Source organism: Aulonocara sp. 'chitande type north' Nkhata Bay, linkage group LG22 (assembly GCF_057382095.1).
Source record: "Aulonocara sp. 'chitande type north' Nkhata Bay isolate Kocher_YH1m ecotype deep benthic linkage group LG22, A_spYH_male_GT1.1, whole genome shotgun sequence".
NCBI lineage: Eukaryota > Metazoa > Chordata > Actinopteri > Cichliformes > Cichlidae > Aulonocara > Aulonocara sp. 'chitande type north' Nkhata Bay.
The window spans coordinates 14,648,569-14,792,747 of NC_141364.1; the positions used below are offsets into that span (position 1 = coordinate 14,648,569).

The 144,179-nt window shown below is 41.6% G+C and overlaps 2 protein-coding genes across 4 annotated transcripts; one reads left to right on the forward strand and one right to left on the reverse strand.

Moving 5' to 3' along the window:
• Positions 1 to 27,812: 27,812 nt before the first annotated feature.
• Positions 27,813 to 110,637, reverse strand: efna3a (ephrin-A3a). Of its 3 annotated transcripts, none has more exons than XM_086280253.1 (5): positions 110,005 to 110,637; positions 43,544 to 43,845; positions 43,202 to 43,270; positions 41,503 to 41,577; positions 27,813 to 30,397 (listed from the first exon to the last, which is right to left on the reverse strand). In XM_086280253.1, the coding sequence occupies exons 1-5, from the start codon at positions 110,112 to 110,114 to the stop codon at positions 30,279 to 30,281; spliced, it is 675 nt and encodes a 224-aa protein (XP_086136379.1). In that variant the 5' UTR covers positions 110,115 to 110,637; the 3' UTR covers positions 27,813 to 30,278. The 3 variants fall into 3 exon arrangements, with proteins under 3 accessions (XP_086136379.1, XP_086136377.1, XP_086136378.1); XM_086280251.1 differs by lacking the exon at positions 110,005 to 110,637 and adding an exon at positions 54,914 to 55,239; XM_086280252.1 differs by lacking the exons at positions 41,503 to 41,577; positions 110,005 to 110,637 and adding an exon at positions 54,914 to 55,239.
• Positions 55,344 to 58,707, forward strand: LOC147303827 (uncharacterized). The gene is made up of 4 exons (XM_086280948.1): positions 55,344 to 56,178; positions 57,268 to 57,479; positions 58,244 to 58,412; positions 58,497 to 58,707. Exons 1-4 carry the CDS (start codon positions 55,851 to 55,853, stop codon positions 58,556 to 58,558), a joined length of 771 nt encoding a protein of 256 aa, XP_086137074.1. The 5' UTR covers positions 55,344 to 55,850; the 3' UTR covers positions 58,559 to 58,707.
• Positions 110,638 to 144,179: the final 33,542 nt, after the last annotated feature.

The window sequence follows — 144,179 nt, forward strand, 5'->3', positions numbered from 1 at the left end:
ACATACAGGCTTCAACAAATCAGCCTTTTAACCATTTAGTGAAGCCCTTTAAAATGAAAATGAATGCCCAAAACACTACAAATCTAAGAAACTAAGTTTGCAGTGTGCTTGGCTTTCTGGATTCAAATTTACAAAAGCCAGATTTGGCCCCCCGGGCCTTGAGTTTGAGAGGTTGTTTTGAGTGATCACCCTTACTCTATAATGAGAAGTTTCTGTCCTGATGGGAGTGGTCTTTTCCAGGATTAGAATGCCACAATCCATCAGGCACGAGTGGTCGCTCATGATGTGAATCATGTGTTACGGGCATTTTGAAAGTAAACAGGGAAAGTCTAAGGAACGCATGCATTTTTTTTGTACTCCATCATTGGAAACAAAGGTTAAACCTTACTCTACTTACACCATATCACTCTTATGCAGTAACACATTCCTCGAAAGTAAAGTGTGCATTGTTTTATAACGGGTTTTTTTTCTTTCCATTTCCATGCGGAATTAAAACCAGCTATCTTCCAGACAGAGTCATGCTATTTCAACCTCCACTCCCATGATAATTAACTCAAGCTGGATGTAAACCAGATATGGAAAAGCTTGAAGCTGATTTTTAAACCTTTTCAACGCTGTGATGACTGACACTTTGTTTATACTTCTCTGCAAACCATGCTGTGAATGTTTTAGACAGCATGTCAGATTCTGCAGAGCTTTTCACAACATCTGTGTCCAGTTACTCGGAATCTGTGTGTATTTAAAGCCATTGGTAAGTTTGATAGACGGCTGCTGGGAGACATGTTTGTGCATTGTCTGCACAGGTGACATGCAGCTGAAAGTATCTTGATGAGGACATAACCTCCAACTAGATTGATATCGAAAGCTCATTGTGTGTGGTGCTTGCACACCTGTGTAGATGTGTTAAAGTCTAAGTCATAAATCAGCCATGACACAACTGCTGCTGATGAGATTATTGGTTTCAGCTGTTTTCCGATGTACTGGACGTATTAGGTGCTTGTGAAAGTGCATGATTGGCTGCAGAGGCGGATTTGTGTCAGTAAAGAAAACAATGATTACAGAAGAAACACAGATAACAGTGGAAATAAAAATTGTGTCAAGTGTGCTGTTAGCATTAAAACAACAGCTATAAAATCTACTGTCTGAATCTTTGTTCTTTTAAATATACACAGATATGAAAGTAAAGTCAATGCAACAGTGCCTTTAAATTGCATTCTTTCTAAGCATCAGCAAAGAATGACCTCTCAGCATCCTTGACCTAGAACTTCAGTAAACCCTTTCCTTGTAATTTTATGGTCTCAGTCACTAGTTTTATTTCTTCTTAACTATTGATAATGTTTAATTAGTAAATTGTGGTCTTAGTACAAAGAAAGGTGATGTGACTGACAAGTTATGAGTACTGAGTGTCCCCCAGTTTCTTGGACACATCCACCAAAAAATGCTCGACTTCAGGCATCAAGACAGAAATTGTCACCTTTTTCTTCAGCCATGGTCTCAAACTGTGGTACTCACTCACAGTCAGTTGCTGCCTTAAAAGCAACTTTGGGCCATTAAGATGGCGATAAGGAGGCAAAAAGATATATTCAGTCTGTGATTAAATGGTGTCAAAGTTGAGTTTACATGCAATCTGTTTATGATAATGCAGAAATTAACTGTGATAAAACAGCATAAAACACAAACTTGTTGCCATCTACATACAGTTACATGAAAATGAAACCACACCCTCTTTACATTCTAAACTTTTACTAATCAGGACATAATAAAGAGTCACATGGTCCTTGGCAGACTCTAAAATGATTTAAATACAACCCAGATGTGGTCACGCATGACACATTACATTGTGTCATTATTTAATTGACAGAAAAATAGGCCCAAATTCAGAAGCAGTGTATGAAAAACTAAAAAAGCACACCTTTATTAGTTCCACAGGAATTCAGAGGGTAAGTAGCAGCCAATTAAATTTAAATGTAATGTTATTTATGTAGTGCCGAAACACAACAACAGTGTTGAAGGTGTTTTATAGTGTAAGGTCGACAATAATACAGAAAAAAACCAACAATCCAACCCTATGAGCAAAAACTTGGCAACAGTGGGAAGAAAAAACTCCCCGTTAACAGGAAGAAACCTCTGGCAGAACCAGGCTTTGACATATGTAGCCATCTGTTGTGACCAGTTGAGGGTGAGGGGAGAAAGGCAGAATAAAATGCTAATTAAATGCACTTGATTAATTGATAATCAGCCTTGATTTTGGCTTGTTTTGCAGCCACAGTACTTAGGCACTTTGTATTCACTGACCACTTTATGAACTGTGTATGTGAAAGTATTCTCGAGTCTAATGTGAGGACATCTAACAGCTAAAGCTTGGCTGAAATTTGTTCATGCAAAGGGACAATGAGCAAAAGCGCATCACAGTGAACAAGAAAAGACTCAAGGTGTTGCAATGGTCCAGTTGAGGTCTAGACTTTAATCTAAAATACTGTGGTGGGGCTTGAGATGTGTGCATAAACAAATGCCTGCTAAGCTAATGGTGCTAAAGGTGGCTCTACAATCTCGGGTGTACTTGGCTTCACTTAAATAAATAATGACATGGTATAATGTGTAATATATTGTCATTCTTTTTTTCTTTTTCACATGACTCACATTAACTACTTAAATTTGCTGCAGGATTTAACTGCCATATGGGCAGCATAGGTGCTCAGCAAGCTAGCTTTTACATAGAAATATAACCAGAATACAACAAGTTGGCAGTTGAGTGTCTTACTCCAGTGAGATGCTCATCGGCGCAGACTGACTCCGATTGATTGCAACCTGTTGGCACTCGGTCTGTGTTTATAAATTAGACGGCAGTTATTTGTAAACCTTCGCCAATCTGTCTGAGAGTGATTACAGTCAGACCACGAATGTTTGGAGAGAGGAGAGGAGAAACGGAAAAAAAGATAAACGAGGCGTTCAACATTTTTTGTTATGTTTTGGTTTTGTTCTCATTTCCGCTCTCCACAAGAGAGGATTTATACGAGTGCACGATGTGTAGCTTGTCTTATCTCGGAGAATGGACGGAGGGCGGAACAGCTCGCCTGGTTGAGTCCAAAAGTTTAAAAAACTTATAGTTTACTAATTAACACAACATGCTTTTTTTTTCAATACAAAAGTCATTATTGTGGAAGTGCGTCATCAAATGTAGATTATTACAGTTGCACAATGCACTTTTGGTCAGCACCATTAGTTTAATAAACTGTTTACAACTGGGATCGCTTTACTGTGTATTTTACCACCCACACTGTAACATCACCGTTTTTCAGGGCTGAGAAGAGTGCAGGGCAGTCTTGCTGAATGGGAGGCTAATATAATGCCACATTTACACTCAAGATTCAGTTGAATTTCACTCTGGAGTTACACAAAAGAGTTGTGGTGACTTCCCAGAGCCAAGTCATTGTGACTAGCCAAGAAATAGTCCCCTGTAAAACCGCAACATGTCGTGTTTATGCTTTGGTTTTTGTGCAGATTAAACAAACATGAGTGAGCGTTAGACGTGCTGATGGGTGGATTTGGTTACTTCATGACAGAATCAGGCTGCCCATTTGCATGATTTCCGTCTTTGTGTAGTTACATAGCTATACAGACGTGAGAGCGGCATTGATCTCATTCGATTCAAAGTGAGATTTAGAGCTGTACCTTATATGTTTTCAACAGAGAGCACACAGTCCAATTATGCACAGTGTTTTGCCACTACGCATTTAGCCCTTATCCGTGCGCACGTATGTGGACATGTAAGTAAGTACAGTGGTGTATGCATTGCCTATATTTGTTCCTATATGTGCATTTGTGTGTGTGTGTGTGCCATGATGACCGCCTTGGGGAGTGTGTTGTTGTTGCGTGCTGCTAAAGAGTTTATGTTATTCTGTCCCTCGTCTATCCCTCGTTTACTGGCTATTCTGGGAAAATCCAAATTACAGTCTTTCAGCATGTGGTTGGCTTGTGCGGTTCCAAATTTGTACTTTACCTACCCCTCCTGCTCTATCCTTCTCTCTCCGCCTTTCTTTATCTCCCCCATCTTGCTAAACCTCCCTTACTCAAATGACACAATCTACTTCGCCTCCCTAATTTGCATTTATGTATACTTTCTCAACAAGTCTTATTTTTTTAACGAGTATTAAACCGTGCACCAGCTGGCAGGACTACATATTTCAGTCACCAGATGCATGACTTCTCTCCCTGTATAATCTTCTCCTTCTCACACTCTCACACTATCACCTCATCATTTTTCCTCTGCTTTTACTACATTTTCTTGTTTTCTCGTCTTGTTGTTTTGTACCAGTGCCTGTTGCTGTGCAGATGGTCCTAAACACATCTATGGCTCCTCTAAAAACATATCCTCTCTGCGGCTTTACTCGCCACTCAGTTTCAGGGCTTCCTGTCTCCGACTCTTACCCGCCTGTAATTACCATCATAACCTATGGATGTGCAATCCCCTCTCCATTCATAAAACTGGTATTTTTATGCAAGTGTGAGTGAGAAACATTTTTATTTTTGCAAATGATGTCTATTTTTAACAGGGACTTATGCAAATGCTTATTTAGTGGGTGTCTTAGCTTACATAATTGTTCAGTTCTATTCCTGATACCTGTTAAATCTATCCTGGCCTTATGAATGACCCTGCACACACACATGCACACTCGCCTGTGAAATATCAGACATGTAATGGGTTCAGTCACTGGATTAAAATGACAGAATGAAAATGAAAACTCTACGGACACTGCACCTCTGAAACGGCTCATTGCTTTGGCACACTAATGCACCCTCAGAAGCTTTTGGCAGTGCTTTGTAATCATCACTGAATATTTTTAACATTTCAGAAAGTTCACTTTTTATTTTGACTTTAAATACCATGACTACCAGGCTGCTTTGAACTCCCTCTGATGAGTCCATGCAAAGCAATTTGTTAGGTTTTTTTTCCCTCACAGATGCGGTTAACATTTGAGCTTTAAAAATGTCTAAATGCCAAACTGAGTCACCAGCTTTGATTTGTTTGTTTGTTTTTTCATCTGGAAGGGCATCTTCATCTAAAGTGTCAGCCCAGACAAGATTGCTCTCGGTTCTCCTACTTTGCATTTTATGCGCATGATGCGTATTTATAACCGAGGAATTAATGCACAATGCCTCAGTTCGGGATATTGCACTCTGACATAGAGCATTCTGGATGGGCTCAGTACAGATTATGTTATGACGACCACCTCTGCTGCAACGCATCACGTCACAAGGCTTTAGCCAGAAATAGTACACAGAATCTGTTTGAAACACTCATCGTTAGAGCATCTAATTTTAGATTACTTCTCTGGCCAGATTAATGAACTTCTTGGTAAAAAGCCTCACAAGGTGAAAGATCTCATTAAACCTTAGGGCCAAATAGCTCTCATCTCAACTCTGTTATTTCTGATTTCCTGCTTTTGAGTCAGAGTGAAGGAAGACTAGCTCATTTGCCATCTGAAGTGACCAGCTGCCTCATTCTTTCCTTGTCCTTCTTCGGCCTGTGGCCCCAATCCATGTCTTCCTGCGGTACTTGGCTACTGTTTACCACTTCTGACTGCTCTCTGCTTGTGCGTTTTCCGTGTGTAGCAGTGAAAACACATGACCATGATGAGTGCTCACCATTCACCCCTGTAATCCTGCGGAGGAGAAAGGGAAGAGGCTGCCTCAGGGCCAAGCCCTGCTGCTATGACCGAACACCGTGTGACATTCTCAGCAGCATCCCCTCCGGCTCTGCATGACAGCAGCAGTGGTCAATTTTTTTTGCCTTCTCTTCCTCCTCCTTTCCTGCTTTTCTGGACAAAAAAGGCCCTGTTTGGTTCAGTGGCATGGTTACACACAATAAATAAATAAATCTGCATAATTACGTAAGCAGTGTTTTGCTGAACGGCAATGGAAACTGTTGCGAATCAGCGCTGATGACAGCTCTCATTATGGACGGCTTTCTTTAAAGTGAAAAAAAAAATTGCTTTTGCTTATCCAATTTATTTTTTCAGTGGAGTTTTTAATTTCCATGTGGATCTTCATTACGGGTCATGCAATGGACTTTGCATGTGCTCTGGGTTTGACAGGAAACAACTAGAGAGAGTTTCTGTCCACAGATCAGCAGATGAGGAAGTGACACCTCATTCTTTCATTCACTTTGAAATACTCCACTCGAATCCTATTATTATTTAGTTTCTCTAAATTTCTAGTGTTTTTCTTTTTCCTTCGGTCCAGCTAAAAATCTCACACACCTCTTGCTTAATTCTTTCTTCCATCTTCTTTTCTGCTTTTAACCCTCATCTGCTTCTCTGTGAAATTTCTTCTTCCCATCTCCTTTTGCCTTTCCTGACTTCCCTCAACGCATTCCCCTCCCGTCTGTGCCTCATTCCCTCCTTCTTCCCCTGCTTTGGTTTTGTGAAAGGGGGCTTTATCGACAGGCCTGAATGGTGCAGGTCCACTGGAGGCATGGACAATGGGGCCCATCATCAGAGGGAAGCAGAGCCCATGAAAGAGGAACAAAGACCCTCAACCCAAGTGGGCCCCACTCTGCACCTCAGCAACAGCCTCAACTGGCGCTGCACGCTGTGTGTGCAGGCATGTGTGTGTTTGAACAAAAAATACTTGCCTGTATAAGAAGGCAGGTGCTGCCCCTTGGGATGTCTGCATCACGGATGTGCCCCCTAAAATGGCTGGGCTTTCAGCAATCACTTTTAAACACGCTGAATTCTCGTGCTAGCGCGGTGCATTCATTACTGTTGTAGTCTAGCTTGCTGCATGGCGTCCTGTGCATCTTTACCACTATGCATTGTTAGTTAATGTGCTAAAACCTTTACTGATTCATCCGTGAAAGGGCTACCCAGCACACGCTTTCCTCTCTTTTGCCCTGACAGGAAAATACACGCACCCGTCATGAATATGCATGCTCACTTTACTGTCTTCTCAGGGGAGTAGGAGTCTTTAAAAAGAAGCATGTTTGTGCAGGGAAAGCAGTTTGTAAGAGAGACAAGTCATGTCTGTTAAACAGGTTTTTCGGGAGAAAGTGACTGGACATGACAGAATTGGCAAGGAGCTCTGTTGTTCTTCCATTTCTCTTAGCTGTTGAGGTTCAAGCTCATTTGCTGCACACCTTTTGTAAACATTCTGCTAATCTTTGTGATGCTTATGAATTTAAAAATAACTCACATTTATGGATTGTAACAGTAAACCAATAAATGTTAGCAGTTATGTTTCTGTGGACTTTGAACTGGGAGTATCTAAGTTCAGTTTTATGTTTGGTTGACTTAATTTTCTTGCTTTATTTCTGAAAATAAAATGTAACAAGTTGTCAATGAACCAAAACCTAAAATCGAAAGGAACTTCAACAACTTATTATTACAGAGCTGAACTGAAGATAGCATCGCTGTAATTTTCAAGATATCATTACTACTGAAGGGTTACTTACTCAAGAGTGCCTGAATGACGCACGCGCTCACTGTGTAGTTATTGGAACAATGTTATGAGTTTCTGAAAGTAATTTTTTTCTGAAACATTTCTGAAACATCCTGTACAGAAATGACAAAGAATGACACTAAAGCAGGGGCAGGACATGGATTCACGATTTATTTTGGGCCAAAATCATTCTTTCTATCATGAATAAGTGTTGCAGTGTTTCATAACTATGAAGTGTAAATGCATGAGTAATCCTTCATGAGTTTCTTGACATCCAGACCAGAGGACCTTTACTATGAATTTATCAAATCAGTTCAACAGCAGCTTCTGCAGCAGAAAGAGATTATTGTTTCCAGTCTATTTACAATACTATTTAATATCTGAGGGAAGTTAAGGTTATATTCATTTATCAGTTGACCTCAATTGGCCGAGCTATATTCGAACACTCACTAATGTCCATTATGCTGGCAGAGACCTCTCATGACCTGCAGTGTGAATTATAGACTTCATCCAGATGTTGCTTGTAAGGTCACTGTCAGCCTGTTGCTCATTGAAACAGAAAGGTGAAAATTATGTGCTTCATTCAGTGTTGTTTGTGTGTGTGCGTGCTTGCATGTGCAAGACATTCACATTAGTTTGTCACTTTAATTCCAAAAATCTAAAATGTCGATCTCAGTCTGGCGGTTGTGGTGTGACGGCGGATGCTCGGGCGCTGACCTGGAGCAGAGGTCTTTCTATTTCTGAAAACATATTATCCCGCCCACAGAATAGCACACATGCAATCGACCTTTCACCCTGGGCCATTTCAAATCATTATCTTCAAGCTTAAGAGCAGGGACTAATCCTAGCTGTATTTACCAAACAACTGGCACAACAGCTGGATGGTCTGTTTGCAGTCCCTCCTGGACCTTTTGTTGAGGTGATACATATGGATGCTATCTGGGATAATGTGCTTTTATTCTGGATTTCCACTTGTGGGCTTCAAGGAGGCATTAATGCACTGTGTTCATCCCAGGAGATGTAGGAGGATCAGCACTGTCTCCTGTTCTAAATCATCCCATTGCTATCAGCAAATTTCACAGTTTCAGTGAAAAATTGTATTAGTGGCGGATTTATCATACTGTCCATGCTGGTCAGTAGGGTGGGGAATACTATGAAGCTTTATTAGACCTGATGGTGGTCTAGTAATGGATGAGTATAGCAGGGCCATTTGTTTCAGGAAGCACGGTACAGTCAGTACACAGTCACATCCAAAAGTGACACTGGAATTAATTATGAAATACTGTAGGTGGGACAGGTTCTAGTGACTACTTGTAAATCATGCGCAGCTAACACACGTATAGCTGCAAAGTTAATGTCTTTGAGTGCTTGAAGCACAACATTTATCAGAATTGCAAAGGGAGGGGGGGTCAGGGTGGGCAAAGAAGTGTAGGATTTCACAGCAAAACTAGGATTTGCATCATGACCCATGTCACTACTTACAGTTGGTTATATTTAGATATTATATTGCAAGATGTTGAGGTTTTGGTGGGAGAAGTGCTGCGCAATGTCAGTGAGCATTCATAAACAGTTTGCCATAAATTATAATTAAAGATATGTCAGTATTATGTTCATATTAATATAAACCAGCTGGCATTACAGTTTCTTCATAATATGAAGTGTTTGCTGCTAAAAATTAGTTGCACGCACACATGTTCACTCTCTCTCACACACACACACACACACACACACACACACACACACACACTTTGTAATGGATGTCTTTCGTCTGTTTTACAGATGTTACAAACAATGAGGATGTTTTACAGATGAGCATTCGCTTATCGTCTGATCTAACACGTTGCAGTTTAACACTATAAATGGTAACACAGCCAAGCTTTAAATTAAAACCCTTTATTTATTTTATATTATGTATGTATTTATGTTCCTTGTTGCTTATTTATATGCTATAAATACAGGCCATTTACTTATTTACAGTGTCTTTTTAAGATAACATTGCATGGGGCACAACTTAAACACCCCTAAGTTACAGTGTTATGGCTGTATAATGTGGATCTCCATTCGCAGTGCGCTGGCAGACTTTGGGTACCTATGAGCTGTCCTTTTACCTGCAGAGAGTATTTGTTGTCGAGGCATTGTGTGTGTTGTACAGTTGGTCTGTGAGCTGCTCTTGTTTGTGCTGTTGGTCTGTCAGCCAACCACCAAAAAAGAGCAAAGTTATAACTTAAAGGGTCGAAGTGAAAGTGAGTGTTAAAAACAACGAAGTGTCCAGTGTCACCACTGTCTGTGCTTCTTGTGCTGGATTTCTCTTTTTAATCTTTGATGTTTTTCTCCCTACCTTGATGATCTCTGCTGTTGCTTCCTCCCCTATTCAGGCACAATTGTCAGCCAATCAACCAATCAAACCACGATCTACATCAGGCTACATGCTGTTGGGAGTGTGGGGGCAGGTTTGCATAGGTATAAAAAACCCTTTTTTGTAGGCTCTCTGTAGACAAACAACTGTGCAAACAGACAGAACCAAGGCATCCTAAAAAGTTTTTTAAAACATCTAACCTTTCCACTGGTTACGCCATATTGCCAGGAGCAATGAGCAACTCTAAACCATATTCCATATATCCAGGCCATCCTTGTTTGTACCACATTTACACAGTTGTATTTGCACATTTTGGCACGTTTATGGTTGTGTCTTTTACTTTTCCATACTGTACCATATCCACTTTGATTTTTGTTTTGTGATAACTCACAAGACAAAAGTTCTTGGACCTCCCAGAGTTTCTCCTGAAAGAAACTGATCATCTCGCCATCGTGCTTCCTTTAATAATAAACTTGTGTGGCTCAGCACATTTGCATTTTTAAGGGAATTTAAATAGAAATCCAAGTCTCACCAGTACACACAAAGGTAGGACCATACTGGCCACCTATCACTGATGACCATATTTGGGCTTTTGTGTTTTACACTTGGTTTTTCTTTGTTTCCACTGGCTAAGCTACTTTCAGCCGCTCCCTTGTTCACAAGGCGTTGCCACAGTGGGAAGCTCCGCATATTTAATTTGGAAACACATTTACACCAGATGCCTTTGCTGATGCAACCCTCCAAAGGGATCTGGGTCTAATCCCGGAATCAAACTGGGGAAGTTGTTAAGTCAATGTGTAACCCACTAAGCTGTGAAGCCATTTTTTTTTCCACTCATTGATTTGTGTTTTCACTTGCTTTTCACTCACTGTGTAACAACAGCTGACTTTCGGATATTTGGGAAATGGGCAGGGCCGGACTTATGAGTGTACTTCTCTAATCTTTAAGCATCATTTTGTCCATAACAAAATCATCCCTTGCTCTGAAGGCTCGCAATAGCTTAATTGTTTTAAGAATCTCCAATTCAGAAACATGCATTTCACTACTGCAATAATCTCTTGCTTCGCACACACTATGTGAAACAGAAACACTACACCTACAGCTTCCTACCTGTGTGTGCAAATGGCTTGATGTGTCATGAAACTGCTGCAACTGCAAAATTTCCATTTATGCAATTCTGAATACACATTTAAATATCAGTCTTATCTTAAATACAATAAACATAACCCAACTCGAAGGCATGATATGCACCCTCAGTGCATGCGGGGAAAATGATGACAAATTCATCTAAAAAATAATACGCTGCGGCACTGCAGGCAGGAATATTTGTTATGTAAAACTTCGACACAATTCAAGGCTGCGAGCTCTAGCTCTGCTTGTGTGATAATGATGGGAAAGGAACAAAGATATTAAGATGACGTGAATATCACATGAAAGTCATACAAGGTTATTTTTATTCTGTTTCACTAAGATGATGTTTTGTTGTTTTTCTAAACTGAGCAGGGATTGTGTAACAGCTCTTCCAGGACAGGTGAACCATGTAACCATGTTCTATCTTGTTTTCATTCTGCTGAATAAAGTGCAGCCTTGAGCATGTATCCACTCGCGCACACACATACACCGGCCCCTGCTGATACATACACCTCACACGCCAATCCTCTGAATTCATCCTGCGTAGACTTCATTTGCTTATATTTAAAAATCTAAAACAGATGTTCGCTGCAGATGTTTTTATCTTTCCTTTCATTTCACGCCACTCAATAAAATCAATGTTATTGCACAACACATCATGCTAGCTATGAGAGCTTCGCTCCATGCATTTCCGGCCAGACGTCCCTTAATAAGCCAGTTGATTATGGGGGTAAAAAAGGCCAGCTAAGGTCTTTTAATGATTCTTGCTGTTTACAAAAAGGTTTCTATTAAAACGATGTTCTCAAACTCCAGCTAATAGGATGTATCTGAGGATAGCAGTATTAGCAATATGGAGATAAACTGAGAAAGTGCCTGGAAGTCATCAGTGTCTGTCAATACAGACATTTGCACCCATTCTGGGAATTCAGCGCCACAGCGGGAGTGAGGTTTGTTCTGGGTCATTTAGGGGGAAATGAGCTAGGATGACAGTCTCTTGTATTTAAATCGCATAGAAATGGATAAAAAAAAATGCTTGAACATCATTATCATCATTCATAAAAGTGAAATAAGATGTGTTAAGATGAAAAAAGTTAGACCCATTAAGAGACTACTTTAATTAAAAAGTCTGAACCAGCAGTTTAACATCAATTAATCTTTAAAATTACTTTTGAGATCACAGTTTTCACCATGGAGTTGCTAATGCTTTCAGATTATCCCACAATTGATGTTAATGGGCGAAATGTGGTGGAAAAAAGTTCCAAAACACACAGTAGCAACACCCACTGTGACAGCAGACAAAGGTGTTTGGGGGTATTTCTAAATTATACCTCCTGATAATCTCTTACAAAGGCCTCTGAAATAGTTTGACTGCACATCTGTTTATTAAATAAATTTAATAGACATGTTCAGGGATCAAATGTAAAGCTGAGTCTTATAGGGGAAAATGCTCAAAGTTTTTAGTAAGTGTTCAACATGACATAGGGGTTTATTATTACAGTACATTTCTATTCATGGCACAAATGGTAAAAAAAAAAAAACTGACAGAAATGCTTAAAAAACCTTTATAAAAACAAAACATTTGAGAGATTATTAATATGGGTATGGGCAATAAATAAATAAATGCAGTTAAACAAATAAATAAAGCCTTTGAGAAACTATGACCCGCCTAAGTTTGAAAATAAGCTGTACAAGCCAGGCATCACTGATAATGTGTGTGTATAATCCTACACTAAAGCACCGTCTCTAGTTTGCAAAAGTGAGTAAAATACTTCATTTCCATTGGCTGTATGATTTTCTCATGATTGATATTAGATGAATTTGGTACCTTTCCAAACATATGCCTACTAGTAGCAAGCAAATATTTATGTATGACTGATTATCCATTGAAATTCAAAACTTTTTTACTCATTCAAGATGGCTCATTTCCACATAACGTAATGATCATGAAGTTGTAAATCCACCAGCTTGAATGTTACTCATGAGTTTTAAGGAAGGTGTCTAGGATCTATATTGTTTTTCCTCACACTGACACATCCTAGTGCATCACCATTCTGGTGACCTTCCTTTGTATATAAACTCTGACTTGATAGGTGGTCAAACTCTGTAAATGTTGATCCAACTCAGACCCCTTTAGTTATCTTGAGTCTGTTGAGAGATTTTGAGTAGATCCATTTTTGAAGTATAAATCAGTGGGGAATCAGTTAAAGGGGAGGAGTGATGGGAGTAATAAAAAGTCTGCGCTGATTTTATTGGTTAATCTTTCAAATATAAGCCTCCTGGTACATGATTAGTAACTCTGGATGGGCTGCACCATATGGAACATACCACAGAGGCTGTAGCACTGCATGTAGTGTGTGTACAATGAAAGTCATTTTTTATTTCAGTCCCAGCCTCCCTCAGTGTTTACTGAAACTCACAGATATAAAGACGGGGTTTGATTAGGCACAGGTGTGCCTTGTTAAAGCCCGGACCTCTGCTGGCTTTCTACCAACAGCTATGCTGCATTCACGCCACGTTGGATTTCCCATAAATGAAAGCTGCCAACTGAGGAAAAGCTTTCATATGGGGATAGGTCATGCTACATGAAAACTATACAAAGACTGCCTGAAAAAGAAAATGAGCCATAATTATTAAGGTGCTTGTACAATTCAGTGTGATATGGTGTGATATGGTGTGTGTTAAAAAAATAGGCTTCAAAATCAAATGTATTTATCACAGATATGGAACACCTGTCTCCTTAGGGTGTCAGTCGAACAGCCAAACAATGCTAACATTGTTTGACTAGTTTGTTGACATGCAAATACTTAATACCAGTGCCCACAAAGTAAAACTGGAGTTAATGCGAGTAGCTGTGCAGGTATTAATAAAACGTCCCATTCAGATCAAAATCTGACCTGAGAACAGTTAATAAAGTCTTTGCATATCCAAGTGAAATAGTTTTGTGGCCTCATTTGTAAGGATTGTATGTTTAGTGAGTACACATACAGAACAGCCACAGTTTATTTTCTTTCATTGCTATTACTGTCCTTGTACAGCTGAATAACAATAGTCCTGCATGAGCAGCAGAAACATAATGGAAATCCAAAGTGTTTTCATAGTTCCTTTCCTGTAACAGCTGATGTCACACAGCTATACAGTTTGCCTTTTCCTGTGAGATCCACACTTATTTACAGCACGACCGTGAGTAGTTTAATGCTTCTATTCAAACTACAGAAAAGGCAAATAGGACACTTTCAAACACACTTTAACAAGAGTCAGATCCATTTCTGTTCTTCTTTTTCTTCTTATAAAATTGCAATTAAATGTGTAAATAAAAGATATTCCGGGCCAAACGAGCTCTTTCTGTTAAAAAATTATATTCTTTCAAATTGTTGCTGCCAAAACCTTTGGCCATGACTTCACCGGAGAGGAGGCGGGGCTCTTTGTCTGGGAAAAAAAAAGAAAAAAAAGACTGCCTGTGCAAAAATGAAAAGACAGTTATACAGACTGCAAAAAATATTTAGTTAATAATGTTTGATTTTGAATATAAATAGAAAATTACCGTTTTTTTTTATGTATACATTACTATCACTTTCAACTTCTAATAACCAGATGTCAGTCTGTTCTTTCCTTCATTTAAATTCTTCACCAGTCTGTGTTAACATCTCATCTCATCATTGTGGCCTGCTGGTGTAATGTGCCACTCACACGTCTTATGTGGCTTAGATGGGCATTTGGCTCCAGTCTCAAAGAGTATTTATGCTGCAGCCAAAAAAATAAAATCTGCTGAAGCCAGTGCAGGGCTGGCAGTGAAAAGCGATGAAAACAATGACAACTTAACAACACAGTATGTGAAATCATGCTCTGTACCCCTGTTTCGTTTTGAATGCTTTCAAATGAGACAAGATGTCTGTCTGATGTTGAATCAAAGCACGTGAAAACAGAAGAGAAGCAAAGTTAGCCTGTCAATGTGACATTTGGAAAAGCGTTGCCACGGGGAAGTGAGTCAGGATATCTTGTGACGTCTGAAGAAGTCAGCTGAAGTAAACCGATTTGAGTTGAGTTGTGTGTTCACGAAGTACAAAACGTTGGTTTGGAGTGCAACAAAAATTGAACTTTTAAGAAAATCCCTCCTCATATCAATATTTTGACAAAACCAACATGCCATTGAAACCAAAATTATCTGCACTTGTGTCCACTTGAATTCTGCAGCTTGATTTTTGACGTTTGTAATCTTAAATATTCACGATTCCCACCATGAATCCAAACTTTGGTGATCTCAAGCATTTCCTGACATTTCCTCTAGTTCCCCACATTGTTGCACCACAACCACTGCTCCAATGAAATCTGGTACAGTATTGTGGTTCCTTACTCACTGGTCTTCAAACACTGCTCGTAAAATAAAGGAAACACTTGATTATTACAGTGTAATACAAAGTCTGTTTAACTGGCAGGGACACTGGCAAGAAGCAAACAAGAGAAAAATCAGTCAGACGATTCCCTTTTTGGAGGTTGTCTTGTCTTGTCTTGCCTCTCAGTGCGCCTGCTGTCACTTTCATTTGCACCAAATCAGATGAAATGGATTCACAATAGTTTAAGGTTTAAAGCTGGACAGCGTTATGTCTTCAAATGTTGTGTTATTCTGTGATGATTGAATGTTCAATTCAATTTAATTCAGTTCAACAACAGTTTCCTCAAGGGACTTTATCTTATAATATCAGGTAGAAAGACCTCAAGCTAGGCAGCACAAGGGTGGCTAGGACTGTCCCCTCATAGGAGGAAGGTCCTGGGTTCAAATCCACTGGCCAGCTGGGATCTTCCTGTGTGGAGACTCCAGGTACTCAGGTTTCCTTTGACCAACCAAAGATATGCGTGCAAGGTTAACTGTTAATTGATAGAAACTAATGTAAGTCAGTTAACTTCACTGGATTCACTGGATTCAGGCCAACCAACAGCAGGGGAACTGAGGGAGGTGAGAATAGAGCCAATGAGTTGAATCTGTTTTTCAATAGATTCGACACCACAGTGTCTGCTCCCACCCCCACAACCTCACCTGTAGTCAGCCTGGAATCCAGAACCACACCACTGTGCCAGCCTCTCTCTTCACATGTTGCCTCCTGTGAGATTCCTGACACCCCTCCCCCACCCATCACCTTCACTCAATACCAGGTTGAGATGCAAATGAGGAGACTTCACTCAGGCAAGTCTGCTGGACCAGACGGAGTGAGTCCCCTTGTCCTCAAGACCTGTGCCCCCCAGCTGTGTGGAGTCTTTCATAAACTGTTTATGCTGAGTCTGAGTCTGCAGAGGGTCCCGGTGATGTGGAAGACATCATGCCTCGTCCCTGTACCAAAGACGCCACGTCCCAGTGGCCCCCAGGATTACAGGCCCGTGGCATTGACCTCCCACATCATGAAGACCCTGGAAAGGCTCATCCTGGACCAGCTGCGACCCATAGTAAGACCACATCTGGATCCCCTTCAGTTCGCTTATCAGCCTCGTCTCGGAACAGAGGACGCCATCATCTACCTGCTCAATCGTGTCTACACCCATCTGGACCAGCCGGCGAGCACTGTGAGGGTCATGTTTTTTGACTTTTCCAGTGCTTTCAACACCATCAGGCTGACCCTCCTGGGTGATAAGTTAGCAGCGATGCAGGTGGATGCTTCTCTGGTGTCCTGGATTGTTGATTACCTGACAGGAAGACCACAATATGTACGTCTCCCACAGTGTGTGTCTGACAAGGTGATCAGCAACACAGGGGCACCACAGGGGACTGTCCTCTCCCCCTTCCTCTTCACCCTCTACACCACAGACTTCAGCCACTGCACAGAGACCTGCCATCTTCAGAAGTTTTCTGATGACTCTGCGGTGGTTGGATGCATCAGCAGGGATGATGAGACAGAGTACCGGGCTGTGGTCGACTCCTTTGTCACGTGGTGTGAGCAGAATCATCTGCAGCTCAACGTGGCAAAGACCAAGGAACTGATCGTGGACTTCAGGAAGACCAGGAAACACTTGACTCCTGTTTCAATCCAGGGGGTCAGTGTTGACATTGTGGAGGACTATAAATACCTTGGAGTACACATTGACAATAAACTGGACTGGGCTAAAAACACCACGGCACTTTACAGGAAGGGCCAGAGTCGTCTCTATTTTTTGAGGCGACTGAGGTCCTTCAACATCTGCCAGAAAATGCTGAGGATTTTCTATGAGTCTGTGGTGGCCAGTGCGATCCTCTATGCTGTTGCATGCTGGGGGAGCAGGCTGAGGGTCGCAGATGCCAACAGACTTAATAAACTGATCCGTAAGGCCAGCAATGTTGTGGGGATGGAGCTGGACTCCCTCAAGGTGGTGTCGGAGAGGCGGATGCTGTCCAAGATAAAGACAATGTTGGATAACACCTCCCACCCACTCCATGACATGCTGGTCAGTCACAGGAGCTCGTTCAGTGAGAGACTGAGATTACCGAAAAGCACCACTGAACGACACAGGAAATCATTCCTGCCTGTGGCCATCTCCCTGTACAACGCATCCACTTAACACACTGTTTGCTGCTACAACTACACATGTTTCTTTTCCAACTATTTATTTATGAGTGACTTATGTATGTATGTATGTATATATATGTATATATTGTACTATTCTTAGTTAGTGTATTGTCTGTCTTGTCTTAATGTTGGTTTAAAATGGAGCACTGTAACAAAAAATAATTTCCCCCAGGGATCAATAAAGTATTCTGATTCTGATTCTGATTCTGATTCATGACTTGCCCAGGTGTATCCCACTTCTCAACCTGTGATAGCTGTGATAGATTCTTGTGCTACTGTGACCCTGAATTCAAAAAGTGGAAAAAAGTAGATTGGTGGAGATTAAAAGCTATAATTTTTTTCAGTGATGAAATTAGCTGATCTAAAAGTCTCCTTATAAATATACACCGAGCACTTTGGTCGCTTCAAAGTTTAAGCAAAAGAAGAAGCTCTAAAATGCATCATTTGATGTCAAAGTCATGCCGGGTCCTCTGTTAACTATCAAGTTCTTTGTGCTGTAGGCATCTGTTCAAAATGTATGAGAGGCATAAGCCATGAAATTACAATCCAGTCCTTCAGATTTATTGTTGTTGTGAGAGTAAACAAGGGAAGAGACACACGTGTACGGCTCAGTCTGGAAAGTAAACAAGAAAACAAGATTAGACTTTTATCCACTTATTCTCAATTTACATAGCAAACAAATGATACCAAATAATGAGTAACATAACCTCTTACCATAACCGTCACCCCATGTGAAGGTGAATGGGAGTGCGGTCCTTAGATAAGGAGCGGCAGGGGATTTGAGTCAGGTGACAAAGGAGCACACGAGCCAATCAGTGAGGAGGAAAGCAGAGGAAATGAAGTGATGTAAAAATGAATAAATAAAAAAGATGTGAGGCAAGGAAAAGTAAGAAAAAGTAAACACATCTTCACTACATCTACAGCTTCTCAGAGAAATTCAGAGGCTCAAATCAAAATGGTTAAAGCCGTGTTCACAGGCGTGTAGCACTTGTTTTTCGGTCTGGATTTCTGGATTTGTTTACAAACCAGACAAGATGTATCCTCTTTATAGCTTCCTCTAAGTTTCAGACAGTATTATCTAGTTCCTTTGAGACTTACTCGTGTCAGTCTGCAACATCCTGTATCATCAGCCTGACACAAATACTCTGTCACAACAACTTTTTCAGAGTCAAGGATTAGCTATTCCTGGGCTTAGGTTTTGACCAGATGCCCAAAGTGTGGGCACATGTAGCCTACATATCTGCGCGCACACACACACGCACGAGGCCTGTGGCTGTTTGTGTGTCGCTCCCCAGCTGTTGAGTGCTGCGCAGATGTGACAACCAGAAATGAGGGATTACAGCTAAATCTGGAGGGGGAGCGGAAGAGGAGGAGGTTGGGGTGATCAGGCAACAGCGTGGAGACTGAAGGGAATGAAGACACGGGTTAAAAAGGGTTACAGGAAGTACAACCTGATGATGGAAAAATCAGACACAAATGATGCAAAGCCCCACGCGCTGAGCGGGGGTAGACATAGAGAAAATGTGACACAGCATAAAGAAAACAAAACCAAACACATTAAAAAACTCCAGAAGACAGATGTTTTGTTTGTTTGAACAAGTTGGAGGGAAGAAGAATGATCGTTAGCGTCAAGAAAACTTTGGAACACAATCGTTTCCCCGTTTGATTACAAACCCATCGATTTCTTTAGTTATCTTCACAGTCTGCAAACAAGCCTGGGTTAATGTGTGCAAGAAGACGCTGCAGTTAAGAAGCTACACAGGAGATCCTTACAGAGTTCCTGCAAAAGAAGTTTCTGCAGCTTTCAGCAGACTCCAGATGTGTCGGAGTCGGGGCGGTCTGCCTCCCCCCACCGCAGGGAAAAGGGAAACACCACCTGGGTCTGGGTGCAGTTCCCCCCTCCAGGGGCGGGGGCACCTAGACCCGGTTTGTAGAGTACGCTTGGGGAGTGTGATCGTGTGTACAACGTCTCTTTATGTATGTCTCCACGTTGGTTGAGTGTGGAGTAAGTGCATATGAGAGCATGAGGGTGGGAATGGGTGTTTGTATCTGTGTGTGCCTGTATGTCTGTGTCTATATGTCAGGTTGGGTGTCAGGCGCCACCTCTCTGGGGACATCTCAGGCCCTCCAAGGTTTGGAGGCCTATCTCCCCCTACCACCACTTCCCCTGCCAGTGGCGGACCCCCTCAGACATCGGTGCGTTGGTGGTTCTTTGTGTCCGGGGATGGGCGTCCAGGTACACACCGGCTCACTCCTTGGCGGCCGCTTATCGGGGCCTGGAGCCTGGGGCTCGCTCGGGCCACTTCGGAGGTGGGGTGCCCCCGGCCTCTCTGCCTGGGGCTCGGTCACTGAGGCGCAGCTGGCTGCCGGCGGAGCTCACGGGCGCGTCACTGCAACTCCCCCTGGCTTCTGCTCCGCGGCTGCTGAGTGAGCCCTCATCTGGGACTCTCCTCAGCTCTTTCCGGGACAGTGGCGCAGCTGCCCCTCTGTTGGTCTTCCTTGGTCTCTTGTGTTCTGGGGGCCTCTGGATGTCTGGAGTTTTGATCTCCTCCACACCTGCTTCACGCCCTGGAGGACGGGGCTGTGGCCCCCCCACACCCTCTAGCAGATTATTACATGAAGGAACCTTTTAAAAAACAAAAAACAAGCGCGTCCATGCTCACAGGTGTACACACGGGTGATCACACCCACAAACTACACCCTTTTTGGCTCCTACCTCAAAGCACACTGTGTTCTGTTGATCTTATGTGCTGCACAATAATGTTTAACATTTAGTATTTACTGTCATATTCCCATATATCATTGTGATGTTGTTTATTCTATTACTCTTGTTCTCTTCTGCTTGCTTTCTTTTTTCTTTCTCAGCAGGTGATCCAGGTGATCGATATATGCATTTTTTTCTTCTCTGCCCGTTCTGTTGGTTTTTGTCTTTTGCCCTTCTCCCCCGTCCCTCTTCTCAGCTGTTTCTCTTTCCCTCTTTCTTTCTCCCCTTCTTTCCCCCAGTCAAGTCTGTCCCGTATTCAGTAAGTGAAAATAAAATAAACAATAAAAGGTGAATCAAATGGACCATTACGGCAAGGCTGGGATGGTCAGTTTGGTAAAGTAAATCCGTTGGGCATCTTTCTTTGCCTTTAGACAACAATTCTGATGCAAAAGAGCCAAACGGGACAGGCCAAAAAAGAAAAAAAAAAAAAAAAAAAAAAAAAAAAAGATGTGTTTTCTATAATTCACAAAAAGCTTCATCGTCCCAAACGGAAAAGCAGATAACAGTTTACCGGTATCCTTGTAAATGTAACGCATAAAGAAGACATCCACAAGGGCAGCATAAACTTTTGCAGCCTTGTATCTACCTCAATTTCTCCTGGCCAAAGGTTACAGTCAAATCCTGCCCTTTTTAATATTCAAAGCATTTTCACACACACACACACACACACACACACACACACACACACACACACACACACACACACACACACACGGTGTTGTGCCGACTACTAGAAGCTGCTGCAAAAAGAAAATGCAGTCTGAAAATGTGGAAAGACTTTCCTCCACTTGTCAACACATTAGTCAACTGATCTGGAGAGGATTGGCGAGAGCCCAAATTAATGTGCGCCAAAGCAAAGCCCTCTAGGAAGCTTAACGCTGCTCTAATTAAGATGCACATGCACATTTTCCTGCTCCTTTAAAAAAAAAAAAAACATGTCCAGGAGACGCTGCATCTTAGACCTTTAAATTAGTTGGCTGTCACTACACAAATTCTGTTTTCACTGCAATAAAGTTCAAGCGAGCGATATCGATTTTGTTTTCGGGTTCTACATTTAAATTTCAGTTTGACTCTGGTTGCTGTATTTGCCAAGCATCAGCTCAAAAGGGACTATTAATGAGACTACACGCAGATCCTTCTCATCCTGAGAGCTGCAGGTATCAGATCAGCTGTGAAACATAATAAAGTGAGTGCTGACATCACACTTGTTAACTGTCTTGATAGCTTTCCTCCCCCTGGACTGTCACAGAATTCTCCCCCTTTCTGACACTATTTTTTTTTTGTTTCCAGAACTGACATCATATTTCCCAAGGGATGAAGTGATTTAATGTTGGATCCCAAAACATCTTGTCACCTCTTCTCAGTGCATTCCCCCCTGCTCTGTCTGTGGAGAAGAGAAGCTGACTCACAGTAACCTGAAGCTAGAGGACTGTCAAGTCAAATCCAAAATCCTGAAATGATTTGAACGGGGGCCATCAGGATGCTTTCAAACAATTTAACACAAAGTTCAGCATTCACCTGTGACAAGGTGAACTTGATCATACTGCGGCTGTGGACCTGAGATCATGCAGATTATTTCATTTTATAAGAGGAGTCATGCATGAGTTTTTCAAGTCACGTGCTATGATCAAAGACTGTATAAAAAGATGGCCATATTCAAGGCACGCGGTACACCGGCATTCATATATATGCACAAAGTAGCATCTATCTATGTCACTTGACATGTTTTCACTAAGCTGATGTATTTTCAGAATTTCACCCATCCATCCATCCTCCAATTAAAGTTAGATTCATGGGGCCTTGAGCCTATCCCAGCAACCATTAAGAAAAAACACGTACATTCTGGACAGGTTGCAAATCTATTGCAGGGCTAACACACCTCATCCACTAGAATATAGCTTGCTCCAATTGCCTTTTAGAAACTCCAAATACAATAAATCCAAGAAATGGTCCCGTGTTCTTTTGAAGTGGGGAAGTTTCTCTTATAAGTCTGTTTGAATTTTGCCTTCTCAGGTTGCTTCTTTCCATGTTAGCATTAGCCAACCCTTACCGACAGATGATGCACTTGGGTGAGTAGTGTTGACATCTCTGGTCCAGCTGAAGCCATAAGACGGCTAGCATTTGCGATATTGTTTGACAGGGTGATTTTTCCTCTTTTCATTAGACGGTGGTTTGTCTGAACTGATGGATGTTTGTGGTTTGCTGCAGTTCTGGAGCTCCAGTTCTCTCTTCTCACAAAGTTTGCTATCCTCCTTTTTGCCAAACAGAAATGAGTTTCACGTTCTGGGAAATCCACTTTGCATTCATATCTGTTTGCTAATTATTACACTACATATACACTCACTTGCCACTTTATTAGTTACACTTTTCTATCACAGGATTGCACTCAAGAGGGTCTTAATTCTTCATGGCATAGAGCCAACAAGATGCTGAAAACATTCCCCGGAGATTTTGGTTTGCATATCTATATATGATGCTATACTGACATAATAGCATCACACATTTTGTAAAGTTTGCCGGCTACACATCCATGATGTGACTCTCAAGGTTCAAGGTTCTTTATTCGTCACATGCATAGTTATACAAGTATAACACACAGTCAAATGTAACCTGACACGCTCCTCGACTTGTGCAAAGGGGGGTGGGGTTATATATAATATACACATTAGGTGAATGTGCAGTCGTAGCATGTATACAGCAAGAAGGTGAATTCTGTATATTAAGTGAATTAAATAAGAATAGACAATCTGACTATTTTACAAAATAGACAAAATGAACATATTTAAAATTAAAGGAATTTGAAATGTTGCTTGGGGATAGAAGCTCCTCTTGAGTCTCTCCGTCCTTGCCCGGATGATGCGGAACCTTCTACCAGATTGCAGAAGTTGGAACAGTTTGTTGCCAGGATGGGACGGGTCCTTCAGTATCTGCGCTGCTCTAGTCCGGCATCTCCTGGTGCAAATGTCCTGAAGTGAGGTGAGAGCAATCCTGCAGCAGCGTTCTGCTGTACGGATCACTCTCTGAAGAGCTTTTTGGTCCTTAACACAGCTGTTCCCAAACCAGGATGTGATGTTCTGTGTGAGGATGCTCGTATAGAAAATCTTTTGTTTCACAAGATAAAATCGACTCTATTCAGTTGAGATCTTGTGACTATGGAGGCCATTTGAATACCGTGAACTTATTATCATGTTCAAGAAACCAGTCTGTGCAGATTTGAACTTTTTGAAATGTTATATAATCGCGTGCCATCAAAAGATGGATACACTGTGGTTATAAAGGGATGGGCATGGTCAGCAACAATAATCAAGTAGGCTGCGATGCCTCAATGATGTTCAGTTGGAACTATAGGGCTGAAAATGTGCTAAGAAAATATCCTCCACAACACTACACCACCACGTGCTGCCCATTCAGAGATGCTCTGCATACCTCGGCTGTAAGTGGTTATTGCTGCTTTCTTATCAGCTCAAAGCAGTCTGGCATGTCTGTACCAATAATTACTGTAATTTTACACAGGACCGTGACTCACATAGAAAACTCAGTCTGTAAGTGTCCAAACAGATCGTGTTAGTTTACTTTACAATGCAGGGAAATGAAAAAAGCTCAATTTTGGGTCTGTGTTTCTATTTTTGTCACACTTCTTTTCATTTCTTTAATTTTTCTGTTTTATCTTACTGGTGACATTTAATTATTTCTTGTTTACTTTAATGAAGTCATAAAACTTATTCTAACAAGAACAAACTTTGCTTTAAAGCCTCTTCTGCAAAGCCAAAAATGTATTTTGAAATACTTCGAAATGCTGTTTAAGAATAGAATATAACCTCTCGTAAGTTGATCAAATTCTCAGTTGTCATTGTCTTTAATAATAGGCACAATCCTGAGTACTGTTCTGATACATATGAAATGTAAAAAGAACATCCCGTCTCTACCAAAGATATTAAAAAGTAAAAAACAACAACAAACCTATTCCCCCTGAGCTCAGATTACGACAAGAATAAACTCTGATTTCAATGTACAACAGAAATAGCAGGAATTTACTGAAAGTTTATAATCCTGCTGGGTTGAGAAACGTTCTTAGTACAATAGGTCAACTCATCCTGTCACTGGTTATGCAATATATACCCTATGAGGCTATTTCTTCTACCTGTGTGGACTTTGATGTCCCCTGACGGCCTGATTTATCTTAACTTTCTTAACTGGCTTAACATGCTGGTAAAACTGAGTGCCCCTTGGCTTCACAGGCACCATTAAACATGGTTTACAATAATCACACACTTTATTCCTGAGCAAGTTATTACATACAAAATGTAAGCCCCAGTGAACTTCAGGAGCTTAGCTCATAAATTAAATCTACTTAAAGGACAAACCAAGAGATATTCAGGGCACTGTTCACGTAATATATAAGTCAACTTAGTGCTGCCGTCACTGTTTCTCTGAATTCACTATTTATCTTGCAGGCGTACTTACAGTAAATCTGCAACATATTGTCTGTCATGTGTCCTCTATTTACCTGTCTACTTTACTGTGACGGTTATAGAGTGAAAGTCAGATTTGGCGACATCTATGGGTAGAGAGTTGTTTAGCAGGTTGCTCACCGAATTTGAGTCAAAACCTCCATATCAGCTGCTGTCTGCCAGCATTTTACTTGTTACAGATTCTCCTCTTGAAAGTGTAGCAATATAGAATCTGTAAGTATGTGAAAGTGAGGCCACACTTTTTACACAATAAATCCAAAGCTGCCCAAACACTATATATGTATTTAACCTCAAGGTGCTGTCAGAAATCATTTAGAGATTCGTAGAAATTCAGTCAAGGATACAAAGGAAAGGGAGGCGAAATGTAAGAAGCTTATGATGTGCATAAATACAGGCACTGAGTAGTATAAAGATCACAGAAAATAGTTTAGGTCTGCATGGACACTGGGCTAAAAGCATTTCAAGGAAGATAAATACCACAAAAAGAATGTCTTTGATAAAGAAAAATCTAACAATTTGTTTGTGTTTGTCTTGTCTCTGATGTATAGATGTAATAAGTGGTCATTCTGGAGCTATTGAAGCTATTTTACCTTGAGTCTTTTCATCCTATTTTCATGTGGACATATTTATATATTATATTTATCAAAGCATGCCCCCCTAAGTCCCACATGCTGAGAGGAAAAGGAGGTCTTAGAGGACATCATGAAGAGGGGAGTGAAAGCATATCTGTTTGCAAAAGCTAAGAAGCCCTCTACAAAGCTTTACCCATCGTCTGCGATGGTAAAAATGTAACAAAATGGAGAGCAATCACACCGACTACGACTCTGCCTGGAAATGGGAGCCTTTTCAAAACACCTGGGAGATAATAATTCAGGCGTGAGCCTATACAAAATAGAGCTTTTCTGTCATGTTCGAAACTGCTGTGTGTGATGAAAAGTTATCACTGCGCACTGCCAAAAGAGCCCTTCTTCCAGCAGTGAAGCATGATGCTGTAAATGTGAAGATCTGGGGCTGATTTTCTTTTGTTGGACCTGGTCACACCATGATTTTTAAGGCCCATCAAGAAATTCTTAAACAAAAGGTAATGCTACCAGGCTTGGAGTTGAGGAAGGGGTGAAAAAAAGGATAATGTAACAAAGAAAATAATGACACGGATCATTCCTGGAGGAATGGCTGATGGAAAAGAATCGTTGCCCAGACAGTTCATGGCAGACATCCTTCCAGCCTCATTCAACTCGCAGGATTGTGCAAGCCAAATGCAACCCTCCAACAACTCACCGTACCGGACATTTAATTTATATAACTGGTGCAAAAAAGTGTCACAAGCTACCAATGAAGGTATATGTGAAATTATAATCAGACTAACTATTCCTAAAAGTTTATAGACGTTTGCTTAACCAGGTTTTTATGTGAACTTTTCTTTATGTCAGTGAATCAGAATATGTCAAGTGTTTCAAAAGAAAAGTGTGATATACTTTATGCTTCTGCTGCATGACTGTAAGAATAAAACAGTCGATTTAGATTGAAATGAGCCCCAACTCATTTTTATGACTCCCAACCTCAAAAGGGGAGTTTCCAAAGAGCGCTCGAATGGCGCATTACTCACCCTGACTGTGTCACTGATGTCCTGAGTTATATCATGTTCTCTGAGGAGGAGGCATCTGTTTCATTGTTTGGGCCAGACGGTGCCGCTTGTCAGGGGAATTTCTTCTCGACAGCACAGACCTGCCCGTGCTACAGATGGCTTATCTCACAGTAAATGATTCAGAAAACGACAATATGCCTCGGAACAGGCATAAGGTCATCTCCTTTAGCTAATGGAATGTCTTCCTTGGTTAGAGCCTGGACAGAGCACTTGTTGGGTATCTGTTTCACGGTGGCGATGTGAAGTTCTTTGTCAGCCGCTCGGGGATAGGTGGGCGTTTTAAATCCACTGGTAACACTCCTGATCCACTCATTTAAATAGTAAGCAGAACAAATAATGCTTTTCCAAACTGGAATTTAAGGTGCAGACATGACAGTGTAATTCCCGTACTTAACTAACCAGACTGATTCTCACTGCCGAAATCATAGCAGTCCAATTTCCTGAAAAATTATGTTTAAAGTTGTCAGCTTGGGCCCCGGAGCAAACGCTAAAGCCATTCCAGTGTTTCATGGTGTCAAAACACTGAATCGTTTATGCAAGTACAGACCTATAAAAAGGCAAGGGACTGTAAGTTAAGACCTACTGTAATATTCAGCAATTATCAGCCTGTCAGCTCAATGCACAAATGTCAGAGAGAATCAGGAGCCGCTGCCTCCCAGCTGAGTCGAACAGCTGTGAATAAGACATTAACAGACATCATCACATCACTGTAACCTGCTTGGTTTACTGTGAACCACTTTATGTCAGTCACGTAATGTACGTCAAATTAACTTGGCAAAAATCCTACAACCTACATGTAAAAAAAATTGGACGTCCGGCACTTTTTTCTTTTTTTTTTTAAATGAACACAAGCAGACAGCTGAATCTTCACAACGCCTTTCTCTTCCTCTCTAATGTGATTGTAGGCATGACGTAGAACATCAAAGACAAAATCTTATCTGACCCCTCTGTCCGCTCTTTGATACGGACATTAGAGCATCTGAGGCTCGTCCCTAGTGATCGTCGGCGTCTTTCTGTCCTGGGTTTGAAGATTAAAAAGAAGCTGACAGGGGCAAAGGGAAAGAAGTGTGATGTGGAGAGACAGATTTGTGGAGACATGAATAGCTTGCAGGTGTTTTTTTTTTTTTTGAGTAAGAAGAGAAAGAGAGATGGATAGAGTGGGAGATTTGGATCTGTGACTTTCCCTCCACGCTGTCACTATGTTTTATGGCAGAAGAGGTGTTTGCGAAACCGGAGGTGCTGCATAGACGGGCCACGTGAAAAGGATAGTTTTAGTTTGCAGCCTGACTGCCGTCTGCTCACAACCAACATATCTAAAAAAGGAGAAGAAAAAACCAGAAGAGATTTGCTTTCAAGTAGTGCTTCAGAAAAACAAACACATCTGAGTGCAGGGTTTGTGAAGGAGTAACAGTTTAGATAAAGAAAGGGCAGTCGAAGGAGAGCAGAACAACACAAGGCCTGAATAAATACACAAAGCTAAATTTGCAAAAAAGGTTTTAATTGGCATTGTTTTAATCATTCTTGGTTCAATTTACAGTTGTTTAATCATTCTCGTCAAAGGCAAACACATTTCGTGTGCTTGTCTTCAACATCGGTAAATGCTTTTCGCCCACGTCCCAAACCCCGTAACATAAACTAACATTACAGAAGAGCACATTCTCTCGTACGCACTTGCATATTCAGATCCTACAAATGACTCCTTTATGAGTACGAAATTCCTAAATGCCACATACTTGAAAAGCGCGGACAAACACATTCTACATACATACGCACAAATGTGCACACATATGCTTGTTTCGTTTTGTTTTTTTTCTCCCCCTGCTCGCTCTCACGCGCACGCACGCACACAAACTCACACGCACTTGTACGCACGCACATTCCACAACCGGCATGTATTATAAATATACATTACGACGCACGCATCCCTCATTTCGCAAGCGCAACACTTTGAGATGCTGCCCCTCAATCGGCATGGCCTGCCACTGCATTCACAGTTGGTTTATGACATGCTCTTCAGCAACAAAATCTGGTAAGCAGTATCCGTTACATGAGAGTGGGGTTACTGCGCGTACGTCCCTACTGATTAGTCATGAACAATAACCTTCTCTTTGTGTCAGGCTGAGTTACATCGATTTATCTACACAAGCAAAAATGCTGCAGTAAAAAATTCACTGTAATAATAGAAAAAAAGAATAAGAATTTAAAAAAAAAATGGCACGATAGCTTATTAAGCAAAGGCCTACAAATGCACGCTAATAAATTAGGTAAATAAATAGTTTAATGACAAAATAAATACATTTGAAAAATTAAATAAATTAAAAAAAGCACACATTGTAATCTGATTAAGCCTACGCTGTCCTGTATTACAATATAAAAAAGTGAACTTCTCTTTATTTGCACATTCACAAGTGTTTTTTTTTTTTAATGTCTTTATATATTTTTTTTTAACAAAATGGCGGCAGCGTTACTTTGAGACTCAAAGCACAGTTTCTCCTCAGGCACCTGCCGCACTTTGGCGACTGTATGGGGTTGTTTCCAGGGTGACTGTGACTGCTGTTAATGGTCATCAGCACTGATTGGCTGTGGAAAAAGGAACAGACAGGGTTGTCTGGGATTAAAAGGGGACTTGCTGCTGTGAGAGTTTCTTTTTTTTTTTTCAAGAACTGTAAATTAGTGACGTTCTGAATGACTGTGCTGATTGCAGCGAAAGGTTTGACATCCGGAAAATCTACGCCAAGTGCTGAAGGTAAATGCGTCAGAACAAAACACACATCTACCACGTCTAAGTGCCATCAAATTACTAGTCCAGGGTCTGTACTTTTCTAGGGTTGTTACAGTGTGAAGGCAGGAAATGCAGACAAAAGACTAGTTCTAAGAGGGCACTTGCTACCTTCTAAGAAATGCAGGCTTTGCATCTGTACCTATCACAAAGCTAGGGGTATTTTTTTGATGTCTGGTGAAAATGGATTTTTGAAAGGCTCGTGGATATATCACAAAGTCTTTCCCCTTTCTTGGACTGTTATTACCACCAGCTTCCTCACATCAGTGTTAAAACATTCTTCAATGTCCAGCGCAACAGCAGGAGTTCTCATCACGACTGATTATGTCCTGATAGTCTGGGTAAGATCAGTACAGATCCAGAGTCCATCTTGCTCATTACTACATCAAAGTTGGGTTTAATGCATCATCAGACTGGGCCTGTGGTCCAAGGACTAAAAAGCCGCTGCGGAGTCCAGGTTTCCAATCTTCTTCAAAGCTCAAAGTTGAAGAGAAAGCAGCTTAAATTCCTCCGGTGATTTGATATCCATGCTACAATAAGAGCGTGTAGTCTGCACCCAAGTTATTACAAGTCAGTTTTCTTACTCTCATCAGGCTTCGGAGCAGCGCAGAAGTCGGACTCTGAGTGTTGTTTTGGTCTCAACACCCGCAATAAAGGTGGTAGTGGTGTGATAATGATATCCAGCAACATGTAAGAAGCTACTTTCGGCTGCTCCCTTTTTCACAAGGGATAAGGCCACAGCCGGTAGCTCCGCATAATTGATTTGGCAGATTTTTACGCCGGATGCTCTTCCTGACACAACCCCGAAGGGATTTGCGTCTCCTCCTGGGATGCAACTGGGAATCTTTCGCTTGTTAGGTGAATGTGTAAACCCCTACACTATGGAGCACATGGAGTGTCAAAATACACTGGTGTAAATATGACAGCAAAAAAGGCCTCTTTTTTTAAAGTCCATTAAGCTAAGTTAAAGTTTGTTTTTGTTGTTTGTTTTTTTTGTTGTTTTTTGTCGTGTTTTTTTTGTCTGTGTCCTTTTGATTGCGCTTCAGTTGCACCTTGACTCTGTGTGTTTCTGTCAGATTTCACGTAATCACAAACTTGGTGGATACAAAGCCCTTTGCAAAAGCCGGGTCCAGCTATGCATGAAGTGCCACTCGGCGACTGTTGCTAGGACAAAAGGACGGCAGACACGAGCAGCATTGCCACGGTGAGAAGAAGGCGGTCACGTGAGGGGCTGCTGCCACTGACGCTCTTCTCCAGCTTCGGGACTTCAGGGTTAAATTCATCTGGAGAGCAAAAACCACAAAAAGAGAAAACAAGAAAGTGAGAAAAGAGAGAGCAAGAATGTAAAACCGCGAGAGGGAAAATGTGTCAGACAGAAGACAGAAGGGAATAAACCATTACTACATTATTAATTAATCAATCTAAAGGCAGTGTGTGATGCATTCAAATTGTGCCTTAACATATGCAGAGAAAGAGACATAATGCAATTACCAACAAACCACCAATTATCATCAGCTACATATGGCCATTTCCCCCCTGGGATGGAAAATTAAAAACATTTTTGTTTCTGATCTATTTCTTTTTGTGTGTGTGTGTGTGTGTGTATGTGTGTGTCTCTTCCTTTCCTCACACTAATGATGTTTTTATCCTGGAGGGATTTCAATCACACCAAATTACTATGGCCTTGCCATTGATTAGACACAACAGAACATTAGCTGGAGGGGAGAGACGGAGAAAGAGCCGGGAGAACACATTTTGTATTATTTGGTAAAAAGTGGATTACACTGAGTGATTATGTTCTGCCTCGACATAATGCTTCCCATTATATCTAGAGGGTTATTACAAATCAAAATAAACCAAAAGAAAGCAAACAAAGCTTTCACGTCCATCTGTCCTACAGCTGTAGGATGCCTGGGCTCGAAACCAGCTTCTCTATATAAAATAAACCCAATTATAGAAGAAATCTGCAATTACTTAATGACATCAGCACATTTTGGAAATGTAGGCTGTGTCTCATATCATGCTCATATATGCTTGCTTTGGGCACATAAGCATGAAGTGCTCTACAAGCTCCTGGATGGTGTAGTCAACATTTTCAAAAATTAGCCCCATAGTGGAAAGGGAGGGACCGGCAAACAATTTTTAGCTAGTAGAAAGAGGATACTACTGATAATACTAATGCTGCAGCACTGCAGAGACAAATCACACCTTTCATGTTTGGAAGAATTGTTCAGTGTTAGGCTGTCATCCTCAGTGTTCACAAAACACAGTAACTAGTGTGGCAGGTACAGTTCTGAGGTACATCCCTCATTTCTTTATATTTTGATAGGACAATAAGAAATCTGTGCAGCAATTTACTGAAACTTGCAAACATACAACAACTCGTGTACAAATGAAGTATGCAATCTCGTAAGAAAGTAAGCTTACTATGGATGGCATTGCCTTGGCCTCCAGTAGCATTGTGAGGAGCTTGGCGTTTCTCCCACATATTAAACAAATATGTAGGAGTGTCTTCTTCCATTTGCGCAACATCTCTAAAATTAGAAACATCCCATTTCAGAGTGACGCTGAAAAACTAGTTCATGCATTTATTGCTTCTAGGCTGGATTACTGTAATTCGTTATTATCAGTATGTCCTAAAAACTCCTTGAAAAGCGTTCAGTTGATCCAAAATGCTGCTGACAGGAACTGGAAAAAGAGAGCATATTTCTCCGTTATTGGCTTCTCTTAGTTGCCTCCCTGTTAAATCCAGAATCAAATCTAAAATCCTCCTCCTCACATACAAGGTCTTAAATAATCAGGCCCCATCTTATCTTAATGACCTTATAGTACCATATCACCCCATTAGAGCTCTTCGCTCTCAGACTGGGGGCTTACTTGTTGGTCTTAGAGTATTTAAAAGTAGAATGGGAGGCAGAGCCTTCAGTGGAACCAGCTTCCAATTTGGATTTGGGAGACAGACACTATCTCTACTTTTAAGATTAGACTTAGATTTTCCTTTTTGATAAAGCATATAGTTATAGCTGGAGCAGGAGACCCTGAATCTTCCTTTAGTTACGCTACAATAGGTCTAGGGTGCTGGGGAATTCCCATGATGCACTGAGTGTTTTTTCTTCACTGTGTGTACACCTCTGCACATTTAACTATTACTTATTATTAATCTTTGGCCCTCTTCCACAGCATGTCTTTGTCCCGTCTTCGTCCCCTCACCCCAATTGGTTGCAGCAGATAAACGCCTCTCACTTAGCCTGGCTATGCTGGGAATTTCTTTGGGTTAAAAAGGAGTTTTTCCTTCCCACAGAGTGTCACATGATCGTTACGGTTTTCTTTGATTTCTTTGTATTATTGTAGGGTCTTAAAAAATATAAAGGGGCTTGAGGTAAATAAATCAAATTGAATTTAATTAAAAATTGTAGTCTTCAGGAATAGTTCTCCAGGCTTTTTGAAGGACATTTAAAACTTGGATGTTGGTTGCGTTTTTTCTGTTTTCTGTCAAGATGATCCTACGTTGATTCAATAATATTGAAGTTCAGGCTCTGGGGAGGCCAAGCCATTCTTGCTTTTAACTGGATTGGCAGTGTGTTTGGGATCATTGCTGAAAAATAAAGCTGTTGGCAATCAGATGCTTTCCAGATGGTATTGCAAATTTTATGGTATCAAAATCTGATGATACTTTTCTGTGTTTATAACTCCATCAGTTTTGACAGGATCTTGAACACCACTGGCTGAAATGTATTACCAAATCATGACAGAGCTTCAACCGTGTTTTACAGATGGCTGTAGAGGCTCGTTGTTGTACCTGTCTCCTGAGAGCCTTTGTACACACTGAATAAGAGCTGAACTCAAAATTTCAAAACTCGTTGTCACTGATTTTTTTGTATAATAACAGACTTCTGCACAAGATTAAAGCATTAACAGTATCTGAAATACTAATACGAGTAAAGACATGGGCATTATATATATATGATACACTGATTTGACCTTATATGAAAAGTAGTTTAATGCAACATGTCTGCTTTGGTAGAAGAAAGATATTTATTTGACAAGCTTTGGCTGACAGACAACAAAACCAGTATGGTTATCAATTAAAATCCCCCCCCCTCTCTTTTATATTATTTTGTGATATAAAGCTCCAGTCTTCCATAAAATTAAACTGGCTTCAGTTACAAAAGCACAAAATTGAACAGGCAAAATGTTTTTCTCTCTTTTTTTTTTTTAAATCTTTTTCATTGCAACTTTAAATTCTTGTCTGAACTTGCTACATGTAACAGCACTGGCACCTAATTACAAGAAAAAAACTAGATAGCTGGTGATAACAGAGAGAGATGGCAATCACCTTGCAGGTGATAAATGCATGGAATTCTGTTTTTGTTTTCTCTGAGAGTAAAGCGACCTCTCTCACTGCATGACTCCTGACCACGTCAAAGTTGCTCTTAAGTAACACGAGGCATCTGTCTGATGACGCACAACCCTGACATTAACACGGCAATGCATCAGGGTGAAGACAAACAAGGAACACTAAGTTAAGGCGCTGCCTCAGGTAAGACCCACAGGTCACCGCGAGGCCGCCACACCATGTGGATTGTCTCTCTAACAACATTTCAACAGTCTGAGGCACAGCGTACAGTTGGAGATGAGAAGACGAGACATCCTTTGCCTCCAGAAAAAGCCGAACGTTCCTTACCTTTACATAAGCAACTGCACAGTCTCTTCTCGAAAGTTGCTGTGCATGTGAACTGATTCTTACAGACTTGTTTGTGGGTGCCGTGAGCTTTGACAATCACCACCCCACACAATATGCACCTCTTCAAAACCCTTGCTATTTAGGGAGGACGGCATTGGAAGATGAATGTGGGGAACACTTCCTGCCTCGGGCCATAACAAGTTATCAAAGGTCCAGTATTTGACATCTAACATCACAGTACAATTGTAGGATATAGTAATCAATTTCCAAGCGCACAATCCGGTGCAGTCTAGTGTGAAAGGGGGTATAACAACAGATGGGCATGCAGGGTAGCTCTCCTGTCCACGGTGAACCGCCTCAAGGCATTTACAGTGAGATAAGAAACAAAAGCAGTAGACTGTCGATGAGTGGAAAGAGGTTGTCTGGTCTGATAAATCCTCGTGCCAGCTATGCCACAATGATGCTAGACTTGCAGCGAGGCATAAACAACATGAGGCAATGGGCCCATCTTGCACGCCTACAGCTCTCCAGGTCAGTGGGGGAGGTGTAATACTGTGGAGGATATTAAAACGGCTTTCACTCGATCTAAATAACAGTCCACTGATTGTTGTTACCAATAAAACCGGGGGAGCAATTAGCACTCACTGACTAACATTGAGCACTGCTGTTATTGTGCACTAAAAGCTGACCATTGACTCCGTCAACTTAAACGTTGAGAGGTTATTAGGCTGGTTTCAGGCCTCTGAATGACTATCTACTACTTCAACTTGCATTTCAACCAGGTCCCGTGCGTAGGTCCAGCTGTGGATGCCATCTTCCTTGTATCTACATAAAGATAGCGGCAGAAATTAGGATCATATGAGACTGCAGTCATGTGAAAAAGAGCATTTTCACAGAGTTCTGTGCAATGCTCTAAAAACTAAGGAAAGGCTTACCACTGCCATCGGATTTAAGAGGATAAGTAGCAGCCAGGTGCTACTAATCAAATGCACTTAATTAACTCATCATTAGCAAGTGTGAGCACCTCTACACTTAAAAGCAGATGTTTTGGCAATTCGCAGGTCTGAAGCATTCAGGTGTGTGTTAACACAATGCCACAATCTTCCCAGGAGTGGACTTTCCACCCAATTCACTCCAAGGTCAAACTGTGCAATACTCAGAGAAAGTGCAAGAAACCCAAGAGCTACATCTTAGATTCTACAGGCCTCTGTGAGCATGTTAAATGTTAAAGTTCATGACAATACAATTAGAAAAAGACTAAACAGGTATAATTTTGTTTTTTCTCTAATAAGAACATGGCAGCACAGCTTTGCAAAGTTATATATGAAAAAAACGAGTGTAGATGTTTGGCCATAATACATAGCGCCACATTCAGTGAAAACTAAGCAGAGCATATCGGCAGAAAAACCTCATACCAACTGTCAACCACGGTGGTGTAGTGGTGATGATTTGGGCTTGTTTTACAGCCACAGTACCTGGGCACTTTGCAGTCCTTTAGTTTACCGAAAACTCCTCTCTATATTAAAGCATTTTAGAATCTCATGTGAAAACGAAAGCTTGTCCAGAACTGAGCCGTACAACAGGTCAACAGCAAATCTACAACAGAATGACAAAAAAAAAAAAACATGAAGGTCCTGCGATGACACAATCAAAATATAGATGCCAAACGGACTGAAATATTGTAGTAGGATCTTAAGAGATCTGTGGATAAAAAATGCCTGCAAACCTCAATGAAGGGAAGCAATGCTTTAAGGAAGAGTGGGCCAAGAAAGCAGCTACTTCATGTTACTGTCAGCTGTTATTAAAGGTGGTTCTGCAAGCTACTGAATCATGGGATGTAGCTGGTTTTTCACATGACTGCATAGAGTCATGTGAAAACCTTTTCAGATGACTGTACTCTTTAGTCACCATATGTCTCATCTTGTCACGAAAAACATTATGTCAGCTCTTACTAACAACCCAAAATTCAGCTGCCAGGTCAGCTGAAAATTTTGCCAGCACGATGTCCATATCACTAATTGTTTAGTTTGATTGGTTAGCGCAGTAGAGTGAAATGGCAGCCAGGTGTCTTTTTGTTCGGTGGCTACTAAAATACAACATCTGCTAACTTCACCAAGGTTTATGCAGTTAACTTACCAGACTTGATTAGAATGATGGACAGACTGCAAAAAAAAAAGTGTTTGTTTGCACAACATTTTATGATTGATTTGAAGAAATTCTGCATATAAACAGAGACGGTGAAAAGAAGTAAATTTATGCATGTGAATTATCCATTTCCAGTTGTATTTTCTTGTCCACCATCTAATTTATGTTCAAGCTTTTAGACCTCCTCTGCTGCTGCAGACACTCAGGTGGAAAGATTTTAAGAGCAGGTATGTCACAGTAGGAAAGATGAACAGAGCGTGCTATGGTTTTGCTATAGCAAACTAGAAACCTATGATTAATTCATGGAGGAAGAAGCAATACTGACACTGAATTCTCGTAGCACAATACTACGAGCAGCTTGCTGTAGGATTCGCTATCCATAATTAATGCTGAACACAGCTACATGCAGATGAGAGGTGAGTTGCAGGGGGGTTAAAAAGTAAATATCACAAAAATGGCAAATCAACTCATTTTACACTTAATTGCAGAGATCCATAAATGCTTTTTAATTGGGGAAAAAATGCAAGCGAAACAGACATTCTGACAGACTGTAAACAAGCCCACAGTGGGCTGTTTCATAAAACTGATTAGTAAGCACTGCTTGCATGCAGTCTGCAAATGGTATCAGCGCTTCCTTTCACAAATTATAAAGTGTGATGAATGATCACCATGCACAGCCTGGGTCCTATTTTTATTGTTGCCCTTAATTTGACCTTCCGAGTAAGTTTGACTGGCCTGGGGGATTTGTTTACAGTCTGTACGTTTATCTTGCTTTTACTTGCCCTTTAACCACATCCGCCGAAATGGTGGGTAAAACTACAACAGCAGGATAGGATCTGCAACAGAAGAGACTCTCTGTTAAATAAGGAAAATGTGACGTAGAAATGAAGCTAATAATAAAGGAACGAGGATGAAGGCAGGCCTAAACACATGTGAGGGAGAGATGGAGAGATTTGTTGACGTTAAGCCAGTCCGTGGGTGGGTCTGGTCCTCAGGGTGAGTCACAGAGTGGGTGTCCAGCGGTCAGCTGAGCCAACGGGGCCATGAGTTGTTATAAGTGTGTGCGCATAGATCTGTATGTCCTGATTTTGTTATTTCTCCAAATGTATTCAGCAAAATGCATCACAACACCGTAGGCTATGATATTTTATGATTCCCTGCCAGTGTGCGTGTGTGTGCGCGTGTTTTTTTTTTTTATATTAAATTCTACGTAAGCTCGAGCCTGAGTTACTGCTGAGCAATTCGCCCACCACTGAGCTTTTCTTTCTTCCTCTGCCCCTTCTCTCTGCACTCCCCCTTCTCTGCTCCCACTCTGGTTTTATCTCTTTTTCTGCCTGTTTCTCTCACTCTGCCTTATCTATCCTTCTTTCTGTCAGACTTTCTCCTGCTGCATTTTCTCTTTCACTGCCTCCCTTCCCATCTTTTATCTGTCTGACTTTCTCTGTCTCACACTGTCTCTCCCTCAGTCTTTCTCTCTCTCTCTTCTGTTTTCTGCCTTTCCTCTTTCTGAAGGTACTCATTGCTGATGGCTCAAGAGCTCTTTTCATTCTATCTCAGTTGGTCTCAGTTTCCATCTCAGGCAGGTCACACTCTCTTAGCTCTCGTCACAGACTGCCTACAGCTCCGAGAAACAAGCATACTAAATGATTCCCGGCAAGAGGCTTTTGTTTGAGATGGGGATGGAGAAAGACAAAGAAAAATAGAGGGTTTATGTAACCACTCAGCTGCACAATTGACTTGCTCACTGACATGCTTTCTTCTTAGGTAAACATGGGCCTTTCATTTCTTACAAGACCTCTGCTGACCTTGGATTTCGCACAGAAGAAGAAAAATGGTGTTTCTTTGTGAATGTGCATGTGTGTGCGCGCCCGTGCCGAGCATTGTGGGAGTATTTTCTTCCTTGTTTTATAGATTGCCACATTTGAAGATTTCAAAACTCCTAAGTATTGTTTTAATTATTAACATACTAAACAAGACTAATAGTTGAAATGTAGGAACAGCCAGTCTCCCACTGGTTTGTGAAGTCCTGCTTTGGAGCCCAGATTATGCTTTTGATTCAAGGTCAGGTCTCACTGACAAACCATTGGCACTACACACTCATATAGACTTGTCAACATCAAGGTAGACTCGCCCTAAATTACATCCTGGTCTAAATATGACTGTGATTTACAAAATGAGCATCACCCTGTATTGAGTAAGACTTGTAACTAGTGACTGGGAGCTCATTCGATAAGTGTTTACTGGGGCCACAAATGAACTGAGAAGTAAAGTCATTTTCCTCATAGACTTCTATACAAATAATGACTGTTAAAAAGGGGAGTCTAACATACTCACATTTCTACAGCTGTTTTCTAGTCTTAATGACTGTGAAAGTGCTTTAAACTACACGTCACATTTTAGCCATACAGCACTTTATTATACAGTCTTCAAGCACTTCATCGACCTCATATCATTGGACAACTGCTTTTTCTTCTTTAAGCTGCCCCCTTTTAGGCCTTGCCACAGCGGATCCTCTGCCTCGATCTCATCCTTTCCCTTGCATGCTGCTCTGTCACACCACACTTTTTAATGTTCTCCTTCACTGCATCCATGAATCTCGTATTTGATCTTCCCATGTTCCTCCTGCCCAGAAGCTTCAGCATCTTTTGTTCAGTATATCCACTATTCCTCCTCTGCACATGTCCAGACCACCTCAGCCTTGCTTCTCTAACTTTTTCTCTAATCTGCTCAATCTGAGCCGATTCTCTGGTGTACTCTGACAATGAGCATTTTGTCATCTTCAACTCCAGGTCGATTTCCTGTCTCTTTGTCCACAAAGCACCCCTTACACTCATCTCCAACCACGCCACCCTGCCTGCACTCTCTTCTTCTTTAGCTCTCTTGTACACTGTCCACTTCTTTGGCTGGTTGACCCCAGGTGCATAAACTCATCCACCTTCACTACCTCTACTCCTTGCACTGGTCGACCTGTGTTCCTCCATGGCCAATTAGAAATCATTGGTTAACCAGCATGCAAGTCTTTGGACTGTAGGAGAATGCCAGAACCCACAGAGGAAACTTGCGTAGGCACAAGGAGATCATGCAAACTCGACATAGAAAAGTCCCGGCTGGAGTTCACACCGGTAATCTTCTCACTATGAGGAAACAGTGCTACCCACTCCACCACTGTACCCACCAGAATGGAAGTTTGAGACATTTACTTGGGTGTGGGAATGTTTATTTGTGTAGAAAATAACATTTTATGCCTCTGATTCATCACTTTTTTGCTAACACCTCCCTCTCTCTCTTCCCTTTCTACATTCGTTTTCTACCTCACTCAACCACCACTGTTTGCTCTTGTTCTCACTCCCACAGCTCCAAAATTGAATGTAGTGTTTACAAACAGTACCCAACAGCTTCTGTGGTATACCTTAAAGTAGGTAAACTGAATTTTACCAAATATCGTGAAAATGATTGTGAGATAAGACAGACTGGCCCAAAATGGTACAAGCAGGCTACTTGACCAGTCAGAAATGTTTAGCGCTGAAAGCCCGAGTTCTTGAACTGTCAGAAAATAATAACCCCTCCGCAGGGACGTCTTTGGTGGGTAAAATATCATCATATAATCACTGTGGTGGAAATACAGTGATTCACTCCAAACATTTCTTGGGAAAAGATGCTTATTGGCTTTATTTCTCGGACTAGGAGGCTACATCAATTTTTTTTAAATATAATACAATCTGTTAGACACAGGTTTTAAAGCCAATCTAAACTGCAAGAGAAAACAAAGGCAAAAATTTTATATATACTATCTAGAAAAAAGCATTGTGGGCTACACCTCATAATCTTTGAACTCAGGTGTGTTCAGTCCCGTTGTATAAAAATGAAGCACCGTGCCATGCAGGCTGGCTGCGAAGTGTCAGATTATGTCAAGTTACAAAGTGTGCAAGTGCAGAACTGCTGAGGTGCATAGCGCGTTAAAGTCACCAATACTCTGTGAATTCAATAACTGCAGAGCTCCAAACCTCCGCTGCCTTTAATATCAGCACATAAACTGTGCGCTGGGAACTTCATGGTATGGGTTTCCCTGGCTGAGCAGCTGCGTGCCAAGCATCAGGTGGCGTGATGTAAAGGACGTCACCCGTGGACTGGAGCAGCTCTGTGAAGTGACAACTCACCCGTCTCTATCTGGAAGTCTGCTGGATGACACTGGGTTTGATAAACACCAAGAGAAAGAAAGCTGCCTGTGTGCCAGTTGTAAAGTTAAGTGGAGGAGGGTTGTTTTTCTTAGGTTAGCCTGAGCCTTTGGTTCTAGTAAAAGAATAGCTTAATGCTTCAGCTTCCCAAGACATTTCAGACAATTCCATGCTTCCTTCCATACTTTATGGGGACAGTTTCCCGTTTCGCAAAACAGCATCCATGGAGTTATCGAGTCTGGTGTGGAAGAACTTCACTGGACTGCACAGAACCCTTACCTCAGCCCTAACCCATTTTAACACCTTTGGGATGAACTTCAATGAATAATGAGAGCCAGGCTGTCTTGTCTAACATTGGTGTCTGACCTCAAATGCTCTTCTGGATGAATGAGTAAAAATTCACACAGACACTCCAAAATTTCATAGAGGGCTTTCCCAGGAAAAATGGAAGCTGTTAGAGCGGCAAGAGGGAGCCAACTCCATATTACTATCTGTGGATTCAGAATGGGATGTGCCCATACTTCTTGTCCATATAATTGTATTATAATTATTAATGTTATAATAATCAGAATTGTTCATTATGACAATCCCTCGTGCTTCTTGAATTAACAATGGCCACTGCACTTACCATAACTGTAAGGAGGTTTCCTGTTCATTAAGGGAGTTGTACTTACATTTAAATGCAACTTAAACTACAAGAGTTCTTAATAATCCAATACCAGTGCTTCTTTTTTTCTTTGTTCTACCTTTAGTTGTAATCTTTATGCCTCATTGTGTGCAACTCATTAAAATCATTTTCATGTACGATAACGTCAGGTCAGAGACTGCTGTGCAGCATCATGACTGAATTAATGCAGCAGATAGAGGAAACAATTAATCTTATAAAGACACTGATGAATGAACGCTATAATGAGGTCAGTACTGAGGCCATTTCCATTTTGGGTGTATTGGTTCAGTGCTTCCATGCCGCTTATTGCAATTATTTCGCTATCATAACCAATAGAAACGATGCTAACTAAACAGAAAAAAATAAGACCCAATTTGTAATAATAATTTGGCACACTCCTTTTTTATAGTATATAAGTAAATAGATAATTAGAGTGTATATATAAAAAAGCAGGTGCATGATAGTACTGTGGAATCCATAAGCTGCTGTGTGCACCGTCTTGCCCACATTGCACGATGAGCATCATAAGAGCAGAAAATTGAGGTTTTACCGATCAACCAGTTACGGCTTATGGATTTTCTTTCCCTGACCACAGATTTAAAAAATACTTGATTTGGGTTATTTTTTCACAATGATTGGTGCACAAATCACGCTTTGCAGAAACCAAATACGGAGCTACTGGTTCCTGTTCACTTTTGGCAACTTAAAGTCACTCACCAATGTTGTGTATTTTGATGTTTGGCCTGACTGTGTAATCGGGAGTCTGAATGGAGTCCTCGTCTGCCTGGGAGACTGAGAAACACATCACAGCCACACATAGACAGAGAGAAGGAACGAAAGGAGAGGAAGGAATGAAACGCAGAGAGACAGAGGCAGAGAGAGTGAGACACAGACAAGGAGAGAAGACACTCCATTAAAACGACAGCACTGCGAAACAAGGGGGGGAGTGAATTTTAGGCACCATTAAATTCTGCACAGTTACAGAAGAAGATGAAGGAGTCCGTGTACCCCTGCCACTGAAAAAGCATGAAGAAATCGCAGACTTTGAATCCCCATGTGAAAATTAAAACATTAAAAGCATTTGGAACAGAATTCATTATCACATTCAGTGTTCGTGCAGACATGGAATTAAACTCAGTCTGCGCAGGCAAATTAACCATGAATGAATGATGTTTGGGTTGTGTCTCTTCATCTTTGTGTATTTCTGCCTCTTTTCTTTAGCTAATATGTTTGTCTGTGTAAGCCTGTGACTGCGATACAGAGTTAGGTGGATGGAACAGCATTAACGGAGGACGCGCACAGAGGCTGGTAGCAATTTGCAGCTCATCAAGGATGTAAAGCATGTGTCATGAATATTCACATTTCTTTCTTATCTTAAATACTTGGAGGATTTAAGGTGGGACACACACACACACACACACACACAGAATGAAAAGAAGGCAGCTGAAACCAGAAATGTTTTTTGATAGCAAGCTGTTAAATGACCTTGTTAAGCAAAGGTTGGAGCTGGTAAACTGGCTAAATGTGCTCATGCATGCACATCACAGCCATAAGAAACAGTTGACAGTTGACATTCTCCCATGTGTAGACGCATGTGCTCAAACTCCTACACACTCCTACGCACACAGATGCACCCAAACACACACACACACACAGAAGCAAACAGAGGCGTGGTAGACGCATCAATAGATTAGCAGTGACAGTGGGATGGGGGTGGGGGGGGGGGGTTGGTGTTAAGGTGATGTGTACACAGGGGCTGACACTGGCCTGAGTGTGGGATGTATTAGTGCTGACAAGGTTAGAGGAAAGGGGGAGGCTTTCAGCGATGGGCTGCCTGATCAAAGGCCTGCTGGGAAGAGAGCAGGCTACCAGGGTAAAAATAACACACACACTACACCGTGCGGCAGGCTTTGGAGAGCAAGACAGAGAAAGAAGAGATAGTCAGAGAAGGAGAAGGAGGGGGTGGTCAAGAGAGCTGCGGGAGAGAGGTATGGGGAGTGACAGAGGAAGAGGAGGGCAGAGAGCTGGATCATGCAATTCAATCTATTTTTTTCTCTTTTACATCTTTTGTGTGTGTCACTTGCAGAGAGAGACAGCACATTACTGTAATAGCACCGAGACAGACAATAATATTAAGCTATCCATCTCAAAGCACTGCTTCGAGGTAAAATACACCATCATCAAAACCCTGCCAAGACAGCACGAGGCAGAAAAGCCTCTCTCTGAGACAGGACTGTCAGATCTTAGTTTTTCTGTGTGTGTATTTGTGTGTCTTTGTCTCAGTTTCTCTCTGTGTTTGTGAGATACAAACAGATAGGAGGTGAGGGCAAATGAAGTGACACAGAAAGAGAGGAAATGGTATAAAATGAGCGGAGGAGACGTATACTAAGACTAAGGCAGATTTTTCTGGTCTCACCAGTGGAGCAGCAGACGAATACTCTCAGTCTCAGGCAGCTGTGACCGTGGTGGTGGTGCGTGGGCGTGGCTAAAACAGAGAGCAAACACACACAACACATGTCAAACTTGTGCCCTCTGCAGGCCGCACGATCCCCAGCAGCCGGCTGTGTAAACGGCAGAGCTGCAACTGAGCAACAGCCCGTCCTCAGCTGAACTTAGAATCTATTAGCAACACCCACGTACCATCAGTACATGTGCGTGGCAGCAGCTGAGGAAAAGCTCCTCATTATAATCTTAGATCAAAACAGTGAATGTGCAGCACCCTCAGTCTTTCGTGCAGGTGTTCGCAGGTCTGACTCACAGATGTAGTAGTACTCCTTGCCCACGTTGAACTCGTAGCCCAGGGAGAAGGCGCTGTAACGCTGGAACTTCTCTGAGAATTTGATGGGTGCATGGGGCGCATGGGGCCGGTTGCACTCCCAACGCTTGGAGCCCTTCTGGGTGTTGCAGGTGCGATAGCCGTGGTAGTCGACCATGTAGAGGATGTACTGCTCTGCTACGACACGCTCTAGCGTCCCACGCTGACTGGTGTTGTAGTGCGGGCAGTAGATGTCCAGGTAGTCGTTGACACTGACTTGCACCGTGTATCCCTCCCTTCGGAGGCTGACATAAAAACAAAGAGAGAAATAAGATGAATGCATTCAAAAAAGGCAGAAAGAAATGTGGGTAAGTGACTATGGAACCTCTCTAAACCTCTTTCACTATCTGTTAAAGGAATAGCTCAACATTCACAAATCACAGTCTAGGTAACATTTTCTTTTTAGCCAAAAAGCAGCCTGCACATATTTCCCTGGAAAAGAAAAACTCATTTTTGGATAAGTGAGTTTTTGCAGAGCTTGTAGATGAAGTCTATTACACTGGTATCAATTTTCTCATTTAATATTCAGCCAGAAAGCAAATGAACATATTCCCCAGAAATGTCAAGTAGCTGTTCAGTAAATAAAACCTAATCTCAGTGAAAAATACCACCACGAGATGAAAAAAATTTTTTATGATCAACACTCTGGAAATGCAACGATGCAAAACAAAGCAGCAAAGATTTTACCGGACTAATAACCAATAAGCTGTCAGTTAATTTCTGCTTCATAACTAACTGAGCAGCTGGTTAACAATTTCAACAGTATAGTTAACACAAATGTAATGCAATGAGGGCTTAAAGAGAGTTAATCCCCACAGCGTTTTCTTCACACCTTGAACTATTACATCTTTCTCCTCCCTCTGCATATAAAAACACACATTTTCCCACCAAATGCCCGGTGGCAATTCCAGGGAATCGTGCTGAGAATCATAATCTGTACTCCTGTCTTTTCCCCAGAGCCAGCTTCGGGCCAGGTCAATGAGGTGGAAGGAGATTCTGTCAGCGGCGATGTATGCTCTGGCTGCTCTGGCTGCAGGGGACTCGGTCTACACAGTAAGCATGATGGAACAATGTCCCCTTTTAGCATAAATGAAATCCACTCTGAGGTTAAGAATATATATAAATATATGTGTGTGTGTGTGTGTGTCTTGTACAGTAACCCTTCAGTCGATTTAAAACAGAGGAACTGAACTGAACAACCTAAAGAGTGATGTAATAATGTCCCACACTGCCACCATGCTGTTACCAACACTGTTTGTAATGCTAAGTATACTTATTATGTAAATTACACAATCTGTAATTAGACAAAGTAGAAGTCATTAAAAGGGCTCCTGCAGGTGAGCTGATGAGATGGGAATTGTCCTAAGTTGCAGCGATGTGTAACCCACGCCAAGTGCCCGCAATGACTCATACTAACCATTAGGTGGTGGTATTGTGCTGTATTATATGGGCAAAGATCACCCTTCTTATTCTCTGCACCATTATTATTTGTTTCCTGTTGGTTGGCTTCTCTTTCTTACACATTATCTGCTTCACAAAAGAACGCACACTTTAACACTCTCATAACCACTCCTCACTGTGCATACATTATGCCAACACATGCACACACTGCTGCTGAGAGGATCACACTAACATGCACACGTGCATGCGTTACTGGGTCAGGCACCCAGAGATATTTTTCATTCAATCCCAAAATGAAGATCAGAAATGTCAGACCCTTCTCTATTGCTTTCTTACTGTGCGGATCACTTTTTCTGGATCCTCTCGCCCACTCTGATAATATTTTCCCCTCCGTTTTCTCCCCTTTTCTTCATGTATACACACATGCTGAGGCAGATGAATATCAATTCTCTTAACCAGTGTTCTTTTTGGGCCATCAATCTTATCTGTGCTTTCTATCCCCACTGCTTAGATGTGAGATGACAGACTTTTGTCTTGCAGTGTTGCGGGAAGAGACAACACAGCTATGCTTCAAAGGGACTATATTTAGAGAGGGGGTTTGTGTGGTGGAGGAAGGGAGGAAGGTTGAGATGGTGAGGAGAATGGAGGGGTAGAGAGAGATAAAGAGGTACAATGGGCGTAGGATAGAGAGAATTTGAGGGAGACATGAGATGAAAGTGCAAGATAGAGGGTGTGCTGAATAAAAAATATGCATTCAGGAGAATCCTGGATGCAAGTTAAGTCAGGCGGACTCACCGTCACTGAAAAATAAGTGTGTGAGAAGACTTGAATGCAAGGAGGGAAGAAGATCCAGCGAGAGAGCATCTGTGCTTGAGTGCTCTATCATATTCATGGATGAAAGGCCACTGGATACTGCTGAGACAGTGCAGCAAATGCAGCAAACTAGTCTGCAAAAGCATTTGTTCTTGAGCATTTGCAGGTTGGAGAGATACATTTTTGAAAATATGCAAAACGGCTCAAGAGTCTTCTTAAATGTACAGCAATGTCTTATTGTCCCTTTCCATGTAGCTTGAATGTAAAAGCTGGACAAATTTAAATGCAAGGATAAGTTTCATCATTAATAATGTTTAGAAGAATCCAATGATTAACCAGCCTGTAAAACGGCAGCGAAAAATGACCATTACTATTTCATAAAGTTTTTGCTTTGAGCGTTTTTCCTGATGTATTACTTTAATAACTTTATCCAAATAGCGGCAGATCTGCTTTCCGCTTTTCGATGACTCATTTCAGCACTTGCATGAAGATGCGGCCCCGTTCTTTTCCTCCTTATTGTTTTGGTTAGCACCTACCCTAGCTACACAGCAGGAGGACTGTTTGTTCCAAAACTGGCCAGCAAATGAGGAAGCTTGGGAAGAAGAGAGGAAGAAGGGGAGGGGAAAATGACACGGTGGGAAAAACAGAAGGTAAGGTGGGGCAGAGGAGAAAACAAGGAGGAAAGGAGACTAAAAGGGTGAAGTGAGAAGACCAGGCTTGCTGATGGGTGAGAGGAGGCGGGGAGTCCCTCTAGGTGTATGCTGTTATATAAGCAGTCCATTTAGTGGCACAAGACAAAAAGGTTGCAGGCCAGAGAGGAATGGAGGGAGGAGAGGAAAAGAGAAGCGGAAAGAGGGGGTGAGAACAGATTTAATAACTTAAGGTAGGGGGAGGAAGAGGAAGGGTGAGGGGGGGGGAAATACTTCAAATGATGACAACAACAAAGAGTAAAGCACAGAGATGGAGGCAGTGGCCTAGACAGAGACACAGCACCCTCTGGGGATGGACATATATGTGGTAAAAGTGCATAAAAAAGACTGATGGATCTCATTCGCCTGTTGTCTCTCCTTCCCTGCACCCTTTATCCAAGTCGTTTCCTCCCTTTCCACTGTGCATTGTGTCTGCGGTGGTTTTGCTGTCTCATCACCATTTTCCTATGAGTGGGAGTGCACAGCTAGTTAGTATAAGCAGCACAAGCTGGTGAAGACTGCCAGGGGAGGAAAATAGCAGGGGAGAGATCGAGAGAGTGAGAGAGGAATGTGGGGGGGTTAAAAGAGAGAAAGAAGAAGAGAGGAAGAATGAGACAAAGACAGCACCATTGCACCTTTCACGTCTGTGCTAAAAAGAGCCTTAGGAGAATACTGGCAGTAATAAATAACAATGGTGAGGTAGCGCTACAGCGTGAGACACTTACAAACATACAGTGCACAGAAACGGTGCATTTAGCACAGCCACAGGAAATCCACGACTGCTGCAGTAAAATGTAAAAGAAATCCTAAACAATCATATATCAGCAGCTTGGGGCAGTAAGGGATTACGAATTACAGTAGTGCAATTTCTTTGCCTGTATAAAGTTACACTAATTACACATTAAATTTTCAGTAACACTGTTACTTTGACATATTGTAGGCTTGCTCACAGCCTTATTGGAAGTTTTTTCCTGTCTGTGGGCAGGCTGTGGTAAATTGATGAGGGGGCTTGTCAAAAGTGGAAGGCGGCTAGCCTTTACCAAAAAAGAGAAAGTGCACCTCCTGCACTGGCTTGTTAACAAGGTACGTGTCCATTCAGGAGGCGCTCAGCTTTGTTCCAATTTGGAGAGTGTAAGAACTGTGAGCAGGAGGTTGGGACTTCTGGAGAGCTGTGTGTGGTCACTGAGGCTAGGCTAACTGCTGGACAGTCAGTTAATCCATCCAGATTTTGTGCCGCTTGTTAAAGGGGACGTTTTCTGCTTTTTTCCAGTTGCAGTTTTGGATTTACACGATTCTCAATTTAAGATATTCCTCATTCATTTAATACTGAGCTTTGATGTAACCCTTCAGTTCGGCTTTCTAATGATATAGGGACTCTCTCAAACAAAAAGAATGAACCGCAGATAACTGGTGCTGTCATCTCGAAATGACTGTATTAAGGATTTTCTCCATTTCTGACATCAGAATAAGCTGCTGAATAAGCTGCATCTGAAGTCTGACATTTTACACTGAGTTAAACTGAACAACATGATATTTAGTTAGCATTAAAAAATAATTTTAAAATAGCTGACATGTGCCTACATGGTGTTTTACACATTCAACTTTCAACACGGACACACACACACACACACACACACACACACACACACACACACACACACACACACACACACACACACACACACACACACACACACATAAAACAAAAAAGAAAGAAATAGCCTCAGGGAGCCACAAGCTAATGTACTCCTGGTGTGGTTCTCAAGTCTAGATAAATGGAAGAGTTACTTCAAGAAAGTGCATCGATGTTAAATCTGTGTCAGATAAAACATGCGGATCCATCCACTGTGGTGACTCCATGGAAGGTCATATTATTATGAAATCTTATATAAAACTTAGAGAGAATAAAGTTTCAAGAAGGATTTTCGTACTTAGTAAAAGCAAAACCAATTGTGGACCACAAAAAACTCCACATTCTCTTCATTCACTGGTTTCACTGTTTCCCAACCATTTTTATCTATATAGCAAAAAAGGCCTCTAAGGATAATCTATAATACTGATTACAGAGATCATACGAATTCACTATTCTTAAAATCAAAAACATTAAAATTCATTGATCCAGTTTTTGCATCTCTCTATGTGGAGCGAAACTGTGGAACAGACTGAATGATGAGCTGAAGGAATGTCCAAGCCTGACCCAGTTTAAAAATATACGGTTTTTCAGAGGTACAGGAAGGAAGAAGGGCTTTGATCAGGTGCTGTGACCCATCTATGTGTGTATATGGATATCTGTTGGCGTGCTACTGTGTGTGTTTGTGTGTGTGTGTAAGTGTAGTAAACAGTAAAGAAGGTTTTAAACAATGACGCAAAGACAAAAGGTGATGACTATTTATTAAATAGTGGGCTTCTTCCTACTCCTTTGCATCTGTCTGTCTGTGTATCTATAACAGATTGAGAAAAATACAGTGACCTTTGCTGCTGAGTAGCTATTAATGTAATTTTTCCAGTTTTCAAATAACTTGTCCAACACTTGTAAAATTTTATTTCCCTTGCTTTCTACACGAGTGGTGACATTTATTTTTGTTTTGCTTTCCCAAGCTCGAAACTAGAACGGATCCAAGAGCTCAGTCACTTTTTTTTTTCTGTGTAATAATTTTTGCCAGATTACATCAAAGAGAAAGCAGAAGCACAGACGCTGCTGGCTTTCAAGGAAAAATAATCCTGGTGCATTTGTATTTGTTTATTTTTATTTGTCGACTGACATGAATGGATATGAAATGTCTAAACCCACTACGGTATTCTCCACATTCACAGAAGTTGGTAGTGTTTGTTCTGCCACAGGTTCGCCTTACATTACTGCCGGAGGCTCTACTGTTTTCAAAAATCCATTAAAAACAGCTGGAAGAGACAAGTTGTTGCTTTTCACAAATGCAGTCCAACCCTGCAGTGGAAAAGGCAGTAATAGCGTTTGATTGTAGAATGAAGCACTTGTGGGTTGCATAGGCATTACTGCAGATAGGTACTGCTGAGTATAAATTACACCAGTATCATCCTTTGAAAATACACAGTTCAACATCTGTTACAGGCTCAGTTTTATACAATAATATTGATGTTACATGAAAACCAAATAATGGTTTTAAAGCAAAATTCTTTCATTATTCTGCAAATCTCCCATAGCCTTGTTTTTTGTGGCCAGATTTTCTTCCTAGATACAATTATTTTGATCTTGGGAATCCTCGACTCCTCCATGATTTATGTGCTTGAACATCTACAAAGCAATTATGAACAGAGCCGTCCTCTGTCAAAGACAGCAGTCTCACTATGCTTTAATTTAAAGTACTGAGCTTTGCATAAACTACCAACATTTTACACAGCAAGTAATCTACACTCACCCAACACTCTATTAGGTACACCTCGTTAGCACCTTTTTCATTCAGACCTGCCTTAATTACTCAGCTGCGCATACAACATGCAAATCTCCTGTTCGATCACATCTCTAAGGTGCTCTGCTGGATTGAGATCTGATGACTGTGAATGCCATTTGAATTCAGTGAACTCACTGACATGTTCAAGAAACTAGTTTGAGAGGATTTGAGCTTTGTGACATGTCAGGTTATCCTGCTGAAAGCAGCCAACAGAGGATGAGAACACTGTAAATGGCCTGCATGGCACTGTGGTAATAAGGGGATGCACAGAGTCAGCAACAATAGTCAGGTACACTGTGGGCTTTAAAAGATGCTCAATTAGCACTAAAAGGACCAAAGTGTGCCAAGAAAACATTCCCCACACAATTACACCACAACCAGTCTGTGTGACAATACAGGATGGAGCCATCCTTTCATGTTGCTTACACCAAATTCTGAGCCTACGATCCAAATGTGGCAGCAGAGATCTAGACTCGGGCTCAGGCCAGGTTGTTTTTCAATCTTCTATTGTTTATTTGATACGCCTGTGTGAATTGTAGCCTGAGCTTCCTGTTTTTAGCAGGAGTGGCACCCGGTGTGGTCTTCTACCGGTGTAGCCATTCTGCTCCAAGGTTCAACATGTTGTGCGCCCAGAGACCCATTCCTGTATACCTTGGTTGTAATGAGTAGTTATTTGTGCTACTATTGCCTTCCTATCGGCTCGAAGCACTCTAACCATTCTCCTATGACCTCTGGCAACAAGGAGGTATTTTCTCCCAGAGAGCCGCTGCTCGCTGGACATTTTCTCTTTTTCAGATCATTCTCTGTAAACCTTAGATAGGGTTGTGTGGGAAAATCCCAGCAGATCAGCAGTTCCTGAAATACTCAGACCAGCTCATCTGGCACAAAAAATTATGATATGCTTAAAGTCACTTAAATCAACTTTCCTCCTCATTCTGATGCTACAGCAGGTCATCTTGATCACATCCTTAAATGAACTGAGTTGCTGCAGTGAGCAGTTGAACTGTTATACCTAATAAAGTGACCAGTAAGTATATATCTAATTAATAGTGCAATGCAGGTGTCCACAATGTTTTATGAGTTTTGGTTTGGAATATAATATATAATAGAAGCTTGCAGTGCATGTATTGTGTTTCTGAGAGACGCACTGTATTTTGATCAAAGTTGCAAACTTTTGTCAGTAAAGATGAGGTCAGCGTGATATCCTCACTGATTGCCTTAAAAAACACAATCTCTCTGAGGTAATCACCGTCAGCCTCATCGGGAGGATAAACTATCGAAGCACAAAATGGCGTGACTTAAATGGCATTCACCAATCGTCTGTTTAGCACCGACAACACTCCTCCAATCAAGTCCCCTGGCAGGGCCTAGCTAGACTCTGCTGATTTTCTCCGTACCTCAGCACCAAAACTCATTACTTGCACATGCACATATGCACACAATGGACACAGACAACCATGAGACATGAACACACACACCCACACACAATATCTCCTGCGAGTCGTCACTGATTGAGTTAATGCTGCAATTAACGGCCCCGTTTACAATGTTTCGATCCAAAATGGAGGACCAGGGGAGAAACAAGTGCTGAGCCAGTTTATGGGAAGTGGCATACGATGCAGCTCACTTCTATTACTATTAGACGACTGGGAGTCATCCACTAGTTTCCTCCACTTCCTCTGTCCACAGTGGTCTCTGAGAGATAGAAAAATATTACCTTTTCATATTTGCTCATTTCTATAGTAACCGCCTCCCAGTTCATTTGATGTGTCTACTTTTGCCTTTATGTTTGCTTGTTTTAGTTTAACTTTACGGAAAGCTTAACAGTCCATTTTAAAAATCTACAAATATACACAACTAAGATTCTGACATATCGAGAGTTTGATGATTTTCAGAGTAAAAGCTGGAAACCGCTCGGGGACACTGTCGAGTCTGTAACTCTGCAAACGCTGAAATGTCAAAGCTTTCAACTGACTTAATCATTTCACTAATTAATACATTTGTGTTGACGTTGCCCGATCATGACATTTACACTGCATGCCAACAACAGGGTTTAACACCGTCATAAGTGGAACATTAAATACACAGTTATTCCTGATGTAATTTGACCGTGCAGAAAGTTATAGATTTCTGCTTTGAAGTGATATTTTATTGATCTCTTCTTAGCAAAAATTTCTTAGCTCTCTTTGCTTTTTCCTTCTCAGGAGAGCCACAGTGCAGTATCAGCTAAAGAGCAGCAGCCAGCAGCGAGCCCCAACACAGAGGCTGAGAAATGAATCTCGAGGTAAAGTTAAAGGATGACTTCTCTGCTCACTATTCCATCTTGTAGTCAGTACATCTCCCCCAACCTCACTCCAGGCTTGCTGTTTTATTAAGTGAGTGGAGGAAGCAGGCAGGACCCATTCAGAAATGTCAGCTATTAGCCACATTGTAACAGAAGCAAATACAATTACTGTAGAAGAGCATGTCTGCAGTAGTTACTCTAAACTAAATGTAAGGGATGACCTAGAGAAACTAAACCATAAACACCAACCTGGGTTGCCTGGCAACCTTAAATATACAACATATAATATGACTAACATGAGGGCGTCTTCCCTTTTCTCTGAATAATTTGATGAATCTTTAATGAATGTGTAAATCCTAAGAAATCCCTACATCCAATCCCTTGGGACAGAGTCCAAACGGCTTAGATGTAAACTGAGGGGGAAAAAGAGAAAAAACAACCAATCTTCACACTTCAGAAGCTTTAATCAGAAAAAAGCTGGTATCTGTGACTGATAAATGCATTTAACGCTTAACTATTTTTCATTATTTATTTCTGCGTTTTTATTTATTCATTAATTACTTCTATGATACACACAAGTCTATTTGTTAATCGTGATTGGTCAGCGGAGTATGACATTCACGGACGACACCGTTTTCCGTTGTGAGAGCAGGGAACAGATGAGGTGGAGGTATGTGCTGGAGAGAAGAGGAATGAAAGCCAGTAGAGGCAAGGCAGAGTACATGTGTGTGAATGAGAGCGAGACAGGTGTAACAGTGAAACTGCAAAGAGCAGAAGTAGTGTGGGTGGATGAGTTCAATGACCTGGGGTCAACCATCCAAAGCAATGGACAGTACACACTAGAGGAGGAGGAGAGAGTCCACGCAGGGTGGAGTGGGTGGAGATGTGGAGCTGGAGGCGCTCAAGATGAAAATGCCAAGAGTTTCTTTGGGAGTGACCAGGATAGACATGATTAAGAAACGAGTATATCAGAGGAACAGCTGAGGTTGAGCAGTTTTGTAGACAGGTTTAAAGAGGTTAGGCTGACATGCAGAGGGACAGTTGATATATTGGGCAAAGGAAGCTGAATTTGGAACAATTTGTCAGGCAGGACTAAGAGAGGAAGACCACAAAAAGATTCATGGATGTAGTGAAAGAGGACATGCAGAGAGTTCGTGCGATGGAAGAGAGTGAGGGGGGCAGATGATCCACTGTGGCAACACGTAAAGAGAGCAGCCAAAATAAGAAGAACGAGATGTGTTTGGCCATATTTGTCTTTCTGCTAGTTTCTTATGTACCGTCATGTATAGTTTTACCCCTTCAGGCCTCTAAAAATGATTAAATAAAATAATGATAGAAGAGAAAATTGACTTTTAATTTGGCTTCACACAGTCAGATATCCAGCAAACACTTCTGACAGGGACACCAGAGGACATTTTTTTAATGCTCGATTATGCAAAGGCCATTTATTGTTAGCTATTACTGGCTCACTGGCTATACATGTTTGAGTTGCAGCAGCGAGGGAAACAAAACTCATAATGATCACCCTAATAACACCATTTCCACAGCTCCAAACTCTGATTAAATCACTTGCAAAGATTTACGGGTTTGCTGCCAGCTCATTCAGAGGAAATATGAACAGGCATGCATTTCATTGATTAATCTGTGCGGTTTAAGCTGCTCTTTACTTTCCAGACATCCACAGAGGAAGTTTAAATATCAAACTGAAGAATAGATGACACAGTTGAATATTAAACTGTGGCTTTCCTCCAGCTACACTTTTTGCATAAAATAAATATAACAGAGGCCAGTAGGCATCTTCTCTTTTCTTTTATTACAATGGAATGTTTCCAAGGACCACTAGGGAATATTTCTCTGGCTATTATTGGCCCCTGGGCTTTAGGCTTTGCATTGGTGTGGCAACTCACACTGTCAGCAATATGGCTTACACTCTAGTAAGCACTCAAATCCAGCAATTAAACTCCCTGCCCAGTACCTGCACCCAGTTATCCCTGCCATCTAGTTTTCACCACAGTATTTTTCTCTCGCCTCAGACATCTAGTTTATGTTCATTGATTCTAGTCTGCACTTTCTGTTAGCCTCTGAGCATTGTAAAAATAAAGTCTCTTTTCGTTACACCTCACCCCTGGCCTCCGGTTTTGAATCTGCGCTTGAGTCCATCCCATGTCCACGGGCCACTGCGCCTGACAGTATAATCTGGCCAGTATATGGACTCAGCGGATCAAATCCGGACTGCCGTCTCGAAACAGGGCGCCATTCTTGGTACTCCACAGTTTCTCCTGGCGAAGGTTAACTCACTCACTGACGAGCAAGAGAAGATGCAATCCGCGGTTCAGAACCTTCAGTCAGCCACTGCCCCTGAACCCGAACCCATTCCCAGTACGTCGGCACCGGTACCCGCGCCGCCGCCGCCTCAGCCCGCTGCGGATTCTGAGCCTCTGCAGACGCCGATGTTCCGCGATGCCGCCGGAACCCTTTTCTGGCGGCCGGGGGGGGATGCAGCGGTTTCCTCCTTCAGTGCGAGCTAGCGTTCGGTCGCTCACCCCGCTCGTTTGTTTCTGATACTGTGCGGATTTCTTATTTAGTCGGGAAACTGCGCGATCGCGCCCTTACATGGGCAGAGGCTTATCTAGCTAGACATCCGTTACCGACTTGTCATTATGATGACTTTTTGAGAGAGTTTAAGAAAACTTTCGCTCACCCGACCTCTGAATGCAGTTCGGCGCGGAGGCTGTTGCATCTTCGCCAGGGACGGCGGAGCATTGCGGACTTCCTAATCGATTTCCGCATCGCCGCCGCCGAGGCGGGCTGGTCTGATCGGGCTCTGCATGGGGTGTATTTGCACTCTCTCAACGATGAGATGAAGGACCACCTGGCCTCCCGGGATGAGCCCGCTACTTTTGAGGAGTTGGTTTCCCTCACACTTCGCATTGACAGCAGGTTGCGGGAGAGAGAGTGGGAGAGGGACTACAGTTCCCGTCGGTCCTTGCGGCGGTCATCTCCGGTCGTTTCTCCCCCGCCACCGCTTCCGGTTCAGCCGTCCACTCCCATTGCTGGCACCGGGGGTGGTGAACCGGAACCGGAACCCATGAAGATCGGGCGTTACCAGCTGACGGTGGAGGAGAGAGAGAGAGAGGCGCCGCCGTTCACGTTCTTGCTTTTATTGTGGCTCCGGTGAGCATTTGATTTCTTCCTGCCCTAAGAAGGGAAAAGAGACCGCCCGCCGGTAGGTCCGGGGATATGGGTGGGCGGTACCAGGGTTAACGCCAAGCCCCGATTTTTGCTTTCTGTGACACTCTTACTCGGTCAGGGAGCCCACGTCTCATCAGCGCTGGTTGATTCAGGGGCCGAGCAGAGTTTGATCGACAGGGGATTTGCTGAACAGCTTCAGATCCCTCTTTTTGAGTTAACTCCGTCTATTCCAGTTAGGGCATTAAACGATCAGGTCTTTTCTTACATTACTCATCGCACTGCACCGGTTACCTTGATCACTTCCGGCAACCACAGAGAAACACTGATCTTTTACACCTCACAATCCCCTGACACGCCCATAATTTTAGGTTTCCCATGGCTAAGACATCATAATCCTCACCTGGATTGGGTGGGACAGAGGGTCGTGAGTTGGAGCCCATATTGTCATGCCAACTGTCTCGTCTCAGCTGCCCCACCTGGGGCCACTGAGCCCTCTAGCAAGGAGAACTGCACCCCTGACCTCTCTGCGGTTCCCCCCCGAATATCATGACATATCAGAAGTTTTTAACAAAGATAAGGCACTGTCCCTACCACCCCATCGCCCTTACGATTGTGCCATTACCTTGTTTTCCGGCTCCACGTTACCTTCCAGCCGTCTCTACAACTTGTCACGCCCTGAACGGGCTGCCATGGAAAAATACATCGGAGACTCACTGGCGGCTGGACTCATCAGACCATCGACTTCCCCCGTGGGTGCTGGCTTCTTCTTCGTGGGTAAGAAGGATGGCACACTCCGTCCATGCATCGACTTTCGGCCCCTTAATGACATCACAGTTAAAAACAAATACCCATTACCACTCATCAGCTCCGCTTTTGAGCCCCTCCATGGGGCCACCATTTTTACCAAACTGGATCTCAGGAACGCATATCACCTAGTCAGAATCAGGGAGGGGGATGAGTGGAAGACTGCGTTTAACACACACTTAGGACATTTCGAGTATTTAGTCATGCCATTTGGCCTCACTAATGCACCTGCAGTTTTCCAAACCCTAGTGAATGATGTCCTTAGGGATTTTCTGGATCGTTTTGTCTTCGTTTACCTCGATGACATCCTGATTTTTTCCAAGGACCTCAAGGAACACAGAATCCATGTCCGGGCCGTACTCCAGCGGTTGTTGGAGAACAAATTATATGTCAAAGCCGAGAAATGCGAATTCCATGCACCATCTGTGTCATTCCTGGGTTACATTCTTGCAGGGGGGCAGGTGAAGACAGATCCGGCTAAAGTGAAGGCAGTAGCGGAGTGGCCACTACCTACCTCACGAAAACACTTACAAGGGTTTTTGGGCTTCGCGAACTTCTACCGCCGCTTCATCAAGAATTACAGTCAAGTAGCCGCTCCCCTAACTCGTCTAACTTCCTCTAAGCTTCCTTACCATTGGAGTCCAGAGGCCGACGCCGCCTTCTCCCGGTTGAAAGAACTGTTTACCTCTGCGCCGGTCTTAATCCATCCCGATCATAGTAAACCTTTTGTCGTGGAAGTAGACGCGTCAGGCGTTGGGGTCGGGGCGGTGTTGTCCCAGCGTTCAGGTTCATCTGCTAAGCTTCAGCCCTGCGCCTTTTTCTCCCGCCGCCTCTCACCTGCGGAGAGGAATTATGACGTTGGAGACAGGGAGTTGCTTGCTGTAAAGCTAGCGCTGGAGGAATGGCGGCATTTACTTGAGGGAGCAGAGCATCCATTCACTATTTGGACTGACCATAAGAACTTAACCTATTTACGCACAGCCAAAAGGCTCAACTCGCGCCAAGCTCGATGGTCCCTATTCTTTACTCGATTTAACTTTTCCATCTCTTACCGACCAGGCACCCGCAACACCAAGCCGGATGCTCTGTCCCGCCAGTTCGACCCTGTGTGTGACCCGTCTGATGCACCCACCATCTTGCCGGCAGGAGTCAGGATCGGTTCTGTCGCCTGGGACGTGGAGGAGGACATCCGCCATGCGCTGGAGACTGAGCCAGACCCCGGCACGGGCCCTCCGAACCGACGCTATGTCCCCACCGTGGCTCGCCCTAAGGTGATCGATTGGGTCCACAAGGGCAAATTTTCTTGCCATCCGGGTGGGGGGAGAACAGGCTCACTCCTTAAAAGGTATTTCTGGTGGGAGACTATTGATAAAGACGTCAAAGAATATGTAGCTGCCTGTCCTGTCTGCGCACGTAACAAATCGAGCTCACTACGCCCAGCTGGACTTTTACGACCCCTCACTATACCTCATCGCCCCTGGTCTCACATTGCGTTGGATTTTGTCACCGACCTTCCACGTCTCCCAGGTCAAGCCGGTGGTCGTGAGTCCGTTGTGCCCTCCTTCCGCTCCCCCTCCTCCCGCCCGGCTCGTGGATGGGCATCCTGCCTTCGCGGTCCGGCGCATTCTGGACGTCCGTCGGCGGGGACGGGTCCGGCAGTTCTTGGTGGACTGGGAGGGTTATGGGCCTGAGGAGCGGTCCTGGGTGTCTCGTTCCTTGATTTTGGATCCTGCTTTGCTTCCTGCTTTTTACGGGGCTCGACGCGGGCCGCGGGTGGCTCGGTCGCCGGGGGTCGACCCTTGATGGGGGGGTAGTGTCGTGGTCTGGGTGGTTTTCCACATCATCAGCTCCTCCCCACTGGGTGGAGTCTTTGTTGTTCCTCACCTGATGGCAATCGGACCAGCAGTATTTATGACCGGCGCACTCAACTGGTCTTTGCCCGATTATCTGCCAACTTTAGTCAGTTCTCGGCCTCACGTCCGTTCCTTGGTGACTAATCGTGTGTATTAACCGTATCTCTGTTTTTTTTCGTCAGCCTCTGAAAACCACCTACCAAGCTCTCCTGGATACCAGTTTGCTGCCACCGGTAATCCCTCTCCGTTTTGGAGCTGCCATTTTCTCCTGCCTGCCTCCCTGCCTTGCATGCAGCACCCACCTGGACCTCTCCTGCCTCCCCCCTCCACGCAACCCCCACCTGCAAGCTTGTAAGACAGCTCAGTGTACTATTTTTTTAGATTCACTCGCAACCCTCTGTGGGATTCCCCTGACTGCTCTGTCCTCTGTTTCAGTGCCCGGGCCCGCCACAGTTTTCCCTGCCCAGTACCTGCACCCAGTTATCCCTGCCATCTAGTTTTCACCACAGTATTTTTCTCTCGCCTCAGACATCTAGTTTATGTTCATTGATTCTAGTCTGCACTTTCTGTTAGCCTCTGAGCATTGTAAAAATAAAGTCTCTTTTCGTTACACCTCACCCCTGGCCTCCGGTTTTGAATCTGCGCTTGAGTCCATCCCATGTCCACGGGCCACTGCGCCTGACAAACTCCTCTCCTAATCACACCAAAACCTTCAGATGTATCATAAACCGATGCCAGTTCCAGTCACGGCCAGTCTTGAAAAGTGATCCACCCCGCTGAGCTCTCGGTGTGATCGTACCTCGCAACATGCCGCGATAACAAGGGTCCATCTCTCCAAAGGTGAGGCTCCAATTGTACTTCACTACTAAAGGCCTGATTGTACACATCTGCTCTCTCTCTGTGAGATTGCTGCTTTTTTGCTTCACTCTCCTCCCCTTTGGTTCACTACTTATCTGTCACCAAATCATGAAAAGCAGAAAAAATGGTCTTTTCTACTTGGAAGCAAAAGGTCCAAAATGTATAAATGGGCATAATGGAGCATACAAACCATATCATAGATATACTTAACTGTACATAAAGACGGTGTTTGTAACATCACCTTTCTCTGGGTCCCTTGTGCCACCAACACATCCCACTGAAGCACTACGAAAAACCTCCAATGGTGTCATTGTGGTAAAATACAGCAAGACCACAGCAGCAGATCCCTGGAGGCCTCTAGGTTTTGGTTGTTTTTCTACCACATCTTCCAGATGCTCGATCATATCAATTTAAACCATGAGATGGTTTTCAAACTATTTCCAAACATTTTTCCCAACGTGACAGGGCAGATTATCTTGCTCAATGAGATCAATACCCACAGGCAACATCACTGCCATGAAGGGATGTGTGTAATGTGCAGCTGAGTGCTAAATGTCAAAACAGTGTCCACATGAATGCCAGAAGCCAAGGTTTCCCAGTACAATATTGTCCAGAACAATGCAATGCCTCTGTTGGCTTGCTTTTCTCCTGCAGTGCATCATGCTACCCAAGTAAATAATTGCACACGCACCTGGCTATTGAAATAAAGTAAAGGAAAATGTGATTCATTAGACCAGGGTATCCTAGCACATTGATCTACAGCCGAGTTTTTAGACTCATGTGCCCTTGGCAGTACTGAAAAGGGACCTGCATGGAGATGCTACAGTCCCCTCTGCTATTCAGCTAAATATCTGCAAAGTACCTTCATCTAGTGGACATCTGCAACAATGCAAAAAAGAAATCTCTTCAGCCCTGATCTAGGACACAGCCTTCCTCTAGCACAATCTACAATCACACATACTCAGAGTAGTCAAAATGACAATAAACATCCACAATCGATTTCTTTTCAGGTGGATTTCTTTTTCCATCTTTTTCCATTTAGAGAGCTACTCCATCTGCCCAAACTGAAAATGAGATTTTTTGAAATTTTTGACAAGTTCGGACCAGAGGTGCCCGCAGGACGTGACGATCAAAGCCCAATGTGGCATGTTTTTCTGTCATCGAATCAAATCAAAATATTAGCTGTGAGAAAAGGTCTATTTCTATTTTGTTTACTGTATGCTGCCACTTATACAAAGGGTGCTGGCCTTAGAGGAAAAAGACAGGCAGCCTGACAGAAAGTGAGATAGCAGAGGAGCTGTGACACACAATAGGAGCTCTCATCAAGATGAATTCTCCACAGTACACACCCTCAGAGAGGGTGCCAGGCAGCTCCCAGTTGCCCACGTGGCCATGTCCAAAAAACAAAGTGCTTATCCTGCCAATCTCAAACTGTCTGGTTACTAAAAGAGCAGAAGACAGACTCGAGCAAAACAGGGAGTGCACAAACATACATCAGCTTAGTATTCACGTAAAGAAAATCTTCAACAAATGAGACATCTGAGGCAGCGTGCAGGTAAAAGTGAACATAAAACAACCACGTTGCAAAAATATAGGCAAAGTATAACACGAAGGTAAATCCACAGAGGGAGCCACAAGACAACAGTGCCGCTTACATTATCTTTACAAAGTGTAGTATGCAAGCTTTGAAGTTCAGTGAGTGAGGGGGCTCGGCTACTCTCACAGGAAGTTAACCACAGTAGGGCGTTCATTTTCAAAAAACCTCAGTCTGTAAGCTCCTTCTCTGGGCTGGCACACATATCCCTCTCTCATCCCGCACCAAAGAGAGGAAAGAGAACAAAGGAGAGAGAGAGAGAGGGGTGCGAGGTGGAAAGGAAGAAAGGAAGATCAAGGAAAGTAGTTCTGGGTCAGATTTAAACTGGACGATATTCAGACAATCTAATGGATGCCAAGTAGAATAATCTGGTCTTTTATCTCCAAGCCATGGCGACTGCAGGGTTTAATGTAGGTGTAAGCACCCCCTCCCCGAAGACCACCACGCATGCACACACTCTTTGAAATGTAAAAAATAAACCTCAAAGCGCGCTCCCTGATCACTTACTCTAAATACAATTAACTTACACATGTCTTTAACAGATAAAAACCCTCAGGTTCTTTCCAGCTCACACCAAACATGCAACAGCGCAAACGCACAAACACTTCCTAGCAGGCCTCCATAAATAATTCACCCATTTTCTTAAAATAACCCGTCGCCCCTTTTAAAATATATCCTCCTTTCTTTGTGCAAATAACCCTCTAGCTCACAGCAGAGTGGTCATGGAGTAATTATTTACACGTTCCAGCAGGGAGCACTGATAAGAGCCCCGTACATGAGGAAAGCGAGATGAGGACCGTCTGCTAAGCTAGCATGTCAATTGGTGGCCTATTAGCAGGTGATGCCAGGCAGGCATGCTGAAAGCAGCTCCCAAGGTAGGTACCACAAACCTGAATAATTGACTGGCTGCAGCCGACGCTCACCCCTATTTCTCTTTACCTCCTCACCTGCGTGGCTGCACTCCCTCCGTTGTTCTTTCCCCACCCTCCACGTCCCATCTTTTTTCCGCCTGCCTTCCGTCACTCCACATTTCTTAGGGTTACGAATTGTGAAAGTTGCAGGTACATAAAAGGTGCTTGTGCAACCGAGGAAATGAAGCGAGGAGCATTCTGAAAGCGTTCGATGCGAAGCATCCTGGGAGAGGCAGCATGTTTGCTTCTTCAGGACAGTTTTTAACACCACAGCTGCTGCTGTTTGGCAACGCGGGCAGAGAGTGACTGGAGAGGCAGAACGGGAGCACTGGGTGCAGGAGGCTAAAATGCTACATGTTTGCAATGTTTTCTGTTTAAACACTTTAGACTGAGGCAGGATTTTAGAGGCCCGCTCAGAGAGGAGGCTTCACAGAGATAGACCTGGAACGGTGTGAGGGAGAGGCAAAGGATTGTGGGTAGGGGTGAATTACACCAGACAATGATACACAAGGAAATCAACCTGCTTTCAATATCTACAATACCTCCTTGTGAATATGGAAATCCCCTCTCTGGAACAACTTTGCGATGAGGCACAATGCATTATCCTGAGGAATCAAATCAAATTAAAACACCCCCTTGCCACCCTTCCATGTGCGGTGCAGCATCTAGCCGAGGCCAATAATGAATACCGCCTCATACCATCTCCTAATGGAATTGCCTTGTCTTGGAGTTCACTGCTGTGACACTGGCTCAGCAGTGGCAAAAAGATTACTAGAAAGATTAAAAGACAGAATAAACCAGAGGCTGTGCATGACAGGCAGACAGGCCCCAAGATCACACATTAGATAATTGGTGCAAGAAGAAAAAAAAATCCCCTCACTCCGTCACTCCTCTGTTTTCTGCTGGGGTTTAGAAATGGTGGGCAGCAGATCCCCGCCTGGCGTGCTGTGACACCTCCACAGTAAAAACTGTTTGAAGAGGCTGGAACAAAGCCTGTGTGCTGTATGCTGTGTGAAAATGTTGCTTTTGTGGGCCTAGTGATGAGTCTAAATCCAGTGGCGTAGTTAGCAATTCTTCACACAGCTGGTTAGATTCGGGAAGGATGTCGATCCTCCCGAAAGAAAGACACACAAAGACAAACATACACACACTTTTTCCCCCTCACTCCAAAACAAACATCTTTTCACTTCACTACACATGCAAGCTTTATCTCTCCCCCCACCCTCCCTTTTTTTGTGCCAGTGCATCTTTTTCTACTGTATTTTTTCCACTTTGCTCACTCTACACTATCTTTGTATCTATCTACAATGTGTAGTTATCTCTTGCTCCATCTCCTCCCCTCTCAGAACAGCCCAGCCAATGGCTTTTGCCCTTTCATAATTCATGGAGTTGTTCTTATGGCTCAGGCAGCCATGTCGGATGTGAATCTCTGCGCCTCAAAGGCTCACTGAGCCTACACCACCTCAGCCAGGAGGGTTACCGCATGAGCTACTGTGCTCAGGTATCATACAGGACCAAATCAACACGCTCAGTCACACCTGAAACATCCAGCACATGCAAATTATCTGCTTTTGTTTAGACTTGCACACTCTATACCACCTTTGTTTTGACAGTCGATTTGGTATGCCTTTATGCACCGAAAGCTAGGTATGGGAAAAAATCTAATTATACGATTTATCACCTGTCAGCAGAATTGTATTGTGAGGATTAGACTGTGTTATGTTATTATTATATAAATTGGTAAGTTTTCACTCACTTTAATCAGGTGGTAGTTAAAAATATCAATCGTTCAATTCATGCATACTAAGAGTGTAAGTGCTGAAGTTAAGTTTTGTTATTTTATTTGTCATTTTACATTATGCTGTAAATATGACTGACATACATTGCCATAAATCTATACCTCTTATTTCTAAGGCCAACTGGAGCAACGAGCAAGCAAATCTAGGGAGGTTAACAAATGAAAAGAACATAGTATGTCTTAGCAAAGTGTCAACTACTGCATGCAAAGTCTCTGGAAATCTAAGCATGCATTATTCTCTTGTTCTGATGATGGTTATCGAGACCGTTGCCTAACACTTCAGTTCTCCCGAAGGTGTTTAGGTTTGCAGCTACATCAACCAATCATTCAGTGACCCCCTCATGTCCAACAGATCTGGTAAATTTACATTGTTATGTCCAGAAATCCCTTTCATATCTGAGATAATGTTGGTAATATGTCTCCCAGGTGGAGACATAATTAAAAAAAAGTATCAGCCTACAAAAACTTACGTATCTGGGTGGGTGACATGTTTTCCTTCAAAGTGCATACTGAGCACTTCATGAAAATGTTAACGGTTATTGTGTTTTTATTATCATAATAAGACCTTTCTTGGATAAAGTTCTAGATAAAGCCTACAACAATGTAGGTATCTGGGTGGGTGACACTGGGTAAAGTCCTTTCTTATCTATGCAACTTTTTAACACCTACAAACAACTGCTATGATTTTCTCCCCTCCACATGTCTCATCTTTTTGGTACCCAGGAATGATTTCTGAGCTTAGCAGAACAGTGATGTTTTATTTTGCACACTGGTCATGAAGTAACCTTCAGAACAAACTAAACCTGAATGTTTTTGTCCACCCGTGGCAGTTCAGCGCTCTTACCAAGAACAGCCCAACTGCTATTTCTGAGCTGGACTTGTATGTTATGTTATCTTACATGTTCTTTTTAATTTGATTTATTATAATTATGTGTATTTGTGTTATATTTGTGTTAATAATTTTTGTAACCTTGTAGCGCTGCTCCTTCTTGGCCAGGTCTCCCTTGAAAAAGAGATTTTAATCTTAAGGGACCTCCTGGTTAAATAAAAAATGTATAAATAAAAATGTCATCCTAGAAGAGACTACTCTCATTAGGAAAGAGATATTTCATCATAGGGTAAAGGTGATCAATCAGAACAGCACTGTATTGATCCGCCTCATAGCATAACAGAGATACTGCATGCTCTCACTGGAAGGATCGAGGGTTCAGGTTTTTCCTTTAATTTGTCACATATTCGTACTATTGTCTGAAAGTATTGTGGGGCACGACAGCAAATGAGTTGTATTTATCACAAAGAGCAGATATAGAGCAACATTAGCAATACTTTTATCTTCTGTTTTTGTTGTTGCAATATTTTCAACACTTAACAAGAAAAACACGAGTGGAATCGTAGACTGCATTTAAAATGGTAACCACCATGATGTCTCCCACTGGTTGTTGAAATCTCATTGTAAAGCTTTGACCTGAAACCAAGAAACTAAGGACACTGTTTGCCCTGTGAAGTGTAAGATATCCACACTCCAAAGTCTATTTTTTCTCCCACAGAGCCCATAATTAAAAATAATAATAATAATAATGATAATAATAATAATAATAATAAAAGAAAAAAGAAAAGAAAAAATGTTGTATTCATTAAGGCTTAAAACCAGTGACAAAGACCATGGGCTCCTCAGGTCTCACAGTTGCTGTGAAATAAATTGCTAAAGGCCCAGTCAAACAGGCCCACCTCCTGGTCAGTGACCCCTCCCAGTTGCTATGGAACCACCAGTTGCTATGGAAAAATACATTCCCCAACAATTTGGCAAGTGGTTGCAGGAGATGGTTTGCTGTCCCAAACATTTCTCATATTTTAGTGTTACGACAGTGTGGACATTACTCATTGCTTGGATTAGACAGATAAATTAGCTTTCTAATATATTTGACTCATAGCAGCCTTTAATCAAACGTTATAAAAATAACCCCTTGATGACATTTATTGTATTTAAATTTTTCATTCGTTCGTTCGTTTAAATGCTTAATATGTTTTATTGAATTCATTTTTTTTATTTTAAAGCACTAAATGTATTCCAGGCTTTACCATGCTTTTCCATGGGCATGTAATTCTACATTCATTTCATTACGCAGTGATTTTAACTGAGCAGCAGGGGTGGAATGTGACAAATTGTAATTACCATCATTACTGCAGCAAAGTCACTTTTTAGCAGTGTTATAAAACCCAATAATTTTACCTTTAGCTAGGCAAAGCATTTTGTGCTCTCTGCAATCGGGTGGAGACTTAAAGAAGCATATTATTTGAATGGATAAAAAATGGTGAAATTGCTAAATATCATTGTGATTGTTTCAGTTGCTAGCAGCCTGTAGTTTGCATGCAAGACGCTAAATTATCTGAAAACATTTGCCAACTAGTTGCTAAACAGTAATAAAACCATAAAGAGTGCAATGCAAATGTGGAACATCTGCTTTCAAGCTAAAATGTGTCGATTGCTGCTGCGGCCAACACATTTTATAAGGCAATCTGTTTTCAGATCTGCCTCTCCGGTTTGCATCTCAGCTTTTCAAGATTCACCACTGCTTGATGGTAGTTAGCAAGTGTTTAAAGTCTCTGCCTTGCATGCAAACTACAGTCTTCTAATGATCAAAGCAGTCACAGAGAGGTTTTGGTGCAGCACTCTTTTTGAAACTAGTTTCATACAGTAACCGTCGGGTCAAGAAGTACGCTTCAAGCACTTTTTGCATCCAGTGGAGTTACCCGCTGTCTGTGATTAGAAAGAAATCAGGTTTAGAAGCTATATCCAGTGTTCATAGGCCATCTGTGGTGGAAAGATGTAAAAGTGTTCAGCAGAACTGAGCTGAACAGCAGAGTCTGGTGATGATTCTAGATGGCTTCCAATATATTGTAAAAATAAAATATTGGGTAGAGTAGTTTAAAATATCCTGATATTTATTTCAACCTTATCCAGACTAAAACAGTAACTAACCTGGCAAACGAGCGAAAAAAAAGGCGAGAAAATAAAATGTAAATGTTCACACAGGGATAAATATATTTCAAATAATGAAACGCAACAGGGCATCCAGTGTGTTTTTGATGTAAAATGACAGATGTGACTGGTCAGTTGACTGGAAGTAGAATTAAGCTGCAGGCCGTTTGCTTCTCACTAAGCAAATCTGTGGGTAAAATGTTCCATGTGGCAAGACAACAAAGGATGTGTCTCTCTGCTAAACAGAAAGCAGCTGAATACATCAGTATACTATATGTACACACACACACACACAGCAGTGCATCAACACAATCCCATTAAACACACACACACACCTACACTGCTAAGTACTCACAGCTGGGCTTTTCTTTTCTCACACACCCAGCCCAGATGAGTGACAGCTTTATGTACACACTCTGAACACACAGCCATACACAATAACACATATATTAAAACACACACACAGAGACGTTCACACCAACAGAATGAAAAGGAGACTCGTTAGCCACTATAATCAATGTTAATCACTGCAGACTCGCTTCACTGTCAAGACTGCGACAATGTGTGCCCGTGAAAGAAACACAGAGAAAGAGAGACGGAGCAAAACAGAAAGAAGGAGAGAGAAACACAGACAGACTGGGTGGAGCGGGGCAGGGAGAGTGTAAAAATGTGAAATGGTATCCAAAAATATACACTGCCCATGGAGCAGTGAACCCACTGCAGTTTTGATGTACTTTATCTTGTTTTTCAAGGTCTGTTTTCTTGGGTCCGTGTGGCTGAGCCTCGGTGGGAGATGTGGTCGGGCCCGGTTCGTGCCGACAGAGTTTAATTTCAGCCGGGGGACAGGGGGACAGAAAGGGAGGGGATAGAGGTCGCAGAGATGGGGGTATGCGAGAGGTAGCTGGGCAACAAGATAGAGAAGACGGATAGAAAAAGAAGAGATGAAGGAATATAGAGAGAAAGATAAGAATTGTGTCGAATGGCGGAAGTGCGCCCGGGCATGGAGATAGTGGAGAGGTGAACCGCTTTAACCGAGGCACAAGAAAGGAATGCAGAGACGGAGGGCGGCAAAGAAGGGAAAATTGAAAGATGTGAGAGGAGATTATTAAGAAAAGATGTGTAATGCAGAAATAAATGGTGACAACAGGAATGGGTCCACTGGATGCACTGTAAACGTGGAAAAATACACTGTTTTGAAGTTGGAGCAGGGACCGGTGGAGGCCGAGGTGAAGGGAGACTGACAGCAAAGAGCAAGGGAAGGAGACGGCAGACTGGGGGCAGCAAGTAACAGACAGATTGTGTTTATCAATATGTAATACAAATATGGGTGTTGTGAAATTGGCTTTGGCCTTCACGGTTTAACCAAAACTTTAGTGCAAAGCTTAGCCGCTTAACGGGCACCCAGCGGGAGCACACGCTGAATAGTAATGTCTGCAAGCGGTGATTAGAATTTCAGATAGAGACATGATTTCTGGGCCTAATGCAACCGGCCTGTGTACTGAGGCATTCAGGAGCTCTGAATGTGACCTTATGTCCGCAAAGATAGAATACTCTAACAGCCTAATGTACCGAGCTCTCGCTGTGTGGGTGTGTGTGAAGCATGACAGAGCAAGGCGAGCTGGCCATATTTAACATGCACAAACTGTAAACACAAAGGCGTCGACCTCGTGCAGAGGTCGCACTGCCTGGCATCACTTTAAATTAAGCACACACAGACGATCACTTCACATTTCAGTGAAGTTTGTCCATCTGCTGGAAATTTGATGGCTGTCAGTACAGAGGGATCAGCAGGAGAGAGAGAGGTGAGTGGTGTCAGAGTAACAAAGACAGGGAGAAGCAGATGGAGGAGCAGAGATCAGGAGAGGAGCAACCGACGGTGAAAGGAAGCAAAGAGAAAGAACAAAAAGAACGAGAAAGAGAAAGAAGGAGAATAGAGAGAACTTCCTTCTTCCATTCTTGTCAGTCTTTATGATTATGTTCCTCGCCTCCTCTCCATCAGCCACAGGGTAACCTTCAGCACAAGACCCAAGTAGGGATGATGAATTGAGATGAAGAGCAGAGAAAGGACGAAGATTAGCAAACACGGACGGATGATGAAAAATGACAAATGGATGGAGAGTGAGTGAGGGAGAGAGTGGAGTGAAGGAGGTGTTAGAGGAGAAAGTAAAAGTGGAAGGAGGAAAGGTGACATTGGGGAAGAGGGGGGCGGAGTGTTGAGGAGGGCAAGCCGCTGGCTTTTAGCTGGAGGACGGCCACAGGATGACATTAGAGGAGCGCACTTTGGCTGCTCCTGCTGGGAGGTTCTGCACATGGGTACACACTAACACGCAAAGAGAGAGGCGGATAAACAGACAGACAGCCCTGCAAACGCACACGGGAACACACACCACGCACACACACAGGTGAAAATAAGCACCTGGCGTTGCATACTCATGCCTCCTAACCTGTGGGGAGCCCACCCTGCTCACCCCCTCCACTTCTAGTCTAGTTTGTGCGCTGGCCTGATAACCTTCATGGCAACTGGGCTAAAGACACACTCGTGGTGACAGGTCTGAATACCTGGAAAAACAATGATAACTTGGCTTCAGAGGCTCCTGACAGTTACTTACCAAAAATAGAGCATGTGGCATGTTGTAAATAAAAAAAACACAATTGCACTGAAACAGAGTCGTATTTTAGTGTTAATTTTATGACAGTGTGGAGACCACTCATCGCACGGGCTAGACAGATAAATTAGCTTGCTAATATATTTGACTGATACTGGCCTTTAATTAAACAGCACACATTAGCCAGCCTGTATTATAAAGTAAAGTCATCATCTTCTTGTCCCTTCACAGATTCTTAGAAACACACCATAAAAGAAATGATGGCATTTATTTTGCTTTCATTTTTCATCCATTCATTTAGATTTTATATGTTTTATTGAATTCATTTTTTATTTTAAAGCACTAAATGTATTCCAGGCGTTACCATGCTTTTCCATGGGCGTGTAATTCTACATTCATTTCATTACTCTGTGATTTTAAGTGAGCAGCAGGGGTGGAAAGTGACTAATTGTAATTACCATCATTACTGCAGCAAAGTCACTTTTTTAACAGCATTATAAAACACAATCATTTTAACCTTTAGTTAAGCAAAGCATTTTGTACACTCTCTAATCCACTCCACTGGAGACTTATAGGAGCCTATTACTTGAATGAATGAATGAATTTCAGAATAAATGAGGAAAATATTGGACATATCCAATTAAAAAAGATTTTTTTAACACTACAGAGTATGCATAATAGGAACTATATCTCTCTTTGAACCCTACAAAATAACTCACATCACAGGAGTGCAATGACGGTGAAATCAGGCTGTTTCTTGTCAGTGTTTCAGCATCACTGGTTGCTTTAATCTTGATCAGACCAACACTGAAAAGCCAAAGAAGTGTCCAAAAAAATACTGATAGCTATATAATAAAAAACAAGCAACACATGTTTGAATGACTGAACATTAAGGTATCTTAAATGTGTTTTATATTCTTTGTACTAGACGTTCAGGGGTTTGGAACAGTTGGACGGTGCAATCTGAAGCGTTCACTTCAGGCTGAGGCTGGAAAATATCACCAGATTTCTATCAGCAGATTTATATATAAGACCCATAATGACCACGGGACGTGAAAGTGTTAGATTTCAATAACAGGAGAAAAGGAAATGACAGAAGCAGAGGACAGAGTGGCCTGTATTTGTAAGGGAACAACAAGCGAGCGGGAAAGAACAGCGCTGAAAGAAGAAGTCTGAGCGAAGAAAAGCGACCTAATGAAAGGAAGGGTGACTCATTTGCTGATGAAAAGAGCATTGCACTCCTCTTCCAAATTGCCCCCATTTAGACGAGCCACCTCGAGCACACGCGCACGCACACACATACACCCACAAACAACTCAGTGCCCTTTACCTCTCCCTCGGAGCAAGGCATAAACGAGTGGAGTGACAGACACGGAGAGCCGATGGGCCCCCTCCCCAGAGAGGGGAAAACGCACTCAGCCGTACTGATCTTAAAACAACAACCTTCCCCCTTTGCTTGCTCGATTTTTTTCCCCCCTCGCTCTCCTCACCCACTCGCCACCTCTTTTCTCTCCTCACATCCTCATATCTCACGACCCCTGCTTAATTTCCTCGTTCTCCATTTATTTTCATTTGCGACTCCTTATTCATCTCTGGGGTTTTTTCTCCTCTTCTTCTTTTTCGCTGTTTGATTGCTCGGCTTTTGTTTGCTGTTTGCTCTCGTTCCTCCTAATGCTACAACCCAGCCATAGGTTCTCGGCCCCTCCTCAGTAATCGTTGCTCTTTCAAACGTTCGTCTCCCGCTCCGTCTCATCCATTTGATCACATTTTCATGTCACCCTTTATGTCTCATAAATATCCAAGAAGGATCATTGACCCTCCTCTAGTTTCCAGCACAATCCACATCTCTTTTCTCATTTCCCTTGCTGAATCCTTGGTAGAGCTGAGTGCTTTAAAATAAATATCCAATTTTAATGCGTGCAGGAGCAATTTACCCCATTTTTACATTAAAATAAAAACTTCACATATCATTAAACTCTAATTTATATAACATCTCTCAATTTCTGAGTTACTGCCCTGTTGCTCATTGAGATAATGTGACCATGGAGATTAAGTTTTGAAGCCCGAAGGTTAAATTAAAATGATGCCATGACTTACTTCCACAACAGCAATATACAGACCTGCCTTGGATAGGATAAATAAATGGCCTGCATCTAGACTGTCACTACAAAATATGGACTGGAATAATTATTTAGTCAGAGACCAAGCACGTTCACACTACCTCAGCTCAGAGTTGCATAATGCATATATTGTGAGGCAGTGTTGTCTTAAATTGAACCCGGCAAGCTGTGCACTTACTCCAAATGATGATTGCAGCTTTTGACCTTGATTGCCAGGGTAGCTGCTGAATTTGACCAATTTTGACCATAATGGAAAAAATTCTTTTGCAATAAAGATGACAAGTTAGCCCACACAAAAATACCAAATAACACCACACTGTTTTCTGACAAAAATAATGCAGCTGTTTACTAACTAGCGTTGGAGATTTTATGATATCTGTCGTGGTCCCTGGTTTTATTTACTCTTTCTTGAGATTCGTTTCTCATTTTGATTTTTCTATGATATTCTTTCGTGTGTCTTTTCTATGTGCCTTGTATTTACCAGGTTTCAACTCATGTATTATTTTGATAGTGCCTTCATCTTTACTTCCTGTTTCCGCCTGTTCTTTCTCTTATTGGTCAACCAAGCTTTTTGAGTGAATATAGTCCGCTCTTTCGCACGTCTCTCGTCTGTTTATGCTACCTATGTTCTCCTAGTTTTCCTCATGCATTCTGCATGTTTTTGTACTTTATGGAATTTGTATTTCATCTGGACTTTTACAACAGCTCAATAAAATAATTGTCTTATGTCATTGCTATTCTCCGAATCCTGCATTTGGGTTCTCTGTCTTAATTTCTGACAGTATCATCATTTTAATGGCTGAAAAATGACTGTCAGCCCCTCCCTCATATGAGAAACAAAGGAATAATTTCAAAAGTACAAGTAGGAATTTTAAAAACATGTATTTTATAGAAATACCTGCATCCCAGTTACTTTTTAGACTGTTAACGGTCCATGAATAATTAAAATACACACTTGAGCAGTGACGATACCTGAACTGAGCCTTATGATGCCCTTCAATACCGAAATATGAAAAAGGTGAGGTTTTTCTTAAATTATTATCGTAGATACTGTAGGCAGCTAATGTACAGAGGCTGAAATTTTTCTGATGGCGGGCATACAGCTACTAGTGTTCTTGTGTATCCTTCAGCACATCAGGACAACCACAAGCACAGCAAAGACTACACATAGAAAATGACGACTACTGCAGCTGCCACCGTAGCTCCGCTCGGACTTGCTCATAGGAAAGGCAGCAAGGTTCAGGGATGGAAGTACTTTGCAACGGAGGCAGATGACCGAGGGTTGATAAGTGATTTGCAAAAGGCAATATGCAAATTATGTTATTGTGCTTTTCGTACTAAAAGAGGAGTCACGTCCAAATTAACACCTGGCTCTAGTATTCAAGTATTTAATGACTTCATAGAGGAAATATTCTCTAAAACAAATCAAAAAGTTATGTTTATCTGTGGTGATTTTAATATTGACCTGTTGAATCCAAAAAAGCATAAAATGACCGACGAATTCCTAAACACTATGTACAGTTTGAGTTTACATCCTAAAATAACCAGGCCTAGCAGAATTACACCACATTGTGCCACCTTACTTGACAATATTTTCACTAACAATATGGAAAACAACATTGTGAGTGGAATATTAATTAATGACATCAGTGATCACCTACCAGTTTTTGCAGTTTATGACACTAATTATAAGAAAAATCAGCATGAAGAACAACTGAGATACAGACGTGTAAGGACAGAAGAAACTATGACTGCATTTAAGAACGATCTATTAAATCAGGACTGGGACAAGGTGTACAAAGAAGCTGATATTGATATTGCATATGGCATATTTTTAAGAAGATTCATGGAGTTGTACGATAAAAACTGTCCAACAATAAAATACAACAGAAAGCACAAATATTCAGATAGACCATGGCTCACTAAGGGTTTACAAAATGCATGTAAAAAGAAAAATACACTCTATAGGGAATACCTAAAACAAAGAACAAAAGAAGCTGAAAATAAATATAAAAAATACAAAAATAAGTTGACCAATATTATACGTGTATGTAGAAAGGAGTATTATAGTAAAATATTGAACAACAATAAACATAATATGAAAGGAATATGGGATGTTTTAAACGGTATCATTAAAAATAATTCTGGACAACAAAGTTATCCACAATACTTTATCGATAATGGCAATATTATGGAAAACACTGCTGATAAGGTCAAAAGCTTTAATCATTATTTTGTAAATATTGGACCAAAACTGGCAGAACAAATTCCTGAGTCACTGCCATCAGTAGACTGTAGTGAAAACCTGATTGATAGGAACCCTAACTCAATGTTCCTCACATCAGTGGAGGGAAAAGAAATAATTGACATTGTACACATGTGTAAATATAAAACATCCACTGATTGTAATGATATTGACATGAAAATCGTCAAGAAGGTCATTGAAGGAATTGTAGGACCTCTAACATATATTTGCAACTTATCATTTCAGACGGGAAAAGTGCCAAACAAAATGAAAATAGCTAAAGTTGTGCCGCTGTATAAAACCGGGGATAGACGCCACTTCACAAATTACAGGCCTGTTTCTTTACTACCACAATTCTCCAAAATCCTAGAAAACCTGTTTAATAAACGATTAGACAAATTCTTAGATAAATATAAATTACTCTCTGACAGTCAATATGGATTCAGATCAAAAAGATCAACATCTCTGGCATTAATCGAATCAATTGAGGAGATTACGAATGCTATAGATCAGAAACAGTATGCAGCTGGAGTATTTCTGGATCTCAAGAAAGCATTCGACACAATCAATCATGACATATTAATTAATAAACTGGAACGGTATGGGATTAGGGGGGTTGTACTGCAATGGGTGAAAAATTATTTAAGTGACCGGAAACAATTTGTGAAGCTGGGTGTCCATTCCTCATCATGCTTGGACATTGCTTGTGGTGTTCCACAAGGCTCTGTACTGGGTCCAAAAATATTTATTATTTATATAAATGATATTTGTAAGGCATCTGATATATTAAAATTAGTATTATTTGCAGATGACACAAATATTTTTTGTTCTGGGGGGAATCTAAAGGAGCTGCTGGATACAATTACTTCAGAAATGTGCAAAATTAAAAAATGGTTTAACAGGAACAAACTATCGCTAAATCTAAGTAAAACTAAAATTATCTTATTTGGGAATTCCCTTAGAAATGCACAAGTGCAGATTCATGTAGATGGTGTGGAAATTGAAAGAGTACTTGAACATAAGTTTCTTGGTGTGATTATAGATGATAAATTAAACTGGAAGTCTCATATAAATCATATACATAACAAAATTTCAAGAAGTGTCTCAATCTTGAGTAAAGTAAAACACATTCTGGACCACAAATCACTCCACATTCTCTATTGTTCCCTGATTGCACCGTATTTGAATTACTGTGCAGAGGTTTGGGGCAATACTTACAAATGTTCGCTATCATCAATCTTTATATTACAAAAAAGGGCCATAAGGATAATCCATAAAACTGGTTACAGAGATCATACAAATCCACTATTCTTAAAATCAAAAATTCTAAAATTCACAGATCTGGTTCATTTTCTCACAGCACAAATTATATATAAAGCAATAAATAACCTGCTTCCTGACAATATTCTAAAAATGGTTTCTAAAAGGGAACGGGGATACAATTTGAGGGGGGAATTAAATTTAAAACATCCTCGTATCCGTACAACATTAAAAAGTTTTTGCATCTCTGTGTGTGGAGTGAAGCTGTGGAACAGACTAAGTAAAGATATGAAGCAATGTCCAAGCATGGCGCAGTTTAAAAAGCGGTTTAAGGATATGGTTTTTACAGGGTACAGGGAAAAGGTAGAGATTTGATAGGGTGTTCTTGTCTAATATTTTCATGTGTGTGCGCATGCACGGGTTTGTTGGTATGGGTATATATGTATGTGTATATGTATGTATGTATATATATATGTGTGTATGTGTATATGTATATATATATATATATGTGTGTATGTGTGTGTATGTATGTGTGTGTATGTGTGTGTATGTATGTGTGTGTATATATATATATATATATATATATATATATATATATATTAAATATATATAAAATTGTAGGTTGTGTATCCTTCAGGTGTTAATGGGGTTATTGAAAATGTGTATATGTGCGTATGTGTGTATATACGTAGGTATGGATAGATAGAAACATATATGTGTATATATTAAAAAAAAAAAAAAAAAAAAAATTACACATAACATATAATGTAATTACAAGGAGGTATTTCTGTAGTCTATTGATACTAGATAGTGGAAAAGGGGTGGGATTAAATAAGCTTATGCTTCTTCCTGCTCCTTTTTGAACATGGACGTTATTTGGAGTTGTGGTTGCTCGTTTTCCTTTTGTTTGCTTTGTTCATTTGTCTCTTTTAATTCTATTTTTTTTTTTTTATACTTTTTCAACATGTTCAAAATAAAGATTCAATCAATCAATTAGAAGCACCATAGCATCACATTGATATTCTGATGTCAAGCTTAAGTAAAAACTATTGCAATGTCTAACATTATGCAAATGTTTAAGCTACTGGAACTATTGTTATACCTCATAGTAAATTATCCCTGGTATAATTTTTTTTCTTAAACAATTTGTGTATGGACACAGGTTTAATTCTACTGGTATTGGTACCAACTTCTGCATATTCTACATATTACTTACTACATTATTTCCTCCCAGTGTGACGCAGGAAGGAAAGATGTACCGTATCTCCTTGTCATGCCAACTATACTGTATATATTTAGACAGATACTTGCTTTTCATGAGTGGGAATGTCACTAATAACTGATAACTAATGATGGCTCTGTTTTATTCATTTGTGTCCCAGTGAGCATGCACAAATTTTCCTCTCGGTTTTCCTACTGTGACTTTTGCAAAGAATGCCTACGGACTGAGCTTTACAAATGAAGTTTAACTGGAAGATTTCGCGGACTGCCAGCTGCCCGTGGTTTTCACTTGTTAACTTCATCAGAGAGATTCTTTATCCAAAACGGGACCAATTGGAGTGGTGAGGCTAACATCAAAATTACACTGTGTGGTTTCTTCCTTCATAATAGGAATCTTGGGACAAGTGTACACTTGCATGCAGAGAGCATATTAACCAAACAAGGATGTGTTAGATGTTCAGTCAACTCACTGTTGGGTCAACAATTAATGTTAATTAGCTGCAGCTGGGTAAATCTGCTGCCAACAGTGTTTGCAAAATAAACAGCCAACAAGTAAAACTTTCACACCCTACAGCTCGTTAAGACTCTTATTTGTTGGACACTATGATTTAAATCTGTGGTTAAAAAAGAATTAAAGACTAAAATGTGTTACTAAAAAATCATAACAGTGGTATTAAAACCTTTCATCACTTCAAGGTATCTACAGTTCATTGCAATCTTCACCTCTTTTTCTCTGTTTTTCTCTTTACCCCGCCACTCCCACCCCCAGCTCTTCGCTCATGCTGCCCAATTCCACTTAAAAATCAATTTGGGACAGAGGTTCTCTGCTAGTGCCCTTAGTTTCCATTGTTTTCCAGTCCACATTTAAGACGGTACGCAGGCAATCTCCAGCAGCCTGATTCCCATCTACACTCCGGAGCGAGAGAGCTTTTCTCCGCTCCATGACACCGCTGAGATGCCGGTGACGCAGTCCAGCGTTTGACAAATGAGCCAACAAATTGACTTCTCCGAGCATTCGAAACAACACAAGCAAAACAAAACAAACCTCGTTTAACTAAATGCTGGATGAAATGGCGCAATAGAGCGCGCAAGCCATTATAAATGATTCCACTTTTGCTCTCCATCTCATCTCCCCCCACCTCTGCTTCTCTTAATCGCTTTTCTCCTCTCCTTTGTGCCCCCCCCCCCCCCCCCTTTTTTTCTGTTTCTTGTTGCATGTGCTCCAGACGCACATTGACCCACGTCCTGTGGACCCAGTAGGGGGCCTTGTTCCTTTGCATCACTCCACTGCACATGACTGACGTTCTCCATATGGGAGAAGGAGGCAGAGGGGGCATACGGAGGGAGGGATACTGGGAGCGAAAGATTCAGAGTCAGTGAGTGGAAAACAGAACAGCCCTGAGTTCAGGGAGGAGGGAGACTGAGTTGAATGTGATTCATGATCAATGGTGCTTCTCCAATTACATTCCAATTAAAGGCAAGTCTGAAGCGCAGCTCTAGTACATTGGAGCACACAAGAGCTTCTGACAGGCTTTGCACCGGGTTTGCTATCCCTTTTACAATGCCCATTTATGTAGGAACCATCTTGCTCACACCCTCACACACTAATTTCCTAACACACACACACTTCTGTAAGATATCTGTCCACATGTGTTTGTGTGTGTTTGCTTTAATACAAGTGCAAATATGTGTTGCCAAAATAAATGTGAGTATATTAAAGCCAGATTAAGGGCAGTTCAAAGGGCTAATGCCCACTATTACATCGACGCTGGTTTAACACCGCCTTACACTCAACAGTCAATAAAAAGCCAAGGGAGATGGAGGGTGAGCAGTGGACCAGAACCACTGGGGATTGAGGGAGAGAGCAAGAGGAAAGAGAGAGGAAGGAGAAAAGGGGGGTGGGGGGAGCAGTGTTACAGAGGGGACTGGAGCATGGCTAACATGGATTGGAGCATAAAGCTTCAAATGATTCCAATTACACAGAAGTGATCAATTAGATAGTTACATTGGTTAGATTAGGGCTGACAGAATCAAATCGCTGGTCTGCTTGTAATGTAACATGGAGGGACTCAAGTAAAGGCAGCATGAGGCAGTGAAAGAGAAAAGTACGTTCAGTACAAGAAACGACAAAAGAAAAGCTGAGAAAAACAACTGAAGCTCATAAATAACGAAGTCATTCTGCGTACTGATGGGAAGGAATATCGCCGATTCTTGAGTAATTCAAATTAGCACCAAACAATTGGCAGATTTTTTTGTGTGTATTTGGTTTTCTGCAAAACAACGTAATATTTAAAAAAAAAGATCATATTTAGACAAAATAAAACGATAATAGCAATTTCAAAGTTTTCAACCACATCTCACATTCTTCCTCTGTGGTGGGGACAAAGTCAAGATTTTTCAAAAAGTCGATAAATTACATAAAAATAAATAGTTTATGGGAGAATTTCTGGCTTGGAATGAACTATGAGCCACCACAGAAGTAAAGGTGTTGTGGTGTGATGAGATTTTATAGACACAAAGTACTGGGTGGAACAATAAGAGTCCAGAGCTAACCCAGCGAGGTAAAATCAGCATACCACAAGTCTGCTGCACTTACTCAATGTGATCTGTAATGATCATTAAAGAAGAGTTTAACTGTTTCATGTTAATATTACAAATAATTAAAGTCTTGAAGGCCTGATTTCTACTGTAAGATATACAAAACGATAATTTCAGAGAAAAGAATTTCTGCTTAAGATGACTTGAACGATCAGCAATATAACTGCAGCTGATCACATTTAAAAGCAATAAATATCCCAGTAACACCAGTGAAAACAGAGAAATTACTGTAAACACGAGCAATCTCACTGCGAGAACCAGGTCTATAACTACTTGCAGTCAGTTGCCAGTTTCAGAGCAAGTTTGGCAACGAAACTCCAATAAGAGTCAGTCTGATGTCAGTTTGTGACTAAATTCTGTCAGGTTGGCAATTACATTAAATCATTCTGTGATACAATACTGCAATTAACTGTGAAAGATCTGTGAAAATCACAAATCTGTTGCTATCTACATACAGTACGTACGTTAACTACTTAGATTCAAAGTCCATCCAAAACCACGCCTGAATCCGACCTGAAACAAAAATTTAGAAATTCCTCCGTAAATAGTGACGCAGTTGCTGCAGGACAGTGATGTAGCAGCATAATGACAATGGTGTTTTTTTGTAGAAATATATAACAAAATACACTGCGCTAACAACCCGGCTGAGTGGAGTTCACTCTTGCAAATGAGTCGCAGACGACTTGCACTCATCAGAGCAGACTGACTCGGCCTGATTAAAGCGTGTTGGCATTCGTCGTTCAAACAAAACCAGTTTAGGTCAGTGGTTGAGCAGCCACCCATATGCATTACAGCTTAAAAGCAGGAGCCCAAATTTGAGTCCGACCTGCGGCCCTTTGTTGCGTGTCTTCTCCTGCTCTCTCTACCCTCCTTCCTGTCTATTCTTCACTGTTTCACTGTCCAAAAAAAAAGGAGCCAAAAATAATCTTGAAAAATAAAAGTTGTTGACACAGCTACTTGCAATTGGTCACTGAAAGTGAAAAATTTACTCACCAGACAATCACCCATTTTTTCTAGTCACAAGGAGGCTATTTTCACTCTAGTGTGACTGAGCCACTGAGCAAATTTGAAGGGATGAATTTTAACCAAACCGCAACCTTTCCCTAAACCTCACAGAGTGCTTACAGTAACTGCCTAAAGCTAGCCAAAGCTCTGAGCAGGACACAAATCACGGTCTCCTGTCTGATGTCCGCTCCTCCGAACTTATAATGTAGACTTTGTGCATGAACAGAACATGTGCACAACGTGACACACAAGGTTCCTCCTGACAAAATTGCAGTATTTGGTGCCCTGGGATGAGAAAGCATTGATTACTCTGCTATCAATACTAAAACCTAAAGGTAAAGTAATAAGTTATCCCTAGCCGTATTTCATTAAGCACTAAGATGGATTTTTATTGAACTCGGGAAATAAAGTTTTGTCTGGCTCACGACTGAGCAGCTGATTAATAACACCCTAATTGTAGTACTTGTTGTTGACATAACGATGAAACAAAATGCAAACCAAACAAAAAGTGTGAAGCCTATAATCATTCACAACAGAGATGGATGGCTTAGTCATCACCCCGTGCTTTCTCACTCTCGGAAAACAGCATCCGGGCTGAATGGCACTTTGTACTGAGCTTGTATTTAACAGCACGGTTAATTATCCTGTGTTACATGCTATAATAAATTATTAATGCGCGCGAACAACATGAGTCAGTGTTCTCTGGCCCACAGGGGTGTTTGGCTCAGTTCAAACTGCTCAGTTATTACTGATTAAAAACGTGGACGAAACCAGCGTTAGGAAGAAATTGCAGTCAGTTTGAGCCGCTTGGCTGCAGTTTAAGGCTTGTATTGATTTGTGAGGAAGTTAAGAGACCTATGACAACCCCAGAGTAAAAATGATTCAACCAGCCTCCTCCCTTGCTGCCCTTCGGCACCCCTACTTGCCGGGCAAAAAGGGGGCCTTGAACCACCAAACAGCCCAGTTGGGAGCAAGCTGGACACGTTCCAGTCTGAGGAATGTCACACTTCAAAAAACAGGTACAGATCTGTCCTGTAACAACATCTTCAGTTGATTGCTTGGATTAAACTAGACCTTATTCATGCTTCAACCAGCAACAATATCCTTCTATCACAAAGGGGCGTTATATGTTTTATTTATGCTTCAGTTGCACTGTAATATATTAAGTGATTAAAAGATTTTTGGCTGACAATAAGTAATATATCTTCTGTTTGGAAGCTGTAATGAATAAAAGATCAAAGGATTACTTGCTCTTGAACCTCAAAAGATAAGTGTAAAACTTCACATTATCCAACACAGACAAAGGCACGGGCAACCGAAAAGCAATAGGGCTGCTTTGTTCTTACTGTAATGTATCTTCAGATACAGCCGCCTGATTCACAAGTTAAAGAACCTGCCTACTTAATATGGTAATTGTGTCCTTTAAATGAATAATCCATCATCTTCTGTCAGTTACATTGGTTAAAACAGTTCCCATATAACCTTAAAGAATTAAACAGTTTTAATTTGGATTTCCTACTTTGCTTCATTTGATTCCCACGTCTGCAGGTGGCTCTCTATTTCCCCCTATTGCTCTCCTGCCTCGTCTATGTTCTCCTTAAATGAAATTAAAAGCAATTGCCTCGAACGCAAATCGCTTAGTTGGCATGACAAAAGAACATTTGTGTTGCTAAAGTGTGAACACAAACAAACAAATTGAGCAAAGAAACAATAAGTGGAAACAATGTGCGGTGATTATAAAGCGGAATTAAACCACTAATCTGTGCGCAGAACAATTAGAGAGAAAAGACTTTTGACAGGCAGGTGTTTCTCTGCCCTACCTGCTGTTTTGAGGGTTATGACAGGTGGCGACAGGCTTTCTGTGTCGCTCTCAAGAGGGGTTCCGAATTATTGCTAAACTCATGTTCCCATTTACCGGCAGTTTGTGCACAGCCAGTGTTCTCCAGCGAGGGGCAAATCATCCTCTCTGACAAAGACAAACAAACTACACCCACGTTCTAACAGGTACACATAAATACAGTTACACTGCCCCCTGCAATTCACCAGGGAGAACAATGGATGAGGTGTACGTAGAAATGGCAGCCTCTCCAATTGACATCTCTCTGTCCTGCAGAGCCATCCCACAATGCAATTAGCACCCCACCCCCACGCATTTGCTCCATTCTTTTCAAATAATTACCTGTTGTACAGAGGCTGCCTCTATGTGTGGAAATGTGTTTAAGTACCTGCCCCTGCGTTTTCATGTTCAAGCTTCCAAAAAGCAGAGAGAAATGTGTGACTAGGCTTCAGTGCTGAAAGCAGCAAAAATGAGGAAAAAAAAAAGACAGTGCACACATAATGGGGGCAGATGGACATTGAGTCATATGCAATACTGCAATCTGTTCCACTTGGTAGCGGTCCGCGCAGCAGTCACTCTCTACAGACAAAGCTGCTAAGTACATTATTGCGTTGTAGTGACTTCCTGCTAACAAGGAGCAGACTTGGGGCGTTTGAAGGTTCAGAAACTGCAATAAGCTGGGCAGAGTTGGGTACTTTATTAGAGTGGCTGCTTCACACTACTGACTTTTCCCATGTGATGATTCACTGTGTGTGTCCGTCTAGGCAGTAGCTTAAGTGCAGACCATATTTGGTGATGGGTCTCCTCTCGATTCCTCATGCTTGCAACACTTACTGTCTGTTCAACTTTATTTGTCCACCAAAGGGCAAAATGTGTGTAGAGCACACATGTGCTGTTTACACGCCGTATATGAAAACCCTCTGAAAAGCCAAGAGGCTTTAAACAGGCCAAGCCAAGGCTGTCCCCAGTGTTTGTACCAAGCTAAAGACATAGTATGGAGAGTTGACACCATGGAGAACAGGGTTTCTACCAAGAAAGCTATTAGGCCCAGTGGCAGCGATCAACTGCTTGGGTGTGTAATGCTGTACTTGGTTAGCTGAGCCTTAAGCAGGGAGTGTAATTCCACACTTCCAGTATGACGATAATAATAATACATTCTATTTAAAGGCACCTTTTAAAACCCTCGAGGTCACCTTAAAGCAAATTTAAAACATATGCACAGTTAAATGAGAATAAAGACCAAGGTCTTATTGAGACTTCTGCAGGGAATCTTTCCAGAGTCCATCATGTAACCTTAACCTATGCAAGTGGCCAACCTCAGCATTTTCCAGCATTCATGCTTATGTGAGGTGACTTTTTTTCCCTCTTGAGTCCCTACACTCTAATTAATGAACATGAACTGATGGATACCAGCTGAACAGACAAAACCATTTTAACTTATAATCTCTGCCTAGTTTTATTTTACTTTGCTTTTTACTTTAAACTTTACAGTTCTACAAATGAGTATTAATAAAGGTAAAATGGCCAATAGGAACAGCAGGTTAGGGAGTTTTAGAAAAAGAAGAAACACCTTAAAAATACATGTTAAACAAATCCTTGAAGTTTAGGACCTGAAGGGGGTCGACTTAGACCTGGTGGGCTGTGGAGTGCAAACCCCTTCTGTTACACCTCAACACTAAATTAGCTGTGTAACCCTTCCACACTAGGGGAAGACTACTGCTTCTTTTAAAAAACAACACAATATTAAAGGCAGGTCTGCGCCAGGATGTCAAAACTGACCAGATGAAAATCAGATGACATCTATCTAACCCGACCATCCTTCCTGGCACTGAACACTGAAACTGGATGTAAATTATGTGCCTCCAATATAAACTTCCAGGGATAGTGCACAGTTTTCTAATCTCCTCAATGTCAACACAAAACCCTTAGACACTTGCACACTGAAAAATTAACTAAATCCCTGAACCATAAATCATAATTTACACCAACAAACAGAGGCAGAGAATACAGATGTTGTGTTTGAACATCTTCATTTGCCGAGATATATAATTTTGCTGTGTCTGTGATGGTGAGTAATGGATCAATTAAGTCATTGTATAGAGAGTAGACACACATGCATCGGTTAAATATATTCTGTTTCGCTTGAGCAGGCTTTCGGGAAATGCAGATGATGCAGCATGTCTGTCTGACAGGCTGTGTACCGTACGCAGCTTGTATTCGTGTGTGGTACAGATTGGCCTATAAGCTGTCAACTTGTGGCAGAGCACCGTGTGAGGCCAACAACATGTTCTGTTGCTTTTTCCCCAGCCACCTTCAACTTCCTGAGGCACAGAACATTTTTGAAGGCAGGGCTGAAAGAGGGCAGAGAAATGCAATTACTGGTAAATAGAGACTCCCTGCTACTGCAAATTTATCCAGGGTCCAGAAATTATTCCTCACAAGGCAGCTAGAGGTGTGTGTATGTGTTTCTGCGTGTGTGTGTATGTCTCGCATGGTGTGAATCATTGTGGCGGTGCCATTAAAGCTTATCAGACTCCAGTGGAGCTGCCAAGCTGTGGTCGGCTCTCTCCTCAGCCCCTCCAGGGTGTCTCTGAGTGGCTGTGGCTGCCGGTTGTTGCCCACTCATGCACTCCCGCTGACCCTCGCTCGCTCTTGGGCAGAAAGGCAGAAAACGCTTTGGCAGCTAGACTCTAGGAGCCTTTAAAGACAAGTCAGTCTAATTCAATTCTTCCAATTTAAAGCTAATAACCAGTGGATATGGCGTTGGGTGGGTGGTGGTGGTGGTGGGGGGGGGGGGGTGCTGACGGTAGATTTTGTGCCACGTTCTCATGCCACCTCCTTTAACCTTGTGTCTACATTTATAAGCTACTTTCCTACAGCATCTCTTACGCTGCAGGTTTCATCCAGCCCAAATCTCTCTTCTAGGTCAAACTTTCTTCCTAGCACTCATGAGATTTAGTGTGGCAACTGTGACAACATTCCTCATCTCAGGAAATGTACACTACAGACCATATTGTGCTCTGTGGCAGTTCATTCAGCGGCAGAACAATAGTCTGGGTATAAAACAGCAAAGAGGCACACAAGCTGTCAGCAGATTCAATGGTTATCAATAAATTTGCTGTTCTGAATTGAGTTCTGAAGCACAGTTGAGGTTTCTCTTCAGATGATTATTAATCAGCTGTCACTTGCTCTGGCTAGTGATTGATTAAACGGCCTCTTTTTCCCCCCGCATGCATCGACTTAAATCTGTATAACCGACAAAAACGGGGAGACCAAACAGATTTATTGGAAGCTAGAAATAAACCTTTAACCCAGTCCTATAAATTGTATCAAATGCACACCAACTACATCATCATGTTGTATTAAAAAAAGGATGAATAGCTCTAACATTCAGTTTGCCTACTTTCATCCGGAAAGACTGCGTTCTCTGTATCCCCCTCTCACAATCTCAGATTCACCTTGTCCACTAAGTACAATAAACAGCTTCTAATTTGTCTCAGTGCCACTGGTGCAGAAACATATCAGCAGCCCTCATTACTAAGCAGTACCTTCTGTCACAGATGGTAAAAAAGCCGCAGATCCTGTGAAATAGTGAGGAAGGATGATGAGGCACGCAACATGACTAAGCAATCATATTACTTTTAGTATTCACTTCAATGCTCTGCATAAAAATCCATTACAAATTTATTCCAGACCAAAGGTTGTTGCTAAATTGAACAGCGACTAGGATGTAAACTCAAAAATCTTTATCATTTCATCCACATATTCTTTTAACTTCTGCAAGGATTCCTGCATGGTTTCAATCATATAAAAATTTTATAAATGTGATATAAGGCCAAGCAGCAAATCAAAGCATTTTATATTCAAATTTTACCTGTGACATTTTTTGTTTACATAAATGGATTTCAGAGCATCATCTGACAGGACAACAAATGTCAACGAGACGGGCAGTTTTGTTTTTTTCTGCATTTACGGTCATGAGTGCTTACCAAGAGTATTAGAAGCAATTAAACTAGAGAACTGGCCAATTTTCTCTATTCTTGGTCCAGACCAGTGACCACCCAGTCGACCGATTACAAACCAGTCCATTTTATCCGTGTGCCGCAATCACACGGTAGTGCAGGCAGAAAGCCATGCTCCTTTCATCACACCCACCACCTGCTAACACGTCATGAAGCTATACTAATACTAAAGCTATCCAGTGACAACCACAAATCAGCAGCCTCGGTATTAGCAAAAGATATCGTGATATATCATGGATACAAGTGAAAACCAGAAAGGGATGGTTGTCCTGTCATTTGGTGAAGTTACAGACATACTGCAAAATGATGGAAGTACATGATATAAATCTTTTGCACATGCTAAAGGTGTACAGAAATTAATTTTCACTTAATTATTTACACGTCTTTTCAGAAGCACAGCAATGGAAAAGCTTGATAATTGATTTTATTATAAAAATAATATTATGCATTGAAAAAAAATAGATTCTTGTTTGAATAAACTACAAAAATCGTGCAAGAAAATTGCAGTCGGTGCATCTGTAAACAAAACCTAAACTAAAATTGGGTGTAAAAAACTGATATAATATTCTGTACTTAAAAGTATAACTAAAAACGGAGAAACATCTTCATTTTGATCAGGCTATTAGAGTACACTACTTTTGTATATTTTGTGGGTAAACTGTGATGATCACTGTAGGATTTGCCAATACAGAGTCTTGCATTTGTTCTATATAATGTATTGTTCTGAACTTCTTAAAATTTCTCCCCTAACACTCTGCATAATAATAATAAATAAGTAAAACTAAGACTAAAACCAGGAAATCCTGAGTAAGCTAACCCACTTCTGAACTTCTGAAAAACACAACATCAATTATGAAACAAAGATATAAACTAATGAAAACTATATGGCTGTAATTACTCTGGTGAGCAGGACGCGTGAATGCCAGACCTGCTAATAAAACCAGAAATCTGCCAAGCATTCTTTGAGTGCTGTAAAATGATTTTGTTCAGGTGCAAAACAATCCTCTCCCATCTGCTCCTAAGTTTCACATTGATTTTTTTCAGTACAAACAATAAACAAGGGCATGCAACTTGCAAGTCAATTTCTTTGAATAGATGTTGTGAATATTGTTCTTTTATTGAGATAAAGTATTGCCAAAATAACTCAATCTCGTGTTAGCAGCACTTACGTAGTCATAGTCAATACAGGGAGATTGCTGTACACAATATAAAAGAGGCAATATCAGGGGATTTATTTATTGTTTTTATGAGCCGGCATCTAGTTCTCTTAGAACAACAGTGAGCAGGATTTTTTTTTAATTTGGGGTTTTTGCATGACCCTGAATTCGGTAGACTAAGCCATATTTTAAGTTCATTTAATTGTTTTAGCAAACAGAAAAATTCCTTTTCTCCGTATTTGTAAGTTTCATTGTCAAAGTTCTCTTTTTCACCCCCCTCAAGTCACTGGCTCCTTGCCGGTTAGGTGCTGTACCATTTCCTAAGAGTATAACCTATTTTAAAGTCTTTGTAGTGACACAAAGCCAGATTCCCTCTTTCATTAGCAAACCTGGCATCCAAGCACTCAGCCACCATCACTCTCTGACTGTAGAGTCAAAAATGATGTCTCCCTTGGCTCATCGCGCAGAGACATCAGATGTCTGCCAAAATTTTGCATGTATACAAGATGTGCTCCATGCATTATTAATTTGTGAACAGCACTGTGTGGATGCTGTTGTGCTTTTCTCTTTGTGCAAAATTTAATCACTTTTACACATTCGCAGATAGCGGTGTACATTCAGCAGCTGCAACACCTTCGTGGATTTTGTTTCTTGATCAGTTTTGCAAACATTTCTGCATCACATTCAAAGCAAAAGTATTCTAAAGAACAAGTCTTGAACTAGTCAAAGGAGCTTGCAAAGAAAAGCGTCTGGACTTCTTTAAGTTGCTTGAAGACGTTTCACCTCTCATCCGAGAAGCTTCTTCAGTTCTAAGGTCAAAGCACCATTAAAACTAAAGAAACTCAAGAACAAAAGAACTCAGGCCTTTTATGTTATACTCCTCTAAGCAAAGACCAGTAAATACTTCCAAAAGAGTGCTTTGATCATTTCTATTTTATGCTATTTTCATAAGTTGGTACCTTTTCTTAAATTTGACTCAGGAAGCAGGAGGCATGAAGAGGGTATCACTTAGATCAGGAAATCGATCAATACATTTGACTCTGATTCATTAATCTTTTTTGCATGGAGGCTCTCATTCATTATTTTGAGTGTCACTAGCCTTTTGTCTGTCTATACATCTGTCCATCTGAAGCCACAACAGGTATTCAATCATTATAATCAATAGGTTGAAAGGCTGAATTGGTACAGTGTGAGTGCAATATTAAGATAAACACAAGGCCCTTTTGAGAAGCATATGCGTAAGTGCTAATTTTTCATATTACCTTGACTGTCAGCATCAGCCCATACATGCCACACGTCACTGATGGGGTCATGCATTTTTCATAAGGTTGTACATGTATTTTAATGAGCAGGGCTGATGAGGTGTGCTACATCGGCATGGTGGACGGCCTTCGCTACTCCTTCTCATTCACCATGCTGCTCACAACCTGTCAGTCAGACACTCCAAGGCCTCCTCACGTCTGTCTCTAGTAGTATTCTCGAATATCAATCACAACGAAATCTTTGCATATTTTCGCGAGTTAATTAAGAGGAGATTGCAATGTGACGCAGACGATCAATCTGCAAATCAGCGGACCAGATTAAACCCAAATTCCGACTCGGTTTCGCAGATGGCAAACTAAACAGCCTAAACTGACAGAGATGTGTTTGGATGGCAAATCGGATACCCCCCCTGCCGGGTGGAGGAGCCCATGTCAGTGCCTGTGTGTAATTTGGAATTAATGGGACGGTAAAACTTTTAATTCAAAATCCCAGCCTTGGGGACAAACACATTTGCATACAAATGAACACAATTTCCTGTTTGTTCGGTATGCAAATACAAAAAGAAGGAACTTACAGACGGGCTGCCAGAGTTGAACAAGCACCACGACTCGCGCCCGAGTGCCGAATGCGCAGGCACCCAACCGCGCACTTCAAACACAGCAGTGTTTGAAATATCAGACTAGAAACAGGGGTGAGCTGAGACCAACTGAAAGGACCGCACAGTCTTATGGGGCTCGGGGTAACCTTTCTGTCCTCATCTCATTTACACATGGAAATAACAGTTGAGGTGAGGCTTTCCCCAAACACAGGAGGCAATTAAAGACTACTGATCTGAGGTAGAAGAAGAGTGAAAGATAGCCATCCCAGGGGCAGGATGTGACTGAAATGCACACAATAGAAGTTGGAATCACTTCACAAAGTAATTAACAAATTGCACCTCTTTGGACCATTTAGTAGGAAACACTAAACACACTCCAAAAGTAATTTTTGTATTAATTTCAGATTTCTCTATTCAATACATAGATAAGCTTTTCTGAACAATGTAAAATGTTAAAACCATCTCTTTCTGTGTTATTTTTTAATAAAGGCTGGGGAGCACTTTGAATGTCAATGACACTCAGGATATGATCTGACAGCCCATAATTCACAACTGCAAAGTTTAAAGGAACAGAAAATGAGTTTCTTGTTCGCTTTAAAATAACAGATTGATTTGTGTTGGGCTGCAGTCTCCAGATCAAGTGGTCGATGGTTTGGGTTGATACCCTCTCATCAGCACAAATTCTTATTGGTCTGACAATCACCAGTGTTACTTTCATGGTCAGAAAGGCAGTACATCAATAGTCTTCCAGGGAGAATCCAGTAATTTTGGCAGCAGAAGAACAGAGTACCTGTGAACTTCCAACGTGCCCAACCTCAGGCAAACTGCTGGGTCTGACATATATAATGTTTACTGAATGATTACTTGCTCCAAACTAATTGATATTTCAAAGGAAGTCGTGGGTGTAGCTGCGTTATATTATAAAGGACGGCCACAGAGTCATTGGGAAACTTTGGAAAGACCAGTTGCACATCACAGCCCAACAATCAACGTGACATATTATCCAAAATTGGTAAGCTAACTTGTTTGCATTAATATATTCAAGCAACTTTTCCTGTTCGAGGCTTTGACTGAGAGCTATGGCTTCTCAATTGTGATTTATGTATATAAAAGTTTAATCTGTAGACAGCTCTGGGTTCAACCACCTGGCTGTGATCTTCCTGTGGGGAGTTTTTATCTTTTCCCTGTTCTCTCCAGGGATTCCAGCTACTTCCCACATTTCAAAGACATGCTATGCATGCTAGCCCTGAGATTGAGCTGACCGGTCCAAGGTTTACCTGACCTCTTGCCCTATGACAGAAAGGATAGGCTCCAGCTAACCTGTATTGGATAAGTGGAAGAAAATTGACAGATCATTGGATGGATGGATAGATCAGTAGTGAGATTACAGTTCTTCTGGCTGCTACAGAGGATCATCTGCCTCCATCTTACACGATACCTAGCATCCTCCTCTGTTACACCAACCTCCTCATTTATTACCTCCATGAATCTATTTGTCCTGCTGCATGGCAGCTCCATGTTCAACATGTTTTACCCAATATATCCACCATCCCTCCTCCCACATCAAACAACAGATTCCACAGCGTCAGCTTCTGCCAGTACCAGAAGCTACACCCAAACCTGGATGTAAAAGCTTCTTTCTCATCAAAATGGAAACATTTTAGATTATTAGAGTAACTTCTCGTGCTGCTGGTATTACAAGCTAATGTGCATACTGTTTTGAGTTTGCTGAAGAAAAAATATGATATCAGTGGACCAAGATTTCTTTTTTTTGGTAGAAACTAGACTTGCTGGCATACTAGATGAGGAACAAACCCCCAGCTTGTTAAGATTCGCCAGCCAGAGCAATGTGCCTGCCAGGTTGGATTTGATTCAGACACTAAACAGTGCACTTAATGACATGGTGTGTTATGTTTGCATTGTGTGGGATGTGGCTAACTGAGACAGGCATTACTTATTTACAGTTACACATTTGAATGACAGCCAGAGTCGTTATTTTTCACAGAAATATCTAGTCACAGACTGCCAGTCTCTCTCTCTCGCTGGCTCTCATGCATAACACCATATACTAAATAGCAGGATTTGTAATTAAGTCTCAGGTCATAACTAAAACGACCCCCAGACACTGGGCTATGTTAAAAAGCAACCCGATTCCCAATGACTTCTCATTAGTAAGCTCTGCAGCAGCTCCCGATGTACAATCCTCCCTTGGAACTCTGAAGGTGACACAGCAGTTACAGTGGACTTTGATGGGGCACCGGGGAGCTGTATTTCATATCACAGGACTGCTTCCTCTGCAGAGTAAAAGGTTTCAACAATCAGCAGCTGCAGCCATTTGCGAAGAAGGAGGTAAAATCTTCCCTCTCTGGCAGGAAAGGAGGGGCGGGGGGGTTTATGCTTTCCTTTCCATTCATGTGGCCACTGGTACACGAGAAAGTAAATGAAATGTTAACCCCCAGCAAAATGTCTAGCCTGCCACACATAACTCCTTAAATCTCTTAATTTTTGTGACTGCCTGCATTAAGGCCTCATCTTATAGCTCTTCCTGCTGTCTCAGCATCTCACAACACTAACATTGTGTTAGGAAGCATTATAACAAGGGCTTGTGGACACTGTAGAGAATTAAGAAACAGCTTCAGCGTTCTATCAGGTTAATAAAAAATGACAACCGAGCCTATCTGCAGATATCTGAATGAGCCCAGTTGACAGGTCAGATAGGATTAAGGTGCTTCCTCACCCACCAAGCCAATCTTCTGGCCTGGGGATGGAAACCAGCGCCCACGCTGCTGGGCTTCCAGTTACCAACGGCCTGATCACATTGAGTATTCACTCGCCGACTGCGGGGCTGATTAAATCTGTATTTAATTGGATCAGATCTAGTCGTGATGAAGCGCTCCCCCCGGCGTTTAACCCACGGTCCTCTGTCAAGTGAGAAGGGAAAAAAATACTGTGGGGGAATTAGGAGCGGGAAATGAATACCAATGATAGGCTGTGCTAATAGCACAGGAGGAGTGGACCACACCTGCAGGGCTTTACAGAGAAGAATCAGAGTTACCGGATTTTCTGTCTGTGTGAATGTGTGTGTCCAAGTGTGTGTGTAGCTCTTTTCTTCCTTGAATAGTTAGACATTGAGTTATTTCGGTGGAAACAAAGACTTTTTTTTTGTGGGGGGGGGTGTCTTTGATGAGCTGTTTTATAAAAGCACCACATCACTAATAACTAAACAACATTCAAAAAATCTCCTCCAATCAAAACTTTAATCAATTTGTCATGATTGCTCTGCATGTATTTGAATTAAAAGATGTGCAGAACAAATGCAAATTTGCATAATTTCTCAATACTCAATACAATTTTACAATTATCGCCTTGTTAAGAATTCCCAGTCAAGCTGAACAGTACTGTCTGCAATGGCATGTTGGCGTGTATGGTAGATGTAAAGTGCCGGCAAGTGGATTTACAGCGTATCTTGGTTTAAACCGTGAGGCTTATGGAAGATTTGGCATTTGGGTTTATGTGGTAAAGAGGGAGATGAGGTGTCTGCACAGAGACTGATGCCACATCTAAGATAAACTACTCAGTGGCAGGAGAAGCATCTCAGAGAATGACAATATACAGTGTAATTCCCCCTTACAGGTCACACCTATAGTATGTGTAGTACTACAGATGGATGACTCTTTTTTTTTTCTCTTTGTTATCCAGACTTGTTTACATGGACAACATTTATTGTAGCAGCCTGAAGTCATAAGAGAGCAGGGTTACACATACTGTAAAACCAGCCCTGTACAGCTGGCTATTAAACTACGGCACGTCAGTAATTAAAAGTTTATTGCCTTGCTCAAGGGCACCTTGGCGGTAAATGTTAAAAAAAGGCTGAAGTTTTCTGCTTTCGGAGGCTTATAGCTGGATATTACAACAGAATAGTGCAGCTGGACTATTCCATAAAATTCTACTCAAAGACAATTTCTTTCACTTCCAGTGGCAACATCTGAAATTTGTTTTCACCTCTTCAATACAATCAGAAGTAAGACCATGAAAAGAAAGACTGTGGTTATAGTAAGCCATAGTTAAGGTACAGCTGAGGCTAGAATACTAAAATACAAAAAGGGAGATATTAATTATGTATGGTAAAATCTCTAATGTGCTGCATGAAAGATAGATGTATCGTTATGGCCATCCACCTCCACATAAACAACATGCTTGTTCAGTATAATAGCGCCGGAGTGTTGTTAAATATGGATGCTGTTAGATTTGTATTGTTGATTGTCATTTATGCTTAGAAATATTTACTTATATATGCTTAGAGTTTTGTAATTAGTTGTAGATTGGTAGAGGTTTTGATCCTTGATAGTCTGCAAACTTTGTGTGTATTAGACAGCACTTTGGGAGCATGAGAGGTCATACCGTGTCTTATTGTTTTATGGTAGGATTAACGTAGCTACGTCTGTTCTAGTCTAAGTGCTCTTTGTTTAGATGAACTGCAGGACTTCCTCACCGTGTTATCTAGGATGAACCATCTAGGGTGAGGGGGAGGCTACCCTCTTCCTGACCAAGGATGTTTGACCCTTTGATCAGCAGTCCACACACACACACACACACACACACACACACACACACACACACACACACACACACACACACACACACACAGGCAAGGTACTCTTTGTGTATGTAGACGTCATATGTTAATGAACTTATGCATATTCATGTAACCTCAATAAAAGGACAGTGATACGGGAGAACGGACGAGAGCTACTGGGGTCAAGCGAAGGAACGGCGCTCTGTCCGGTCTCTCCCGTGCACGAGTAACATGAAGAACTTTGCCTATTTGTGTCTTGCTTAGCAGTGTAATTATATTGTCTTAACGTTCCAGCGAATAGGTTCAAGCTACAAACCTATCAGATGCAATCCCTAAAGGTACGCTTTTCATATTTTAAGTAGTAAGCTTCGGTGTTATTTATAAATGTTTATGATTAAATTCTTGAATAACTTAGTGGCAAAACAAATCAAGTGAAATTCTTTGGAACATTTGATTATTTGTTGCAGCATAACAGAAATTTCTCATTTTTGTTTTGCACATACAACGGCAATTTGAATAACTATTGGTTTTAAATGTGATCAAAAAAGATTATGTTTCCTTCTCAGTTGAAAAATGTCACATGCCAAAACATGCCAACATTATGTCATTGTCGTTAGTCATCTTATACAGAAAAGTACATCTAAGTGTCAAGCTCCTGTGAGCCAACATTTCATAAATTTCACTGACTGGTACATGCCCATGCTACAGTATTGTTGTGTCTGTTTATGCAGTTGGCAGAGTGGCATACTTAATCACACTGAGAGTGGATGCTGGTTGTTTTTGTATTTGTTGTTTAAAATTTTCATTTTAGCTGGCTTTTAGACGTTTAAAATGAAACATTTGTGGGTATAAATGAGTTGTTATTGCTACGTTAAAACAACCGGATTCTTTCATAAGGTGTCATAGATGCACAAGCGCAAAAACAGGCCATGCTAGCCTTTTGGTAAGCAAAACAATGTTGTCATAATATCATTTAGATATTATTGTCATTAAATAAAAGTTACATGATGCAAAAATGCTAAAAACGAATTCTTTTAGGATGTTGCTAGGTGGTTGCTAGGCAATAAAATGCCTCATTATATCTGTTATAGATAAGAACCTTCAGTGGCTTAAGTGGCCAAGTCTGGCAGCTCAACTCTTGGTGGGCCTACGAGGAGTTTGTGGACAAAGTAACAAACGAACACACTGACGGAGACTTTGTGTTTTATGGTGTGATGTAGGTAGTCTGCTAAACCACAGACAGCAATAGAAAGAGGCACGTTTCCTGCATTAAAATCTATGAGAAAATTCTGTAACAACAAAAATTATAATAGAACTACAAATTCAAACTTTAAAAATAAGTCAGCAAGTGCTATTTTATTAGATTTGACTTTTAATTTTGTATAAATAAATTTTATGGCCCTGTGAAAAATAAAATAAAAGATCATTTCAATAATGGTTCAAAATGACTGACCAAATAAATGCCCAGCTGGCTTCAAGATCACGGCCAAGTGATGAGTCCTGAAAAGACATAGGCTAAACTTAAAAAGCCTTATTAGCTGAAACTCAACAAGGAATTTTGGTATTTGCCCAGTTGTTGGCTCCTTCAGTGGTGCCTGTTGTTCAGTCAGCTTATAGATGTAAGTTGTGAGTATTGTTAAAAAATATTCATAAAAATTAGGGGAAACAAAAACAGAAGCCTGCTCAGATAAATATTTTGCAGGGGCAACACCAGCTTATGTGAGTGGAAGAGGAGAAAGAAGTTGTATTAAGGGGAAGACAGCAGAAAACAGAAGCATGCAGAAGAGTGTCGAGGATGGTTTGGGCACACAGGAGTTCTTCACAGTTGGGCTTACATTGCCAACAGAGCGATACGTAGGTGTGAGGAGGTTGAGCATCTGTGGCAAAACTTACTGACAGGGTGTCCAGTGATTCCCAGCAGTATTGTGTTATTGCATTACGTTACTGCACACAGTATCTCCTAGTAGTGGTTTGCCACAGCCTATTTATAGTGCACTTTGGTTTGGCCAAAAGTGAAGAAAAATTAAATTAAAAGATTAAAAACTGAGAAAGCAATTCCCATCTATACAGGCACTCCAGAAAGAAAATGCTGTAAACAAAGGATGCTTTCAGAAATATAAATGATTATTTATTGGCCCCAAATGTATTCTGCAGCAGGACAACGACCCCAAAAATACAGCAAAAGTCATTAAGAACTTTCTTTAGTAAAAAACAACAAGAAGTTGTTGTTGTTGTTGAAGTTGAATTTTTCTTTTGTTCATTCTCTGCATTTTGTTGATTGATGAAAATAAATGATTGACACTTACATTTTTGAAAGCATGCTTTGTTTCAGGAATTTTCTCTCACCTGTAAATCCTCCAATTCCTAAACCTCTCCCAGCTTCACATCACACTTGGCACACGCCCCCAGGAATTCAACCATAGAAGAAGTCCTAAAGGGCATGAAATTATTTGGCAGTTCCTGGGACTAAACCAGAGGAAGGCCAAGTGAAGTCAAATACTCATCTTAAAACTCCAATATTTTTGGTCAGACTTGGTTTGGGAACTCAGGTGGCTTTGCCAGCAATACATTAGAAGCACAGCTTCAACAAACAGGTTTCAACTGTTAATCATCTCAGACATCCAACCTTCCCATGAGGGAAATTATAATTATCTTTTTCGAGCATTACGTGCGTCACATTATTTTTACAAAGCAGAATGCAGAACATTGTGCTCCGGAAATCGGGGCAGTTAATTTTGACACACAATAGCAGTCAGTTACAATAGAAATTCAATATCAGTAAAAACATCAGAAGATGTTGGTGGCACCGACGTATTCATGGACACAAAAACTTCATTTTGACAGTTTTGGATGAGTTACAGCCTTTTGTAGGTTAACTATAGTGCTTTGCTGAACACATGAACAGTTTTGGGAAATGCTTTTTCTGTTGCTGAGAATTCTTTTTAAAGTGTTATGAGATATGTGCCAAAACAATTAGGGAAAAAAAACTTTCAAGCTTTATAACGTTTTCTCTCTTGCCTATTTTAACTCAACAACAACAACAAAAAAGGAATCACTGGTGCTTTTTAATGGGGATAAAAATCCAGAAAAAAGCTACAGTTCTAAGTTTTGTTCAAAACAAGTTTAAAATTGAAGTAGTAAGGCAATGTTACAGTATTGCTTAATTTCTGATATTCAGAAAAAAGCCTCCTGACCAGAAACTACTTGAAAAACAGAAGATGCCTGGTAGCTTATTAAACATCTTGGTCACAGATAATCCTATTGTAATGCAAATTTGCCTATTTAAGTTCCAAACATTGGTGCAAAATTTCTATCTTGTTACAGACAGATGCGCTAACCTGACTCAGTCAATGCCATTACACTATCATGAGTTGCTTATTTAAATGCAATCCGAGAGCCTGTTTACTTTAAGTGACCTCCCTGGGTCTCGGTCGACAGCGAGTGGAGGTTAGTGATTAAAGGTGTCGTTCCACCCGCTGACCTCGGAGGTCAAAGGAATTCTGGGTGAATTACTTCGCAAAAGGCCAGACCTGTATCGAACGCAAGGTTGATTGAAAAATGGATATTTGCATACAAGCACAGGCTGGCAGAGCAGAAAACCCTGGCGCTCTGCTCGGGTTGAGGTGACAGCGGTGGAAACAAGTCCTCATTAAGGAGAAAAGCATCATTTTCTAAAGCTCCGAGCGCTCTCTCCCTGTCTCTAAATATACAATAGGGCTGACACTAGTTAAAAAATAAAAAAATGAAACCTAAATAACTAAAGAAACCTGTGCTGCATGTTTAAAATTAACTCAGCTCCACTCATAAATAATACATATGATGATAGATTGCTGATGAACTGTCTAATGAAGAGGAGGTGTGTGTTGTGAGGGGGTGCGGGTACTGGTTTTCGCTGACGCACAACAGTTTTGGGGTTTTTTTAGACTTAAAAACTGAGACCGCACACACACACATACCACGATGCAAGAATGCTAATGTCGCTGGCATTTCTGAAACTGCCGTTATCTTTCTAGCACTGCACATTAGATAGAGATATCGTTTCCTCCACACTCGTTTCCCTCCCTCCGCACGGCGTGCGCTGGAGGTTCGAATCAAAACTTAATGGAACCTCTAATTTGAGCAAAAGTTCATTCCCGTTAAGAAAATTAAAGCCTGCTAATTAGGGATTACAGGCTGTTTTATGATTGCAAATGCCAAGTCTGAGGCTGTCACAGATTTTAGGAAATCTTGAAGACGAGTAAAACTTTCTTTCAGCAGACAATTTGTGTTGACAGAAAGGAGAACTTGAGAGTTTGATGTTTCAATTTGCATTACTCTGGATTAAATTAAAAAGCAAAACAAAAGAGATATCAGACAGAGACGTGAATTTGATTATCTACAGTTTCTCCCTTTTTTCTAATTACAACCGCAATGTTTTTAAAGGCAGCAAGCTTTTCCAAGGAATAAACCTCCTGGTATTAAACCAATTTCCACAAGGGGAATCCATCTCCTGCAGTTGCTGTGCGTCACTTGCTTTCCCCATCTTCTACACAAAGACCTCAGGCTATATATGTTATTCTCTTCACTACATCATTTAACTCCTAACAATGTGCTCCACTGTTATTCTCGCTGCCACCGTAGCCTACGCCTATACTCACTCTATTTCTCATCTGCTATACGAGGACTACCATATACATTTCCTGCGTCTCTCCCTTCTTTGGCTCCTACCTTCCTGACAGGCCTGTTCATGGCCCTGTCACTGACTGTCACCTGTGACACAGGCTTCCACAAAAGACAGTGTGTTTCTTCCTTGCATCATGTGGTAAATGAGTGTCACTTCTCTCTCCCTCTTCCTTTTCTCACACTTCCCTTCCCTCTCACGCATGTGCGCGCACACACAATGCGCACACCCTCTATTCTCCTTCCTGCTGTAGATCCCAGAGCTGACAGGTGCTTGGAGGGATTTCACAGTCCTGACACGACAGCAACTGAAAAATTGGTGGCTGTGTTTGAGGCATGTGAATAATACTTAAAGAGAGAGGTACAGAGTGAATTACCTGGCTAGCTAGCTAGCTAGATTGATAGATATGCAGACACAATGGCACAATGTCACAACTTTCCAAGGACTGATGTCCCAACAAATGCACTCCAAGGTCAGATTGTGCAATATTCCAAGACGCTGCCAAAAAAAAAAAAAAACCACTCTACAGGCTTCAGTTGGCATGTTAAAAGTTAAAGCTCATGACTGTCCAATTAAAAACAAACCTGGCTTATTTGGAAGAGCATCCAAAGTCCAACTCCTGGAAAATTGTCCTTTGGACAGACTGACAGGCAGACCAAAGCAGAGATGTCTGGCCATAATACACAACACTACATTGCAGCATGTCAGGACAAATACCTTATATGAAATGTCAAGTACAGTGGCGGAGAGGTAATGATTTAGGCTTGTTTTTCAGCACATGACCAGGGCAATTGCAAGTGCAGCAGCAACTCTACAACAGAATGACTGAAAAAGAAAAGAATCAACATGCCACAATAGCCCAGAGGAAGCTGAGACCTCAACCTGATTGAAATGCTGTGCATAAACAAATGCCTATTTTTATTATTTGTTTTTAATTTTAAACCATCTGACAGAACAATGCCACCAGTGACTGGTTTACTGGAGGACTATTCCCCCAGCTCAGGTGTCTTACTACAGCCCTCAACATCAATTACCTGCTTCCCCAGTGAGCTTCTCGTACCACCATTGGACAGACTCCATATCCGTATCTTGGAGCACTGCTGCTACTCTTTATACTGCTCTGGAGATCCAATCTAAGCAGGAGGGCCAGTCTAGCTAGAACCTGTATTACAAACTTTCCACGACACCAAGCTGACAAATGATGCAGAGAAGAACAAGGACTACTTTTTATAACTGCAGTTCAAGACAGAGTTCATCTGCAGGATGAGAGACTCACTAAAGAAGCATCTGATTATATTTATTATTTATTTATTACTGCAAAGTTCTAGGCAAATAAAATATTTGTAGAGAAGAAACTCTATTATTTATTGAGTCATTTAAGAAAGCCAATGTACTGGGAAAGTAGCCACATGCACACCCATGCATGCTAAACCAGATGAGTGCACATACACTAGCATCACACACTGAATTTGCGGGAAATACTGTGGACCATTCAAAGGCCAGTTTTCCGCATCAGATCAGTGGTATCAGTGTCTATAAATTCATAGTGCTGCATTTTCATAAAAGAAGAATTCCAAACTGTTAACCTACAAAGATAAAAATCATCATCGAGAATCGGCTCGAAAAAGAACCACTGATAATGGACTTGGCTAATCACTGCTAGCACAATATATCATGATATATTTGTCCAATTTCCCAACCCTTGTGGACAAGCAGTGGAAATTATCTGAGTGGGCCATTACTATTTCCTGATTCATAGCCACCAGGATCTGTGCCATGCAAACACTACTCCAACCGGTACAATATTGTGTGTGGGTTCAGAATAGCCACTGTGACAGTTGCCTGTTCTGCTATTTTTCCTGATTTTTCAGCAGTGCCTCCAAGCTGCTTGTTCTGATACAGTACACATCAGCACCACAGAAAAGGTTGAGGTCTTTAAAGATACTCCAATTCCTGACACACCATTAATATTCTCCATGCAGACTCTTCCTCTCCCCTACATACAAATATCCCCTTTCCCCCCCTCCTCCTCCTCGTCCTAGCCTATCCCCCACCTCCACTCCACTGTCAGCCTTTACATCTTAGAAGTGCTTTATATCCCCCTCTCACAAGTTCCTTTTTTCCCCTCATTTTCCTCCCCCATACTCACTTTCTTCCTCTTCCTTTTGGTTATTTTTTGTCAGAACTTTTTCTACGTTTTCCTCCTGGGAAGTGGCACAGAATCCCTTTAAGCGCTGCAAAAGCAAATCTATTTATCATAACCATCTATCTCTCACAGTACATATACTTTATCCTATACTGAAAGACACACGGGCACAAAGAATGCAGTGAGAAGGAAAACCACAGCCTCCCTTGTGTTCTCACACTGTACTAAGACGTCTATGAGCGAGATGATTTCTAAATAATGAGACGACCTATGTGATTCACTCTTTCAACTGCAATAGAGCGATAAATTAAAGGGAGGTAAATGGGCGGTAGTGCCCACTTTCCCTCCCACGCACAGCAATGCGGTTGAGCGAGGCAGTCTTCTGGGACTTCCCATTGACTCCACACAAGGTGAGAACGGAGCAGGAACAGAAGGCTGAGCAAAAACACTTCAAACAACACGGCAGGAAGACGGAGAGCGCTGCTGCTCTGCGAGGCAAACGCAGGCGTGAGGGAGACACTGACCAAAAGAGACGGAGAGGGCCAAGACGAGGAGACAGAATCATTACTGTGCTTTCAAAGACAATCAATCAAACAAGGATGTACGCGCACACATACAAGAACCCAGACAGACATTGAGACATGAAAACACCTTAAATGCCACCTAATAGCAGCCAGACAAACACAGAGTGAGAGAGCACAGCAGGACATTGATATTCTATACACCCACACACAGCATGGTGAAGCGCTGGGCTCGTCTCTGTGTGATTCCCAGTTTTACACACCATGCTAGTCTAGACACAGTGCTATGCTGCATTACACCGGTTGTTACCATGAGAAAACATTGCATATACAACACTCACGGTAAGTAAGAAATGTAGCTTTAACACTATGGTCATCGGGGCAGCACTCACAGATGTCTGCTGTACATAGCCCCAAGCTGCTGAAAAGCAGCTGAACCAACCAAATAACAAACAAAGCACTGCAGCAGATTGGTACATAGCCAGGGGAGATTTGCACAGTTTAATCAGGAGGCATGGCGAACAGGTAGATTACAGACTCTTATATTTCAAGAACCTGGTCATTAATACTACGGCTCTCAAAAATTTGCGATAACAAGCAGGGCGCCACCCCTTCTTATTCCTCTACAAATCATCCTCCGAGCTTTAACAAATGCAAATAACAGACTGCGATGTAGAGCTATTTCCCTCATCAACATTTCAAACTGATCAGGAGAGAGCAAAGGACTGAAACATCCCCACCTTCGCCACCACCAACCTTCCCACCCTCGGTGACGGAGGACGCCGGCAGTGTGTTGAGTCATGTCTTGTCCAAGTGCAGGGGAAAAAAAACGCAGGTGTGTGAGTACAGAGTCATAATTATGCATGTGCCGTCGCTCATGCATTAACCATGACTGGATTTACACATCAAGGCGGCAAATGAATTCAGAGTAGGTATTTTTTTTATGCAGACCAACACGAGACCTGATTAAATGATGAGGTTGAAGATATGGAAACATGGGTGCAAAGAAAGGAGCAGAGTACCACTGAGCTGTCTGCTGATCTGCTGACTGTACCTCCTGTTATATTACATAAAAGTCTGAACCATTAAAAAAAGTATTTTTGCCCATTTGTCTCTAATAAATAATTGCACAAGTATTTTATTGTGGCATAGCTAAGTCTGAGGAGCAGGAGATTATTTTCACCCTGTTTTTCATCCATATGAGTGTGAGATTAAACAAGCCTCATTTCAGTCAGACAGCTGAAGTTTCACATGATTCATTGCAGCAGCAGAATACAGTTTGGATTGTAGGCTCCAAACTCAATTTGCTCTTTATTTGTCAGTTGGGTAAGTACTTGGTTTTCAGTTTTAGCATTCAGGGTTTGGGGTTTGCTTCTTATTATGTGGAAACAAACACCATCTGAACTTGGCCTGACATCTCACAGCATCAGATTTTTTTCTTTCAATAAAGCACCTACTAAAAGATCTATGAGCAGTCCTCTTTATTGAAGTGAAGTCTTGCTACCCTGCAAGAACTCCCTCTTTAGAAAGTGACACACTTCTCGCAATCCGTATTGTACAGAACACACATGCACATCTTTCAGGCTTTCACGCTCTCGCCTGTCATTCACATTGAAGGAGATGACTTACGTTGTCAAACTGAATTGCGGAGCCGATACCATGCTTTGTTTGTGCTGCTTGGAGTTGCGAAAAGTTCAACTTTTCAAGTGCCAGCCAATCAGATCATGTTTATTTAAATCAAGAATTTTGTAGTGATCATCAAAGTAAGTCACAGGTTGCCAGCTAAGCTCATGCCAACAACTAGTCAAAGCTCAGACTACTTGCCTTGTGACTGGCAACCACAACAGCAAGCCACACATATGGCATACCCAGCAATTAAATGTACGGCAACATGAGAACGCTGCTTGACGTATTTTGTCTCTTCTAATTTTCTCAATTTTCTTTGTCAAAATCATACCACAGCCATAATGTTTAATCCATGTATGTGGTCATGCGTGAGCCTCATTATGATTTAGTAACACTAAAGTAGGATGGCAACATCTTTGCCACAAGGAAAAATAGGTTACTGCTTTAGTTTATTATGCTTTTGGAGACAAACTCCAAGTAGTTGCAACAACCAGAGTTTGAAACTCTGAGTGACCATGATCAATCACAAGGAGAAGGGACAGGTTGCCAATCCCATCGTGGTGCATCTATGTCACTATTTGTGGAGGAATTCCTGTTTCAAATCTATCAGATTCTGACTCTGGAATACTAAGTAGTTAATGTGAATTTCTATACACGATGACAGTAAAAGATTTAGAATAGGAAATAAATTGTAAATGGACTGGTTCTTGTACAGTGCTTTTCTATTCTGCTTGAGCACTCAAAGCTTTGTACTTCAAGCTTCAATCACCCATTTATACAAAAGATTTTATACAAGCACTATTTTCTATGGCTAAGTGTTTTCTATCTAACATTGATACACATTCATGGTCCAGTGAATGTATCGGGAGAAACTTGGGGTTCAGTGTCACGGACATGCAGACTGGAGAGGCCAGGTATTGAATAACCAACCTTTTGATTGGTAGATGACCTGCTCCACCTCTTAAGCCACAACCACACCAAACACTGCAACAGATTTGCAATTTTTGCAGATTTACCAAAGTTAATTGACAAATTATCACAATTAACACATTAATAGCCAACTTGACCCCACTGAATCACAAACAGACTCTGTTTTATTGCCATTTTAATGTTGTCTTGATGCAAAGTCACTTTTGAAGACAGCAGCTCATTGTCACCAGTCATAGACCCTGTCATAATCCCTGTCTTCAAGGCAAACATTTCAATGAAAAAACTAATTGCACATAGTTGCAGTAATTATGGTTGTGCTAAAGTGTCCAATCAATGTCTTCTGTAGTGTGACTGTAGCATTAAACAGACAACTGAACTGTTAGGAAGTATTCAGTGTTCATGAGGAGAATGAGCCATGCCATTTGTGTACAAAGCAGCGCAGCTCAAGTTGATTGCCTGAACTGGCTGGCAGGCTTCACTTCATTTCTTCAGTTTAATTGAAAAAGTAATCACCTGTGTGTCTAATATAATATATCTAATATTAACTGTTATTTCATTTGATTTCATTTATTTTCTTATGTAACTTTGAACTCATGTAGCACTCAAAAACATTCAGCTTTCACAGTATTGTTTATTGGTCCCCCTCAACACAACAGAAACACAACAAGAAGGACTAATGCGTCTATTCGACCTCTTTCCCAGCAATCCGATGTGGACACTGCATACTGACTTGCGTGTACAGTACTATATTTTTCAAAAGCTGGATGTTCCCTGAAAAAAAGGGTTTTATTTAATACCGCCAACGTAATTACCTCAACAAGCACAGCATTTCAATATCTCCGCAGTTTAAATTTGCGCAGCACAGCTCTCCAGGTTCCTGACAACAATCTAACCTTTACTTCTGCCAGTAGGCAGCTTCCCCTCCGATTCACTTGCGCCACACTTTCAAGTTTTAATGACTTTGCTATCATATTTGTAATAGAGCAGTTTCGCTTGAAAATGTACTGATTTAAATGTTCCCTCTAACAACATAAGAGGGATACATTAAGCGGCGGCGGCTGCCGCTGAGAGGTCAAATTACTTTTTGTCATTCTGGATGCACAGAGCACTAGAGAGAGATTTCAATTTTCTTCAAATATTCTTATTACAGAGACGACGGCTGCCAAAGGGTCTTAGACCTTCATATAATTACATCTTCAATAGGAAAAATCTCAATTATAAGAGAATATCTAATTATTACGCTGCCCATATCCGAAATTGCCCTCACATAAAAAGGAATACTGGAGCCGTATCATCCACTAAGCTGTGAGGACAGTTTCCACTTCTCGTAACACGGCTGTTGTTAAGCACCCAAGAGCATTAGAGGGAAGACCTGTCACGGCTCAAGACCTGAAGGGAATGAACAGAGAACAAGATATGACAGAGCACAAACCTGTGTCCTCGCTCGCTGCCTTTTTTATGAAAGGACACTGATAACTCTGAGGGCGCCAGTTGGTGCAAAATACCGCCTCAATTGCCATACCTCAGAAGAGGCCTTCTGCTTCAATAAAAAAACAAATTATTTTGACCAACTGCTGTGGCTGCCATATTGTTTTCCTGGCCATGTAGCTTAACAAGGCCCATTTCCCAAATAATCAAACTCCAGCCAGTGACCATCCACCTATCAACAGCTTTGATCTTTTTCCTACATGGCAGCCATTTTCATCATAGCAGCAATGTAATTTCCCAGTGGGTAACGGGCACTGCGGTGCAGACTCCCAGTGTAATGTACTGTGGAGTTGCCATTCTGAAGTTGGAAAGCCCTCTTTGTAGAAAGCATTTGCATTCAAATCATTGAGTCTGAAATTGGTTCTACCTGTCTGGGATCAGGACTATCTCCTGTGGGTTCCCACTGCCAGTTAAGTGCAGTTTTTATAAGCTTGGAGTGCAGGAATGCTAATGGCCTTTGATGACATATGAAGAGCCTAACTATGTTTTTCCCTTGGACTCCTCCACGGAAAAAAGCACTCCAGGTCACCTGAGGTAGCTCTTAGATGAGTCCCAAGGTAGCTTCCCATCAGAGCTCATGAACGGGTTATAATGGCCCACCACACCTGCAGATTCCTTATTAAAATGAAGCTCAGCAGGCTTGGAGTGCTTTGGACCTTTAGGAGGATCAGAATAGATATAAAAAAGCCGAAACACCAAGACGGGAGACTTTATTGTAACAGAACAATAGCTGATGTTTTCAGACTTTTCCCTTGGTTCAAATCTGTTGAATTGCATGTTGGCTTTAATCAAACTGCTTGGTAGAGTGTGATTTATGCCCAACAACAGCAGTGGCCAAAAATGAACACTGTGCCATTTTATTTTTGTTTTTGCAATTACGTCCCTTAAATATATTAAATTTCACTCTTTGTGTTAAGAATTCTAAATCACATGTTTCATATCTGGAAGAAAAGAAAAAGATGAGAGTAGATATTATAAAATATGCGCATAAGGAGAACGTTGTGATAAAGGTTTTTCATTTTTATCTTGTGAAAGAATTGCACAGGTGCATACTTTCCTAAAGCTTTTCATTTTATTTTCACATTTCAGAGGAATAAGTTGCATTTACTTTGAGTCTTGGATTTATTCAAAACACATAGGCTACTTTTCTTTCATCCGTGCCTGCACTCGTGTTTTTCTAACCTTTGCTTTCTCTGGAGCTCCTGCTGAAGCTATACCAAGGCCTTGTTTCACACAAACATAGTTAAGGCCTCTAAGGAGCATGAACCCCGGAGCAGTGACTGACAAGCCCATAATAATCAATTCTCAGGCATGCTGTTCCAAGGCAATACTTGATCTGAGCTTCCCGAGCTTAGCGCCGAATGCTTCACGGCGTTTTACGGACACCACAAAATCAAATTAAAAATGCATTTGGAAATTGATCACCTGATGCACCCGGATTGATTGCTGCTCCAAAAGCAACCAGTTCGTATTTTTGTTTGGCCAGGTTCCATTCACCTTCCCATACCATATAAATGTATTGATCTGCACACCCACTCTTGGATCTATAAGAGCCATTAAATATCCTTTCAGTGTTTCTCCATCCACTTATGTGACTCATACCACATTGCAACAAGCTAAAAATGGTCAGAACACAGCTTTGCAGACCAGTAACCTTTAACCACTTTCCACCACTTCACTTCCAATGAGCGCTGGGCGATGATACTAAGTTAGTCGTCCATTTAAAAGCAGTGCTCATCAAACGAATCTTCTAAATGTCTAAAACAAACTAAATGGAAAGCATTCATATCTCAACAAACAACCTGAATAGTTGGAGAGGGGAATATTCCATTTTAGATATGGAGGAACATGATTAATTCAAAAACTCAAAAGGTCAAATTGCACTTTTCAATCAGTGTTATTCACACACATTCCCTCTCATTTAACATAACTGCAACCAAGGAGAAAAAAAGCCCACTATCTACTGCTGTTTGAGGCGCTTGTGTGGTACAATGAATGCAAAAGAACAAATTGAACGCCGGTGAATAAGATGCATTTGTATGCAAAATTACCAAGACAGCCAAGAGACAGAGCTGCAGGCGGACGAACGTGCATGTAATCAGGTAGCAAATCTGCTTGTCTCCCGTAAGCTCCGTATGCGTCGCCGTGTTTCTCTGGGCCGAGGGGCAGGTGAGTGGCAGCAGCTATTGTCTCGGAGCACTGGTCCACATGAATGACCCAGCCTGTGTCCACATTAGCACGGATCAACTCCTGTGGGTATCTTCTCCCCAGAAAACAGCAGCTACAGCACATTCAGCCAAATAACCGAACTTCCATATCCGGCAAAGCCTGCGCTCTTTTTCACCCTTCCTGACTTTTGACCGACTTAATTAATCTTTCCACTGCTTTATTCTAGTGAAAAACATCTCTGCTTTCCACCTTTCCAACATCTTCACCTTCCATTCCTTTCTATTACAATCTCTCAGTTAGAGCCAGCTCTTCCTTACAGTACTATTCTTCACACTTTGTAGCCTTTGCTTTTTCTCCATCTACCTTCTGAAATGTCCTTATCCATTACCTGACATTTCTTTTTCCCATCCTTCTCTCTCTCATTTCTTCATTTCTCAGTAATGATTGCCTTTACTGCAACTTAATATCTACAAAGTGTTTCCTACAGGGCACCAGGTTCTCCTCTGTCCCATAGGGGACCGCCTCCAACTCTAGCTGGGTCTACACACCCACAAAAACCGACCTGGTGGTTAATGAGCCTGTTGAGAAAGACGGCACCTTGACTCAACATTGATCACCGGGCCGCTGTTCCTCGAACTCTCTGGGAAGCTATTTGTCAAGGTGATAATTTATTTTGTAGCACCAGATATACTGTGTGGGGAATTGGGTTGTTTTCTTTTGTGTGTGTGTGTTCCAGGGGCTTGACAGACACCATTTCAGGGCCAAATCAGTCCATAATGTGTAGCATAAAACACGCTGAGCTGTAAATCACTAAGTATCGGCCACAAACAGCGAAAGAAAGCTTTCATCTGGCTGAGCAGGCAAGGGAATGGCGATTTAGCAAAGAGACGTGTGGCACATTTTCAAACGCAATTCTCTGGTATTCCTTCACACACCCATGCAAAGACTTTTTTGCTCTGGTGTTCTGCTAAGTTAAAAGCATTAGCAGACGAACTATGTGACTTAGTGAGGGAGTGGGAGATTGAATGAAAGCTGCGCTGCTGTTTTCATCACACCCACATCACACCGGGCAATTATGGAGATGCGTCCTGTGAAACCAGCGAGGCCAGACACCTGATGGGAGGAGGTGGCAGGAGTATGGGACGCTGCTTGCGGGTAGGCGAGGCTACCGCAGTGCACCGCTGCTCCGGCATGCTCTCAAGATGTTCCACATCTCCCCCCTCTAATTGGCAGATGGCCTCAGATGCGAGATGATTTAATGGCCTGCGTGTGTGTTTTTTCTTGCCTCAGTCAGCCATTAGCAGGGACATCTGTAACGAGTTGGCCAGGCACACTGCTGAGAGTGGAAGCTGAGGCCAACACTTTCTAATGGGGGGTAGTGCGGTCGTGACGGGCTTGGGCGGTAATCAAAGCACTCCGAGGTATTTCTTGGGGTTATGATGATCGGGATATCTCGTTTCAAATTGTGCGAGGCATGACAAAAAGCAATAATAAATCATCTGATGTTGTTTACCTCAGAAAAGCTGAAAAGAATCAAACAGAGCAGTATTACTGAGGAATCCACTGTGTGACAATCCACTTTTGACTTTCAGTATACCAGAGCAAGACATTTCTAGCTGAGCGTTATCATAAAAAGCCATTTTCATGGCTTTGGCACAAACAGCTTGGCTTCCAAGTGATCCCATTTCTTGCAGCTGTGCCGTAACCATCTGTGCTGAATGCTGCGCTCAAGGGTGAAACATTAAGGCCTGAACCAGAGTTTTGGCCCTAAAGGCCTCTGGTTTCTTTCTCTCTCCTGCTGCCTTCATTTCTTACTGCTCCCTCCTGAGCTTGCCTCTATAACGAAAGCTGGATGAGAGACAGAGCTGCGTTACTGAACAAGCAAGGCCTTTAGCTGGTTTCTGTGCATGTAGGAGAAATGGCTCCAAGCCTTGGGCCTTTTAAGGCTTGATGGCCATCAGTATTCTTGCCATAGCCTCTGAGGATTTGTCTGCTACCTGCAAACTGGGTCAGTTTTTGCATTATTTTAGAGATTTGTATCTCACTGTGGAGAAAGAAGGTTTTGCACACGCATGCATGTAGACCCACACCTGCACGTTGTCTTTCTCTCTCTGCTTCCTTCCCTCTATGCCTCTCTCTCACACACAAACACACACACTGCATTTTGAATTCATCAATATGTGCACATATTTGTCATTTTAACACATAAATGTCAATTTAAAGCCACCGAATGTGCTAACGCTGTAATGAATAACTACACCGAGCAAACATACCCACGCTGTGAAAATCATTTTAGATGGAGCACACGCCAGACAACTAATTAAAATTGATAGATAGACTACTGTTGATTATGGCACTCAAAAACCCGTGCACTTTTTCAGCACTAAAACGCAACTAAGTCTCAGTTAATACACCCCCTCTCTATTCATGTCACACTGACGGGATTAACTGTAGTCATAAATCTGAAACAGTTGTGAATGTGACTCTGCCATTCTCACATTAATGTTAATGAGGAAGTGACACTGCTGCGACATCACCTTTACTGTTTCCATCAGGTTTCCGAACTGTTATTATAATGACTATTTTTAAATTCACCCCACTTTTCTAATTCCAATCGTTTACTGTATGTGTGCCCCCAGCAGAGAGCCCGGAAGGCGAGTGAGGGACCAGCAGCAGCAGATGTGGGGGCGGAAATGAGATGCAGAAAGAGGGGAAAAGAAAGGTGGGGGGTGGAATTGAGGGGGACAGACGGGCTGGTGATACACAGTAGAAAAATAAGAGAAGGAAGAAAAAAGCAAAGTATGTGATAGAGAGAGGCGATAGGAGAGACCCGCGTCTGAGGTGAATACAAATGGACAGAGGAGGAACACAGATAGAGGAGGCGAACGAGGAGTGGGGGGTGGTGGGGGAGGCAAAGAGGGAAGCTGTGTGAGGAGAAGAGATAAAAGAATGTGAGAAAGATAAATTTACTGTTGGCTAATGAGAAGACAAAGGCAGTAGAATCCACATCGATCTCTGCCCCACAGCAAGCTGGCTTTATAGAAGTAGAGAGAGAAAGAGAGATAGCAGAGCCTGAGAAAGCTCACCAGAGGTAAGCAACCTCACAGATGCCGGAGGAATCACAGGATGAGAATAAAGTCAGAGGTATGTTTGAGTGAGTGTGGCAAGCATACTTATTTGTAATGACCACACATATACACTGACTTCTTCAAGTTTGAGTGATGTATGTGAATAATGCATTGATGCTGAATGGGGGCAGGGAGGACGAGCAGACAGCAAGGTAAAAAAAAAAAAATGAAAACTACTTCAATGACTCAATACTGGGAGCAAGTAGATGGTCTAAATGTGAGACAGGATTCAAATATTTATATAGCAGGCACTTTACAGGCAGGGTGAACACGAGGAGCATCGCAAAAACAGTTTCCCAGTGGAGATGTATTACTGCACTCAAATGGATTAAATGACTGGGAACAAAGGAAACATCTGAAGCTTGGAATTATTGAAGAGATAAAAAGAAGACACTTATGAACTACTGCAACTGGTTATTATCTTATTATAAACTCGTATTTCTTAAATATAACTCTTGTGGTGTATTTCAGTGGTGGTTCAAGGGCTTTGCTGTAAATAAAAGAAGCACGTCGCTGCAGGAGAAGGTGCTCACACCGTCATGTAAACAAGTTATCAACACAGGTGTGCATCGACAAAGACCAGCATCGGATAATTTGCTAACAAGGGGAGAGAGTGCACCACTTACAGCAGGTTTGAACTGTTCCAGTACACCGCATGCCGATTGCTGGCTCTCGAAAGGTGCAAGTTTGTAAGCGCCAGCGTGATGAGGCTGAGGGAAAACGTTGCGAGAGCCATAATCCCTCCGCTGCTCAGCCAGTTCTGGTGCCCCCTCTTCCTTCTGCGTCCCCGCTCCTTCTGTCCCAGGCGACGCGTCACTCACAACATCCCAGCGGTCAAGAAGAAGAAGAAGAAGACGAAAAGAGAAAGAAAATACGCCTTTTCAAGTTCCAGTTACCTTAACAACGGGTTGAATCGGGGTGACTTGTAAGTGGTTACGTGTTCTTCAACTCAAATCCCATTGCGACGAAACCTATTTGGGCATCTTTACTTGTGCCAAATCTATCCGGACTTCTGACGCGTGCCCGCTGGGCACTTTTTCAAGTCACACCTTTTGTTTTGTTTTCCCAGTTCTTTCACTAGAAAGACAGTCTACCACATTCAAAACTAACAGCTGTAAGTCGGTGCTTATTGTTCTCGACGCGCTTTAGAGTCGCATCCAAGGCGCTGGACCTCTGCTGTTGAGATTTGTGTAGCTGTAGGTGACCTGCCGCTTCTCTAATCAGCAGCAGTAGCAGCAGCAGCCACACGCTGCGAACACAACGCTACAAACCCGCCCTCTGACGGCTGAGATGTGCCCACAAGTCCATCTATTCTCCCGCCCCGCCCCCTCAAAACATGCACCGTCTCACAAGAAAATGAAAATATATGCGTAAAAATAAAAGGATCAGTCATATTGTAGTGAGGAATTTGATTATTTAAAGCTAAGGTGAAGGTGATTTTAGGTTTAAAGGACATTGATTTGACAAACAATAAAACCGCTCCAAAAGAGCCCATCTAGCACCACCTATTAATTAGTAAATAGGTCAGAGTCAATCAGTCAGTGCTGCACCCAGTGGATAGTTTGCTCCAGCCTTTCTGCTTTATTGTGTGTACCTAACTATAAAAAATTACTACTGATAGGCAAAACATGAAAAATCAACTTATTTGATGTCACATTTTCCCATTTGTTAACGAGTTAAAAATAATCACCTTTACTTTACTTTGGTCTTTTTGCCTTCCCCCCCCCAACAGCCTCTCATCAGGTATTGTTTTAGTAAACCTTGACACAGACCATATGGTAGAGTGCGCTCCTTTAAGCACTTATGCGGTATGTTATATAGAGTGGTAATGTGACAACTCTGATATCTAAAATAAAACGGTTTCCATGACTCCTTTCATAATTACAGGCCTTAAAAATGCAGTACAGGTCACATCTTGAAAATTTAAGTATTTTTTTCTGTTTCCATAAGAACAGATTAGGTTCAGGGTTTACTGAGAGATTAAACTGGAGAACACACTGTAAGAATAACATCCCCTCTGGCTGCTTCACGACTCATTATCGCATGTTTAACAGTTAATTATCATCAGGCTGTTCACATTTCAACAGCTATAGTGTTTGATATACAAATGGTTGAAAGTTTAATGCAAAGCCACCACACTGTAATAGTGGTACACAGAGCTATCTAGTGCTGGGCTCAGTCATCTTGATGTAAAGCGCCATCGTGTTCAGGACTTCTTTATCAATATTTTTCATTCTGTGTGTGTGTAGATGCACAACGAGTACACAAATTGCACAATCCTAAACAGTGCTTTGAAAAGAATTTTCTTTAAGACTCAGGAATTAAAAGTTTTAGAAAAATTTCAGGTATGTAAGCCAGTGGGCATAAAAGCGATGTCTCATGCAGAAATAATTTTACTTCTAGTGAACTACATCTGCAAACTTCAGCTGAGGTGGAGGAGGGATACAATACTCACACGGTCACAAAATATTCGACCTTAGAGTGTATATAGAAGATGGTTGTAGCCTCTTGGTCTGAAAAATGAGGCAAATGCGGAAGTGATTTATACCTGTTCAAATCCGCATTTACACAAATATCTAATCAGCCAATCACATGGTAGCAACTCAGTGCATGTAGCCATGTAAACATGTGCATGGTCGATCGTCTGAAGTTGAAACCGAGCATCACAATGGACAAGAACAGTTACTTATGTGACTCTGAATGTGGCATTGTTGTCAGTGCCAGAAGGGATGACCTGAGTATTTTAGAAACTGCTGAGATGTTTCTAGTGGGATTTTTCCACACAACTGTCTCTAGGGTTTATAGAGAAAGGTCTGAAAAAGAGAAAATATAGTAAGCAGGAGTTCTCTGGGAGAAAATATCTTGTTGATGTCATAGGTCAGAGAAAAATGGAAAGACTGCTTTTCAGCTGATAAGAAGGCAACGGGAACTCAAATAACCACTTGTTATAACAGAGTTAGAATCAGAATCAGAATAATTTATTAGTCCCAGAGGAAATGATGTAAGTCCTGGAAAAATAGGAGCTGAAACAGGCTGCATGCAGGCTCGTGTATCCGCACTACAACTAATACAGAAGAGCATCTCTGACTGCAAAACATGTCAAAGCTTGAGCCACATGTGTTACTGCAACAGAAAACGACACAGAAGATCCACGCCTGACAGCTAAGAAAAGAAAACCGAGTCAAAGTTCAGTTCAGGCTCCAAAGGAAAAACATTGTCTGGTCTAATGAGACTTGATTTCTCTTGCAAAAGTCAAATGGTATGATCAGAATTCGGTGAACCATCCTACCCTGTATCAACAGTTCAGGCTGCTGGTGGTGTAATGGTGTGTAATGGTGTGGGGGTATTTTCTTGCCACACTTTGGTCCTCTTATTACCAAGCGAAGATTCTTTAAATGCCACAAGCTTCCTGACTATTGTTGCTGACCATGCCCATCCCTTTATGACAACACTGTATCTATCTTCTGAAGGTTGCATCAAAAACTGCTTTCTTGAACATGACAGGGAGTTCACTGTACTCAGATGGTCACCCGATCTGAGGAATGTTCCCAGCACCTTGTTGAATCTATAGCATGAAGAATTAAGGCTGCTTTGAAGGCAAAAGGGGTTCAGCTAAGTATTAACAGGTGACACTAATGAAGGAAAACGACCCTAATTTCCTTTGATCTGTGCCCCTGAGTTAAGTCTAAGGTCTGATTTGCTAAATTAAAGTCATATCAAATATAGCATAATGTTGGGCCAGCCTTATGATTGTTAAGTTGCTACTGTGAGATTACAGCGTCCTTCAGTCTCTACGTCAGATTCAAGCCTTGCTCTTGAAGTCCAGAGATTGTGTGCTTTCAATAGGTATATAATACACACTTCTTTTACCCAATGGTACAGCTCCTGTATCAAACTGATTTATCTTTTTTGAAATGCCAGATCATGATTTGTGGAAAAAGACAGGCGGCTGAGGCTGCTGAGGTTTTCCATTTTTCCAGTTTCCTTTTTTTTTTAGCCATCTTCTTCTATTATATTCAGTAAACGACAGACATTTCTACAACCAACATTTCAAAAACTGGACAACTCACACCAAAATAATCTAGAGGGACAAACAACACAACACGCCAGTGGAAAAAAAACAAACATGTATTTTTGATTTGGGGGGTAAACTATCCCTTTAAGGTTACGGCTAGAAATAAGATTCACATTAATATTAGAAAATTAATACAGTGAGTGCAAGGCCATTACAAGTACAGTAATAACACATGTGTCTGAGTAATTATATGTGTGTGTGAGTGTATCTGTGTGCTTATGTGTGTGTGTTAAACAGTGAAATATAGACCGAGGGGGGAGCGTATGAAAATTTGGAGACTTTAATTAACCTGTTTAATTTCGCCGGTGGTGGTTTAACCACTCTATCTAGCCTAATGGTTGCCCGCAGTATTAATGGCTCAGTTAATTCCAAATATTAAGCATTAGCCTCGGTTTGATTAACTCTGCCAATTTCATATCTCATAATGGTGTCCCTTTTTGGAGGGGATATCAGTGATAGTCACACCCATAAACATGGTCGTAGACTCTGTCGGTGCAACTTTTTGCTGAGCGATCCAAACATTAATCTGAATTACCGCCGATGATAAATGAATGCTCATTACACTTCTTAGCCGAGTCCCTGAAGGTCAGAATTTTTTGCGAGCGAGGAGACGCAGCCTGAGTCGGTTGTAGATCTGCTGCCTACTTTCCACTCTTTCATCTCTCATTCATACACACCGTCTGTCTAGTTTGCTCTCGTTTGCTCTCACTCACTCCCCGCTTCTCTGTTGTTTTTGTCAGTGATGACGCCTCTCTTGAGTGCCCTCCGGGCATGTTGCCGTGGCGACTGGAGTAAAGGGGTGGATGAAAGAGCAAGTACCATCACTTTATTTTCTCCCCCAACTCTCTCCCCCCCCGCTCCCTCTCTCTGTCCCGCCACCTATCTGTGCAGCTCTCCTGGATCACTCACCTCCATCCACTCCAACATTTGTCATCCTTTTGTCACCTCTCACTCAGGAGGAAAGAAGTGGTGTATCCACGAGGAGCATATTCTTCCCCCTCTACTTGAACCAATGATCTCTTGCTTCCTGCTGCGGGTCCTGACCGCACAGTACCAGAGAAAGTGAGGGGAAAATGCACAGAAAGACATTTCATATGTTTCGGCTCGTCTCAACCACCAGAGGCTCCGATTTTGCAGATTTATAATGTGCTTTGAGTGTATTCTGATCATGTGACCGAGTGAAGCTTCTCGGTATCATAACTTATTGAACACGTTTGTTCTTTTGCACTGTTTATACGTGTTTATTGCCTCACGCAGCCTCTGCAGCTGCACAGCTTGTATTTTGCTGTAGGCACTGATACATACTATAGTAGCACGGCTCGTTACCTTAACTGTGACTGTGTTTGTGATTAATTCATGAACAGCAGCTATAGGCATATTGATTATTCTGATAATTTTTTCTCATCAATCAACCTCAATGCTTTCATGCATCCTCGTTCGCTCATTATTGATTTCATTCTTCAGCCTACTTTACTCCCATTGTAAGCAAACAAACAAAACAGTGAAGAAGGCGCAGCAGCGCCTCTTCTTTCTCAGGAGACTGAAAAGATTCGGCATGAGCCCCCGCATCCTCAGGACCTTCTATCGCTGTGCCATTGAGAGCATCCTCACTGGATGCATCACCACCTGGTATGGCAACAGCACCGCCTACAACTGCAAAGCTCTCCAGCGAGTAGTGCGGTGCTCTGAACGGATAATTGGAGGTGAGCTTCCCTCCCTCCAAGACATCTACAGGAAGCGGTGCCTGAGGAAAGCGGGGAGGATCATCAAGGACTCCAGTCACCCCAGCCATAAACTGTTCAGACTGCTTCCATCAGGAAGGAGGTTCTGCAGCATCCGGTCCCGTACCAGCAGACTGAGAGACAGCTTTTTCCATCAGGCCATCAGACTGCTGAACACGTCATAGACACCTCAGCTTCACTACTGGAACTTCAACATTATGCACTCCACACTGTATATAAATGCCACTTGTTTTGCACATATTCAACTCTGTATATTTTATATATTTTATTATTATTATTATTATTATTTTATTTTATTTTTTTACTATTTAATTTGTAAAAATGTGTATACACACACACACACACACACACACACACACACACACACACACACACACACGTAGGAAAATATTTAGTATACACATCCAGAAATGCATACACTATTATATATTGTACATATATTTATTAGTTTCAGGTTGGCCATTCTTGTATTTTGCTCGTTTGTGTTGTTGTGTTTGCACATCTCTGTTGCTTGTGGGGCTCGCACACAAGAATTTCACTCGCATGTGCTGTGCCAGTGTGCCTGCACATGTGATGTGACAATAAAAAGTGATTTGATTTGATTTGATTTGAACATTACAGTTAAAACGATGTGCTGGTTTGTTCCTCAGCGGGACCTCTTTATTCTTCCTCCTGGCTTCTATCTGTGCTATCTCTAATTTTCTACACCCATCTGTTCTTCTTTTCCCTACATCTCATTCTGGATTTATCTCAGCTTTAATGTTAATGGATTAAAATGAGGTTGCCTTGATTGAGTTTAATGTCCAGTGGCGGTGTCAGTAAACAACAATTTATTTGATTAATCAGTTAATCTAGTGAAATGTCAAACTTTGAATATAAACTAAGTGTGACAGGAAAAAAAAAAAACAGCAGAGGCAGGAGCCTTTTGAACCTGGTAACGTAGACAAATAAAAAGCGCTGTGTAAAAAGTAAAAGTGTGTATCCCTGTGTCACAGTGTGTCACCTTGTCAACCCTCCCTCATCCTACTGCTTTTTTGTTTTATTTGTCATGAACATATATTTTGTAGGTTTAAAACTGTTAGAAAGTTACAAAGTGTGAGAGAAGGAAATGAAGACAAACTGGTGAAAATCTGGAGGCAACATGTTGAGACTGAGAAAAGGAAGGTGGGGAAGGGAGGTATGGAGGCATTAGCCAAATGGAAGCAAGGCCAGCAGTGTTTTTGTTAATGGCATGAAGCTGAGGACAGGCCTTGCCCAAACTCCAGGTGGGCCACCATCGTTTTGTCCCCTCGAGTGTAGTGCTTAACCTGCCTCGCTTCAGTGAGTACCCAGCTGTGCAAATGGCTAATGTGATTGTGAAGATATAAGCCCAAGACAATGGCATCTGCCGAGCAATCAAGAATAATGTTCCTCAGCATCAGGCTGCGATTAAAAGACAGCGCAAGGAAATGGACGCTGGGATGGGGCCTGGAGAAGAGAGTGATGTGCTAAATGGTTGTAAAGGACAGAAGCAGGGAGATGAACTGTCAAAGCAATCTGTTTAGAGAGAAATTAAATACTGGAATAATTGAGGGAATGAATTGACATTCAAAGGTGCACTGCCTCTTAATAAATCAAAGTTTGTTCACCTCTTTAGATCCCCTGGGCGTTCCAGCATTTCTGCATGTCAGCATCTGGGGGTTCACGCCGTCCCAATTCATTCCCAGGGCGTCAATTGCTGATGTGTTATCACAGCCACTGGCATCTCATAGAAACACCCAAGGAGTCATTGTTGTTTGTGCCTATACTCTCCAAGTCTTTGGCACTCCCTCCTGCTTGTAAATAACCATTTGGCAAACCCTTCTAGGTAAGTAAAACAGTTTTAAAACAAATCAAAATAAATATTTTCTTAAACCTGAAAATCCTTTTAATTGCCCACAAATAACCAGCGAGTGAAAACTAGGGTAACAAGTCTGAAACATAAAGCACCAAAACTGGACTTTAACTGCAGTCTCCTTGTTGAAAACTGGACCTCTGCCACCCTGTTCCATTTTCAAACTTAACTGCTCTTAAAAAGAAGACTGTAACCTCTCCAGTGTCCAGTCATCCCACAGCCAGCACATTGTACATCAGTGTAACTCCAGCGGCGCCTGGAAAAACTGAAAGATTTCTTTGGGACACAAAGTCACCATGTTCAGTTCAGTGTCACTGATGGCTTTTATTAATTTACTACATGTTTATTTTTTTCTTAATTCTTAATACTCCAGCAGTTGTACCTATACTGTAGTGCTTGCAAATCCTAGCTGCTTTACAGGGTTTCCCTCTGCAATGGGTTCCCACTTTTCATATTAGTCTCCACTTTTCCTCATTAAATAGCACACATATCATGGATAGATAGATGATGACTTACTGATTCTGAAACAGAGACCTCATTTTCACTCATAAGTGACTGTAAATTGGTCTGATATTCTGCAAATGATATTTCCTTAGATAGCTTGAAAGGACCATTACTGTTTGTGGCCTGTGAAGTCCACCGAGACCAAAAGCATCCTGCGCAGTTTTTGACCATAACAGGCTCGTGTAGCTTTAGCCTGGTTTGTTGTTTTATTTGATGCAAAGAAATAATCCTTCTAATTATGTGACGCTATTTTGCTAAGCTAAATATAATAGTTATTTAGCACCAGGTGACTGTCGTTCGGCTGTCCCCCAGCCCAGTAACAAATGGCTGGTGTGTGTGAATGCGGGTGTGTATGTGAGTGCGAATGGTTGTCTGTGTGTATGTGTCAGCCCTGCGACAGACTGGCAACCTTTAGGGTTAGGGTTACAGGGTGTACCCTGCCTCTCGCCCCAAGACAGCTGGGATAGGCTCAAGCCCCCCCCCCCCTGCGAGCCTGTAAAAGGATAAGAGGCAGAGAATGGATGGATGGATACATATACTAGTCAAAAACCTATAAATGAACACGCAATGGTCCGAAATGCTGGTTTTCAAACAAGATCCTGAAATACTGTGTGATTGTTCACATATCAGTGAAGTATTCTGGTAAAAATCAAAGAAGTAAAGCTTAAAAGACATACTCAGATCCTACTTTTTTTGTCATCCCTTGTTTTTTGTCAGATTGTCCGTTTCCAACATCAGAGATTTGTAGAAAACTGGAGACTCAGATTCTATTTGACCCTCTGTTGAAGTCATGCTGATACCTTTATGGTATGTACTGTATGTGTGGAACACACGTAAACTCCAGTAGATGCTGCTTCATAATAAAGAAATAATGAAACTGGATGAAATGTGAACAAGGTGTCAGCATAGTGTGGCAGGCCAAGTTCTGGGTCACAGCCCACTTTGTTATAGGTGTGGTAACCCATACACCTTGAAATATTTGATGCTGGTTTCCAAATGGAAACCCTCAGGGGGAAACAAATTACAACTTTGCCAGAAACCTGTTATTATGGACATGACTGGCGGCAGGAACGTTTTGGTAAAAACTTAATGGCTCAAGTCACCAGAGTTCATCTGAAGGTGGACTGAAATAACAAAAAGTCATATTTTAAATAAATAATTTTTAGGCCATGTAGTTTTTGTGAAACTGAGAGAAGTAAAACTCTGAAAATCACATATGGTGCGTTGTACATATTAACAAAAGGACAGTTTTGTGTTTGGCTGCATCAGGTTTAGTCCGAAGTCCGAAATAAACCCAAACAACACCTTAGATAACTTTAATACACGTACATACAGTAATGGCCTCTTGTTGGAAGACCGAGTGGCAGAGAGAGGGTTAAGAAGGTGGAGGGGTGTCGAATGATAGAAAATTATGTTTTGACAGTCAGGAGGTGGTAGGGCATGGGGACGCTGAGAATAGATGCACTTTCAGTGGCATGAAATATTGAGGAGAGGAGAGAGAAAACAAGAGCCAAGCAGCATGTGTCTGATGAGCAAACACAAAGAGAAGAAATTATTAGCATGACTGTTACAGACAGGAGAAATATTTTCCATTGCACAAAACCTTCAGGAGGCAAAAATAGAAGAATACAGGACTTTTTTTTCTAGGAAAAAATGTTGGTGAAGAGAAATAAAATAGGATTTCATAATACATCAAAAGAAAGGCAGCTGCATATCCAGTATGATTCATTTTTTCAAGCACACTTATATTGTAATGTAATTATGTAATGAGAGCAGTACATTCACAAAACCATGTTGCTTTTAACCTTTTTAGAGTATATGTTAACAACACCAAACAAGCCTTTTGAGGGCATTTGTAGAATTTTACATGAAAACAATTCAACCAATCCTTATTGTTTGAATCATTACACTCACTACTTTTTTTCCTGTTTATCCAATTTAGGATGGATAAACAGGAAAGCTCTATCTCAGCTGCGATGGAGCAAGAGGCGGTGTACACTGTGGACAGGTTGCCAGTCTGTTGCAGGATTAATACAGGGAGGCAAACAGCCATTCACCCATTAGAATCACCAGTTATTCTAACACGCACATCTTGGGATTGCAACAAGCTACACAGAAACCCCCTAACAAGCTAGTGGATTTGAACCTGGAACCTTCTTGCTGTGAGGCTAACCACTCCTGTGTCACACTGTGTCCCGGCGGGGTGCGCCAGTGTTTTTGAAAACAGGACCCAAAAGCAGATGCTGAAAGAGAAGTTGCAGTTTGAACAAAAACAAGCCTTTATTGGCTGGTGGCAAAAGATAAACAAGTAAACTAAGAAAACTATGAAAAAACATGAAACACTACGACAAACTATGAGACACTATGGCTGTATCCCAATTCAGGGTCTGCAGCCTTAAAGTACACAGCCTCAACGGTCCTCAAGGGCCGCGTACTTAAAGACTGCTAAGGCCGGAAGTGCGGGGCTTGTGAAATGGGACGGTCTAGCCTCCGTTGCGCTGCCCAGGTTGCCTAGCAACCATGATACTGACAGCTGGAAACGTGTCATACAGCTTTGTTTGACAGAAATGAAGGAGAAAATCTTTTGTTCATTTGTTTGTTTGTTTCTACATGAGCTTTGATCATTCTCTGTAAGATTAAGGTCAGCTATTGAACGGCGTATATTTTAAAGTAAAGGCTTTAAAACCAAGTTAGTACAAACGTCACCAATGTCACGTAACTTTGCCGACATGTGGCCAACAGGAATGTTTTAATGTTCTTCGTTATTAAACATTTGCACATAAATAAGTGACATAATATTCAGTACTTACTTAAAGTACTTACTTAAAGTTTACTCTTCGGGTGCCCCTCATCCGCCGGCAAAATTATCCACACCCACCGCCGCGCTATGCATTCTGGGATATGTTGGGCCACGAAGTCTACACCACCACGTCCTTAAAATTCAGGGAAATGAAGGACGCATTTGAGGGCCGCATTTCGAGCAGCCTTCGAATTGGGACAGCCTTCGTCGCGTCGCTGTGACGTAATCGGCCTTAAAATGCGGCCTTTAAGGCTGCAGACCCTGAATTGGGATACAGCCTATGACTGACTGGGGTGAGGTTAACAGACGACCTGACAACGAATCAACAGAAACACACAGACTAAATACACGCAAGAGTGATTAGGGAAATGAAAACACATGAGCACACATGAACCTAATGACGCTACTAGGAAGTGAAATTAAATACAATGACAAAGAACGGAAGCGTCTTTCAAAATAAAACAGGCAAACATGGAAACAGACATGATAACACCAACTTGACAGGCCTAAATTACTAACAAAAGAGAATCAAAGATACCAAATAAACCCAGTGAGATACAAACTGATTAATGCTATATTGAGCAAATAATAGTAGTGGAAGAATAGATCTGCTAAATTAAAATGGTTTGGGCACATGATAAAGTTATGGAAAATATCTTTTTTTACGTATATGGAAAATCTAACAACTGCTCACTAAAAAAAATATGAACAGGTGTGAAAATGCTAGCTTAGAAACTACTATTCCTCCCATAGGAGAGATAATGCCTTGTTATTTTGCATGTAGTGGTTTAATCCTCCACCCCACAGGGCCATTCCTAAAATCTTTTAATTTTTCTGAACTGGTCATTGGTGGATTTGGTTTGTACTAATGATAGATTTCATTTTCAACTGGCATACATGTAGACTCGAATTCTATTTAAGCCATCTTTCATTTGATGTTAAATTTTATATTTGAAATAGTGTCTGCAAGATGTCCTCGAGGCAGTAAAGAAACCAAAGGCCAGTACATTTCTACCATCGTGGTTCACACGTGGGCTAAGATTACTCTCATAGTATTTTGATAACTTGTGGTGTTGTTATGGTGAGTCTTCGGTCTGCCTTTGTTCGGTAGTGACTGGGACAAAACGTGTATACTGTTAATAACAGCCCCCATTTGTCAGTGTGAAGCATTTTGTTCAAGAAGAGTTGGTCTTTGTCTGCATGTTTTTATGCAGCAAACAAGAAACTGCTTCTGCTCTAATGTAATTTTTGATCAGCGGGCTTTTTTTCCTGGCATACTTTCCATTCATTTAAAGATGTGCAATGCTTTTCTGATCACTTTGATAGCAGCACCTGTAAAAGTCGCCTGCAGACTCTGTGATGACATTTTGAGGTTCTTTGACACTTTTCTTTCATCAAATAATCTGTTCTTTGCTTGAATATGAAGGGATGTTTATTCCTGGAGAAACTGACAGTCGCTAAAAATCTGCTTGAATTTATCAATGATTTTCCTCACACTTGAATCCTTTTTTTCTCAAAAATTCTTCGGTGATCGTTAACAATCCTCAGCCAGACCTATGGCGATCCACAACCTCTTTGGCAAGGCAAACACTTTAAAGCAAAGAGAACACCACATCCATAATGCCAGATGACATTTTACAATATAAAGTATTATGCAAAAGTCCTAAGTCACCACTGGTCTTTATTTTTTACTTTATATTTTAATGTGGTCCAGTGCGATAATGCTTTGTTTGTTAACTCATCTTAACTATTAACTTAACTAACCGATAACCCAGGGACCCAGGCTGACAAACAGTTTTGCCAGCACCTGAATATTATTTGAGGTTTTATTTATGACAATAGAATTCAACACACTCGGTGAGAGGGTTTTCAGCCCCACTCTCTCCAGATCAGTACTCCTTCCACTGCTCTTCCTTCCGGTTCCAATGACCTAATAAAATAGGGACAGCATAGAAAACAGATTGGTCCCAGCTGCCCTGCCAGCCTTCCTGACACTGCCCCCTGAAACCGCTGCACCCCCCCTACTCTGCAGCAGAGCCACAGACCACACCCCGCCACACTTATGAATCATTCAAGCATAGAAAAGGCACGCAAGGGATGAAACAGTGTTGCATCTACACATAACAGACAACTTAGCAAATAATCAATTTTAAGATGTATTTTTAGGCTATTGTCGGCAGAAATTATATTTTTGCACCAACAATGTGATTCCAAAGCAACTATCAGCTGAAAACTTGGCATGCTCTGCAGTGTGCCCTTAAAAAAAACATCTGAGGACGGTAAAAGACAAAAGCAGAAATGGCAGACCTAAAAAAAAAAACGGTCTACAGCAGTATCTGAAAGTTGCATCCATGGGAAATAGGAAAAATACAGCACGTGAGCAGCTGATCCATATGCTGTTCACTGACAGCTGATCAAAAATGGCCTCAGTGGAAGATTACCTGTCAAGAAGCCATTCTTAAGGAAGGGAAATGAGGAAAAAAGGCTGAGGTACGCCAAATTACAGAACTATGCTGAACAACAGTGGAAACAGATCTAATGGAGTGATGAAACAAATTTGAAATTTCAACATTACCGAAGGAGCGTGGGAACATTTCTCATTTCTTTCTGCAGAAATAAGGTCTGGCTCAAACTCTTGCACTTTGTTGTGGAAGTATATATGCACTGTGCAAAAGTCTACTTCCCTTTTTCATGCTACTAATCTTCAAAGATAAAAACAAAAGAAAATCTTGCTGCTTCTTCGTGATTGACGAGGAATCAATAAAAGTAATGGAAAATGTTGTTGCCAAGTGTTTTTGTTCACTGCGGGTGTGTCAGGTGATGGGCATCATTATAGAACACCAAGCACTGAAAATGCCTACACAAGGCTTTTCCAATAATATTTGACAAGTACAAGTAGGTACAAGTATTGACAAACCTGATAGCATGCTGAGAGCAACAAGAGTTGCAAAAAGAAAGAAAGAAAAATCTGAAAGATAAGAGCTAGGTCTAGTTAAAAAGCTTTTCCGGACTTGGTTCTGCTGCTAGGAAAGCCCAGAGGATTGCTTTTATACAACAAACCAAGCAACAGTTAAGTCAATAACAAAACACAAATTAGCAGCCTTGATTGACCACAGGACAAACATCGATTGAGGATGCAATTAAGCTAGCATCTCAGTGTATTCATAAAGGATTGCTTCTCACCCTATCGTCCTCTTTATTCCTCTCTATCTGTGCTCACTGATGCCTGTTGATAAGTAAAGGTAGTGCTGTGAAATCCTTTAATGATTAGGCTTTAAGAAGAGCGACATCAGTAAACTTCTCATTGTCATACAGGCACACGCTGAATAGTAAAAAAATCAGGCTTTGCCTCTCATCACCGAGCCTGCCCACTGCTCTAATGAGAAGTTATGAAGCTAGAACTGCACTGGCAGAGATAACTGATCTTGGCAGAGGGAGTCAGAGTCAAAAGGCATTGTTAGTCACTGCCATCAGGGCCTCGGGGGTTGGCCGGATCCTGCATGTATAGGCTCAGTAATGCACAAGGAGAACAGCTATTATTAGCAAAGAAACCACTTTCAGTAACTTGTGCATTACATGCAGCAGCGACACTCAGATCAATGTATGACCACTTATCTCTGTCAGCCGTGTTATCCCTTGTCTCTTCATAGAGACTGAACCATGTGTTGTCAAACAATGATAATCTTTGCACGTCGCCTCCACTCACCTAGCAATCTATCCTTCATCCAAAAATATACAGCTATACTAAACCTGCTGCGTCTTCACATTGACAGCTATTTTTTGTCTCCTCTGTAAATGTTAGGTCGAAAGTTCACTTTGAAATAATGGAGCATGTGACCTTTTTCTCTGTGAGCAGGAGATATTGCTCCCAAGAAATTGGAGCATTTTGGATGAGAGGGTGTACAGAGGAGGGAGGGTGCAGCTAAGCCCCGAGGGAGAGGGAGAAATGTCACAAGGCCTGGCATGGACATCAACCTTTCTTTGTGCGAGCTTTCTAGGAGGGGGGAAAAAACACAGCCTCTGGATTATGACTTCAAATTAGGGGATGGAAAGATAGGTTCGGACTTAGGTGAGGGAGCAGAAAAGGCAGAGGAAGATATTCTCAGAGGCTCGGCATTCATCTACTGTAGCTGCAAACTAATGGTTTGATCCTGTGTGTGTGAATTGTCAGACACTGTGCAAGATTCACAACTCACAATCACTTGTAAAACTGCAAGCGCTTCGATTTTGGTCAGGTTAAACATCATACATCAGCAGTATAAATTAAAGCAACCACCGGGTGCAAGATGCAAACGAGATTTTGTGAGAAGGCTAAACAGGTTTTCCTTCATTGTTCATCCTGGTTCTTAGTTTGGTAAGACTTCTGATTATGAGTGGTGCTAACTTTACAACTTTTATTATTGAGATTATGGAAATGTGAGTGAGGCAAAACAACACTTTCTGAAGGAAGCCTCTGTCACGATCCTGGGTCTTAGGACCCAGTGTTTTGAGTTTTAGTTCATTTTGATGTTTATAGTATGTTAAGCTCATCAGGTCTCCTATGTTCATTTGCTTATTAGTTCCCTCTTGTGTTTTCAACCCCTGTGAAGTCTCCCTTGCCCTTCGTGTGTTTCATGTCTGTTGTCTTATGTTGTCATGTCTGCCTCTCATGTTTCCTGTTTCATTTTGGAGATATCTCGTGTTTTTATATTATGGATTATGTTTTGAGTCCTTTGTGGTACTGTTTCGTGTTTCCCTAGATCTGTTATGGTTATCTTAGGTTTTGCTCTTTGGCTTTGTCATACGGCTTCCCTGTGTTCCATGTTATGTCTCCCCTGTTGCTGTTAAGTTTGCATGTTTAGAATTCAGTCAGTGTGTTTCCTGTTTTACTTTGTAGGTCCATGCCTCATGTGAGTGTCTCTAGTTTTGCGTCTCTGTCTCGTCCAGCCTGATTGCTCCCCTTCTGTGTCTCATTCCCTCGTTATCCCTCTGTGTATTTAAGCCTTGTGTTTCTCTTTGTCAGTGTCGTAGTCTCCATCATAGCTGTGTGATTTTTCCCTGTGGCTCCCTGTGCTTTAGTTTTCCCAGTTTAGTTTATTTTGTATTGTTTTTCGTGTCCCACGCCAGCAATAAAGCTGTGTTTTTTGAGTTTACCTTTTGTCTCTGTGAGTTCGCGTTTGGGTCCTCTCCTGCCTGCCACACAGCCGAAACATGACAGCCTCATAATAAAGCTGAATTTTAGAGAAATCAAAGTCCAACTGAAAGTAGACACAGAGGAGTTTGCTTTTGGGATTAGATTTGCAGCTAATGGATACAAGTTAAAAAGGACATGAAAGCAAATGTGCAAACATCACAGAATATTTGTGGAAAGTTTCAACTCAAGGTCCAAATAGTCTGGTTATAAGTTTTTGACTCTTTGATGTACTCATTAGCAGTTTCCATACAAGTGTTGATCTTCCGGCTCTCCATTTCTGACCTCGCTAAAAGCAGAACTGGAAAAAGTCCCAAGCTTCCGGAAAAGAAAGTTGGTGAACACGAAGTTTTTTTTTTACTTTTTTTACTTTTTCATTGGGGGTGAACTAGCTTATTTCAGTTTAGTTTTGATTTTTGAAATGTTAGCTTTAGTTTAGTATTTGTTTGTTTCAGTCAGAGTTTTAGTCTTTATTAATTATTAAGTGTGGAGGGCATGTGTCAGAGGTAAGATTCTTAGGAAGATCAATAGAGGTATTTCAATAAAAACACATAACTTTGACTCTCAGGCTTATGGACATCCAAAGTCTCGACAAATGCATAAATCTAAGCCTCATAAAGCAAATTTTGATATACAGATATTTACTAAGGGTGCAACGATACACAAAATTCACGGTTCGGTTCGGTTCGATATTTTGGTGTCACGGTTCGATATTTTTTCGATACAAAAAATGTTCATTCCTTTTTAATTTGTCATTTATTAAAATTATAAATATATATTTTAACTCAAAAGTACAGTTTTTAAATGTAATGTTGCTGAAACAACAAAATAATTAAAAAAAATAAATCTATCTGATCGAGAAATCACTCATCTTTGGAAAAGAGAGTTTATTACAGAGAAATGGCTCCTTCCAAAATAAAAGCTATACTATATGCTTCTTCTGGGCTATATTCTCAGCAGCATATTAAACATATCAGGTCCCCATAAGGAGAATCATGTGCTAACGGCTGTCTAAATGACTCAGGTAAAGTTTGTAGAATGCGTGCTTGTTGTTTTTGTCTGCTTCCACTTGTCTTTGCACTAGGATGATGTCGGCGTAAATGTGCAGTCATATTCGTTGTGTTCCCACTAGTGCTATCAGGGTTAATCTGAAATGACGTTAACGCCACAACACGGCAAATCTCCGTTAACGAGCTACTGCGGATCGCCCCGTGCATGGGGCTAGACGGCCAACATGTTAACAAGCTAACTGCGCTAACGCACTAGTTCCCACCAATTGAGCAATGCGTGGCACATCCAACATACTGTTTTACTTTTGTCCATGACGCGCTTACCATCAGGGTCATACTTCACATGAAAACCAAAATAGTTCCAAACGCCAGATCTGAATGAGGGTGGGGGAGGTTCAATTTCGGCTAGCGTTGAGGCAGTTGCCATGTTGCAACGAACTTAGCTTGTGTCTCGCTAGCTTGTGCTGCGCTCAGTGCATCTGCGCTCGACAGTGCAGCCTAGGCGGAGTAGTCAAACGCAGATCCACTGAGCTCTCAACACAGACAGCATCGTCAGAAGAAAAGTTTATAAAATAAATAAAACATTTTGTATTGTTCGATACATATGCGTACCGAACCGAAAGCACTGTATCGAACGGTTCAATACCGATACGAGTATTGTTGCACCCCTAATATTTACATATTCTTTTTTTTTTTTTTTACCAAATTAACAAACACTAAAACTAAAGATATTTCCTCTATATTTTTATTTTAGTTAGTTACCTTTGCAAGTTCCCTAAAACAGTTTCGGTTAGTTTTAATTTCTTTCAAAGGTCTAGTTTTTATTTTAGTTAACTACATTAACCTTAATGTTTCCTTAAAGCTATTTCTAAGACTCGACATTAAAGCTCTATCTTTCCTCTAACTTTTGCTTTCCCTCTTCTCTGTCAGTCTCTGACAGCTGTGATTTCAAACAACAATAGATATATGCGAGGAAAACCAGAAAATGTTGGACAATTGCCTTCCTGATAACTTCTGAATGATGCCTAAAAGGGCAGGATGCAAGCATTTATCTTGAAAACTGAGTGTCATAAGTGCTTTCATGTCATGAGGGCATTGCGCTTCATTCACTGATGTAAACCTGCAAGCCAGCTCCTCAGCAGAAATGATAAATCCATCAGCTCTCCATTATGCTGCCAGTAACGACTGGTCACAAGAAGACATGCTTTATTTTGAGAGATTACAAATAATAAGAGGTAAACAACTTTCTGTGGAAAATCCCATTGATTGTGACAAGCAAGGCAATTCAAAAACAGAAAAAGGCACTCTCTTTATATCATTTTAGTTGTGTAGTCTATCTCTCAGTATTGGAAAAGTGTGAATAATTATTTAAAAGATCGGATTCCAAGGTTATTTTTATATGCCTAAAAATAACTTCTTCATTTAAGAGGGGTTTTTTCTGTGTTAAAATGAAACCTTGTTTAACTGTATGAAAAAGGTCTTTCCTTCTGATTGTTTCACTATGTTTGTAGAATACAGTATCACAGTGACATATGGCAGGATGCCCAGAAGCCCTGTACTTGATGCTCAGGATTTCAATCATCAGTCCAACTGATGCTCAGGCCGCTCATCCCTCAGCTTTGGACCAATCCCAGCTAGTGATGCCCAGGCAAGCCGTCATAAGGTCACTATGTCAGGCCTGACCATCTTGCACAAGCCTCCACTTCCAGGGCCGAAGGAACCGACTGACCTAATTAGCAGTTTGAGTAATTTCCACCTGTGTGTGTGTGTGTGTGTGTGTGTGTGTGTGTGTGTGTGTGTGTGTGTGTGTGTGTGTGTGTGTGTGTGTGTGTGTGTGTGTAGCATAGGGGGTGACAGTAAGGACAGCTGGTCGCTGGCTGGGATAAAATTAAATCTTTCAGACACCTTTTATTCATTGATGTAGAAGAGTACTAGCTGTAAACAAAGCTAAAAGTAGAGAGCCACTTGTCTCTGTGTCCTTTCCTCAGTTATTAATCCATCTATAACACTTTTTATATTCAGATAAACAGACACAAGCGATGGGTACTGTTGGAATACTTTTCTTTCTAGTGAACTATGATCATCCTTGACCATAGCTTCTGGATCTGAAAACTAAAGCAAAAGCAGCTTCAAAGAGACGTCTCATCATCTACAGTCACTGGAGACTTTTTTAGGTACACCTGTTCAACTGCTAATTCATGCAAATATCTAATCAGCCAATCATATGGCAGCAATTCTGTTTATGTGGCAGAAAGGTGATTTAAATAACTTTGAACATGGCATGGTTGTTGGAACCAGACTGGTAGGTCCGAGTAGCCATCCCTAGGGTTTACAGAGAATGGTCTGCAAAAGGAAATTATCCAGTGAGCTACAATCCTCTGGGAGAAAATGCCATGTTGGTGCCTGAGGTCAGAGGAGAATGGTTAGACTGCTTTGAGCTGATAGGAAGGTAACAGTAAGTTAAATAAACACTCGTTACAATCAATGCAGAAAAGCATCTATAAAAGTGTTATACAAACCTTGAAGCAGATGAGCAACAGTAGAAGACCACACTATCTGCCACTCCTGTCAGCTGAAAATGGGAAACTGTGGCTACACTTCACATGGTAAAAAACAAAAAAAACAAAATTGACAACAGAAGAAAAGATTGCTTGGTCTGATGAGTCGTGATTTCTGATGCAATATTCAGATGTTACCATTACAATTCTGCTTGAACAACATGAAAGTATCATACCAGTGTTTCAGGCTATGGCACACTTTGGGCCCTTAAAACCAACTGTTGCTGATGATCTCTGTTCCTTTTACGACCACACTGTGCCCATTTTCTGATAGCTGCTTCCAGCAGGATAGCACCCCATGTCACAAGGCTCATTTCCATCAAACTGGTTTCTTGAACATGACAATGAGTTCACTGTAGTGAAATGGCCTCCATGGTCACCAAATCTCACACCAATAGAGCGCCTTTGGGATGTGATGAAACAGGAAATTCTCATTATGGATGTGAGGCAGACAAATCTGCAGCAATTGTGTGATACTATCATGTCAATATGGACCAAAATCTCTGAGGAACAAAGAATTACAGCAGGTCTGAAGGCAAAGGGGTCCAACCCTGTGCTTATAACATGTGTCTAACGTGTCTGTCTAATATGTACTAATAATAGATGGAGAGACAACAGACAAATATGTGTTTGGAGAAAGCACAGATGGATTTCACTGTTCTTAAAAATTAAGCAGTAGTTCTACAAACTTATAACACAGCTGCAAGCAGTGGCAACGAGGCACAGAGGCACCTCAGACAGGACACTTTAAAATGAGTATGGACAAAAGATCACTGAAAATATCACAAGTCAGAACTAGATTCATAACTTTGGTTCAATTTGAACACATCGTAGTCATCATCATTTCATTTATGCTGTCAGGTTCAGTGTGGGTTACACTGTTGCCTCTCGCTCCCTTACATAGCATGTCTTTGTCCCGTCTTACTCCCGTTACCCCCAACTAGTTTGCTGATGGCCGCCCTTCCCTAAGTCTGGTCCTGCTGGAGGTTTCTTCCTGTTACACTGGTGGAGGCAGCTACAGTTGTAGCCACAGCTGCCCTGGGGCAGACTGACAGAAGCAAGGCTGCCATATCGCGCCATCGGCCCCTCTGGCCAACACCAGTAGGCGGTAGGTGAAGTGTCTTGCCCAAGGACACAACGACCAGGACAGAGAGCCCGGGGATCGAACCGGCGACCTTCCGGTTACAGATACGCTTCCCAAAGTTTAAGCTTATAAACTTTAGAGTGACACATACATATAGGAAAGTGTGAATACAAATTTTTTTAACTGTAAACAGGTTAAACATGCGCTGATAAGTTGTTCCAATTTATTTGTGAGACTTTAATGCAGAGGAGTTTATAGAAATAAATCCTTTGACTATTAATTTAACAATGTTTTCTTTTTTTCTGTCAAACATGACAACACTGTCCACACAGCATGCTCTCATCCACTCTGGGGAGCTTGGGCAGAAGTGGCATCTTAATGCTAATGGTATTTTTTCCATGTGTCATAATCAGTTTAGAGTAGTGCTTTTCACATTCTCACAGACTGCCTTCATCTGACAGAGGCGCCCGCTGCTGACTGTGAACAATCCAAATGGCTCTGCCTCTCCACTGTCAGAATGAGCACATTCACTTAACTATAGGACTGCAGAAATGGCAGCGGTGCCTGGGAACAAACACTTAAATCAGCCGTCAGACGCAGCTGGTCAAATCGCATGCGCATTGCCCAAATGTTAGGAAGGTTGACGCCTTTTGCTCTGGCCCCGATCACATGCACAGTTCTTCAAGACTGTTGACGGCGGTCCCAGCTGAGATTCACAAAGTCTTATCTGCCTCTATTTAAATCCCCATGTTCTGGCTTAACACCAAACACCCTGGCTCTTCTGTTTTTTGTTAACGTCAGTACGAGCCACAGGGGGATCAGCTGATGCTCAGAGAGCTATTTCAGCAAGCCACACAGTCTGCTTTGCTCTCAGCACTTGTACAAAGGCCAAGTGCAATGCCTCAGAGGAGTATTGTTAGTCAGTAGTCCGGTGAGAAGGAGTAATGAGCCGAGCAATCAGTGTTACTTGTTCATAGCCCAGTGACACATAGCTGACGTGGCCTCATATGGAGTTATACAAGCCTCATGAGGGACTTTGTGTGGAGCTACATCTGGTTTAAAGCTGAATGTACGCAGATGTATGGCAGCCATCTTGCACAATTATGTCCTTTTTCATTTTCAGCGCTCTCTGATGAGCTGATAACTCACTAGGGCGATACAGTCATCACATTCGGTCTCCCTATTTTTGTTTTCATCACACTGCCAAACCGAGTTTTTCATGATGTGACAATTTTTTTTTCCGGTAATTTAATTAATATTCCATAAGATGCTCCTCAAACCGCAAAAGGACATAAAACCCTGGAGAGGTTCAGAGAGAAACTTGTTTAGCTACATAAATGTTGAACTTTGCTGAGAGAGGTAGAGAGAGGAAGATGGAAAAGTTAATAGCGTTCTCTAGATTGAGGATGCCTCATTATTTGTGGCGATGTGAATCGCATCAAAGCAGCTTATTATGATCATCAGTGCTCGATAGTGGAGATGGAGGTGATCCACTCTTGGGCTGAGGGCACCGCCATAGTGTGCTATTGATTTGGCTGTTAAGAGGTGCTTGTGTTACAAAGGGCATGCATCTCAGTCTTCCATTAGGATAATTATGCTTTCTATCGCCTTTTGCACACCTCTGTGGCCCACTGAATGAATAAAATCGCAAATAATTAAGTTGCTCTTTATGTGTTCTTGCAGAGCTCAAGAAACTAAGCGGCTAAGTGCCATGTGGAAGATTTGCCAGGTGTTAAGGAGAGAAAGAAAAAAACTTTCTCAGCCTAAAACGGAGGGCTTAAAGTGATTTCATAGTGGCACCATAAACTTGTTAACTTTTGACATGTTGAACTTTTTTGTGTCCAGATGAGCCCAACTGAGTGTTTGAAGTTATCTACAAGAAGCTCTAATTTTACTCTGACACGAGTTACATGACATGAGAGTTACTGTGACACAGCTGGACATTACACAGAGCTTTAGTCCCAAATCTTAACAAAGTGCCCCCTGAATACACACGCTGCTTGTGGTCTTCTTCTACCCTTTTATTTGACACGCCGAGGGCCTTCTTGGAGGACCTGTTTTGTAGCGAACCATTTGGTATTAGCATTTTCAAAAGGGCAATCGAGTCAGCGCGTCAGAAAACAGGGAAAGGTCACCAGGTTTCCTGCCGCTTAAAATCTCCACACTCTATCAAGTTCTTGCTTTGCTGCCACGGACCGGCTCATGCCAAATTGAGAGATTGCCCATTTTTCTCCCCAGTGACATTAAGAGGGTCATTTAGCACTCTATCTCCAAAAACCCTGATCGGGCTGAACAAGTCCTTTCCCCCCTGAAACGCGGCGGACAGGAATCAGTGGAATGTAATAGCAGGCCCTCGCATGGCTTAAGGCTTGGTTGTGACATGACTGGCACTGAACCTCAGCGGTACAACCAGCGTGCTAGGTTAGGAAGGAGCTAAGAGCACAGGAGGGTGGTTGCAGGGGATTTCTCCATGAACGTCTATCAAGCTTGAAAAGAAACTGGGGGTGCATGCCTCGTGCCTCGTGTGTGCCGCGTGGCAAAGCAAGCAAGGGGCCCTACAGAGGCTGGTTCCAGCGGTGGGGAAGATGTGCTTACACGGTTGAGTTAGCTAAGCCTGCAGATCCAGAAGGGACAGAGAGGGTGGCATCGAGAGGAGAGGCAGAGCTCCAGGGAGCAGCGTGAGTCTTGGCTGCGGATAAAAGTGCTGCCTCAGAGGCGCTGATATCTCTGAGTACCCTGGGGTTGACCTTGGCCAACCTGCACTTGCTGCCATCTGCTTGTTACAGAGATATAAGCGAGGTTGTCTTAATTTGTCTTTAGAAATGTGTTTAAAATCATCATGCACTGGAGTGACACATTCACACAGCATTAAGGATCGCTAATAAGTCTTATGTTTATTTATTATAACTTTTGCATCCGGCCATTCATCTTCGTCTCCTTTGCTGCCAACTGTGAGCAGATTTAAAAAGAAACTGAAGCTACGAAGCAGCACGAAAACGGGGAAGCGGCAGAAAACACAGACAACAATAAACATAAAGAAAAACTGATAATATCGAAAAGAATTAACAGGGTATTATCAATACACTTAAATATGTAATATAGAAATGTTAATAAACAAAACAGAAATAAATCTTTTCTGCTGTCATCAGCAAGCTGGAAACATCCTAATAGCTGTGTGTGTACACTCTGATACTCAACATGACAACAGCTTTTACCTTCTTGATGTTTACTTCTATCAGCCAACCAGAAACGGTGTGAATGAAGCACCGTGTGATCACATTTATCTCGCTTTAAGTATTACTTGAAGCCTCTGTCTAAATTGGGTGGAGAGCTTCAGCAATGATTTACCATTGGATTTTAAAAAGCTAAAAGGTTTTTCTCACTTTGCCTAAAATATGGTTTAAAAAGCTTTGAGAATAGAATAGATTATCTTTATTGTTACTCTAACCTCTAACATGTACAGCGGAAATAAGTGCAATTTCAACCGTGCAAAGATCAGTAACCACATGAAAACTATGTGAAAGGTAGAAACTATACAAAACTGTATAAAAGATAAAAGCAACTTTATTCTATTTTCCCAAAATGCACAACTCCTGATGGCACAGTTCATGCCTACAGTATATAGTGTTTGGAAGCTTCTGGAAGCTGTAGTGTTCGCTTATTTATACCTGTTACATGTTCACCAACACCTCCACTCTAAATGCAGACAGCTCAGCAGTGGGTGGGCTGAACAAAACTGATGCTTGTTCACATTATAGATTCAGTAGGTCATGAAAAAACAAAATAAAAAATAAACTTACCTCCATTTTTACCAAAAAAACAAATAGAGAGATATGTCTGCCACTACTCTGGGATTTTTTCTTTTTTCAGAATTATTTGAGTGTCATGTTTCTCTGCTAAAAGAAAACCAAAAGACAATAGCCAGACACAGCTTGTCCACCCTGCTGCCATCTGGCGAGTTAAACAAAAGCATCCACTGCTGTAACATCACGCTTTAGAAAGACTTCTTTACACAGACTGTAAGATGACTGAAATCATCCTACACACTTCATCTTAAAATTGCTTCTTTTATTTACTGAATTATTAACTTATTTGACTTACATGTAGATTTTCCTTCAGTAGCACAAAGATGTCTGAAATTCCTTTACAGAATTTGTGTTGCAGAAGGAGAGTTATGATTTGTTTTCACTGAACTTTGTGCAGTTATGAGAAAAACTAAGTACACCCTTGGGTGTTCCATAAAATTTAAGAAAGCAAGTGGCAGCTAGGAGAAATTGATTAGTTGATAATCAGGGAGTATGAGCACGTCTATAAGAGCGAACGTTTTGGAAGTTTTCCAGTCTGGATCATTCAGGTGTGTGTTGTTGCAATCTCACAATTTTCTCAGGGGATAACTTCCCATCAGAGGGAATGTGCAGTGCTGACCAAGGACCACAGGGCCTCATGAGCTCCTCTGTGGAGTAATGTATACTAGAGCTAAATGTGAGGACATCTACCCAACAGCTAAAGCTTGGCTAGTACAGCACGACAATGATCTGAAGCCCAGCAGCAAATCGACAACAGAATGACTGAAAAAGAAAAAAATCAAAGTGTTGCACTGGCCCAGTCAATGTCCAAACCTCAACCTGATTGAAATGCTGTGGTTCAACTTTAGGAGAGCTGTGCATAAATTAATGCTTCAAACCTCTATAAAGTGGTGCAATGCTGCAAAGAAGAGCGAGCCACAATTCCTCCTTGATGACGTGAACGACTGAGAAAGTCCTTTAGAAAACAGTTACAAAGGTTATTGCTGCTGTAGTTCTAGAATCTGCTTTATCATGAGGTGTACTTAGTTCATAGAGGCCTATGAAAACTGCATTTTCATAGGCCTCCAAAAGCTTAAATCTGAATTCGTAAATATGGAAAAAGCCTTACAAAGCCCGACTTTGTCCGACTAAACCTGAAGCCAGACACTCCATGACCTCTAAATATAACATAAACACTGTTTTATACATTGAAATCATCACACTAGGTAAGGTAAAAGTGTTTCTTAGCGATCAGCTTTATTTAAGCTCCACCTTAACATCTTTTTGAAAGTAATGTAGCATGTACTGCATTGAATACCATATAATGGTAATGCAACCATTCAATTCAAATATAGTTCTATTTATATCACTGGAAATGTAATATTCATTGAAACAAGTTCAATCGTTAACACAGTTCAGCCACTTTTCACTCACTAATGCCTTTTTTCTCCCACCACCTGGTGTCTCTCAGCTGTTGGGGATGTCTTCTTATGGATGACAGGGTCCAAACTAATTTGAAGTGGCATCCTTGGGGCTTGCATGGATTTTATTTTAGCCAAATAAAGTCTCTTGATTAGAATTAAGAGCGGCGCACGAGGCGCAATGAGCTTACTGAATCTCGGTCATGTCGTTTTCATTTTCTCCTCTCTCCTCTTGCCTCGGTCCTTCATTGGCTCTGTCAGTCTGTAAACGACGACTGAATGTGTCTTTCCACCTGCTCCTCGCATCATCAGCATGTTATCATCGCCTGAACACTCTTTCTCGCTCATTGCCTCCTTTCTCTCTGTGTCTCTCCTCTGTTTCTCATCACCTGTCCCTCTCTCCCTCCCTCCTTTCACTTCCTCTTTCTCTCCATTTTCTCCCCCTTCACGCCCCTCGTCCTTTTGCCTGAACGGCATGTGGCGAGCAGGTAAATAAATCACCGAGCAGCTCTGGAGAAGATAACGAGGCAACGGGGGATACTGTGCACTCTGCAGATGTGTGCAGATGCTTCGCCTAGGGCCACATGGATAAGGACCACATCACTCGATGTATATATTTATGTCTTGCTGCGCCTCTAGAAAAACACAAGAACCTAAATCAGAGGCTACGAATAAATGCTGCTTTAAATGCGTGAGGTGTTAGGCTTTGCTGTCCTGTCTGTCTGAGAGTGGATAACATTTGAAGGGACAGAGAAAAGAGACTTTTATTTCACCCTCTCTGAGGCCGAGAGAACGTGAAAATATGCCAGGGGTGAAATTTCACTCTTGGTTATTTTACATGCAGCTGAAACAGACACAATCACCAACACGCAAAAGCCCCAATTACATTTTGTGAAAAGAAGAAAGAGACAAAATTATGACATTAGGGTAATGAAGGGAAAACTTTGCTAATGAGAAAGAGAGGCACAGAAGGAAGGAGAGTTTACTTCCATGCTGGTTTGGTGAGAGACAAAGAGAGCACAGTTCAAGAACAGTGAAAGACTCAGAAGAGATCTTTTAACTAGCAATTAAATCCCTGCTTTGGAAAAATGATTATTCTAGCCCTGAGAGAAGAAAAGCTAGCTTTTCATCATTTAGCGGGAAAAAACACTAAAGTGGGAAGACATGGTGGGAAAGATGAGCGAGAGTAAACGCTGCCGTCACAGAGATATCCTCTTACCAAAATGACACTAATAAGCAACACGGAGAGCTTAGAAACGCAGGGACACAAAGATCAATTGACCAAACAGCGACCGAATGGTGGGCGAGGAGAAAGATAAATGAGTGAGGAAATATTATCACAGCACATTATACAAGACAGAGTTCGCGCTGATTACTGGGTTGTAATTACTGCGGAGTAACTGGCTGGATGTGTGTGTACATGCGAGCTTGTGTTTGTTTCTGCTGCACGAAGAAGTTTATGACATTGAGGAGTTTTCCTCCTGCTGATTAGGCAGGTGAAGTGCTACAGTATATTAGAATTTGCTCAGCTAAATGCTTCATGGCATCTAGACAATGGCTTATTTATTAACACTTCTGCCAACCACTGGCAAAGCAAATGGAAGCTCAATTAAGGCGAATAAATTAGGATTAAGGCTGAAATGCGGCGCATTTTCATTTTAATTAAATGTGTTTATTATTTATTTCCAGAGTCGTTGCAGGAGAGAAGGGGGGGTGAGCGAGACGCCTTGCTCCTCCTTTACAGGATGACACAGACTGCAAGAGTTACCCAGGTGAGAGGCCCGTGCTGTGAATGACACATACTGTGGACATGCACATTTTATAAGACAGAAGGAGGTGGCCGTCATTAGCTCTGATGGGAATTCGCAGAATATCCTCAGCCCACAGCCTGATGCTAAACACATTTACGATCCCTGCAATGCGACAGAGGGAGCCGAGTCAACACAGCCCTTCCATTTCATTCTTTTAAAGTTACGCTTGGCGAGGTTTTATGAGCTCCTACACAAATCATATTAGATGAGTTGCCACCAAGTCATTTCTTAAATATTACTGCACCTCATCACATCCAAGAAGGAGAGAAGGCAAAAAAACCAAAAACAAACCCTAAGCAAGGGCCCCCCACACGGAGCGGCACACAGCTAAATGGCAGAGAGACAGCAGAGGGGTGACACACATCGTGTCATCGATGTCATGGCAGCACATCCCGCTGTCTTGTACGGTATAATCTAACCAGCCTGGGTGTTAGACAGGCTTTTACTGCCATGCCAATGCGGCTTCTTGGAAAAGACGTGCAGCGACAAGACACACAGAATCAGAGACAAGATGCACGCAGATGCACAAACAGATAGACATAATCAGACATACACTCTGTATCCCTCTATACACAGATCTCTATCCATTTAAACCTCAATTATGGAACTCGATTGAATAGCTTCCTTGTAATTTTAGGCCAATTATGTAGTCTGGTAGAATAGTTTTCTTATATTTGCAGATTGATGGGCAAGAATAATTGGTACAAAAATCACACTGAGATCATTCACAGTACAGCCGTAATAATAGTAACAAGATTTGACAAAAGTTCTGGCAAATGTCTTTTGATTTATTGACAGCTTGGCAGAATTAAATGGCAAGGGTCTTTTTTTTTTATACGCCCACCATTTTAATGATTGCCAGTCATTCAGGGATTTTATTTTTTAAGTGGAGATACTGCAGAATTTTTCCTTAATAGTCTAAAAAAAAAAAAACAATGTTGCTACCTAAGATTGTACATAAAAAAATAAAAATAAAAATAAGGATCTTTTTTAGATCCCTATGGAGAAACTCATTCTCAGCCCTAAGTAATAGGAGCAGTGGGCAGCTGCTCAGCAGCACCTGGAGACAAACTCCAGATGTAAGCCACTGCTTTGGTCAAGGACACAATGTCAGAGGAATTAACCTAGCGTGCATTTGATGGCAGGAGACACAGGATCTCCCAGAGGAAACCAGTTTGAGCGCAGAGGAAACATGCAAACTCCTCACCCTATAGTTTGAACCCAGGTCCCTCTTGCTGTGAGGCTGCTGCTGTGCAGGATGCAGGCTCCAGGTTTGAAAACTAAAGCCAATGTGTTGGGAACATGTCCTCCGCAAAATGGACTTCTCATTCAGTTTATGTGCTACAAGTGCTTTCTTCATGAGTTTATGGTGTAAACTGCTGGTTTAAAGCCTTGTTCAATTCAACATGTTTATAAGTTTTTAAAATAATAATCCAATTTAGAGGAGAAAGAAAAAATCAGAGTATACTTTAAGGCATGACTACTCTGTAAGTTTCTCATTTATGTGTCCTTTGCTTCAGTTGCGTCTAAGGGTAAAATCCCCAAATCCTCAATGCTCAAAACAAAACATCTACGTTATGGATCTACGAGTGTATATCCAGTAATGTTTTTCTATGTTTTTCAGATTGCATGTTTAAAGCTCAGCATGCATTACACACAATATGCCCGAGTGGATCTATTATATATTGCCATGTTGAAAGCACCATTAAAGATGGACACACTGGAAACTGAAGGAGGTATCCAAGCCTTCTCTATTGCAAACACCCCTGACTGCAGAGAGGAAGGACATTTTACTAAAATCACAATTGTTTGTGGGTCACAATTAAAATCACAATGAGCCAGGGCTCCAAGTGAATTCAACCATTTTCCACTCACTTTAGTTTAGCTTATGCTATTGTCTTTTTGTTAGAATGAGTAGTTTTTGAAGTGGCAAAGATAAATCCCCTATGATGACTTTTACCTCAGCTGCCTCACTACAAGACTGGTAAATGCATTTTTAAACAAGCACTTAAAATTTGTGGAAAAATCAAACCGCAGCTAAGTGTTTCACTCTGAGCTGGTGTGGAGGTAGGTTGGCTATTACATAATTACATCAAACGTAACCCTTTGTTGTGCATTAGCACCCCTCCACACCTGAACCCAGTAGGAGTAAAACTGTAGCCTCAGCAGCACTTTGCTTTGAGTGGTATAAATACGCCTATATGTCCATTGTCTTGTCAGGTAGATACAAGCATGAATCAGCTCTCCATTAGACTTTCATGAGGGAGCAGAAAGACAACCCACAGCTTTTATTTCCTTTACATTACCTCTCTGGTCACAAAGGCAGAAGAGTGCTTTGCAAACAATGATATATGACATATACCCACACAAAATGCATTATCATAAAGAAGAGCCCTAGAGTTACTTATCAAAGGAGAAAGAGTTTTGAGCCGAGCCAGAAAAAGATGGAAGGCCAGCGATACTGTAAACATCTAGTCAGAGAAACTATTCAAATGGAGCCCATCTGAGCATCGAGGTAAATTAGATATTAATTCTATGCAATGAGGCTTGCACAGCAAGTCACGTTGACAGCGCCTGGCGACAAAATTAACAAAATAATGAGATTTCAACAAAGTGAAACCAGAGAAAGGGCAAAGGAACTGGAAGGAAGGGGCAGATGAAGGAGAAAACGGTTCGACAGACCGGAAAGAGAAAGAAAGGAATAAAGAAAGATGTCATTTTAGCAGCAAGGGGGAGATAGGTGTGGAAAATGAGGAGGTAAATGCAGTGAAGAAAAAGGGCAGAAAGGGACTCATAGACCGCATTTATAAACACGTCTCTATAGTAACCAACTGGTAATTTCACTAGTGGGAGCAGGTGGGAGGAGGGGGGGGACAAACTGGGCCACCATTTACAAGCATCACTGAAATCAGGCTAGTTATTACAGCAAAGTGAGAGACTGGGAAGGAGAACACTGAAAGGCTGGATATTAAGATTTAAAAAAGAACTGAACTCAGAGGGTGTCTGGAATGGAAACGAAGGGGGAAAAGCTTAGACATGTAGATGGAGGAAGAAAACTTAGGGATGCTCACATTCGTCGCTTTTTTTCTTTAAATGTGAGCAGAAAACAGGTTGTGCTCCCCAGGGCTCTATAATTCTGTGATTGGTCTGTAGTTTTGCCCTGCTGAGGGAGTGATTTCATCCTTTCCTTTTACTGTGAGCAACTTCCAGGGCGCTCCGAGCCTCGCTGTGTAAAATCACGAGCACTTACAGCACACCTTTACTACGGTGGCTAGGTGATAATGTTGGCAGAGTAAAAGACAAAAAAGGTGAGCGTGAACATGAAACGTAGAGGTCAATTTCCCTGTATCAGTACGTGCTTCACATACTGTACAGAGCTGCAGCACTTTCCAACTATGTGCGATTACCTTTTAGCTGTGTGATTGCGAATAGTGATTACTGAGTGCGTGTGTGCGTTCAAGTTTGCAAATGTGTGAGCGTGCGCGTCTTTTGCTATTGTTCCTTCATCACTGAGGCCTGGCTACTGGAGCATAATGTTTGCTGTTGTACTGTAACAAACACTCATTCTCCGCTACTCCATTTCTCCTCCCCCGTTGCTCTGTCTTTATCCTCTTCAAACACACATGCAAAAACACAGCATGGATGCTCTTGCAAGCCCCCACATACTCGTGCAATTCTCCGGTCTGTATGAAATCGACATACACCACCCCTTACACGCACTGTGTAACATCTGGAGTTCATGATGCACTGTTCTGTCAAGTTGTCATCTTAGACGCTCAGATGGCGAGAGAAAAATGTTATCTGCATTCAAGATTATGACAGTTTCCATTAACCAGGAGCACTTGAACCCACGGATGGGGCTGTATTCTTTTGCTTTCAATTCCTCTCAACAAAGCCCAGGTGAAGACAGTCTGAGAAAGGCTATGCAACAATTTTTCCCTCCTCCATGTATTCCTCCTCTTCCTTTTCTCCCCCCGTTTTTTCCTGACAAGCCTGCAGATAAGGCAGCAGAGAACAACAATAAGACCATGGTCTCTTGTCAAGAGACCAAGAGAAGCCCTCTGCGGGACTAACCAGGGTGCTGATAAATAACAGTGCATGCTTGCCTCCTTGGACGGTATGCAGACCTGGAGAATTAATCACAGCCGTAACAGAAGCTCCCCGGCTCCTGCAGACCAGCTGAGGCCGGGATACAGGATCTGTTCTTTTGTTTCTGGCCCTCCACCTATATTCACTCTCATTCATGTACACACAGGAGCCCAGACAGAGATGCATACACACCCCATCATGCAAACTCAGGCAGCTGCACAAACACCAGTGTGCACAGAGGTAATAGTAGGCACGGCAGTGTTAGGCTCGTCCTCTGAATGATGGCAGCAGCATACAGCCACAGGTGAGAGTTATCTTACCACTTTATTTGTAAAGAAATACAGCACCACAGAGTTTGCTCTGTGGTGCTGTAATATGACACCAGCATGGCTAATAACATGCAATTCCCCCTCCCTTTTCACAGTTTCGCATCTATCTCCTTCTCTCTTCTCCTCTTTGGCTTTCTCGCTGGCTCCTTTAAATTGCTCTTCTCGCATCTTTTTCACTGCTCTCCATCTCTTTTCTGCTCTCCTGCTTCCTCTTCTGTGCTCTGTTTTGTTCACTTTCTTTTTCCAGCTCTTCTGTGATTTCTGTTGCAGATACAGTACAGGAAATCTGTTCTGTGGGGAACCCTTGAGGCAACAATGCTGAGACCACATCACACAAGATGCATATAGATAAACAGTACTTAGGTTGAATGTAGTGCAGCACGCATGCTGCTATACAGAGGACTTATGGGATTATGCCTGCAACAGCACGTACACTCTTTAAATTTCAGTGTGAAAACGTATACATAATGCAAAAAGAGAAGAAGTAAAAACACAGGAAATGTATCGTCTTGAGAGAGAAACACTGTGGGGTGTGCACTGGCGGTGTATCATTAATGCCGTCTCACAAGACCGATCAACCAAATAAATTACTTGTTTATGTTATGACCACCTACTTTATTCATTTATTGTTTACCACAGCACATATTTTTAATAAATCAGTTAAGAATAGCATTGTGTGTTTGTTTGGTTTTTCCCCAATATCTGGAGCGCCTGTCGAGAATCAGATTATGAAATGCAAATTCATAACACTTTATCAGTAAGACCCTGTAAGGCACTGAAGCTGAAAGCAGGAAATTCTCCACAGAAGAGGAAGTGAAAGACCTACTTATGGCTCCCAAACTAGAATTCATTGCACCTGACAGCAAGAGCTTGTCCCTTTTATCATCAATAAACAAATACGGATGGGAGGAAAACAGTGGACGTAGCCTTCTCTGTGCAGAACCCAACAACGGTCAGTTCTGTACTGAGACGACGGCCCCACTATATATCGTATATAAAAGATGGACGTGGAATATGAATTAGACACACAGTGCGTGGGCTCAAAATTGACACAAACATTTGTAAATCTTAGTTTATGCTTGTGGGTTATATGCACTATCATATGCATCTGTAAGACTTTTGAGAGTAACTTCACCCATTATACATATTTTATGGAGCAAGAAGTTAACATACCTGGAAAGAAGTGGTTATTAGTGGTTACAGTATGTATGGGTGCAATACACAGACACAGATAAAACATTAGAATTTCACTCATACAAACTGGAGCAAAACCTTCTTGGATGACCTGCTAGCACAGTTAACTACACAGCAAGCCATAATATTTATTATATAATGCATTAAAAATTCAAAAACACATTACAGTATCAGTTCAGTGCCTTAAATTAGCTGAGGTGAAGCCTGACAGACTGTACTGTCACTCAAAGTGACCAGAGCCCTAATAAAAACTTTAAGTCTTAATAATATTTAAGCAGATGAGCGTGTTCCTATGCACATGCTCCCTCTAGGTCAAATTATTCATCAACACAAAATCTTTTCTTTGCTATGCAGTATGGATTTACCTTTGAATCTTGGAAATCACTGTTCCATAAGAGGGCTCATTGAGTGCATTTAGGATATAAAGTTTCTTACAGCTAATTGAACCTAAAACAGGGATCATATTGTTTGACCCTCCACTATTAGCTGAGAAGCTGAAGGATAATTGGGGTTCTTATTTACTTACTTTATTAAAACAGGTTTAAAACCTTGAAATAATCACAAATTTGAAATTAGACAAACAAATTCGTGCTCCAGACTATCATCTATTTTAAAATCATCGCATCTGAAAAGGTTTTTTTGTTTGTTTTTTAACATCTACCACTGTAATGCACTACATATAGGAGTTAGTCAATCATCTCTAGCTCATCAGCAATTAGTCCAAAATGCTGCAGCCAGATTACTGACTGGAACAAGAAAAGAGAGATCACATTACTCCAGTGTTGGCAGCTTTGTGCTGGCTGCCTGTGCACTACAGAATGAAGTATGAAGTGGCACTCTTTGTACTTAAAGCTGTCTTGCACCTGCTTATGTGGTAGACATGCTGCATCCATACATTTCCTCATTCCTCCTCATTAAGGTCTGGTACCCGATCACTACTGCCCATCCTGTGGCTGAAGCTTATTTAAAAGAGGTCATGCCTTCGCTGTGGTTGCGCCAAGACTCTGGAATGATCTCTCGAGTCTCTCAGAAACGCAGCGACTGTGACTGTCTTTAAATCTAATCGAATACCTTTTATTGTCAAGCTGATCTCTGGAGCTGTGGTTGAAGGGCAATATGTTGTTCTGGAATTTTATATAAATACTGTAAATGTATGTAGCATGATTTTTTTTAGGAACCCTTTTGTTTTATTTATTTTAACTTCACTATTTTACATTTTTTTAAATTGTAAATCAGTTTTGTTTTAAATCTAAGTAAATGAAATTTGCTTACTTTATTGCACTTTACTTATTTATTTAAGAAAATCACCATCTGAGCATTAGTCACGAAAGGTTTTAAAAAATTTTTAAAGATTAC

Coding starts and splice junctions, on each gene's coding strand:
- efna3a (XM_086280251.1), bottom strand. CDS start 55,143: ATGCGAAGTGTGAGGGAAACCAACTCCTCAAAAGTAGCGGGCTCATCC. Junction 43,846..54,913: donor GAACTGCATTCAGAGGTCGG/GTGAGCGAAAGT, acceptor TTTTTATGTCAG/CCTCCGAAGGGAGGGATACA. Junction 41,578..43,201: donor ATTCGTCTGCTGCTCCACTG/GTGAGACCAGAA, acceptor TGTGTTTCTCAG/TCTCCCAGGCAGACGAGGAC.
- LOC147303827 (XM_086280948.1), top strand. CDS start 55,851: ATGCCAACTGTCTCGTCTCAGCTGCCCCACCTGGGGCCACTGAGCCCT. Junction 57,480..58,243: donor CCACCGTGGCTCGCCCTAAG/GTGATCGATTGG, acceptor TTTTTTCGTCAG/CCTCTGAAAACCACCTACCA. Junction 58,413..58,496: donor CAACCCCCACCTGCAAGCTT/GTAAGACAGCTC, acceptor CCTCTGTTTCAG/TGCCCGGGCCCGCCACAGTT.